The sequence below is a fragment of the Cryptomeria japonica genome, chromosome 6 (genome assembly GCF_030272615.1).
Source record: "Cryptomeria japonica chromosome 6, Sugi_1.0, whole genome shotgun sequence".
In the NCBI taxonomy this organism is placed as follows: domain Eukaryota; kingdom Viridiplantae; phylum Streptophyta; class Pinopsida; order Cupressales; family Cupressaceae; genus Cryptomeria; species Cryptomeria japonica.
The window spans coordinates 412246063-412390241 of NC_081410.1; the positions used below are offsets into that span (position 1 = coordinate 412246063).

Below are 144179 nucleotides of genomic sequence, written 5' to 3' on the forward strand. Positions count from 1 at the left end.
AGAATCAAAGTGACTAAAAGAATCGATTCACTAGATATGCTCCCCATTATTGTAATAGACCAATGTAAAAAAATAAGTCATAACAAGAATAGTATTTCAATCTTTAGTCAAGTAATAGATATGCTCAATCTTTAGTCAAGTAGTATTTCAATCACTGATTCTTAAACATCCATCATGATTAAACATCACATATCATAAGCCTTTTTAAAAATCACTACGACTGTAGATAATATTCAATCATATCATAGGAAATAAATCATAAAAAATTATAAAGAAAGAGAAAACCAACTATATAAGCTCAACAAGCCACCATACAAAAATTGTATTTTGTAGAAAATAAAATAAACTATAAGTTGATATGTTGTATATATTTTGTATATAAACTATATGTTGATATAGCATATATATAAACTATATATTTCGAATTTTGGTCCCGTGCGCACAGGAGAATGACATAGCATACTGCACCGAGACCCTAACTAGAGAGTTGCACCGATAACTACTGCATCCAGCCCCTCAGTGGAGAGTTGTGAGACTTCACTGGATGAGTGTTGCAAGGCCATTGAGTCGAGGAGGAAGACTAGGAACCATTTGGCAGGAGGAAAGCTAGAGCGAGAGGTGAGGGCACTTAGAAAGGAAAAATCGACCAAGGGACAATGACTGTAAGTGAATTCCCCCCCATATTTAGTACTGGTGTCTGGTTAGTTTGAACAACCAAGCTTTGAGATATTAAATTTAGTAATAATTTATATTTTATTAATCGTATAAAGAGAATTTACATCAAAATGCTAACTATCTAAAAATCTATCCAAAATATGTCATTCTTCAAAATTGGCATTATATACATCATATATGGCAAAAAAAAAGTTGACTGCAACCGGTCACCACTATAACAGACTACCTCCTAACTAGCTTCAGAGAAAAACTAGATATTTTCATATAACATTCTAAAAAGACAAGAAAAACTAATTACTTCGAGCATCCTTGAGTTCATAACTACAATGGAAAGCAAAACCCTTGTCACCTCCTCGAATCGCTCACACACGCTCCCATCCTCAACACCATCCTTGGTCTCGACATCCTTGGTCATAGCGTCCTCTGCAAACCCTCTGCCTCTACTCTGGCTCTTTCTATAATTGCATCCGACTCCTTTATTTGTATCAGGATCTTCATTGCCTCCCATCCATTTTTAGCTTCCACCTTGCGATGATATGCACACATACCAGGCGTCCATCGAAGGAACAGGATGATTTTTGCTTTCAACCCTTCCCTATTATTTGCCACCCCTTCACCAATATCGAATCCTTCACCTAACACCGCCCACTCCAGGAAATTATCCAAATCATCACGAAATTCAGCAGGTACCAAAGCCTCCACCACCCGCCAGACCTCACCAATATTATATTCCACTTCCAGCCCCCATGCCAGAATAAGCGATTAGACATCCATCCTTGTTTGATATCTATGCTTCATTCTGATGAATACCCTACCCACAATCAAATATATGCACTGAGGGAGATAATCATCCCAGAAATTAAACATCCCTTTGAGTCTCCTTACTGTTAACTCCCCATGAAATGGGCACATCTGCTTCTTCATCTGCAAAGTGAAATTTGTCTCCATAACTTCCACAACCACTGCTTCCAACACCTTCAAAAACCACCACAAACACACAAACACTTCACTGCAAAACCTCTCTGACATGCTTCATACGCCAAACACAGGGTAAAAAGTCGAAATGACATGCATTTAAACCATCTCATACACTCGAAGGAAATGCAATAAATGTCTGCCATGACCTTGTCACACCTCACCACCTTTCGAAAAAGAATTTTTTTTTCATTTTTGCGTGATGCTTGTGTGTTTGGGGAAATTTCCTTTCCCCATGAAGATTTTTGGGGAAAACCTTTATAATTCTATTATTTCAGAATATATTTATTTATCTGCTTTAATGGTATCCATAAATTATATTTCATTATATTAAATTTCTTGACACATATAATTATGCAACTTCTTGTTTATTAAATCATCTTTTTGTCGTATCTTTGTGTTTCTAAATTGTGGCGGGGTTCATAATTTTGATCAGGCGCTGTGTTGTTTGGAGTGGCGTGTGGGGGTGCTCTTTATTGATTTTTCCTTCGAAATTCAACAACAACCTCCATCCTCAACCCAAAGAGGATTTATATAGTCATTACAGACCCTCACCAACTTTTTAAACCAAATTTCAAATTAGTTGGTCATTTGGGAAACAAAAAGCAACTTTTTGCACCAAAATTGCAAAGTTGCTCATAGCAATTTTGACAACTTTTGTAATTTTCAACCAAATAATCTCCTATCAACCTAGGACTCCTCAAACATGCTAAGTATGACATAAGACCATGAATTACATTAATTTCATCACTTTTGGCAACCTCAGGAGGCGTTGACCAATGTTGACCTATTCAGGACCTAGTTGGCCTAGAGATGACAAAAAATGGCACAATGGCCTTACAACTTTGATCCAATACATGGAATGACCTTATTTACTCATGAAAAGAAAATAAAAATGGGCTCATCATGAACTTATTACAAAGATTGACCCAAGATGGTCATGGTGGCCTCAAAGAGCTCTTGGTGCTCCTGCACCATACACCCCCCTTAAGAAGATTCTCTTGTCACGAGAGAAAGTGTTGAGTATTTGTTTGCCTTCTCTCATTCGATGGAGTTTAGGTACCACCAAATAGGTATTTGTCAGATCTATCTTCCTCAACAAAGAGAAATTTAGGAAGAGAAGAGGAAAGTGAGACATGTTGTAATGCCCCGCCAGGAACCCTAAAGGAAAACAACACAACTAGGCAACTAAAGGGTGAAATAATTTTTTTAAAAAGACTAAGTGCATTAACCATAACCTTTGCACGTTTAATAACACAGCGCGGAAGTCTAACATATGATTTCCTAAGGGTTACCAATGAAGATTAATTCGTAGATTATATTAACACCATAGTTAATCCAATTGTCCATTCAATTAGATAAATTAAATGCTTAAGTTTAAAACTACACATACATCTAAATTCCATAATGAAGAAATGAAAGTATTCCAATGTATCCAATTTCCATAAAACATTTTAACATAAGATTAAAACAACTGAAATAACATACATTCCACTGACATAATATTACAATATCCATAAATACATGGCTTCCAATAATGCCACAGATTACAAAGTTACAATATCAAGGTTACATAAAAGTCTGATACAATGACCACAAGGTCTCAACTGAACAATGATCTTGAACAAGAGCTAGTACATGAACCACGAACCAAGAACACCAGTGAAGCCTTTCCTCGCCTGAAGATACAATCCAGAACATCCGATGGGAAGTGGCACTACCACCCGACCATGTGATCTCGAAATGGAACCACCCCACTATGCTAGGAGATAGTAGAAAACCCTCAAGCAAGCAAAGTAAGACAAGTACAAAAGAACTACACGACTCTACAAACATCCATGTGACTCAACTCACAAAAACACTAGTGACTCTAAGGAGAGAGTGTCATCGCATGTCTTACGGTGGATACCATGGTACAACCTCCATAGGTCTCAGCCCCCATCCTGGGTTTCTCCTGGTAACCTCTCCCGAGCCTCCGGTTCCAACTAAGTCTCATGCGGACCCTACCAATCCTTTCGTGAAGACAAGGTGGTAAGTTTGCCATTCCAGGCCTTCTCCTAACATTATGAGCCCTGTACAAGCACGAGGTACATTATCTTAATTAATATTTATTCTACCCACCCCCTAATCAATTATTAGGTTATCACTTTTTAACTGACTTCTGACGGGTTATCCTATCATCCACTTCGGGCACGACCCCCGCTCGAAAGCCACTCTCTTTCATAGGACACTAACAGGAAATGTCTCTCTACGACTTTGTGGTGAAACAAACAACCATAACCAATCTTGACAAACACACGGGTGGAGGATACACAATCACTAACCCAAGATTGACCATTTGGACAAAACACACAATGGCTCACATCAATAAGGTTATACAACAACACCTGACCAAGGAGAAATAATAACATAGGACACAATGACAATTCAAACAGAATTGCAATGAAATTAAGCTTGACTGCAAACACCATTTACACAAGATCCTAATACAGACAATCTTTTCTTAAAACAACCAAAAGCATAAATCATTTGCAAATAAAGATTTTCCAGATAATAAGAAAATACAACTATTTAAAACAAAGAAATCAATTTGCCATTTGTCCAATAAATTAAAATAGAAATAATTCTCCTAATGTATTTTCAACATAATTATCAATTATAAAAATTATAAGCTTTTTCTGAAACATTCAAAACTATAAACTGATTTTATAACTATGATATAATTGTATGCATACCTATATATATAATATACTTATAATTGTATAGATCAACTCATAGCCAATATTTAAATAACAGTAAAATAATATAATATCCACCATAATGAAAACACACCTAATATATATATATATATATATATATATATTATAATTTAACACATGAATTATTCTGTTAACCAAACCCCTGGCATGAAACCCGAAATAATCATATCACAATACGCACAGGGGATTAAAAGAATAATTTAATTAAAAAAACATTAAAGTTTCGGCCTTGGCACGGTAGCCCGTGCTATCGTCGGTAGCAGTGTGTACTACCGTCGGTAGCGGATGCTACCGTAGGTAGCCGCTACCAATCTTTTATATATATATATATTTTTTAAAATTCTTTTTTAATTCATTTTTTTTTTAAAACATAAAAATAATTTCCACATCCATAAAAAAATCATTTAACAAAATTTACATAAAATTAAATTTTTTTTCTATACAATAAAATTCATTCACAGAATTTTATTTCAATTACATTCTTTTCTAATTTAGATAATCCAATAAATTTAATTCACAATTAAATTTATTTCTAAAGAAATCATAGAGATTTATTTAAAGGACTATCAGAACAAATCAAACCAGAGAGAATAATTTTCCCAATGATCTCAAAATTAAACTACTCCCATACACTAGAAAATTAACATCAGGCAAGAATCTTAATTCAAAACCTGATTTAACCAGAAGAGGGTTTTGAATCTGACAAATAATTTACACACACATCATTCAGAGAAAAATAGAAATATTTTTTAAAAACTCACAATCAAAGAAGTCATCCAACCTAATATAGCTTTCCTGGAAGAAATCTATAGAAGAGCCCTAATCTTTTCAATAAGCTTCCAATAAATTTCTTCACCTAAATTCTTGACCCGTTTCCTGTGTAACTAAAATAAAGACCTATTCCCCTATTTAAACTAAAATTCTAGGTTCAATAGCTTTTTCTCAAAAAACTTAAATTTAGATTAAAAGTAATTTTCTTTTCTTTTCTAATTTTATAACAAAAGATAAGCTAACATGCAATAATTAAAAATCATTGTTCTTTCTTTTCTTTTCTCATGCAAATTAATTAATTTTCTAAATAAAGAATTAAAGCAATACTTTAATTCTAATTAATTCTTTTATTCATTTATTTATTTATTCTTTCATTTATTTATTTATTTAAAATTCTAGGAAACAATAAATATAATTAATCTAATTTATTTTTTCACTAAAATTCAAATAAAAATATATTTCTACTATCATGCAGCTTGCAACTTAATTTAATAATTTCTTTTAATTAACTAAATTTATAATCTCAATGCATAAACAATTCAACTATGAGATAAATCCATAAACTTATTAAATTAATTAATTAAATCCATTAAAACACTCAAATTAAACAAATCTCAAACAATTACCCATAAAAAGATCAAACGGCAAAATACGAAGGTCAAACAAACTGACAAGACAACCAACTGACGACACTCACACGAGTGTAACTAAATAAAATAGGGTCAACTACTATCTCCTCCACTTCCATCAGAAAATATAAGGCACGCTCATACCTGTGAAGCCAGGTGGAGACGATACCCCGTACCTACCCGATACTTGTACCTGCAATATCCTGCATCACTGAACCACACATGCATATACATACAATATAGAAAACATGACATACACACCGATGAAGGAGAATCACGACGTTCCCTGTCTCACCGAAATGAGTGAAGGAAAATCATCCCCTTGCATCCAATACACTCACAAACACACAACATATAATTCCACATTGCATAAATAAAGTAAAATGTCAGTACATAGCAATAATCCATAAAATGCCATAAATCACAAGTAAATAAATTATGCATCTCATATCCAGATAAAGCATGAAATAATGTCATAAAAATCTGAATAACACATCCTGGTAATGTATCCACTAAAAACAAACAATAATAAAATCTGAGTCTAATGAGTTCAAACAAGTAGGGGTACTACACATGTAGTAAGTCTAAAAGAGGGAGATCAACTAGAGGTCAAAAGATTAGAAGAAAATTCTGTAAATGTAAGGATTTTTTTCTTGTTGAGGGGGGATCATGTCCTTATGATTATGAGAGCATAAGCAATATCGAGGTGCCCTTGAGGTACAAACATCTACGGAAACAATGGGTATCCAAGGAACTCCCTCCAATAAACATTGATTTTTGTGTCAACGGGAGGATATATCGCATAGCACCATCATCATTACATGCTTTGGGCCTATTTTGCATGGATGGCATAAAGGTCTGTTACGACAAAGTTACTGAATTTCAGAGTATGTCGGACCCTATTACAGTTACCAAGATTGGATGCAGCTGGTTCGATATACACGAAGTATGCATAGATATGCACTGTCAGCAAATTATATATAGCTAAAAGATAAAGATAAAAATAAAAGAGTGGCTATGTACATTGACGGAAGGCCAAAAGCATTAGGGAATATTGCAGGGTTTATAAATAGTACATGACCTGGGTCAACAAATAAGCAACCCAATTGCATATTAGAGGTTCGCGAGGGAAACCGTGTATTTGTATGTGCGATAAAATCAATAACTACAGGGGAGGAGTTGTTAATCAATTACAATTTGAATTGCATAGATACAAACACGGTTACTATGAGGGTGGTACATACTATATACCATTTTACCCAACCTCCAATTAATGACTCTAATATACCATTTTATTATTATGTTTTTTTTCGTAAGTCTATTGGTTTCATTTCGGTAATATTTTTTTATATTTAATTTTTGTCACAATGGGACATTGATTGTAGTGGGAGGGCTTCAACCTAGAGCATAGATCGCGATGCATCTCCAAGCACTTCTACCCAACAGGTTTACCTCATTGTAATTGTACAAATTAGATGCGAGCAAAATGTTTTATTATTATGTTTTTTTCGTAAGTTCATTGGGTTTATTTCGATAATGTTTTTAATATTATTATCGCAGTCAGATGATTGGGGAAAGGCACCATCAGTAGAGGAGAGCATCCATAGGGAGGTGCAATCACTATTATGCGATGATGACATCGCATATTCCGCAAGCCCTCTGGATATGATAAGGAAGACCCCCAAAAAATGCAATGGAGAAATCCTTCAGTTGTTATTCATAGTGCCTCAAACAGATGAGATAAGAGAAAGGGTTAAAATATTGATTGAGAGAGCACGAAACTTGCAAGTAAGTTGTCATGAGATCTTTAATTATAACACAAGTTCATTCATGGTTTTATATTTTGTACCCTTTTATGTCATGAACTAAAATATGTGTTGTTTTTATAGGATTTTTTGTGTCCTTGTGACGTTGTTGGCCATGGTCAGGGTACTGCAGGTGTTGCTCAGGGAGTAGGGGTTGGTACAAGTGTCGATCCTAATCTTCTTGCGCATACATCACATCATCTAACCCCATCATACGTGCCTATATTGTCGACTGAAATATCGGCAACACATAGTATGCAGGCATTGTGTAGTGCACCCTCTGACAACAAACACATGCCAGAACACGCATCAGGGCATGTACCTAGGGATGTAGAGGCCACTAGTACTGGTGATATTTTAGTAGCATTTTCTGGAACTTCCTGTATTACTAGTATGGGAACATTTCCGGTCACATTTGTGGTGACCGAGGATTTCTTTCCCATAAAGATAGAGAAGGTCCCAGCTACTTTAAAATGTTTTAATTATTATTATATATAATCCAACTGAAATTTACTTATTGATCACTCTTTTTAGACTAATGATCCCATGATCTTTTTGTAGGAAATGATGTTTTTTATAAATACCTAAATGATATTACATTGGAGATTTTCGGGCCCACCGTATACGTACACGGTGGAATGCCCAAAATCAAGATTTAAAAGATGAGCTCGTTAACTGTTTAGTTGTGTTATTTGGTAATAACACATTCAACCGAACCAAGGTGCTTAAGAAAGTTGGAACCTATCTAAAGTATGTGAGGGACCAATATAGGTCACATTTAGATAAGAACAAAAAGTATGAGCATCCCCCCATGATTCCAAAGAGGGAGTGGAAGGACCTGGTGTCAGATGGAAAGGAGAAGGCTGAAAAGAAAAAAGGAAAGACACCACCGGGCCAAGGAAGGTATGTGATACTATCAAAAATATAATTATATATTGATTACTCTTTCTTTTTACTTAATATAATGCATTTCAAACTTTTCATAGGTTGCATGACACATCGAAGGCAACAAAGGAAAGACTAGAAAAACATGGACAACACAAACTTGGCTCTGGTGGTTATATGAAATTAGTCGCACAAATTGTAAGTATCAATTAATGAAATATTGCATTCAAATAATAAATTTCAAACAATTTTGGTTTTATCACACCATAGAAGGAAAATTAATTATCCTATGCAAAAATGCAGGGCTTTGAATTCAATAGACTACCGACAGATGAGGACCTAAAGATTGCCTTCCAGCAAGGCTATGGAGCCATGGATGAACGCCTAAGAGTCTTGACTAGGCAAACAGAAGCTTCCACTGCATCTGACACGCAGGTAAATAAACTCAATGAAGTTTATTGAAAATTTAAAAGTTGTGCAATCTATTCAATATTAATTTCCACCATAAAGTAATTATGTGCCTATTTGTTTTAAACAGGCAAGCAATTAAAATACTACACATGACATTGGAATGCAGCTTGGTGAGAGTGGAGCACAATCTATAGATGAAGGTCATGGTGTGCCTCCTGGTACTGGATGTATTCACGTGCTATACAAAACGTAGTATGGATTAATACAATTAAACATCTTTAATTGCAATTGGTGTATTGATTGAGGTAATCTTTCATGTTTCAACTTTAGAGCTTGTAGAGAATGATCAACATGTTGAGCATGAACAGGCTAGACAAGATCAGGAACATGATGTAGCCCCATCAGGTAGTGAGAATCACTCTAATGTTCTTTTTAACATATATATTTAATTGCAATTTGTGTATTAATTAATGTAACTTTTATGTTTCAACTCCAGAGGATTTAGAGGGTGTTCAACATGTCGAGCATGAGGCTATAAGACAAGATCAAGAACATGATGTGGCCCCATCAGGTAAAGAGAACCACTCTAATGTTCTTTTAATTGATGAAATACTCATAACAAAAATAATAATAAAACATATCAATTTAACATTTCTTTATTATTACAGCAAACCCCCCCTTGCAGCGACCTCCACGTCATAAATACATGACTAGGCATACATTAAGATCATGAGCAGAGGGCAGAACAAATGAAGGGGGGATCGATGATTTAGAAAACGATACTCCACTTCTTCTTTATTTAGCTGCAAAAAAAAAACCAAAAAAAGAGAGAGATTGTAATCATATTATGACAACCATATTTTCTATAATATGTAAAAACTGAAAGAATGAATTTTATATGTTAATGAATGAATGTTATATGTTAATGAATGAATGTTATATGTTATTAATGGATGAATGATTTAATGAATGTTGTATGTTATTAATGGATGAATGATTTAATGAATGTTGTATGTTATTAATGGATGAATGAATGGTTAATGTTATATGATTGGGTATTGGGAATTGAGAGTGGTGTGAGGGGGGGGGGGCTCTAGTCTATGAAGGTTTATTTAACATGATTCCATCGAGAGATGGCAGGTGTGGAGGTTTTTAAGGAGATTTGATAATAAAAACTAATAAAATTTATCATTTTCCTTCATGTTTTAGATCTCTGTCACAACGGTACTCCAAGGATATAATGTTATTTGGTTTCAAATAGTCTTATATATAATAGGGCATGTTGATAAATGTCTTTCCTTTCATTAGAGTCCAATTTCAAAAGGAGGAATTATAAGTTAATGTAGTTTTGGTAACAGGATGACCAATTGTCATACGGTTCTGCAACTTTATGACTATTATGGTGTTAAAGAGGTGATCAAATATGAAATTGTTTTACTCTTCACTCGGTTGTGGACTCTAGAATAATGAATCTTCTTTTGTTTGAATCTATTTTTATGAGTTTTCACATTGTCTTTTGCAAGTTATGTTAGTTTTTCCAAAAATTATTTGAAACCCTCAATGACGGTAACCATCAACCAAATTATTTGAATAACTCCTAATATAGCCAATGGAAAAAACTAGTTTTTGGTGATATGCAGGGTTTATATATACTCCAAAATTTCAAAGTGGCTGGACAATTTGCAGAGGTTTGGGAGGGTTTTAATGATGCCCTAGTACTGCTAAAACCATAGTTTTGCTTAGTGATAATAGTAATAGTGGATTGTACCTTTGTTCTGCTTCTAAATATATGCTAGATACTTTCTTGTAGCAATGAATAACTAAGGAACATATTACATTAGTTACTTTCTATGTACCTCTGTTCTACTTCTGAATATATGCTAGATACTTCCTTGTAGTAATGAACTGATTACATCCTGTAGCTCTTGTTTCCTTATGTGACATGACAAACCTAATTTTGAATATTGTTGATGGCAACTCCTAGAGATTTTACCCATTTTGATTATATTTGAGCACCTTCCTCCTTTTTGTTTATTAGATGTATCATTGGCATTACTACCTCATTTATTGTAACACATGTAGAGATATGGCTTATCATTTACTTTCCATAACTATTGGCACTATGAACAACCAAGCTACATCTTCCTTTGGTTATCACAATACTTATATATACATTTTATTAGCTAGAGATACCATTCTTATACTTATAGTATGTATTTCAGCATTTCAACACTATTTGAAACATTTCTTGCCTCATGAACAACCAATGAATGCGAGCTTGTATCATCTCTGTTAACGTATTAAAATCCTTAAGAGGAGCTTGTTATATGTTTTATGTTGATGTATTAGTGATCAATGTTCATTATTCGTGTTATCTTGATGTGCATATAAATGCTCTGATACTTTTGACTCTCTTCTTTTGATTCTTAATTGCTGAGCACTAATTTGTTGTTGCTTTCATTACAATTTCTTATTACTACAAATTAATGATGTTTCATGTAGCTTCCATCATATTGCAATGCACAGTTACACTATCGGCATAACAAAAACCTAGTAAAATGACAATGTAAGTCATTTCAATGACATACTATCAATTCTCCTCTATCGGTATTGGTATCCTGAAACGCAATCCCATCGGAATCCCCAACACTATCGGAATTATACAAAAAGGATAAACTGACAGTATAGACTTATAACAAAAATGCACCTTGGAACACTATTGGTATAGCTATACAAATCAAGACTCATCGACCAGATTTATACTATTGAAATAGTATGAAAACTTTAAATCAATAGGACAAACTATTCTAATCACCTAGCCATCGGCTAAGCTATTCCGATAACTCTTGTCAAGGCAAAAACTACCCATCGGTAAATTATCCCGATATGCTTCCACGAGTCCAGAATAATTTTTGAATGAATTTTTAAAAAAAAATTGTAGGGTTTCGTCGCAATTTCAACGAGAATAGATATCGACATCTCTTATATCGATAAACAAACTTCCTCATAGATGACCTTTTTGGCATAGCTATACCAGTCACCAAAAGGATAGTTCTATCAAAATAGGTATCTTGACAACACAATTCAATCCGAAAACACTGCATCAGAATAGCTATCTCGAACAGAAACTCATCGACCAAGCTAATACTGTTGGGATAACTTGAAAGGGGTACACCGATTCTAAAAGTTATTCAGATCAGTCATTGTTGTCGAATGTTTGACGTATGGAGCCCAACGAACCACAAACATTTGTGACGAGGTTTTTGTACACGCAAAGTTGATTTCATCATAATGAGAACCAAAGTTTGCTCCATGTTGGAAAATGGATGACAATTCGGTGTTTTTTCTACAATTTCAAACGAGCGTTTTCTAGCATTTTGTGGTCTTTTTTCGTCAATAGATCAACGAAATTTTTTTGACAAACATCACAAACATTTCCCTTGCCGCCGACTAACAATTTTGGGTCGTGGTTTCAACGAATAATAATTCAAAAAAATTCCAGCGATGAAATTTAAACCAAGGTTTCGTCGATAAATCAACAATATTTTGTTAATATTTGGAGTCAAATACAGTAGTGTTTCTAGTATGGCTTTCGTTTGAGTGGTAATAATTAGCAACATTTCCACTCTATTAAAGGAGGTCTCCCATCTTGTAGAGGTTACGCTCTACGAGTTTTCACGTACCATATAGGCACTAAGGAATACATAACATCATTATAACAGTATGTAACACTCGTCGCTCTCACCCAATTAAGGGGAGAGCATATACATATCACTTTCAAAACACAATAAACAAGCTTTCTTTTTATGCCAATATTGCAATGTGATCTAAATTATATTTGGAGATGTTGATCCAACAAGCATGGTGTTCTTTTTATCTTAGATGGCAATGATGAATTGTTCTTTTTAAGCCCAAAATCACAATGTTTTAACTTTTGAAAAGCCTTTTTGGAAATAAAACCTGGTCAACAAAAATAAAATCGTGAATAAAAATTTGCATCAATGAACCTTGAGAATTTTGGAAAACAAGACTTGAAACTTGACAAAGATGGCTTGTTCTTCGTTACCTTGTAAATGAAATGTGAAGTGCTTTTTTTACCACTTTGTAGCAAGAAATGAAATTTGTTTTGTTCTTTTTAAAGTTCACCAAAAGAAATGTGAGTTGCTAAAAATAAATATTTATTTTGTGGTCCTTTTTAATCCTTTGCAAGAAAATAAAGATGAGATTCTTTTTAAAACACCAATCAAAAAGATGAGGTTCCTTTTTATCCTTGCAAAAAATGAAGCGTGATGTTCTTTTTACCCTTGTAAAAAGAAGTGAGTTCTTTTAGCCTTTTGTAACAAGAAATGAAATTTTCTTGATCTTTTTAGATTGCACCAAGATAAGTGTGATCAACTTGCAAAAATTAAGGTTTTGTTTGTTGTTCTTTTTAACCTTTTGCAAAATGTAGAAGATGAGTTCTTTTTAAGCACCAAAGAAAAATGAAATTCTTTTTAGAGAGCACCAAAAGAAATGTGTGATTCTTTTTAAGAATTTGTAACAAATGAAGTGCGAGTTCTTTTTAAACCTTTGCCACAAGATATGAAAAAAAACTAATCTAACTCCTTGGAAATCTGCAAGAAAAGTTAGAAGCTACAAAACCCTCAAAATGTTAATCCAATATTGTGGGCTCAGAAGCCTAAAATTTTCATTTGTGTTACAAAATCGAGCTCTTTATCTGTGTGGATAAATATGCGGAAAAACCAACGTGAAAAACCTACGGAAAAACCAGCATGAAAAACCTGCAGAAAAACCTGTGGAAAAACCTGCGTGAAAAACTTGCGGAAAAACCTGCGTGAAAAACCTATAGAAAAACTTGCAGAAAAATCTTATGGAAAAACCTCTGAAAATGTTAAAATTGTGGGAAGAGCCCCATGGTGGGTGCCAAAAATGTATGCAAGAAAGATGATTAATGTCAATTAAGAACAAACACAACAAACATACCTATTAAACATTGTATGAAAAGATCTATCAAATAAAACAGGTTCAAATAAGCCATCTCCTCAAACCGTTCCATTGTTCTCTATCTCCAAGGAATCTTTAAATCAAGGTTGCTCTCAGATCATTGAATACTTGCTCCTTAGAATGACAACTTAAAGAATGAGGGATGAGTTGATAAAATATCTATATGCAAATGCAACTAAGATCTATGATATGATAATGAAAACTTAGTTATGATGGAGATTATTATACTATGATAATGAAACTAACTATGCTATGATATGGATATTAAGCTATACTAACATGCTATACTAACATGAATATGCTATGCTAATGATATGAAATGTTTCTAAATATTAAAGATTATGATTAAACAATGAGAGGAAAAGCTTAAGACTTGATGAAATAGACTATAATCTAGAAAGATGAAACTTGGGATGATTGATAATGAGAGAATGAGGCCTATGTATAGAAGACATGGGCAATTGGATGGTTAAGATTGAATTATCTTAACAAAGGCTAGGATTGAATTATCCTCAATCCATGAGACACTTTCAACCCAATCTCATGTTGACAAGTGTCAACATGAGAAGGCTTGAGAGGAGAGAGAAGAGACAATAAATGCCTGAAGAGACATAAGGGTTACCCAAGGGGGTTTGGTTAGGGTTGAGTTAGTGGATAATCCTTTTATCCAAGGGATAAATGGATGTGCAAGGGTTAAAGGATTACCATGGTCAAAGCAATGAATGCTTGAAGAGACATGAGGTAAAAGGATGGTTAAGTTAGAGAGAAAGTTTCTAACCAAGGGTCAAGGTTGAGTTAACCATTAATTGTTATGTGAGAGCCTTACAAGTTTGGAAGACTTTGGAGGTTATCTTGTTGAAGAAATAAAACTTTTAATGTTTTATGAAGACTTTGGGAGTTTTTGAGAAGTGACCTTTTTTCTTAAGGAATGTACAAATGATTAGAAGGGGATTAGGCTAAATTGGAAGTGATTAGAAGAATCTAGAAGAATTTAGTGTGCAAGTGGATTTTGTAGGAGAATGCAAGTGGGAGAGATTTTTAGGATTTTAATTGAAAATAATTAATTTATTTCAATTTATGGGTGCAACTTGCATGAGAGATATTTAAATGTGAATGTGAATTTTGGATTTTATTTAAATAAATCTTAATTTATTTCAATGCGAAAAATGGGGATAAAGCATTAAATGCTTGAAGACTTGAAGGAAGTCTTTAGAGGCTTGAGAAGTGTCTAGAATGAAACCATTAAAGGTTTGAAGACTTTGAGGGAAAACATTAAAGGCTTGAGAAGCCTCTAGAATGAAACCATTAAAAGTTTGAAGACTTTAAAGGAAGCCAATAAAGGTTTGAGTTGATGGGTTTTGGGTTAACCTTTGGTTTAGGAATGTGCAAACCATTAAAGGGTGATTAGGCTAATAATAGAGGTTTAGACATTATTAGGAGAAAGGTCAACTTGCAACTTGTTTTTTCTAGAAAGTGCAAGTTGGGGAGGGATTTTAGGGATTTAAATAAATATTAATTTATTTAAATGTGAGGAAGGGGATTTTAGGGATTTAAATAAACATTAATTTATATAAATGTGAGAGGTGAGATTTGAGGATTTTAAATCAATATTAATTTATTTAAATGTGAAGGAGGATTTAATTAAACAAATATGATTTATTTATTTAATTAATGATCTGAATTTGGTTAAGTGAATTAAATCAAATAAATCAAATAATTTATTTAATTAATAGGAGAAGAGGGATGGGATGAATTAATTAAATATTAATTTAATTAATAGTTAGAAAAAATGGAAAGGATTAATTAAAATTTAATTAATATTTGGATAAATGATAATTAAACAAACTTAAAATTCATTTAATCAAGTGGACAGAAATAAGTGTCTACAATAACAATTTAATTTAACCTTTAATAAATTATGTTAATTAAACATTAATTAATTAAATACTCACAACACCACAAGATGACCACCATTCAACACACTAACACGATGATTCATGTCAAAGAAACCGACTAAGGAGGATGACAACCTAAACCTATAGTGTGTAGAGGAAACTCATGCCATCTCCAACAACTTATCATTGGGATTGAGACACGCTCAGACCTGTGAAACCAGGTGGAGTCGATGTCTAGTACCTACAATCATGCAAGCACCAATAACCACGATATGACATATACATAATTATATCATAATTAAACAGACAAGTGATAGAGAATCACAACGCCGTATCCTGCTTGCAATGAGTGATATGACATCATCCCTATCACAAAGACACTAGAAGACATTCACAATCATTTTAACATCAACTCAGTCATCATGATCATAAAATAGCATTAACACAATTAAAATATCACCAAAATCTCATGAGCAATATAATCCATCCAAATAACAAGTGCATATAGAGATCATCAAATATGAATCCATCGTCATAATAGTCAAGGATATATACCATCATCCACATAAAGTCATCAAACATTGAATATGTCCATATAAATGTATATCATCATGAAAATATCATTGGAGATGTCAATAGAGTCACAATCATAAATCAAAACATCATATAAGAGTCTAGATAAGTTTATCCATGCATAAATCAAAAGATAAGTCAAGGAGGGACACTACAACTAATCTCTCATAGAGGCTCCGGTAATAGTGAACCTCTCGTAGGGCTCTCTCTATCGCCCTCCGTGCATCTAGGGTCTCTGTAAACAAGGTCATTTGTTGCCCTAGGTCCAGTGCTCGTCGAGCTACATCCCTCTCTCCCCATAGTCTAACTGCCTCTACCTTTGACCTGCTCAGCCTGGCTCGGAAGGTCTCAAGCTCAACATCCATCCTCTGCATCTCCTCTTGTAGTTTCCCTATATCCTCACCACTCCTAGCCTCCTCCAGCATCCTCTCAGCCTCATCTGCCTCAGTCGTGATGCTATCTCTCTCTGAGATGGATGCCTCCAAATCTTGTCTCTATGAGTCTCCCTCTGCTCTCAGCCAACCTACCTCCTCCTGTAAGTTGTCCGCTCGGGCCCTCTCTTGATTTGCCCTCTGTCACTCTATGGTTAGGTCATCCTCTACGCTCTATGCCCTATCCCTCTTTGTGTCCCACTCCAAAATGTTATGGTCCAAAATGGCTCGCGGTACCTGTCTTGTTGTTGTTGCCTCACATCCCTCTTATCCTCCCTCTCCAACTAGTATATCCATCGGCTCAACCCCCCCTCTTGCTCCTTGATCCCGTGGAGGTCCTGTAATCTGTCCCGCAAGTGCCTGAACCTATAGGGGCACCTTTACCTATGGTCCCTGATGTCCTCTCCTCCTCCTCTGACCTCCCCTCCTCCTCTGTCCTCCCCGATGTATTTTTCCATGTCCCCTCTCTCCTCTGACAACCTCTCCCTCCCCTAGTCCATCCCCCTCCCCACCAACAACCTCATCCACTAAGAGATCCAACTCATCATGCTCTAACACCCCCAGAATGGTCGATCGAACTAGTCGATGTGCATCCCACCAGACGGCATAAGCTCCTGTGCACCCTGGGTCATCTCCAACCTGTAGCCTCTCATCCCATGACACTATGACCACCCTTGTCCAGCTAAGCTGCACTGCAAATGGGCCCATGACATCCCCCCATGTGGCACTCTATGTGGTGATATGAGGATGTGTGCGCTCGTGGCTGACAATATCTTGAATCAATCTAAACTATCTCATGACTTTGTACAATAGGTACTAATCAATGACATGAATGGCCCGAACGAAGAGCTTTACTCGCTCTGTACCCATGCCAACTGCCAATCATGCCTCCAATGCTCACAGTCTCTGAATGACTGCCATATGAATTTACCATAATCTCATCCATGATCCTCCTCTAGAACCATATGGCCCCAACCCGAGTATAATGCAATAAACCTTTGTACTTGTCCACATAGGGGTAGTATGGCTTGCGATCCTGTACCCCTAATGGTCGTGTGACGGTGATGTGCTCTGATGCCCAAATGTGTAATAATGTTACGTTGGTCTTGAGGTTCTTATAACCTTGGTTTACGCACATATGTATGTCATGGTAGAGTTGTCCCAACATCATCACTCCCCATGCATACTCCACCCCATCCTCCAACATATAATATAGACACCTGCTCCAACCAATTTAAAAACCATGTCCGTTCAAGTCAGGTATCTTCCATTCGCTAATCAACCCATAAATGAATAAGACCAAGCAGGGAATCCTTTGTATCTGCATCGCCTCCTGTAGACACGTCCTCATCCTGTCCATGGGTTGGTCGTCGCATTCTAGTATCCTTCACAAGTAATCCTCACCATGATCTAATTTGTACTCAGGAATCACCCCTTTGATCGAAACCTTCAAGGTCCACTAGACATTGAGGAGTGTGATGCTAGCTTCACTTGTCAGTAAGTGGAAACTGCAGGTCTCACTACTCCATCACTCCACCAATGCGGTCATCATCGCGGTGTGTGCTCAAATCCGCGACCATCATCCAATGAACCCGAGCCCTAGTGCGTTTAGAACAATGCACTCATCTCCATTCAGTCGCCGATACAAGGCCATCGTGGGATGCCAATGCTCCCATGACTTTATGATAGGAAGGTCCTCCTGCATTAAACTGACTCACTTCATCAGCCTATTCTAGCTTATTCTGGCCTATTCTAATCTCTTTTCCCCTTATACCTCCAGACCCATGTTTGCGCAAACACCAGCCATTTGTGAGGGTGGGGATCAACTGTTTATAACCCGTTTGGTGCTTGCACAGACGTTGAACGCCTGTGAAAGCGTCAATCCCCTGCGCAAACGTTGAAATGTCTACGCCTCGACAACCCTTTTGGTGTATTTATTAGATCTAATTAATGCTAAACCTACTAAATCACAAAGTAAGGTTGGGGTACATACCAGTGGGTTGTACTCAGCTAGCCACTGGTGTAGTCTGACCCTCTCTACATGATGCTCATGGTGAGGAATGCGGTCCATCTCTCCTAGGTGCTTTTCTCTGGTCTCTCTCAATCTCCAAGGTGTGTGTGTGTGTGTGTGTGTGTGTGTGTGTGTGTGTGTGTGTGTGTGTGTGTGTGTGTGTGTGTGTGTGTGTGTGTGTGTGTGTGTGTGTGTGTGTGTGTGTGACAATGACCCCTCCTTGGACCCTGTGTGGCTTATATAGGGTCCCCCTTTGCCCTTTTTCTTCCCCTTCTTCGTCTTTCTTCCAAATTATTTTTCTCCCTCTATTTTATCTCTTATCTTTCTTTTCTTCTATCTGTTGTTTTCTTTTCAAGAATTTCTCAAAAAATTTTACTTTTTTCTCGATAAAATTCTCTAGGGGGCATACACCACTCACCACCAATTTTGCCGCTGCATAAAAGAGGGGCAAAATGTAGACAACTAAAATTAATTAAATTAAAATATTTAATTAATTTATCCTTTTATAATTAATTTATTTAATCATAATAAATTTTATTTAATTAATCTTACCACTATAGTCCAATAATTCATTTATGAAATAAATTAATTATTTTCCCTATTCTTCTAAAGTCAATTAAATCACTAATTCTTCTAAGTCTCACTTAGCTAATTAATTCCAATTAATTAACTTGACCAAAGAAAATCCTACAAATAATTTATGCCAAATTCTTCTAAATGCTTGATTATCATTATCCCTCAATTTTTAATTCCTCCACTCATTCTCTCTCCTCTTCTCAAAATCTCCTAACTTTCTCACTTGCTCTTTAATCTCTCATTAATCCACCTAATCTCCCGTCTTGGTAATTTGCACAATCCTAATCACCATGATTAGGAGCAAGTGAACCATTTGCCACAAATGGTTTGTCTCCTCTCACTTTCCAAACCTTAAATGCACCAACTTTGGTCATTTCAAGTATTTCAAATTTTTCCATTTCCCCATGCTCCCTCACTTCCCAAGTAATTTTTAATTCCTTTTCTCTCCTCTTTCTCCCATGCAGTCCATTATTTGAGAATTTTTAATTCTCTTGTCCTCTCCCAAGGAATTTTAAATTACTTTTTATTCTCCAAGGGGATCTCTTCCCCATGTACCTCTAGATGCATGAAGACAAGAAATACCTGTATGGCAAGTCTCTTGAATTCCACACTTTGTCAACTCAATCCCTTCCATCATTTTCCTTCAATCCTCACCCTTCAATCCAAATCAATTTTGACCCTCCATTTCTCCCTCTTCAAATCTATAAATTGGGGTCTCCTCCCCTTCATTTCATATCCATCATTTGTGCAATCTTATGTTGTTAGAATAGAGCTAGAACCATTTTCATAACATCCTCATCATATACTCATCCCTCTATCCATCATCATTGTTGTTGTGTTGTGGAGATGTCACGAACCATATTTATCTATAATTATTTTATTAGGAAAATAATACTATTTTTTTCATTTATGAAATTGAAATGAAATGGAAATGGAATTTTTAGTGAAATAAGATAATAATGAAATAGGAGATTCAAATGCAATTGAATGATCAGTATTATTTTTATTATGAAATTGGGATCGCCATTGCTAATGAGCAATTGAGTGCAAGTGAATGCAGGAATAGGTGAACGCGGATGAAGGCGAGAACATGGTTTAGGTAAAGTTGTTTTAGCTCTTAGACTTCGCTAGAATAGATGGAATCTCACACACCACATTATAATTCATAATTTGTATCTTGCAAAGATAGATGATTTAAATGACATTATTTGTGTGTTTGTTTAAATTAGAATGATGAATTTGGTATGAGTAGTCTTAATTAACATTTCTTTAATTTGAAGAAAGATTGATTTTAGTGTTTTTAAATGATTATACATGTATTTTATGATTGTATGTGCATTTTGTGTGCAGACAATGAATAAATTTTATTATGAAATGGATGAAATGTTGTCCTTGTATTTCCACTTTTTGATTTCTAGATAATGACATATATACATACATATACATATACACATATACATACATACATATATATATACATATACACATATACATACATATATATATATATATATATATATATATATACACACACACACACACACATACATTTTATGATTGTATGTGCATTTTGTGTGCAGACAATGAATAAATTTTATTATGAAATGGATGAAATATTGTCCTTGTATTTCCACTTTTTGATTTCTAGATAATGACATATATACATACATATATGTATATACATATATATACATACATACACATATACATATACACATATACATATACATATATACATATACATATATATACATACATACATACATACATATATATATACACACACATATATATGTATGTATGTATGTATATATATGTATATATATACATACATACATATATATACATATATATGTACATATACATATACATATACATATACATATACATATACATATACATATACATATGTATATGTATATGTATATGTGCGTGTATATATATGTGTGTGTGTGTGTACATATACATGTATATATATGTATACACGTATATATATGTGTATATGAAATCAATATACATATATAAGTATCTACACATATATATACATATACGATTTATATAATTTATTGAAAAAAAAAAAGATAATTAAACTTGAATTGATTTATTACTGTAGTTATATTTATATAAATAATGATACGTATTATATATGTATATGAGTTCGAATAATAACTCGATCATATACATGTATATACATATGTAATTATAATATATGTAAATATATTTTATTATTTTGTTTTATGAATATTCATTGTTTATATATATATATATATGAAAAGTGATTTATTTAAATGGTATATTAACCGATATGGTTTGGCAGACTTATTAACAAAGTATATTGCATGTTTGCAAGGAGTAGTCCATATGACTGAACTCGACTTGGCATGGTCTTTAAGACCACAAAATTTCATAGAATACAATTTGCATAGGGAGGTTGATATACTTATTGACCATGCAACTAAACAAACACTTAGTGTTTGTGTTGAACACAGACTGGAATTTTAACACAGACTATTGGACATGGTAAAATCGTTGGAACAAGCACTGCGTGGTATGATATGCTAGCCACGGGCCATGCGAATTGCTCGACGTGCCAATGGATATGCATGGGTAGCACGATAAAACAATAATAGCAGGAGTAGGGCCAAATTACAATAGAAAACATAGCATGCGACCTGCATAAATATAGATCATTAGGAGAACAAAGGAGGAGGCAGTATTGAGAAAAGACAGTAAGTATTTGCAGAGAATGGTGAGAATAGAACAAGAAGAATAAAGAATAGTGAATAGAGAAGAGAGGTTAGAGGATAGAGATGAGAGAACTCAAAGGATTGAACAACACAGAGGAAGAAAAGCATTGGAAATCTAGGAGTATTGCAGTCAGAATTGGAGAAGATTAGCATTGATCATATAAGTCTTGGCTCAAATTTTCAGAGGTAGGCTCTTAAAAAAGCAATAGTTTAGTTTATAATTATAGTATAAGAATAGAACTATCTTGAGATTTGTTTGTTTAGATCATTAGTAAAGAAAAGAGTTTAATTTCTGAATTAGTTTCTTGCAATAGAAGTCATGATGATTATTTAAAATTTCGTTTGAAAAAGCCATATAGGTGTATGTGCAATTTGAATTATCATTTTTGGTAAATTACTAAAATTTGCTAGTTGAACTCATAGATCATGGAAAATACATGTTAATATCAAACTAAATATGTTATTCGAGAAAAGAAGTAGATAGTAAAAAAAAAAATGTGGAAAGATAGAGAACTTATGCATTCTAAACTTGGAAATTTGAAACCATAAGATGTATGACTACGCTATTTGGATTTTATGAGAAATAGATAAAAGAATGTGTACTCATAATTTCGATTTTTGAATTTTGTTTTTGTTTATATGCTAAATATACATACATGTGTTACACCTTCTTGTTTTTAATTCTTATCCTTGATTTATTTGAAAAGATAGAAGCGAAAGATTGTATTCTTAATAGATGTATTGGTTGTAAACAAAAGATTATTTCTTCTATATCTATTTAGAGAAAGATTGTCTTCTTTTATATTCATTTTTGGATACCATACAAACAATAGGAAAGCTAGATATGTTTGTATTTGTGGGGAAGTTACCTTCCGGGATGGGTGCCGAATGTGGAATTATAGAGAGAATAGTTTGCTTTTCCAAACTATATTTTATTGCTATGCATGGCATTATACTCGGTTGAGTAACTTATTGACCATTGAAATATATGGATATATTTATTTACGCTCTCTACCACATCCTTGATTGATCTTGCTTGTTTCTTTATGGAATTAGAAAATTGAAAATGCATGTATCATTCTAGGCACGCACCAGATTCCATCTTGTCTATTGAATTCTTTTGGCTAAGTTATTCATGCAGGGTCGGGTATTCTTGATTGACCAAGAATTCCAGGGAGGTGTAAGCTTCAAGGTTGGGTGGAAACAACACCTGAATCTTGTTCTCGTATTCATTCTAATGATTGTATTGAAGATAGCTTGGATTGCATATCACTGGACGCATCTCATCCTTTACTTTATATTTTTCTTGTTATTTGAACTTAAGGCATTAGAAAGGCCTAAGTATTGTATGTAGATATGATTGAGATACTACTACATTTTCTTAATGAATAAAGAATCTTTATCTCTTCATAGAAATCTCGTGTTTATTATGATATCAATGGAATGATCATTTAGAGCTAAGGATGGAATAGTGGAAGTAAATAGACTTATTAAAGGAATTATGAGTTTATTTAAGAATAAAGAGTATTTCGTTTTATTATTTAATTTAGAACGTTTTACGTCTTTACAAGAGAGCATTCCACAAATCCATTTGGGACCAATCCAGACAAGTTGAGGAGTGGCACATTCTCACTTCATCTAAGGTCCAATCCGAGGAACAAGTGGCTTCATTGCAAAGGTATAAGGTTGTTTTGTGTTCTCTTCAAAATTTTATATTTATTTCAATTTAAACTAACCTTCTCACCATTGCTTTGATTTCCCTTGGTTTAGGTTTGTGTCAATGTCATTGGTAGATTTGATGCAAATGGAAATCTTCTTCTTTAACCTCCATAATCTTTAGCGATTCGACAAATTAAAGAGCTTCCTGAAGAATGTCAAAGGAAGATATTGGAAAGATATTGCTTTGACAATCCCGTTCCAATATTCATAAACAATGGATGAGATGACTTGCAAATAGTCCCAAGTACAAAAGAAATACACATTTTGTCTACAAATCTTAGTAAGGGAAAATTGGTTGTTTTAAAGGCACTAGTAAGACAACTCATATAATATTAAGATGCAGAGATATTATGATCCATTACCCCTTACAATATCATAATGTTGATGAATTGACTATTGTATTTAGTCCCTCATGTAAGATATTATTATCCCAGTTGACTCTATATAAATCTAATACTGCCCTCCTAGATATTATCTATCTTGTTGTACATTTTCTTGGAAGCCAGTTGGAGTGGATCGTCGAGAATAAAGACACCCAGATCAAAGGAGATTGGTATTGTCTAGAGACAGGTTCACTTCTATAGAAAAGCTTGAAACATACTTACATATATAAATATGTTATGGAGTTGAATAATATCTTCAAGCTGCCAGGACTTCATCTTATTCTTGACATTGGTTGATGATGTATCTTAGAATGGTGGTCTGACTGGACACTAGACCTAGGATGATAATATAGTTGCATAGTGGGATTCGTTATACATAATATATGAAATAATAATAATAATAATAATGAGTGTTATAAATAAAGCATATATATTATGAAGTTAAAAAAAGTCTAGATAATATCAATGGTCTCTTGCTTGGGACAATGGCTGGAAGGAGAACATGGTATTGTAAATAATCACTTTGTATATGATTAGGCTTGTAATAAATCAAGGACTAACACTGTTGATCATTTGATGCGATATTCCTCCTTGCAAACTAGTTAAATATATTTTAAGCTTAGAAATTTCATGCCCTGCGTATTTCTAGCACAAGGGTTTGTTTGTGTTGTAATATCAGCCACATTAAGTTTTGACAGCAAGATGCAACCTTGTCTAAAAAAGCCACAATTTCAGCCATGTGAAGCCCTGACAATAGGATGCAAACCTGTGTAAAAAGTAAGATCCCTACAGCCACTTATGGGTGTTGAGTGGACCGTTCTCACTTTTTGAGAATATCAAAAGTGATAGTAAATAAATTAGTAAATAATGTATCTATAAGAAATTTATAGAAATTATTAAATAAATAATAAGGGCTTTACATGAACTTACAAATCTCAGAGTACGTACTCCACTATGACAAGGTTCCAAAGTACATACTACCACCCACCACTCCACTTTCAAAACTTCCTTCTACTTTTCTTATCTACCACTCACATCTACCAATACTTCCATCTACCACCTACTTCTATCGGTAATTCGAAAACTACTACTCACATCTACCGGTAATTTTCATCCACTCCTTAGCCTCCAAATGCTATAAAACAAATGCCTTGTGAGCTCATTTGAGGCATTGGGTGTAAGAGTTTCCTTAAGTCTTGTAGAGAGTTAGATCAGGTGTTTGAGTCTAGTATTGAGTATCAAATGTGAAGTGTCATAAGAGTCCCATAGGAGCAAGTTAAGAGTATCCTCCACCCTTGCACTTCCATGCAATCTTGGGTTCATGAGAAATTAACTTGCATAGGTTATCCACTCCGTCATATGTATTGAAGCTTTAATGTAATATTAGCTCTAAAATATGTTGTATCTTCGCTGTAAAATTGGTGTCGAGCACATCTCCACAAATTACATATTATACTATATTAGAGATATTAAGAAACATGGCTTGTTAGGGAGAGAGATAGGGATATAAAGAGCTCTCTCTCTCTCTCTCCCTCCCTCTTCATATATTTATCCACCTCTCTATCCTTTTCTCTCTATCCCTTTCTCTCTATCTCTCTCCCCCTATCTCTCTATCTCTTTCCCTATCCCTGTATATCTCTCTTCCTTTTTATGTTCGTTGTCTCTCTCCTATTGTCTACCTACATCCTCCTCTCCCTCCCTCACCCTATCTATCCCTCTCTTTTATATTATCTCTCTTTCCCACTTCACCTCTCCCCCTTCTCCTCTTCTCTCTTCCTTTCGACTTTTCTCCTCTTTCTATGCATCTCCCTCTATATATATCTTTGTCCCCACTTTTTGTTTCTCTCTATCTCTCCATATTTTCTTTTACTCTCCACCTCTCCATCTCTTATTATTATCTCTTTTGATCTATCTCTATTTCTCTCTTCCCCTATATTTGTCAATCTCTCTCTCTCTCTCTCTCTCTCTCTCTCTCTCTCTCTCTCTCTCTCCATTTCTTTGTCTCTCTCTAGCTCTCTCATTCCCTCTTTGTCATCCACTCTCTTATTCTCTTTCCATTCTACTTAATCTTCATATCTCTATCTCTTTCTCTCCATATGCATCCCTTACTTGTTCCATCTCTCTCTCAATATTTATATTAAAAATATATATTATAAGATTCCTTACATATTATATTATATTAGAGATAGTGAGAAACATTACTCGATAATGAGGGAGATTGAGATACAAAGAGCTATATATCTCTTTATCTCTCCCTCTCCCTCCCCCTATCCACCCTCTCTCTCTCTCTCTCTCTCTCTCTCTCTCTCTCCCCCTTTCTTTCCTTCTCTCTCTATCTCTCTGCATCTCTCCCTCGCTCCCTATCCCCTACCTATCTCTCTATCTCTACCACTCTCTCCCTTTCCCTTCCAATATATCTCTCTATCTCTCTATTTTTCTTCCCATATATCGAGCTATCTGTCCTTCTTTCTCTCAATATATTTGTATATCCCGCTATTTCTTGTTGGCCATTTGGAGGAATTGATTATGTGTTGCATTGATGTTTTGTCATTGATGTCAACACTGGCTGTTTTGGATGCTTTACCGACACCTTTCTGGTCCCGGTAGGTTGTGTGGTTTCTGGTTGGTTTGGATCCAACATGATCCGGTATGTTTTGGTTATGGAATTGGCTTACTCATGTTCATATTCAGCCAGTTGGTTTTGGTTTGGTGATTGGATGCTATCCTGTTTCCTTGGAAGCTTGGTTTGTGGTTCTGATGAGGGTTTCACCGGTAGAGCTTTGTTGAAGATCTTTGATGATATGCACAAGTGGTGTTGGTGCAACTTCTAGTATGGATTCAAGATGCTGATGGTGATCATGTTTGAGATTTGGCGGATTGGGATTATTGCTTTGATGTGTATGGACCTATATTGGGTCTCAATTGATCTAGGTTATGGATCGACTTAATGTAAAGTGTGGATTGGACCTCTCGATGTGTTTCCGGGATGTCTTATGAGTTGAATATTATTTGTTTGGTCTAAGGCCGACATGTTTTGTAATTATGTAATTGGTTTATTGTCTGGTGGCCAACCTGATTGTTTATGGTCGAGGGTTTGTATATATATGATGTAAGATCTCATTGTAGATCATGGTCATGGAATGGGATATGGATATGTAATGTGCGAATAATGTAATATCATTCAGGCAGAGGATTTGTTCGATCATTGGAGATCAAATTGGTTTATGTAAGAGGATTTAGTCCTCCGGTATTGAGCTTAAATGAAACTGTACTCAGGCATAGGAGATGCTATCTTTGCAGTTTGTTCATTCTTCCGGATTATAGTTTGGATTTCTATGTAGTTAGTGAGACTCCTTTTGTGATGAGCAGTGCTCTCTAGGCTGTTGGCCTTCCTACAAGTGCAGACCCCTCAATTGTAATTCACATACTTACTACATAAGTATTATTTGACTGTGGGTAGGCTTCCCACTGTAGTTTTTCCCTTTACCGGGTTTTCCACGTATTAATCTTGGTGTCATGTGGATGGTATTTATTCTCTAATTATTGTTTATGCTTAATTGGTTTAACTACTATTTCGGTATTTGGTTTAAGCATTCCGGTATTAATATTTTGGGTTCTAGTATTAAAGTTTTAATTGCTAAATGTTCTGGTAATCTGCGACAATTGATTCACCCCCCCCACTCTCAGTTCTATTCCGGTTATTTGAACTGTCTAACATTTCTCTCTCTCCATCTCTACTTCTCTTTATTTATAGATGTCTATCTCTCTCTCTCTCTCATATTCCATATCTATCTCACACTCTTTATCTACCTATCTCTTTCTATCTTTATCTCTCCTCTTACCTCTCTATCTCTCAATCTATTTCTCCCCCTCTTCCTCTCTACCTTTATCTTTGTCTCCTCTCTATCTCTAGACATGTCTCCCTCTTCCTACCCATCCATCTCCCTCCCTCTCTCTCCATCTCCTTTTTCCTACACTTCTATATCTATATCTTGCCTCTCTATCTATATCCCTCCATATTTATTCTCTCTCTCTCTCTCTCACACACACACACACACACAATTTTTCCATCTCTCTACCAACATATCTCTCAATCTATCTACCTCTCTATATATCCCTTCCTATCTCTTTATAGTTCTATATCTCCCTCTCTCATTCTGTCACTCTATCACCCTCTCTACATATTTATCTCTTCCATCTCTATCTATCTCTCTCTCTCCTGTCTTTCTTTATCTTTCCATATCCTTCTCTCAATATCCCTGTCCTCCTCTAGCTACATCTTCTCTATATCTCCCTATCTCTCTCTTTTTCTCTCCCTATTGCAAACATAAAACAAGCTTATTGGTAATAGATCCTAATTATCCTTTTTGATTGAAAGGTTTGATTTAATTTTTATTGGGATCCTTATGAATGCACACATAGTTTATTTGAAGCTATCATTTATACACAAATATATAAATATATGAAAAAAAAAGGAAAGAAAGAAGAAAGAAAGAAAAAAAGAAGAAAGAAAGAAAGAAAAGAAGAAGAAGAAGAAAGAAGACACCAAATTTTTTCTTAATTCACATTCTTCACCTCTTCGATTGACAAAAGTGCGAGTAACAAGTTTGTAAATATGTTCTTGGATAACACGATGTGTTTTTTCATAAACACATTGAAATCACATGATGTTTTTTAATAATTTTGTTTAAAAACACAATAGGTTTTTCAAATTTAGGCGCTAGTTCAGACCAGATCATTTGGTCATGACCAATATACCATCGCCTGTCAAGCGAGGCCAAACATTGTGATGGACGATTTTGAAGCACCCAACTTTTCTCTTGGGCTCGATTTCGAGTCGCAGGGACCCTCCTTCTCTCTCGGCTTCGACCTCGATCTCGACTCTGATATTCCGCCTGTCAAATGTCAATCCTCAGACATCATTCACATACAGGACTCACAGGAGTCTTCAGATCGTGAACCTCAACGACCAGATTTGAACCCTGGACCCGCCGCTCCTCAGAATCTTGAGGATGAACTCTTACATTGCTCCAACGAACGTGAATCGCTTCCCACACTGAAGAGGCTCAGAAGAGGTTCCCCTGTAAACGCGAATGCAAACGATTTTCACACACCCGCCGTTAAGATTCAGTCTTCCAGATTTGAAGCCGACGGCACCCGAATAGATTACGATGACATCGAAGATTTCTCAACGGATGATGATTTTATGACAGGTTAGCCCAGTTTTCGTTTCGCTTTGTTTAATGCTACGTGGGGCGAGTTTAGGTTACATTTTTAAGATTCAAATCTGGATTGCATTCAAAAGTAAACCAAACTCTCCACTTCTCCCCAAGGTTATACTTCTCTTATTACAGTGAGATGGACTTGAACTTGGGTGAGATGGACTTGAACTTGTTATCCATGACCTGTGTAGCAAAATGCATTTCTCATTTGAAATCCACAGGTTAGTTGAAATTTAACCAAAATTGCATATCTTGAAAATTTAAGGTTTCACTAGTGTGTTATTCTCTCAGATTTAGGGTTTGTATGGTTTTTTGTTCATAATAATTTTTCAAATGTAGTATTCCACAGTCAAATTTCCTGTAAAATAAAATTTTCCGTTCGTTGTCAATGCAAACCTGACAACTTTCTTGTTAAATTGAATCTTTCTTTTATGTTGTGAAATTGTAAATCTTCCCGAGAAAAGTTTTCTATGCCAAGACACGTTTTTCCTAGTTTGCAAGGACCTCCTTTTTAGAGGCAATTAAGAGTTTTGGTTGCCACTTGATATATAGATAGATAGAATTTTTAACTTTTATAAGGTTAAAAATAGTCTATGGGACAAACAATCTTGATGCAATGATCTTCTGCATTTCAGTCGGCATCTTATTTAATGAGATGATAAGCATCCCTACCTTCTCAATTGTCTTTGCACTGAATAAACTGTGTAAGGATATAGCTATCATTGGCATACTTGTCTCTGATGTCCTTGAAAACATTAGATTCTAAATTAAAGTTTTTCTCTAATCCTACTACCCTGACTACACAAAAAAATACACTTATTTTCTTCCCATCTGTTTTTTCCACCTCCCTGTTTCACGTAGAACTTTTATTTTTGAATACATTTTCTATCAAATTCACCCATACACTTTAAGCTTTGAACAAATTTTAAACCCCAGGAAAGGGCTTTGATAAATCTTATATAGGAAGGGGCACATCTTCTATGAAGTTTTCCCATACACTAATTTTTGGGCAAATTTTAAACCCCAGGAAAGAGCTTTGATAAATCTTATATAGGAAGGGGCACATCTTCTATGAAGTTTTCCCATACACTAATTTTTGGGCAAATTTTAAACCCCAGGAAGGAGCTTTTATGCCAATATAAATCTTATATATCTTTATATTTTTTCTCCATTTGATAAATCTCTCCTCTCTCCAGTTTCCTCTCTCACTAACCTGTTTTGGGTAACCTTCAGTTTACTGCAAATAACTAGGGGCACATCTTCCTTCATATTCACCTGTAATTTTTGGGCAAATTTTAAACCCTAGGACAGAGCTTCTATGCCTAGATAAATCTTATATACCTTTGTATTTTCTCCCCCACTTTTTTTCCATTTGATAAATCTCTCCTCCCTCCCGTCTCCTCTTTCACCTCCCCGTTTTGGGTAACATTCAGCTTACTGTCAAAGAACTGGGGGCACATCTTTCCTCAAACTAACCTGTAATTTGCACCCAAACTCAGTGCGGCTTTTTAGCAATTTCAATCCTTCATTGCATATCATGCGATTGGAACCCAGCACCTTGTTAAACCCCAATAGCTTTGCAACGCATGCTCATGGTATTCAACAATTTCTTCTATTTTTATGCATTGCAGTTTGATTCATTTGTTTTGCCACCATTTTTAGTAAGGAAAAATGTACATAATTTACAAAAAAAAGAGATAAAATACAAAAAAATACTAGCATTAGTCTTCCTCTGTTTCTTCTGTATCTTCTCCTATTATAAACAGTTCTCCATTTAATGTAAATAGCTTTAAGCAAATGGGTGTCTTTTTAAAAATATTATTGTTTGTTTCTTTGCAGATAATAACAAAAGCCTTAAAACCCCTCAAGTACGAACAAGTAGCAGTAGAAAACTTTCACTAAGTGGCCGGAAAGTTTTGACGAGTTCATTATCCCAGGCTGCTAACCTTACACCAACAATTGCTGGAAACAATAACTTGTCTATTGGAAGGTCTGGTGAAAAACCAACTAGCATGGAAAAGTTTCGCCCATTTGGTAAAATCCGCCAACTGATAGGCAACTTTAGTGATGAAGAAGACAGTGACATGTTTTGTACAAGCTCGGTTGCATCGGGCGCAGGAGCAACATTGGGAGTTTCTAATGCAACTACAAAATCTGTATGTGGCAACCCAACGATTTTTGAAGTTGCTAAGCCGTTTGGAAGGAAAGATCCACATAAGCATTTTAATGTGATCCCAAATGCTAGTTTGCCCTCACCAGCCTTCGATGAGTTCTGTGATGAATATTTTAGTTCTCCCAGGCCAACCAATAATGTTGCTTCCAGTGAAGGACATGATTTTGTTGTTGATAGCTCTGTGCCATTGTCTTATCAATATTTTGACAATGAAGATGTAAGGATTCAAAGGCTATTGCGCCAGCGGTTGCGACATTTTTTGCCTATCAGTGCCATTCTGCAAAGTGAAGGGCAGGGTGCAGAGCAAATAGAGATTGATTACTTGTAAGTAGCACTTTATATTATTTTGAAATAGTCAGGTTATACTTTATGTATTTAGATCCTTTCATAAATCATGGTTTGAATTCACTAAAGATTACTATCTATTCTGGAACCAGAGCAACTTCGGAACGTACACTAGTGACTAGTTATGTTACTGCATGCCACCTCTATCTTTGCTACGATATTAATAAAATCATTCAGTTCTCTCATAATCTACTTCCCTCTTAATTCTACGAACTGTTTTCAGTAGGCTTCAAATCTGTTTTGGATATGTCCCCATTCCCATTTCAGAAGTATCCTAAAACTCCTCGTGAGTTGTTGGAAACTTCTAGAAATGTTTTAAGCAAATTTCAAAAACCTTCGAACAGGTTTCAGGTGCAGTGGAACAGTTTCCATAACTTTCCTGCATTAGAATTCATTTTTCCAGAATGTTCCATTTCCCGACCTATTGTTTGGGAACATTTGCTTCAGAAGCTTCCATTTATCCATTTTTATTCTTTGCACAACATAACTGTTTCTGTTGGACAATCTCAAAATATTAATTTAACTTAATCACTCATGATATTTTGATGATTTGGAAGAGTGCCAACAAGGTGACTTTTTGAGCTATTAATAAGAATATAGACTGTTTGGAGTCCTCTTGCGTTTGAGAGTTTGTTTTGTAAGCTTGTTTTTTCACTTTTGGGATGGATTTGAATTTCAGGGGTCAGTTTGGTGGCAGTCGAGATGCCAAAGGTTCAACTGGAGTAAGTTTACAGGGTCAGGTTCAAAATTCTACTAAAAAGAAATCTGCCTCGAGAAGGTTGACAAAGAGAAAGAGGCCTACCCATCATGACAATGTAAACAATAACTGGACTACCACAAGAAATCGAATCTGTGAGCCAGCAGCTCCAAGAGATGCAGGAAAGCGGAGAGTTAGTGCCAGTGGTCGGTGGTATACGGGCCAGTCAGGGAGAAAGGTTTTTCAAACTTTTTTCCTTTCCTTTTTGGGTTAATCTTTTTGAGCTTTATGATCTCTAAGTTCCTTGCATGTTCATTAGAGTGATTTGTTAATCCTTGCTTACTATAACAGATTCTTCAAGCTGTATATTTTAGATTTTTATTCTAAAAACATTGCCTCTAAATTTTAATGTTTTTTGCCATGCGGTAGTTGCATTTTGGTCAAGTTATTTTCCCCTGTATTTAACTATTTGAATATTTGATGCAGATTTATATCACAAAAGATGGTCAGGAAATGACTGGTAAAAATGCATACTTGACCTACAGTAAGGTACACTATATAATATCAACTCTCTTGTTCAAAGATTAATAAATAAATTTTGTCTTTTTCAATTTTCATTTATGTTTATGATTGTCTTTGGTATGTCTTTGCTATGAAGGTTAATTTTAGAACCTTACCAATTGCATCCCGGTACCCTGTATACGTCTAGATTATAAACACTCATTGTATTCTTAGTTTGCACTGCATCCCCCTCAGGCACTTGTGTTCAATGATCAGATGGTCATTGGACCTGAATGCTTTACATAAGGCTACCGCCAATATAATTGGTTGTCTCTGATATCCATTCTTGTACTTTTGGTAATTAAACCTAACTATCTTTTGGACCTGTGCATTTGTCTTTTCCTTCGTAGAACGCAACTTAAAGACCACAAGCCTGGAGAAACATGATGTAGCTTATGAGGTTACACTTATTGGATGATTATTTGGATACAACAGTCTTAGTTGGAGAAACTTTTACTTGACAACGAATATTAAGCGTAACCTTTCTTTACTTCTTTTCCTTTTTGTTTTAGCCATATCTATTCAAGGGTAACTTGATGACTGATCTTACCACTAAACACCTCCAATGGATCAGTCAGACAAATCTAAGAATTTTGTACCTTTTTAGTGCTTCTTGGATAAGTCTATGGACATGGGATAGCTATCCATTAATGTGCTCAAGTAGTTTTACGAGATACTTATTAGTGCTGCTTTTAGGAAGGTAGCCAAAGCATTGCAACAGTGCCCTATAAGCTAACCTTTCTCTAGCTCTTGATATTATGCAACAAATTATATTTGATTATGTTCCTGAGAACCATCCAGGAGTGAAATAACTGCTTCCCATCAAGCTTTCTCAATATACAATCATTAGAGAATAGGTGAAAATTAATTTACCGAGTGGCTTAGTTAAATTCATATAGCTCACATGAACAACCATTTACCTTTCTTTGTAGGGACTAGTATCAGTTGGAATGCATAATGTTTGTGAGAGTTGAAGTAGATAATTTGTGCTTCTGTGTCCATTATCAGAGGATTTAATTTGTGTTGGGGGCTTCCCTATTGGCTATCTATCTTCACATAATTTTAATCTCTACATCCATCTAGAGGAATACCTCTCAAGTTGTCACAGCCTTAAGCAATGGTACCTTTTTCCACCTCTTCTTGTACAATTTAAAGTTGGTCCTTATATTTCGTTAGTTTTCAGTTGTAATAGGCTGCTTACAATGGAAGAGAAGAAAAAATGGTCAGATCTTGATTGGATAAGCAAATGTGTTCTATGTTGCTTGGGTGCTTTTCTTGCAAGAAGTTAATAATTTTCTAATCTTCATTTGGAAGTTTCAAATTAGGGTAGTGATCAATGCCTGTTCCTCTTAAGGTGGTTACTATCCTTCCCAACTAGAAGTGAGGAGTCTATAGTCTTCATCTACTTCTTTGTCACGTTCCACCCATTTGTGATTATCATACTTGGATGGCATATTGCATTGGCGAAAACAAATTGAACTACTTATGATTCCAGAAATGTACAATTGCTGTTTACTGAATTTGATATCCAATAACCACATGAAATGTTGCAATCTATGGTCTTGCCAAAACCAATGGAGAGCCTTCATTCTCCGTTTTGGGCTATTTATTGCCAAAACGTTGAAGAATAAAAAGAGTTAATATTAGCACACATTGTGTCCAGTGGGGCTAGTTGTATAGGTGCACCAAAAATCTCTTTTTTCGTAAATTTTCTTCTTTTTGTTGGTCAGTGGTGCCTAGTCTTGTGGGTCCATTTGCTTTCTGGTTTACTGGAGTTTCTTTTTATAAGAAAGCAATTTATCCCACGTGCAAAGGTGGAAGAGCTTAGTGGTGGAAATGCTATAATGGACTTTCAGTAGTTTCAAAGTTTTTTTGATTTAAAAAAAATGTACCACAAAGCAGAACCAAGTCCCCAAATTACATTAAGAGACGTGTTACAAAAGGGTGAATATGTGAAGAGGAAACCCTACGTCGCAGAAAGAAGTAACCCTACGTTTCAGAAAGAATCCTTGTGATCTGAAATGAACAGGTTCCACGATTCTCAGATCTGTGATTTAAAACCCTCAAATTTTGCAGATTGAGAAAGATCGCTGATTTTATTTAAAAAAAATCGAACACAAAAAACTTATAAAAATTTCTCAAATTAGGATTGATGCCAAAAAAATTATCCTGCTTTGATACCATGAAATGGTATTTTATATTAAAAAAAGGAGATGTTGGCTCCTTAAATAATAAAATACAGAACGATGTTTCTAAAAGAAACAATCGTGAACGAAAGACCAGAATAGAAAGTGATGCTCTGCAAAAAGGATTAGAAAATCTGTTTGATGGCAACAGACACAAGAGCACAAGAAACAAATGTTAGTGTTAGCAACAAAAAATTATCCTAAACAGGCATATCAAGAGTGATATTAAGCATGAAATAGAAAGCATACAAATATAGAATAGATAAACTATACTCCTCCAAATGTTAATTAAGATGCTCAAAGTTGCTCCTCCCTTGTTCCTCTCCTCTCCAAGTTCCACATGAGTGTAGCTCTCAGCTTTTAGCACTAGCCATGGATGCCATATGGAGATTCAAGATGGTTGAAAATGATAAACAAATGCTATGCAAGTGTAGATAGTAATGCTATGAAAAGGCTCTATGCTAATACCAGTATAACAACAATACTCTAATGCTTCCTTCCTTTGCTTGAGGAGAAGGGTTCTATTTATAGAAAAAATGGGGAAATGAAGGGTTAAGATTGAAAGATATTCAATCCATGTCCCATGTTGACAAGTGTCACCATGAGGAGGCTTGAGAGGAGAGATAAGAAGCATTGAATGCTTGAGGGGACATGATGGTTGCCCTAGGGGGTTGGGTTAGGGTTAGGTTAATGGATATTCCTTTTATCCAAGGGATAAATGAATGTGCAAGGGTTAAATGGTTACCTTAGTCAAAGAAATAAATGATTTGAAGAGACCCATGAGTCAAAAGGATGGTTAAGTTAGAGGAAAGTCTCTAACCAAAGGTAAAAGGTGAGTTAACCATAAATAGTTATGTAAGAGCCTTTAATGGTTTGGAAGACTTTAGAGATTAACCATTTGAAGACTAAAAGCTTTTAATGTTTATTGAAGACTTTGGAGGTTTTTGAGAAGTGACTTCCTTTTATTTAGGAATGTGACAATGATTAGGATAAGATTAGGCTAATTAGAAGGAGTTAGAAGAATCTAGAAGGGATTTAGGCATGCAAGTGGATTTTGTAGGAAAATGCAAGTGGGAGGAATTTTGGGATTTTCAATTAAAATAAAATCATTTATTTCAATTAAATGGTGTAATTTGCATTTGGATAGATATTTAAATAAATATTAATTTATTTAAATGTGAATGTGAATTTTGGATTTTATTTAAATAAATCTTAATTTATTTACATGAGAAAAAAGAAGATAAAGCATTAAATGCTTGAAGACTTTAAGGGAAACCTTTAAAGGCTTAAGAAGACTCTAGAAGGAAGCCATTAAGTTTGAAGACTTTAAGGGAAACCATTAAAGGATTAAGAAGACTCTAGAAGGAAGCCATTGAGTTTGAAGACTTTAAGGGAAACCATTAAAGGCTTGAGAAGACTCTAGAAGGAAGCCATTAAGTTTGAAGACTTTAAGGGAAGCCATTAAAGGTTTCAAGTGGGTGAGGATAAATAGGTTTTTAAATAAATAATTTATTTATTTAAAATAGTTGTGCAACTTGCATTTGTAGGAAAATACAAGTGGGTGGAGGATAAAGGTGATTTAAATAAATAATTTATTTAAATGTGAGAAAAGATTTAATTAAACAAATATGATTTATTTATTTATTTAATTAATGGTCTGAATTTTGTTAAGTGAATTAAATCAAATAAACTGAACAATGTATTTAATTAATAGGAGAAGAGGGTTAAGGTAAATTAATTAAATATTAATTTAATTAATTATTGATTGATGGTTAAATAATCAAATAAATACTAAATATTCATTTAATTAAGTGGACAGATTTATGTGACTACAGAAAGTAACTGAACTAACTAATATTATGTAATGACCATTAAATAATAACTATGACAATAATACTTTAATAGGTACCTTCTAAAATGATTACCTAACATGAAATGCACACATGAAGATATTTGGAATTTCCATAAATGTTCAAGACGAAGAACACTTTACAAAAAAGACAGCTTTTCCTATAGCATGTAGAAATTACTAAATATTTGCATTCTTTCAAGATGCATGCAAAATAGACACACATGCATGCAAAATTGTGCAAGCATGCATGCATACAAATACAAAGCATAGCAACAAGCAAATTCACAAGGAACAAAAACCACCAACACTCCAAGTTGGGAAAGATACCTAACCAATGTTATATCTTTAGTGATTTTTAGAAAATCACTAAAAGCTTGTTCCTCAATTTTGTTATTAATGCTATTGCCTTCAAGTATTAAGGAATAGTAACCTTCCTTAATGCTTAAATTTTCCAACCAATTGGCAGCAATTTCCTTATCTTTTTGCATTACAACACTCAAGTTGTCAAACCTCTCGAGATGAGTCCTTGCTTTGTGGATAAGATTTTGAAGACTCCAATGGGAATTATTTTTGCTTTTTAGGCCATTAATAATGATGCTAGATTCTCCTATAATTAGGTTTCTCACATGATTGTAAACACCTAGTTTGAAACCCATCATCAACCCTTTTGCCTTTGCTACATTTTTGTTTAAATATCATTATAGTAGGTACCAAGTGCTAGAATGTCTCCCATTGCTTGATTGACCTAGATTATCTTTAAAAGTGCCATCAAAATTTAATTTAAACCATTCTAAAGGAGGGGAGGTCCAAGATCATGATTTTATTTCTTTTTTCTGTAGGAGTTGAATCATAGAACTTCTTGATATCAGGCTAGTTTTAAAGAATAGATAACTTCATAGGATTTGCTTCTTTGACTTTGACCATCTTTTGGAGAGTGAAACTCAGAGAGTATGCCTTAACGAGCTCCTCTCATAGTTGATCCTGATTGTTTTCCTTAGTATTGATGGTGAGTTTTTGATTACGGTCAAGATTGATAACATTAAGATAGTAAGGGAGCATTGTGCTTGTGGATGACCAGATTTTTGAAGAAATCCTTTCCAAAGTTTTTGGAAGTATATGTTGAAGTCAAAAAGAGACTTGGTAGGTGCTTACTTGATATTAGAAATTTGTTCTAATAGTGAAATAAAATCTCCTTTTTCTATGAAGTGCTCAGAAAATGGTCTCTTGGGACCATTCCAACTTCATATTCTTTTGGGTTCTAGAGTGGGAAATGGGAATTAGTCCATAGGTCTATAAAATTCTTAGAGCCACACCTTCATCAATTACATGGTGCAATACACACACATTTGTGAGATTTTTGGTGTGCTCTTTTGGAGAGAAAATTTTGTGTATTGAATAGCAATAGGAGGTAGGTCATCCTAGTTAGCAAAATTGAGAGGGCTATTGTTTTCCCATGGAACGAAAGCTTCATTCCTTTGAAAAGTCATGATTGGCAGCAAAGGAACCGTAGGAATTGGTTTTCAAGGTGATAGCTGTTTAGGATTTCTCCTCAAGGGAGGAGTCTCTTTTGGCTCAAGCCGTTTGGAAACCTTCCTCTTATTGGAGACTTGGTTAAGGTATGTCTAATACAAATGCACATGCTTTGTGAGAACATAGTTGCTAGGTGAATTTATGTTTATTAGGAAAGAGAAACTCTCTTGGTCTATACTAGAAGCAAAAAGAGTGGTCAATCAAGTGTAAGCTCAACCCACTCAAATAATACTTCAAATTTCAAAACTAGTTGGAAGATTGGGTTGAGACCCATTCAGTGTGCTAGAAAATATTGTTGGTAGTGTATTTTCAATTGTGATTGTTAGGGAAAATATTTAATAGAGAGGAGATAGACATGGGCCCATATTCTCATAGGCATGGACACCAATTCTTCAGGATAAACCCCAAGGCTATGACCACCATGAGCTTGATCAACAAAAATATGTATTACACTTCTTGATCTCGTTGGTACTTGAGAAGCTCCAACATACTAGGAACCCATGCATCAATAGCTTTTTCAAAAACACTTGTGTGGGAAGCTTGAGAGAAATCCATCTTCCTCTTCTATTTTGTAGCTTCTACACAATTAACTTAAACCGACACTATCATGATGGGATGATTCTTAATAGAAACTACTTTAAGGACTAGCCTACCTAAGTTAATTGGTAAAAGGAATAAGGACATAAGGAGATAGGGTTAGAGAAAAAAACAAAATGGTGTATGAAGAAGTGCCAAAGAGGGGCAATTTTTCAACTTCTTTGCAAATAAACATATACTTATGGTCGGGCTGCCTCAATTTATGCTATTTGAACCTACTTGCTATGTAGAATGACATTAATTGACATTTATGCCAACAGGTATTCAAATGCATATAAATAATTCACTTTAGTTTGGGGGGCATAAGTAGATAAACATATACACATTTCGTAGTATCAAACTGGGGGGCACTCTTTGAGGTGAGGTTCAAAAAACATGACTAAAACACACTTACATTCATGATAAGCTAATAGATCAATGACTAGTTAATTGTTTACCACATAACTTGATGTTCTTATATTAAAAAGCTAAAAGATATTTACATGAGGATTGAGCCCATATTTATACATCACGAGCAATCCTTGTGCAATTGCAACCAAGATAATTCTAGAAAATTTACAAAGAATTAAGAATAATGGAAGAGCCACAACATTTGCTGGATGGTCATGCCATGCTTGTAATCTTAGAGTATGCATAGGATTATGTGTAGTAGACTTGTGGCTACCTTAACTCTTAATTAAGTTATATTATTAATAGTATATTCTTATTTAGTTATTGCTTATTTAGGTTGGCCTAAAGCTTATATGTTATCTAAGTCAGCTTGGGTGATAACCTAGGCACAAGTAAGATATATATGGGAGGTAGTCTTATTTGATCATCAAATTGTTAACGCAATTCTCATTGGAGATATTTGGAGGTTTGCCCCATCGAAGTGGCTTGTTATTCTCAGTTATTATCAACTATTTGTAGAATATTTCATATTAAATTTGTCTCTTGTGCAAGTTATTTCATTACAAGTGGTATCAGAGCATGATCTTGGTGTTATGAAGACAAGGCATTTTTTATAAAAATTATGGAGGTCATTTTGGGAAGTGTGTATCTCTTAGATTTTGGTGATTTTTTCTTGATTTTTGGAATATTTTTCAAGGACATATGAGGTATCTAAAATCCAAATTTCATAGAAATTGGAGTAGAATCAAACAATTAATTGTAGAATTAGGGTCTCCAACAAATTTGTTTTGGAAAGTATATATCTCTTAGATTTTGGCGATATTTTTTTGATTTTGGAGGCTTTCTCAAGGATACATTCAGGCATCTATAGTACAAGTTTTAGAGAAATTGGAGCATATTTGAGTTATTGCATAATTAGGGTTTCCGACAAATTCGTTCTCAAATTTGTAAATCAGCTAATTTCTTGGAAAGTGCGACCTAGTTTCTAGTAAGTTACTATAGAATTTTTAGGTCATTTAGATTTTATTTGTGTGATTTATTGCAAAATTATTTTTTCCATCATGATGGGGCTTGCAACAAGAATGTTGTCACACTTGGAAAATCTCTAGACAAGGATGAGTTAGTAATTAAGGATATTACTTCTAAAGTTGAAATTAACAAGGTTAAGGACGAAGTATCATCAGGGAATAAGGAGATGGAGGGTATGCATTGTTTGACAAGAGATATACATCACCTAATGAGAGATATATCTAGCATGTTGAGTGCTTATATACAAAATATATCAAGATTAGACATGGATATCTCAAGCAACCAAAGTGGATCATCTAGCTTAGCTAATCTAGATCCAAAGGCTAATATTCATATGGGATCTAGGAACTTGTTGTCAAAAGTGAATATGCGTAAGTTTGATGGCAAGGATCCACTAACTTGGATAAATCAAATGAAGATATATTTTTTGATTGGCATCAAATTCCAATTGGACAACAAGTGGCAATGGCTTCCCTATATCTAGAACTAGAGCAGTTTGTTTGGTGTCGATGGCTATGTGCTCAATGACATGTCTATGGCTTGTACTGCTTCCAAAATTGGGTGCTTAGCTAGAAATTGCTGGTCATAGATTACTTCAACCCTCCTTACACCAACTAGGGTTTTTGTCCTCTAGGTGTTGCAAATTAGAAAATTCAAACAAGTTTGTGATCACGAAAAACAAAATGAGTTAGCGGTTTAGCCCAGCCTATGATTTTAGATTGGAGGTGCCAAGTGTTGATTTTAGCAATCAGATTAGCAGTATAGAACAGAAAATCAGAATGCAAAGTAATTCATATGCATAACACACATGTACCCTGGGAAACCTCCCTCTTGAAGGAAAAACCTAGCAACCAAAGATCTTAGATCTGATTAGATTAATGTCAGAAGATAATCAAATACAAATTCGCCCACCTAGGGCATGACAGAATTGACTTATCTGAGTCACAAGTTCTGATTTGAACTTGACTGAATCTCCAATCAGATGTAGGGCAGACTTTAGGGCAGATCAGTCTGATATAGTTCGCACAGCAAGAGGATAGCTTCTTGGATCAGAAGTCTGCCGATTTACAAGAATGTGAATTCGCTGTCACTCAGAATGTGTTAGCTGACTCTCGGAGAATATTCGCTGACTTCAACATTGAATTCGCTGGCAGAGTGGTATTCGCTGATCAAGTGCACATTATTGTCTATGAAATGGATTACAATCCATTGATTATATAGGAGGTACAAGCATTATATCTTGCCATAGTCGGCTAAGGACTTTGGCGCCAAAATATAATGCTTTTAGTTTAAGTTACATGAATAGGTCCATGCTTCCACACGTAACATTTGTGTTTGCCCTTTGAGTGTTTTATGTGCCTAGGCGGGACCAATCTCCAATGGTCACAAGTTACATTATGGGGTCAGACCCATTTATAACCGCAAGTTACATAGGTTAGGGCCTAACCAATAACCCTTTACGAGTTACATATGAATGGGACCTGACCTATTGAATTTACAAATTACACAATAAATTTTAAGGCCGAAGGCCATATCTAAAATTTACCAAGCTAGGTCGGCCCAATCAAGGGATACGACCTAGCTACATTTTCAACACCAAGGAAAGGTATTTAGGGTTTTCTGCAATTACCTTAATGTGTGAGGTTAGGGGTTTTGTCCTCTTGTGACCTTTTTTCACACATCACCTCATTGAGAATGGGGACCCTCTCCTTTCCTGCTTTCTAGGGTTTTTGTTAGTGCCCTGTGGCCTTCCACTTCAGTTCTGCTCGGTTTTGTCAAGTTTTGAACGGTTTGAGTCTTAAGGATTGAAAGTCAGTTTTTGCAAGCCAAGTGATAACGGAGTCTAGACACCGTCAAAGTGCCTAGAAAGGCCAAAGGATGAAGAATGCAATTGATTTGAACAAATTTGGACAACTTTCTATTTTTAGAAAGTTTGCTTTTTTGCTTTTACTATTTTTTAGGAAGTTTTGTTTTTGGTATTTTTAGCTCGATCCTCGGGATGGCTAATTTTAGAAAGTTTTCCCTATTTTTAGGGATGTATGCTTTTTACTTTTTCGGAGTGGGGACCTAGGGTTTACACTAGTACCATCGACCTGCATCGATCGCGATCAATTTTTTTTCAAGTTTTGACCCAAAAAGCTAAGTTCCTACATTTTAGGGGTCATGACGCTTCAGATGGGTTACTTGAGTATGGATTTCGAATATCATTCTAATCTGGCGAAAATTGATGAAGTTATCAAATTTTGAAGTTTTTTTCAAGTATTTCTCTAATTCTGGCTAATCAATGTTTGATGGTGAATGAATGTTAGGAGCTCTTCAAACTCCGCCCTATGGATGATGGAGAAGGTCACGTTCTTCACAAAGTCCGCCCTACTTTTGATTGCAAAGTGGCGTGGAGGAGAGAAAGTCTGCCCTATGATGTCTTCCAAAGCCCAAGGTGAACTAAAAAAAAGTCTGCCCAAGGTACAAAGGCAATGGTCATGTTCTCAGAAAGTCCGCCCTCCTAAGATCATAGCCAACTCAAAGTCCGCCTTGCAATGAAAGGAAAGTGGCCAAAGTCCGCCATGTGGGAGAGATGAAAAGTCCGCCCAAAAGGATGAGTGAAGATGCCTAACTTCACAAAGTCCGCCCTAACAGTGGAGCACAAGTCATCCAAAGTCCGCCCAAGGAGAGGTGTAAGTGTTGCCTAAGACTCAAAGTCCGCCCAAGCAAGTGTTTTGAACTCCAAAAGGTCTGCCCAAGGAGATGGTGAATGGTCAATGTTCATGAAAAGTCCGCCCTCCCACTTGAGAAGAGAATAAGTCATTCAAAGTCCACCCTCAAGGTGCACAAGCCATTCAAAGTCCGCCATGAATGGAGAGTTAAAGTGTGAAGAAGTGAGAAAGTCTGCCCTTAGGTGAGACAAGGTGTAAATACAATGGTGCAAAGTGGCATGAACATAGAAAAGTCCGCCCAAGGTGATAAGTCATGAACTCTACAAACTCCGCCCTATGGAGAAGGAGCCCAAGAAAGTCCGCCTTGTCAAAGTTAAAAAGTGTTTGGAGGAAGAAAAGTCCGCTCTACTCTTGATTGCCTTGGAGATAAAGTCCCTCAAAGTCTGCCCAAGCAAGTGTTATGAACTCCAAAAAGTCCGCCCAAGGAGATGGTGAATGGTAAGTGGTCATGAAAAGTCCGCCCTCCCAGGTGAGATAAGAAGTAAAGGGTGCTATAGACTCACAAAATCCGCCTTGAGGAAGGTTTCATGGTGCAAGGAAGACATGAAAAGTCCGCCATCCATGGTTCCTAGAAAGTCCACCCTCTGAAGTCCACCTTGAAGTTGAGTGCATAAAGTTTATGAAGTTCGCCTTGAAGTTGAACTCCAAAAGTCCGCCCTATGAAGAAGTTTTTAAGGTGCACAATGATTAAAAAGGCTGCCCTTGGGGAGTATGTTGGTATATGCAATTAACAAAGTCCGCCTTAAGACATAAGGAATGGTTCCTAAGTTTGTCCAAGTCCTCCATAACAAGGAGAATCAAAACAATAAACTCTGCCTCATGAGAAAACATGCTAAGTTTGAAAGCAAAGGAATATTCCAAGGTGAGGTCAGTGAAATTTCAAGATAGGATTGGAACTAGGAATCAAATTAGAAAGTTTTGAAAAGAGATATTTGCAGATCAAGTTCGAATATGAACTGAAAAACTGAATTAGAAACTTGCATTTGTGAAGTGGGATGAAAGGTTCGAACTAGATAATGATGACTATGCAACTTGAAGCTGAATTAGAAACTTTGTTCATGAACGTTTAAGACTGAAATCAAAATGGAAACAGATTTTTGGAGAGGATTTGCGTAATTTTAATTATGAAATTCGAATTCAATACAAATAAGACATTCTTTCCTTCATTCTTCAGACAAGAGTTCGAACTTTCAAGTGTTGAGAGCAAAGTTAAGAGACATTCTTGCAGGTTGAAGGGTATTCGAAGAATATTTCTGCAGATTGAATGCATTTTGGAGAACTTAAGAGCATGAAGTATCATTTCCAACCTTATTCTCCCACAACATACACAGATTTTGGAGATAAACCACCTAATAGGAGGCAGATCTATCGAAGTTTCTGAGTTTTTTAAAAAGTTCCTTCTATCCTCTTGTCTCTTTCTTCTCATTCCATTGGAGGTGAAGTTGGCTTTGTTGGCAGATTCTAAAGGTTTTATCCAAATTTTCAAATAAGAAAGATCATGCTAGATAGAGTATTCCTTTATTCTTTCTTTTGTTCTGCCTATCTAAGCAAGTTGAATGAGGTTTTTCTAAGTTATAATCTGAGTTCAAGTTTGAAATCAGAATTTGATATTCTTTAGGTTTATATATTCTTCAGAATTCTCAGAATACCTACATGTGAAAACTTCATTTTTATGACTAAGTGTTGAGAACAAAGTGAAAATACCAACCACTTAGCCACCAAACTCACAAATTACGCTTGAAAGTATAGATTTTAACTTAAGTTATTATTTTGTAGATCTCGTAGCTAGGATGAAGTTTTTGGTGGATAAGGATTCCCCTCCGGAATCCAAGATGAGGTCTAAGTGGAAGCTGGTCGGAGACACGAACCTGGGACATATCAACTTGAGGGAGTTCAAGAAGCAAATGTATGGCCTTGACAACTTGATGCCTACAACAACTGCCAGAAAGATGATGAGAAATGGAATTGCACAGGCTGCTGGTTTCCTTCTGGCGATGTAGTGTGTTGAGTTAATAGTAGAATGCTCTAAACACTATAATTCTATAAGCCGAGAGATCATAGCACCTGATAGGAGAGTCTTGGCGAATGTCAGCGATGTTGCTATTAGGGAAGCTTTTTGCATCTCTGAATATCATAACCCTGTTTACATGACCAAGGAAGAAGTAACACGGCTGTACTAGGATAACATTGAAGAATATGAGGCCAACATCAACCATCAATGGCTGGAAAAACCAAGGAAAGATGCTTCCAAGTTACCTAAGGATCTTATAAGAGCATATTTCAAGGAAGATATTGGAGATTTGATAGTTTTGCTAAACAGGGTCATGGGTAGTCCACAAGGCGCGCCATTCGAGCCTTGGATGTACTACTTCATCAATGAAATAAATACCGGAGTGAAGATGATTGATTGGGCAAGGATTATAAGTGATAATCTTGATGACCAATTGAAGAATTTAGAGAAAAACAGGACATTCTATATGAGTTCATATCTGGTGTACTCTCTTGCTTGAACCTACAGATACAAAGGACTCACCTATAGAGGAGAAGTGGGAAATAAAGAAAATCAGTTTGCTATTTACTATTGCTACCCGCAGTTGCACTTAAAGAAAAATTTTTACTTCAAAAGAGTCAATGATGCATTCTTAATGCACATTACTAGGACACTCCAAGGTGGTTTGCATCACAAGCTCTCTCAGGAATCTAAAGATTTTATTAGCAGATTCGGGCATTGGTATATCCAATATCCTAAGTTTACTTATCTAAGAATTCAAGGATTCTCCAGATCTCCTTATAAGTTACCTATGTATCCCACCAACAGGGTAGTATTGCTTGAAGTTGTCAGGAAGCTGGAAAATTATATGATCATTCAGAGAGAGAAGTAGAAGAAGGCAGGGACATCTTCTCTCACTATTGGGAATGGATTGGAGACATGTCCATCGTCACAGGCTGCTGCTATTGTCGAAAAGGAGCTTGATTGGTACCCATTCTTCTAGTATAAGGCTAGAGCACGTTTTGACCCTTTTAACCAGATGGAAAGGGTTGATGGTGAAATATTCGAGCATAGACCGAATCTCGAAGACTATTGGGCTGATGCAACTGACAGTTTTGAAGTTAGAAAGAGATTGTGGTCTAGACTTCCCCTGAATTTGATTAGAGCAACATAAGTGTTTAGAGTAGCAGATCAACTTGAAGAGGATCCCGAGTTTGAGCAGCCTCACTTTGACAAACTGAGAAATGAGTCCCTTGCCTTGATTAATTGGTTAGATTCTGAAAGGTCGGACTTGAGTGACCTTATGAGACCAATAATTGAATATTCGAAATGGTGGGCAAGTGAGAAGGCAAAGGATCTTAAATCCAAAGGTACCAATCTCACATATGATCTCATGGGGACCAATGAATCAATGTCTTCAAACCATGGTGATTCGTCAAGTGTTGGGTCCAGAAAAAGGAAAGAACCCACTGAAAATTCTCTAAGGGGTAAAGGAAAGAAAGTAGTCGGAGATGCAAGCAGAAAATATAAATCTGATGAGGGTCATTTGACCTTAAGTGCTACATCCGCTGTTCCAGTCAAGGCTACAATTGATGAACAAAGGATGCATATTGATATAGAAATAAGAGCTCCTTCCCCTTCAGTGGAAGAGGTAATGGAATAACTAGCCCAAGAGTCGAATTCTGCTAAGAACGTAGAGATTAAAGAACCTGAGTTTCCAAGGGAGTTCCTAGGAGGATCATTCACAAGAGAACACAACAACATTCTTGGCTATGGTGAGTAAATCGATTGAGATAAGACCGCCCAAACCAGCCAAGAGATTCTCTTTAATTCAAAGAGATAGTGCAGGATTCATAACAATGCAGGTAGCTGTACCTAAAGAAGGTAAAACTCGGGACAATGTTGCCCCGGAAGGTTATAAGATCACTACAATAGAGTTGGGTAAGCCTACTCAGGCTCAAGAGATCCAGTATTTTGATGATTCTTGCAACACCCTCAAGGCAAGACTAGCCAAGGAGAAGGAAAAAAGAATGAAGGTTGAGGAAGAGAATCAACAATGGAAAAAATATGTTCAACATTTGACGAAACCTCTAGATCGGGAGGAGGTATCTGTTACTTTGCCCATACCTCTTACGCAAGAGTCGTTAAAGGATTATGAAGACATGAAGGCAACCTTCAAAGAAGTGAAGGAATGGACTGCGGATGCCTCAGAACGTGTTGACATACTCATTGAGAACCTGTACTCATTGAGAACTTGATAGCAGCACATGAGTCCACATCTTCCTCATTGAGCAGAATTTGAGACATGGCTGAAGCTTTGGAAGATAGTGAAGATATTCAAAAGAGGATTATTCCATATCTAAAGGAAATCAAAGGACTTTCTCGGCAGGATCTTGTAAACAGAAAAGTCATTCAGCCTGGTGACCTGTATGATTTCAGCACTTGGTACTTTACCTTGGTTACAAGGGTTGAATCTATGAGAAAATCCGAGGCTGTGTTTAGAAATTGAAAAAACCGTCAGAGATATTCAAGACAAGGTTTTCCTTGTGGCAGCCGAGATATTGCAACAAGATGAGGTGCGAGAGAAGCATCTGCGTGTGGAGAATTTGAGGGCCAAAGTTCAAGGAAACTTCTTCAAAGTTATAGGGCCAATTCTCAAGGAAAATCTCTCCAGAGTCTCAAGCTTCATGCGTATAGACGAAGATTTCCTGACACAAGCACTCGGCTGGGAAGATACTCTCGCCACTTGTATTGATGACGTGGATATGGTTGATTTCCAAATCAGCAATTTGCCAAGTGTGACCATAGAGGAGGTGCATCTTATTGTGTCCAGATACATTGAATCTGCAAAAAGGGAAACTGCACACTCACCTCAGTAATAATAGCAGCTGCGCCACTTGTCTTCTTCTTGTTCATTCTAGCTGATAGAGTTTTGGGAAACCCTAATGAGGGTTTATAACTTTCAATTTGGGCCCTTGATCACTGTTTGATCTCGGTCGCTCATTATTTTTTGAAAAACTATTTAAGGCTACTTCCTCTCATTTGGAGAGTGTGAGTTTTTTGATATATTGTTGCGTGAAGGTCATTTTTCAAATAATACATTGCATGTGCGCTTTCTCTTAAGGCTTTGTAATCTCTGTTATTTGAGTGATTGTCATGGTTTCAATTTCCTCAACACATTAATTAGAAGATAATTTAGATTTGCTTTCAAAGTTGTTAGAATTGAATGAAGGATTTGATAAGTATTAATTAACGGCGTATCTTTGCTCATACTTTTGGTGAATTGATGATTTCCATTTCACTGTGCAAAGTTAGTCTGAGCCTATCCCTTGTGTATGCCAAAACTTCGATCATAAGCACAACCCATTGAAGATTGCACCCGCTTTGTGTAGTTGTCCTTAGTGTGGCGAAGCAAAGTGTGGTTTCTCGAGAACACCCAGTTAATATCGTCTCCAGAATTCGTAAGTTTAGATCAACTTTCTTAACCCTATCCCCTTTTCCCCTTTTTGAAAGCCTAAATCCTGGAAAATCCAAAAAAAAAGAGAAAGAGCCTAAAATTGATAAATCCATCTAAGTCCAAAAGCTTGAAAGACATTCCTAAACGTACGTCCCCCTTGAGATTTTCAACATACACTACCCAAGTAGCTATCCCACAAAAGTCGCTTGTTCACACATTTAGACCTTGAAATCAGCAGTGATTTTTCAGGAGAGGATAGAATACCTTTGGGTATCCTATTCTAATGTTTGGTAGATGATAAAACGACACCAACATAAAATGGCGCTAGGAGGAGGGCATGATCATTATCAAGTCTTGAACAACTGAACTTTAGATCACATCAAATTGTATTTGCAAGCAGTTACCCAGAGCTTTTTACCCTCCTCCCGCCCAACATAAAATAGCAAAGTGTTTGAATAGCCAAGTGTTATCAATTTTGGATAGTAGATATGATGCAACATGGTATTGCCGCATAAATTCCCATTCGATCTGCCTCTTGAGCAACCTGAGCAAGGACTGAATCAATCATATATTGTAGATCAGTTACGAACACTTGCTTGGAAATCGAAAGTAAGTTATTCTCAATTCAGACAAGTGAGTCACATTATTACTAAGGAGGAAGAAAAGGGTTAGCGAATAGAGATTGTAATTAAGGAGGATCTAGAGAAACAAAGGATTTTGGCCATTCGCAATCAAGTTCTTAAAGAGATCCGACAATTTTCTCTCCAGTCCACTAATATGGTGAGAGATGGGCCTGCCAATCATTCCTCCTGAACCAGGAAGAGATCTTGAACCAGTACTACAGCCAAACTTGAATTTCAATGACGAACAAGAAAACATCATCACAAAATTATACAACATAGCTTGGAGTGTAAGAAGATATTATCCTGACTGAATGTGCTTTATCCTTGAGGAGGAGGAAGAGATTGCTGATCGCATCGAAGCACAAATTCGAAGGGAGCAACGTCCATTGTCGCCCCAAGAAGTTGATCTAGCTCCCGCTCTTGCACAACTGCGATAGAATTAGAACACGCTGGATCACATTAGTTCTTTCTCCCAGATAAATTTTGAAGAATCTTCAAATCAGCCCCGAGTTCACCCAAGGAGTTTGTAGAGTTAGAACGACCCACAAGATCCAGACAGAAGAAGGTAGTTTCACCCAGGAAAGGAGAAAGTCAAACATAAGAGGACAGGCTTGAAGAGGAAGATATTTTCAATTTATTCCAAACTCCCGCCTCTCAAGTTCCAAGCACTCCGATTCAAAGATCTTCACCTCCAGTATCTTTACCACCAACTATTCAACAAGTTCAACCAGGAGTTTCCCAAACAAACGTCCTAATGGCGTGGCGCCCAACTAATGCATCTCCTATGGTTTTTACAACCTATAATGCAATGCTGAAGAATCTTGAGCAATTTTGCTCCAAGTTTCATAGTGGTGACCTGAGCCACTCAGCTGATGAACATATAAAGATTTTCGAAGATCTCCTTCATAATAGAGATATCCAGCATGAGGATGTGGCCTGCAGATTGTTTTCTTACACTTTTGATGAAGAAGCCTCTCATTGGTATATCCACTTGCCAGCCGACTCTATCCATAATTGGCAAGAGTTGAAAGACACTTTCTTAGAGAAGTTTAGATCACCAATTTCCCCATCCAAGTTATATCGACAATTCGTGGAAATAAGAAGGCAAGAGCATGAGCCTATTAGCACTTTCAACAATAGATTTCATAAGGCTTACACAAGGTGGAGAGATCCTTACAATTTGAATAATGCTGGAGCTGTCTACTATGTAGCATTAGATCACCTCACTTCCATAATTTTGAAGTCAAAAGGTACACCCCCAACTAATTTGAAGGAAGCATATGCTTCAGCTACTTTAGTTAGCAGTGATCTGGAAGTAGGTACTGCTACAAGACCCCTGAACTATCTAGGAAATCCCGCCGCGCAAGGTCAGATTCAAAATATCAACAGAGTGTTGTCTCAAAATACGCTGGTAATGAACTTAATTCCCATGGCTAGTAATCAATTGGTTCTCCATCCTGGAACTCCCGTCTCCCAAGTACCTCCACCACAACCGATATATCTCCAGAATGCGACAACTTCAAGTCAAACCCGGGAGGAGAAAGAGGAAATGAGGGAATTAATCAATCAAGTAAAGAAACTGTCAGCAGAAGTGACCTATTTGAAAGGTCAAAACAATCAAATACAAAATATGCAAAGAAGTTATCAAGGGAATTACCAAGGGCAAGGTCCTTCAGGATATCAATGAGATGGCCATAATTTCCAAAGAGAAAAACAAAATCACCAAGGGAATAATCAAGTTTCCCAGAAAAAGACATGGAATACTAGACCTAACAATGGTACTGTGCCGTCTCTCTTGGATAGCCAGTCTGCTGCAGACAATCGTCCTGTGGACAAAGTATACTTAGCTGAAGCTGCATTATCAGGGTGGTGCAGGTTGCACAATACTGATCAACATTCCGAGTTGCAATGCCATGAGTTTTAAGTAGTGACAGATATTTTTCGAAGTGAGAAAAGAAATGTAGAAGCAGAAGATGCTCCAATGACCGGATATGAGATTGTTCCCGTAACAAGGTATGATCAAGCTTTAGTCATAGAGAATGTCAGATCCCCATCCCAAAGCAGCTCATCATACCAGTCCAGTCAAAGATTTCCACCCGCATCTACTAATAACCCCGTGGAGGTGCCACAAGGTCAGGTCAAGTCAAGCCTGAAGTCCAAGTTGCATCAGACCAGTGGACCACAATTAATGGCTATAGTTTTCCCCCATTATATGATAGTGTCTTGGTAGAAGGGACTAGGGAAGTGCAAGCGTTCCAGCAAACATCTGGAAACCAACCCAGGGTATACCAGAGGAATAATCTATATAATGAGCCTTTAACCACATCTATTCCTCGCAATAACTTCCAAACCCCACCAAATCCCAATGCTACCAATGTACCAATTCCTCCTAGAAATTCTCTTGAATATCGCCAGCAGAATATCCAAGCCAACGGAACAAGACCAGTCAACCCTCCTCAAGTTGAGCAAAGGCGATCAACAATCTCCCAACCAGAGCCAACTCAAACTCAAGCAAAGACGGTACCAAAGATGAATTTAAGAGATTGGGTTCATTTGTGTTAGAGGAATTCAAGAAGATAAAAATCAGTTTGCCTTTGATTGAGCTAATGAAAGTTCCTGAGGTTAGAGAAACAGTTTTAGGTAGTTTTATTGAAGCTGTTGCACCAAGAACTCCCTCGCCAAATGCAATAAACAGAGGAGTACTCAATGCTCTTGCTAATACCAATGTTGTATCGTTCAATACTCCCCAACAACCTCCTGATTTTGTAGGAGTGATACATACATCAGTTGAAAACCAGAAAAATATGGCACCAGAAGAGGTCGTTATGGACACAGACATATTTCGAGAAGAAATTTTAGCAAATTAATTGCCGCAAACCTCACAAAAGGAAGGTTTTCCTTCTAAGACGCAGGAAGAAAAATAAGAGAAAAACCCAGTAGTTTTCTACCAAGGTAAAGATGAAATCCCGCCGCGCAAGGTCAGATTCGAACTTGTGACCTTGCTTTGATACCACTTATAGGCATTTGAGTTGGCCGTTTCTACCAAAAGATGCATTTGGAATTGATACCATCTCAGTTAAGGATCTCATAGTGGCTGTTAAGCCATGTCACGAATCCCGAGGGGAGATGCTGGACACTTACCAACAAAATCAGCGACTTAAGCATTGGCACTTCCCTTGACCCCTTGAATCAGCGACTTAAGCATTTCCTTTGATTGCCTAGATCAACGACTTAAGCATTTTTGATGCACTTCCTTTGCCTAGCCAAGGCATTGCTGTCACTTCCTTTGCTCAACCAAGGATTGAGTTACTTCGTTTGACACTGGAAATGTGCGACCTATGGCATAATCATTTCCACTTCCCCCAACATTGCCAGTGGGTGCTCAAGCCCGATCACTCCCATTTCCAGCTCTCCCCATTTCTATTCCCTCCCATTGCCATCTCTCTTGCACCCTTCCATCTTTCCATCTCACTCCTTGCCATCCATCTTCTCTTCCTTCCATTCACTTCCTTCCTTCCATCCGTCCAGTCACCTTTCCACTTCACCTTTCATTCCTATATCCTTCCACTACCTTTCTTACCCTTCACCTACCATTACTACTTCACCTACATTTTCTATCCCTTCATCTTTTATTCACCCTCACTTCCTTCCATCCCTATTTCATTCTTCCATCTTCCTTCATCTGCCTCCCACTTCCTAACTTTCCTTCCCTACACCCTTCCTTTCTTCCATCCCTGATACCTCCCAACTCTCTTTCCTTCATCGTACCCCCACATCTCACATCCCTTACCCCTTACTTTCCTTAGCCTACCCCGATCCTTTCCTAACTCCTACCTACCACGTCACTCATCCTACCCCAATCCTATCCTTCATTTACCACATACTACTGTGGCACTTATCCTACCACCACATCCCTTCCACCTTACCCCCATGACTTCTCCTTATCACTCACTTCCTTTGATCTCCTTTCACTACCATGCCATTGCTTGGGCCCCACAAACTTTTAGAATGGAGAGCGAAAAGTTTCTAAGGCATTGACAATGCCATGTCACTGACCAGAAGTGCGACTTAAGCCTTGTCATTTCTTTTGATGCCTCTAAAGTGCGACATAAGAATTCAGCTCTTCCTTTGACCATTCGAAAGTGCGACTTAAGCATTTTGTTACTTACTTTGTGCCCCTTGAAAAGTGCGACTTAAGAGATGAATTATTTTCTTTGACCATTCAAAAGTGTGACATAAGGATTTGTTTATTTCCTTTGCTATGCTGAATGTGCGACATAAGAGTGGGCGACTTCCTTTGCTATCCCAAAAGTGCAACTTTAGGGATTCGCTTCATTGCCATTGCCACCCCAAATAAGCGATTTAAGGTAATACGATTTAGCTATTGAGAGGCATTTAACAGCAGTACCCAGCCTTGAACCATCAACCATACCCAAAGAGCAAGGATAAAGATGTGAAAAATTCGGTTAAGTATTGCTCTTGAGTGCATTGTGCACCCTTACATGCATTATTCGCTCCAAATTTGTGCAAGATCACATGCACAATGTGCCCCATATGATGCTCGGATCTGCAAGCAATAGGAATCAGGTCAGAGGCTCAGAACTCAGAAATCAGAATTTAAAAGTTAAAGAATCAGGGGCGAAACATAAAAAAAAATCAGACTGGACCACTTGAAACTCAGACTTAGTCAGACCTCCAAAAGATCTAAAATCAGACCACTCAGAGTGAAGTATCAGATGAAAGAGAGTTGTAAAAGCAGCATTTATCAAGTGTGTTTGATAGTCTTTTGTTTGTTTTGCAGGTGACTAAAGGAGAGGATGAAAGAGTAGGCTGTGGATAGCACCAAAGAAATCATCAGAAATTCAAGGCCGGCAACATGGGGAGTTCAACATGTCCAAGGCAAAGAGTTGAGTTCTAGAAGACTTCACCAAGCCAAAGAATTTTCAACATCAAAAGGGCTTGAAAGAAGATTTCAACAAGGATGACCAAGTATAAATAATGGAGATGAGAAGAAAATGTTTACAATCTTGAATTTCCTTTGGAAATCCAAGAATCATTGCCAGTATAGCCAGACGAAAGCTCCAAGGCAGAGGTGATCAAGACAGAGATAGTTTCAGAAAAGTTAACCAAAGCTAGAGGATTGACTCGAGCAAAGTCATCATCACATTAGGCGCTTGGAAATGTTGAGCATCAAGAAATATGCCTCATTCATTCACATCTGTGATGAGCTACAAAGATCAGGTAAGCTAAGGTGGCACCCAATTATCACTTATCCAATCATGTCATTTCAAGCTAAGGAATCCAGATTCAATGAACTAGCTCATCCATCAAAGAGATAATTGCCACATGTGGGCACAAAGTTCGATGCACCTACCGTCATCATCTATCGTCATCTATTGGTCGAATTTTCTAGGAAGGACATGTGTCCTATAAAATGTAATTTTATCATTGGTCAAGTATTAAATGCTTTGTAATGGGTGTAACAAACCCTAATTAGGGTTTCTATCTTTCGATCTTGGCCATTGATTGTGATGTGAGCACTATATGAGGCTCCACTCTTTCATTTGTAAAGGTTAATAGAGAGTTAATAGTTAATAGAGAATAATTCAATAGTAGTTAGAGTAGAGCAGGAAGAGAAGGCAAAAATTGTTGCCAAGATGTTGTAAGAAGCATGTAAACTCCATTGAAGATATGGTGAAAACTATATGTTCATTCAACAATTTGCATGGTCTCTACTTATTTAAATTTTCATGTTGTTTAGATGAATGGAAGAACTTTGTGCATGATCAATGGTGAAACTCATATATCCATACTACTAACACCTTGCTGATGGTAAAGCGTCTTGCGTAGTCAATTGGATCCATCTTAGCCAAGCTTAACTTCAATTATCATTCCTTCATTGATATGCATCAACTTGATGGTGTCTATGCTTGTGGTGATAATTTGAAAATTATAAAGCTATCCTTAGAAGATTGCAATAGCCTTGTGGCGATGTTCGTTGCATGATTAGATTAGCTTTCTCGACCCTTTATCCTTTTTTCCTTTTTTTTCAATCAAGTAATCTTCCACGTTCTAGTGACATTCAAAGCATTCAAAGTAAGTCCCCCTTGTGATTCTAGCAATATCACATCAAACAACCGAGTCTATCCAAGAACACGTCAAGACCTGACATCTGGAACCTTGGAGTTGTCCCATTTGATCACGCAGCTTAGCATTTGGGGAGTCTTTGTTCAAGAGAGGATAGAATACTTAGTATTTTATTCCGTGTTGCATAGTGCGTAAAAACACCATCAACACTTTCATAGTCCATTGAGAGTGTCGTGCCAACGCTAATCTTCCCTTATAATCCAAGTTATGTAATCAGCAGTTAATCCTGCTAATTGAATACTGACATTTTATATATATTATTATATATATATATATGACTTATTTGTCTATTCAAAATTAACATTGAATGTTTATTATGTGTTGATCAATATGTATAAATAAATGAATGAATTTATAAATGAATGAATGAATGAATGAATAAATAACTAAGTTTCAGTATATACAATAAATGCATTTATGAATAATTAACTGTGTAAATAATAAAGGAATATATAAATAATTAATTAAGTATGTAAATGATTAAATATTCATTTAATTAGTTACTAAAGGGAATTAAGATGGCCAAAAGGTCTCGATTCCCATAAGGAAATTCAATCCCAAATGGGAAGATGTGATTCATGGAAAAGTCACGCTTCTCCCTCAGACCATCGTGCCTTGTCTTCCACGATAAGAGGAAGCATGGTGTGGAAAGGAGGGGAGGAAGAAAACAAAAAAGTAAGAAGGGAAAACGATACTGCCAGAAAAATTATCGGGGTCCACCACATCTGAAAAGACCTTTAAAATCCCATGAACAGGGAAGGAATTATTCCTCAGAACCAACAATTGCTCAATTTGATATGCTAATAATTATTATACAAACTGGATTGAAATGTTGGAAAATAAGGTAGTGTTCATACTTATAATTATGAAGTATAACAGTCTGAAATATGTGAAATTGTATTACTGTATAAAATGTGGAATAATTTATACAGTTTCACTGCAATCTGAAACATGTGAATTTGTATGACTATATAATGTAGGAATAACTTATATAGATCTACTGCCATATGTCAATAAGTAGTTTAGTGTACTGTTTTGGCAAAGAACATTGGAGAGGGCATCTAGTGGTAACAAGGGGCTGTGATGTGGCCACAAGATCCATGCAGTCAAGGAGCCAGTTGCCATCTCCCTGCCAGTCTTTCCAAGATAGGAAAAGTTAAGTTTCTTAAGGTATAAAGTTTAGAGGGGTAGCAAACAGCACCACCAAGCCTAGCAAGGGGGTTAGAAGCAACCAGCCCTTGGACTTGGTAGACAACGGACCTTGCTCTCCCATTAGGCCTCTTATACTTGCCACTGTTTGCATGTTTGAATGGGATACCTTGTGCTGATCTGTAATATATATATATGCTTGTTGTGTGCATTCTGTGATTGCAGGGTTACCATCAATCAGGTCATCTACTGCAGGTTTCAGGTATGTTCTAAGTCACACTCTGAGACTCCCTTAAATTATAAAATGTTTAAGTAGAATAATTAATGAACGTTAGAACAATAATTGGATCAGAATCTAGAAACTTAGATTTAATCAGAAATATCTGTTAAATAAAATGAATTGTTTGGCACTACAATCATACTATATTAAGTTATTATTTGTTAAATCAGGCCCTTTACTGGTAGGGGACATTACAGAGAGCCCTCATCAATGGAATCTTGAGCCTTAGATTTCCTTCCACATTGCTTGCATGGATTACTAAGGTTTGGTTTTGAAATTTTACTTGCAGTTTGGGTGATGTTCGTGATATTGGTACATGCCAGTTTATCCTCATGTTCCAAAATGTCATTATAAGCTATGATCTTTCTCCTTTGAGGAGACATGACAAAAATCTTCATCATCAACGAACTGGAAATTATATTGTAGAGATTCAATCTTATTGATAGAGGTTTGTTGTGTCCTAAAGAACCATCAAAGGGCCTGTGGACACATCAAAAGAAGAATTAGCTTTCACAAAACAAGACCCAACAATCGTGTTATTAGAAGAGGTTTGCAAGGAATGGTCCATAAAAAATCACACGATTCCTCCAAACAAAGTCAAAATTAGGGTTTCCTTTTTTGTAGACCCATTTTTTGACGTAGATAGTCACAGTCCAAAGGTAGTTTTAGCATTGCAGCTTGCATTTTGTGCCCAATTTTGAAAGATGGCCAACCCAATTTTAACCAGATCTGATCCAAACTCTAAGGTTATTTGCAATTGTTTGTTTGCTGCTAAGTCTTTGGCCAGTGTATATTTGGAAGGGGTTTTTTTGGTTTTTCTTGTTTTTTATTTTTTATGCAAGATTTTTGAATGTTATATGAAAGAAATTGCTGATATTAACTAGCATAATGCATAACACATAAGAAGGCAATCAAAGAAACTTTCTTTTGCTTAAAAGAGCGATGTACATACCATTAACATGATCCCATAAGTCTGATATAAATTTCCAGCCAATAAAAATGTAGAAATCAGCTCCAATAATTACTAAAACCCTAAATACACCTTAGGGTTTGATGCCCTTCTTCCCTAAATGGAGCGGCTAGCTGAAAATGAGTTGGAAATGGATGGTAATGACCTTTAAAAGGTCTGCCCTACAATTAATTGAAGGAATCCTGCCCTCGAACTGATAACTTTGCACAATAATCCCCAATGAAGGTTGCCAAATGGACATTGAAGTTGAATACTGATGAAATATGTCACTCAGAGAGATGGGTTTTCGTCCAAATCTCCAAACTTTTCCAGAAGTTGATGTTCCTGGAAGCTCCAAGCTGCTGAAACCTACAAGCTTGCTGCTGGTCTGAAATTGGAGGCATAAGAATGAGAGCAAACGATATGAAAATTGCTTTTTTATAAGCTCCCCAAGAAGTTCATCCTATTTGGGAGTTACTATATGACTTTTTAAAACTTAAAATAACCTTGAGGGTCTATTTCCTCATTAAAAATTTGGCACCCTTTTTAAAAAAACAACTTGAGTTACTAGGATGGGGGCACTTTTCACTATTCATCTTTATGTTTTTCAGTTACTATTCACATAAGGCCAATATTAGAATTTCAATTTTAATCATAGATATAACTACCAAATACCAAACTGAAAGGTCTGTGAAACTCCAAACTGAACCCCTCACAATCTCGGTTGGGTCCCAAACCACCCTACTGACCTATGGGACCCCTAATAGTAGGTCAAACTCCACTAAAATCTGAGAGGGCTAAGGAAGGGACATTACAAGTTTGGTTACATATGGAACAACACTATGGGAGGCCCTCATAATTAATGTATTGCAACACGAACCATGTGAACAATTGATTTTGACCATGTGTGATAAAGGCTTGGATATGTCCACCATTACACAAATTCGGAAAATCTTTTTGCACAATGGAGAGATCCCTCATCAATTTTGATAAATTTTGTCCACTTGGTTGGCCAAGGTTTCAATGAGTCTAGAGTCACTCATTATTAGAGGAAGATTGTAAACATGCAACCAAATTGGGATATTGGTAATTCTCTCATTTGTAGGATTGAAAAAGGGAGACCAAGGAGTCATAAATAAAACTGAATTTCCATTAAACCAAGGGCCATTTTCCAAAACATACCTGCACTCGTTTGAAGAGTGAAAGATTTCCAAAAAGAAGTCATGATCAAGTAGATCCACCTTGGGGGGACTCTATGTTACACCAATTTTCTTTGCACCAAACCAAAAAGTCTTCCACAAAAGGACACTTCCCTATCATTCTTAAAATGATAGACCTAGAGCTGAAATTCTCCGAAATATCTTGTATGCAATCATTGTAAATGTGAAGGTTGAGATACCTACAAGACAAAGTAACCTTAGCGTCTCCAAGAGAAAAAAAACGAACATGACTCTTGGTTTTTGTTGATGGGTGTTTTGTGACACTTTCCAACACAAAATAAAATACTAAGTATTCTATCGTCTTTTGGACAAGGAAACCTCAAATGCTAAACAATGTGATCAATTAAGGTAACCCCAAGGTTCCTATTGTCATGTCTTGACGTGCAATAGATAGATTCAGTGAAATGGTGATTTGTTGTTCACACAAAGGGACTTATGCTTTTCACTTCTACAAAGCAAATGGAATTTGAACATCCGATATAGCAATTTAGGTGATGCTTTCTTTCTAATCTAACTTGAACTTCTACCAAATAAAATCAAAAGGATGAGGGTGAAAGAAACTAAGCTAAAATCCTAAGGTCAATAATGATAATGGATGATGCAGCAGATAGATGGATACCATAAATTAAGCTTTGCTTCGCCATGAGGAAACTACACAAAACTGATGCAATCTCCGAAGGTAGTGAAACATTTTCATATTGTAAAACATTCATCCAAATACCCAATGTTGGCGCAATCCGAATGAACATCCACAATCGAACTATTGCTAAATAAGGTTCAGACCATCCATATGCTGCAATTGCAATCAACAAACTACAAATGGTATGAACCCAAATTCCATCAAACATCTTCACATTTCTCCATTACAATCAATGAACAACTAAAACTTGAGAAGTAGAAACCATGCGAAATGTTGAAACAACACACAAAGATCTGTCATATCTTCAATGAAAACTATGTATTTATTTCGACATAGTCTTGACAACAATTTCTAATCTCCTCTTCCTACTACTACTCCTACCACTTCTAACTATTAACCCTTACAAATGAAAAGGCCAAGCCTTTTATACACTTTGAGTTACAAAATTAAGGGTCTAGATTGATTCTAAATCAACGACCAAGATAATTCAATGCAACCCTAAGGTGAGGTAGTTACAACTACCATCTCCTAACATTTAATATCCTCCAATGAGAAAATTACAAGTCTTTAAATGCACATCCTTTTTAGGAAAAGGACCAATGAAAATTAACATAGCCTCAATGGCACAAGTTTCAAGGAGTAGATGATGACATTTCATTCAATGCATCCACATGGCCACTTGTTCTCCTTTGGATGAGTCAGTTTCGATGAATTTGGACATGTTGACTTTGATTTGTTTGATTAGTTGGAGATGAGTGGGCACTACCTCAGCTTGCACGTTTTGCAAACTTCTTTCTTCATCTTTGTTTCAACTCCACTTCTATATCATCATAAAGAAGTCTTGAATTTCCAACTTTGATTAGCTCTTCTAAAACTATCTTTTAGCAGTGAAAACTTCTTTGTCAAATGCCTTCCTTGATCTTCATTACGCATTTCATCTTCATCTTTTGCCATCTTCTTCTTGAATATCCTTGACCTTGATCTTCTTATCATAGTTGTATCCTCCATGTTGTAATCATCTCCTTTGTTATCATCTTGAAGTGTTGATCTTATCTCACATTCTCGTCTTCCCTCGCATTGTTGAGTTCATCTCCTACTCCATCCTCTCTCTTGCATCCATCCTGAGAAGAAAGAGAATGCCTTTAATCATGATAGTGAATAAAACCCAAGTCAGTTCCCTAACACAGAAATGAAATGCGAGAGGATTGGGATAAGACAATGAGAATTCAAATTTTGCATTCTAGATTCATGTTAAAAAAACTTTGTGAAACAAATTTATCCTAAAATAACATGAATGATTCACAGAACCATTCAGAAAATCTGAAATTAACACTTTCACACTTAGAATTCTTGTTTCAAATCCGGAAATGATGATGTCTCAAATCTGGAAAATGCATAAAAAAATTCTGGAAATGATGTTCCAGGTCTGGAAAATATTCAGTTTGGTGAGGAAATCACATAGATCTGCTAGTTAACAGCTGGTTTTCTCCTTAAAAAGTCCATCCTCCTCAAGGTTTTCAATGACTGACTTGGTTCCTACTTCCTTTTTCATTCAAAATTCAATTTTGAATCTGACATTTTGCAGAAATCGCACCTATTCTCTGCCCTTGAATTCGCTTCAGTTTTGTTATGGATTCTTTCTGATTTGAATTGAATTGTAAATAATGGTTCTTCTTGCCTTTCCTTTGTAAGTGTTCAAAGATAATTATTTCCTCTTTTTTTTTTCAATGCTCGACTTTGAAAGCTGGTCTTCCTTGCACAAATTCGCACTATTTTGCTATGGAATTCACTTCTCTTCTGCCTCTAAATTCGCTCTGATCTGTTTTTGATTAATGTAAAAGTAATTTCTTTGATCATGTGTTTATATGAGCTCATGCAGCAACCATTTTTATTGGCAAGGGGTCGGCCTAATTTGCGATGTCCCCATCTCTAACCAATAGTTAACAACCAGAAGTAATCTTGATAGCATTTATAGCAATAATAAATAGTTAAGAGTTGGGGAATAAGTACATTGTACATAGTACTTTTTGTTGCAAATTATAATAGTCTTATTCTATAAGGCTTTACAATAGACCAAATAGATATGTTATCCGTCAAAGGATAAAGACTTGCAAGCATCCTGTCATTATCTGTGATAACAGATCAGTATCATAAATAATTGAAGGTTAATATAAACAATTCGAAGATAAACATGGGCTTTAGAGTTATCATGATGCTCGATCTTCTTAGGCACAAATGCCATGTTGGGAGAGTGACCTATAATTGGGCATCTGAAGCTATCATGTACCTACAGCTGGGCACAAGCTATAAGGAGAAACATATATTATAACGTGGATGTTATCACTGGTATAGACCCGAGAATTAAAGGAAGTGCTGACATTGTTATTAAGGTTGTGATCTCATTATCTCTAAAAGAGGTGAATATATTCTATCAGGCATTAATCGTCGTCAACCAAGGAAATTAATGACAAAAGAAGCAGTGATATGCATTTAGTTGTTAAGGAGGATTAATCAAGGGATGTCACCCTTGGTGAGAAGTCGTCCCTCCATAGAATCAACACCTTCATTCATAATGGCACATGATAAGATATTAAAGGAAAAAGTGATTCTTTTGGAAAGGGGCATCGATGGGAAGAATAATCACTCCACGACAAAGCACTTGAATATTTCAAGTCTGCAGCAATCTCTTTCTCAAGCAATCGAATATTATGTGTAAATCGGTCACTCCAATTATAGGAAGAGGAAAAGGGAGGATCGTTCAGATTATAACTGTTATTAAGTTACAAGCAGTGACATCCTTGTTCTTCGTGGTATGCATGGGGATCTGCTTAATACGTATGCTTAATATATGCAACCTAATAGTATTCTTATGCAGAATTTTGTAGTAATGTTAATAGTAATATTAATATAGACTGCAATATGTAGGACAGTCATACAATATAGTCATATTTAATTTCATATAAAGTGGCAGATCAGATCTGACACATCAGATCTGCCTACCTTTACAGTTTATAGATAGATTAATGCTTAGTGTTTAGGCAATGGTAATGTTGATAATTTATACCATAGTTTTAATACTCGGACTCACCACGGACTCGGCAAACCAAAAATTGGACTCGGACTCGGACTCATGAAAGATTCGCGAAAGGACTTGGCAAAAAACATAAAGAAATTAATGCATTTACAGAACATAAGAGCCATAATTGAAACATTACACATGTCATATGATCTCCAAACACTCAATATTTGAAATTTCATCATTTATACTCATAGTTTCAAACTCTAAAATGTATGATAGCAGCATAAGTTTATAAATGTTTACAAAATTACATATAATGATATGTCCAAATGTGAAAAACAACAATGAACAAACTAGAGAGAAGACTGCATCTTCCTCTTTGCACTTCTCCTAATATAGCTCAATTTTTCAGGCCTTGAGCTAGAAGTAGTAGCAGTAGGTCTTGAGGTATCTAAATGGTGAGATGATTTAATCTTGTTTCCTCTCCTCCTTCAAACCCTACAAACCTGTTTTGATCAAGAAACAAACCCAAATGAATGAAAAAAGTTAAAAAAAAAAACCACTTTATTAGCTTGCTAGGCATGTTTTTTGGGTTGCACGAGTCCAATCAAGAGACTCGCGAGTCCTAGTGAAAGACTCACGCGAGTCCATCAAAAAGACTCGCGAGTCCTTGGGAAGGACTTGCCAGGACTTGGCTCACGAATCCTTGGTGAGTCGACTCGGCCCGCCAAGGGACTCACGAGTCCATGGCGAGTCCACGAGTTTTAAAACTATGATTTATATGATTTATATATATATAACAAATAATTAAGGACTAAATAAATAATTGATAATTCCTAAACATAAACATAATGTTTTAAAACTGTCCTAAACCATAATCAGTTCAGTATTTTCTATTCCCCAAGGGAGATGGGTGCTGTTAGGGAAGGGCAGAGTAAAACCACTTCAATGGAAGCCCCGAGGGTGTAAGGACTCCTGAAATCTGGGCTGTAGGCCCCAAGGGTGAGTGGATTGAGTCCTGGTAATCTGGGTTACATTAAGGAGGTGGTATCAAGCGCCCTAGGCAGCCAAGCCCTCTTCTGGGAATAGGGTCAGATTGGTTTGGGTTTAGTCATGGTTTTTAATGGCATCATAAGTTATATTACAAGAGAATTAGTTAGTTATGCTCAATTAATCATGATAGGAGGTAGTAACATAGATTTTGCTCTTGGGAATAGACAGTGTCTAAATAGGGAACATTACATAATTAATTGCATCTTTTATTTCTAAGTTTCAGATTGCCCACACCTCTAGATCTCAAGTTGGCCTTCTTTGATTTTTCATTGTTTTTCCTCTATAAGCCGAGTCGGCTTTTTTTGCATCTTGCACTTTTTGCATTCTCATGACAAGGGAGGTCAGCTAGGATTTTCCTTCATTTACTTAACACGTTTTGGAGGGAATTTTATGTTTAGGTCGGCCCTCCTCTTGTTTTCACATGTTTTGAATGCCTACAAATATAGGGTGAGCACTCATTCCTTGGCATGAATTTGATTAATTCAGGTTAATTTATGCCCTGCTTCACAATTTCGTGGATTTTATGACATCATGGATTTATCCAAATGCCTAGAAAATTTCGTGGATTTTGCCTTGTCATGGAAAAATCCAAATCTATAAAATTTTTTGTGGATTTTTTCAAATCCTTAAAAAAATCGTGTTTTTTGGGCTATCATGGATTTTTGCAAGCTCATTCAAATTCCATGAAAAATGTAGGGGATTTTAGTAAGTCGTGGATTTTTCATCATTTTCCTTCATTTTCCCATGATTTTTCTTTGTTTTCTCTTTCATTTTTTCTCAGAGTTACCTGGGGACACGTCCTTGACCTGAAAACCTTCGTCCTCGTCTCGGGGATGTTTCGGAGACTTGGGGACGGCTAGGGGACGTTACCCCCCATCCCCAAATTGCCCTGTTTTTTGAGGAGACATCCCCGAAATGGGGGGACGCCTGCCCTAGCTTTGGGGGACGTCCGTACGTCCTGGGGATGGCCAGACGTCCCCCATTCTAAGGCCCTTAAAAAATATTAAAAAAATTAAAAATGTTGTATTTTCAATTTTTTATTTAAATTTTCTAATATAGGCCCCTTATTAATTCAAATTGTTATTAAAAATAAAAAAATTAAAAGATAACATTAATTAAATTTTAAATTTATTAATTTAATTCATAATTTTGACAATGAAATTATATGGCAGCAGTGTAGCCTTTGGGCATTTTGACACAGAGATTAGAAAATCGCCAAATTCGGCGAGTCAATAGAAAAATAACACCCAACGCCTTTATTAAAGAATACGTTTTTTTGGTTTCATGGGGCGCTGCCCCTCGACCCCGCCCTGTATCGCGATGCCCCTTGACCCCACCTTGGGGGCGCTGCCCCCAAACCCCCATTGAAAAATATCGGGGGAAATTGCGTCGATAGAAAAAGGGAAAATTTAACCTTTGAGTCTATTGATATGCATATTGACAATGTGAATGAATTGAATTTCTGATTTATGAATGCATAATTGCATATTGTCTATTGAGTATTAACAATGTTGTATGTTCAGAATTTACATTCTAAAATGTTTTCAACTTTTCATAGTATCATACACATGCTATATCCATGTTTTATTGTTTTCATATGAATATAATGTATGTATGCATGCTTTATCCATGTTTTCATATGAACATTTAGAATTTTGAAATTTTCCTATATATTTTAAATTTTTCCTATATTTTATATAGCCGTCCCCTTTGCCATCCCCCGCCGTCCCCAAATTTGGCAAAAAAATTTGCCGTCCTGGAAACGCGTCCCGCCGTCCCCTGCCGTCCCCATCCCGGAAACTTGGGGTAACTTTGTTTTTTCTTGGCTTTTTCTATGATTTTTCTTGATTTCATTTTTATTCCAATGATAAAATCCTTTCTTTCATCTTTGGAATTTTCCTTCACTTTGATCTTGAATTTACATTACTTTATCCTTGGTGGGCGAGATTTCACATTAGATATGAATTTCTTAAGAGGAATCCACATCACTCATGGATTTCCTATCAAATTCCATAAAAAACTAAGCCCTTCCTTTGTTGAGCAAATTTTCCTCCTGATTTTACACTCTATCTCTCATCTTGAAGATCTCATTCACGGACTTTAGACTTATTGAATTTCCTAACTTGATCTATCCATTCCCAAGGATGAACTTTGCACTCTTACTCGAATTTGTCATATTTTCCTTTGCACTTTTTTAACATTGCATCTCTAAAGCGACCCTAGGTAGGACCTCTGCATTTTCATTAGGACATGACATTTTGACAAGGAATCATGCAATTCACACCCTTACCCAGGACAAACCTTTCACTCCACATGTTCCATGTATTGATCATTGATTTCGGGATTGAAAAGGGTTTACCTAAGCAAGTGGGAAAAGACATAATCTTTCCCTAATCGCCTATAAGAAGAAGCTCAAATATTCATTTCAAACATCAATCAAATGAAACTCTTCCCTCTAATCAAGGAGCAGATTAGCGAATTCAATCATCATCAACAGCGAATTTGCCCCAAGGAACAGTGATTCAAGGGTGAATTTTAGCATTGATATTACAGGTTGAAAGGCAAATCTCATCCTTCAACAGCAACATCAGTCAAGGAATAAGGCGAATTTGAGAAGACAACGAATCCTTAGGCATCAACAGTCATATCATTGATCGGATTTTGAGGTTGAATCATGGAAAATCAGAGGTAGAGGCATCATAATTGACTGACATAAAATCAGGTATAGGTCTGATTAAGGTTAGAGATTGATTTTGTTTAGCAAATTAGGCTAGGAAACTAGGAGACCAAAACCATTGCCAAGCTGAGTAGCACAACACCTAAGCTAGCAAGCAAAAAAAAAAGGGGTCCCCATTTTTAATGGGGTATGTGTGTTTACAACACAACAATTTTGAGATGGGTGTGGGGGATCTGAAGGGAGATATTCTCTTTGTGTGCTAGAAGAACAATCGGCGTCTTCCCTAGAACTTAACCCTAGGACGAAGATTATGTTGTCAATTTTCAAAGGCTTGCAGTAATTTATCTCCGATGTGTCAGAGACAAGGCTTATAGTCTTCTTCGTGGAAGGCTTAGGTAAACCCCTAAAAGGGTTGGTAAGGGCATTTGACCTAAGCTCATTATAAGATGCCATCAAAAGGGCTTTGAGTATTGAAGATTCAGTGACTAAAGATAGATTGAGTTCCAAGCAATCATTCCCTATGATAGCAAAGAAATATTTTCAAAAGAGCATGCTGCCGCCTAAGACAAATCAAGTGGAGATGTCTAAAAATGAGCGATGAAGGAAAAAGCTATGTTTCTCATGCAGAGAATCATGGCAACCATGTCTAGGTTTTTGGGAAAGGGACAAAATTACAAATACATGATATCGAGGTAATTTCTGATGAGGACACAAACGAGGAGACACAGGGAGGTGCAGATTCAAGTAGAAAGTTGTTTGAGGACAAGCAATACCCGGGATGGGCATACTGTAATGATCTTGGTTAGAATGGTTTGGCCCCCTCATTTGCTCGTGTTTTTTTTGATAATATGTAAATAAAGTTTCAAATAAATTGAAATTATAATAAATGTAATTATTAATAATTTGTCCCAAGGCCGATTTGCCTTGTTCTTTTTAAACCGACCTTGTGGTCGTTTAACTTGTAGCTAACCACTGTTGGGTTGTGTATTTATAGGGGTGCCATTAAAGGAGAAAGCATCAATGGTTTTGTATCACTTCTGCATTAAACAAATGCATAAGGAGACTCTAATGAAAATACGAGTATCTACTTCTGATGGGATGTAGTGCCTGTCAGTGCTTTCAGTTAGTTTTTTGAGTGCTCAGACGCAAAACCTGAGCCTCTTACTTGGGTTGATTAATTGTTGCCTCTCTCTTCCCTGGATTGGTGCACTTTGGAGATCATCGCTTTCTATCGATTTACGGGGCAAGAGTTGATCACACACACACATGGCGGCACTAAGTGTTGTGACTATTTCACACATCGCCCCATCAAGATGGGGACTCCCCTTTTTTTTAAGTCCTAGCCTCTTAGTCTAGTCTCTCCCTCTTGTAGGTGAAATGAGTAAGTACATAGGGTCTAGACTTCATGTGAGTCAGTTATGAGCTTAACCTAACAGTCCAAAGAATCACTAGTTAGCGACACACCAAATGCTTGATGTTAAAGGCAAAACCTTCAAGTGGTTCTCATGAGGAGCAAAATTCACTTCGACTACCCTTGACTGAGAACGAAGTTGTTCCAAGACCCTTACCTTGCAAGTTTGAATGGAGAGAATGAAATGAGATGATGAGCAAACACTTAGTATTCAATTTCAACTTACTTCATCTCCAAGCCCCCATGAGCGAACTTCATGATTGACCCTAGGAGAGCTAACTTCATGTTTGAAGGTAGAAGAGCGAATTTCCCTTAGAAACCGTGTTTGAGCTTTGTTTGAGTGTGAGTTTGAGCAAAACCTAAGGATTGAATAAATAAGTAACAAAGTGATTGAAGACAAGCTTATTTGAAATCCACTTCATCTCCAATCCCTCAAGAAATCAACTTCCTGATCAAGCATAAGTGAGTGAACTTCATGAATACAAGGAGGAGAGCGAACTTCATGTTTAAGCCTAGGAGAGCGAATTTGTTTCATTTGCCTACAACAAGATGCAAATAATAGATCATTTCCTTGAAGCTAATTTGATACCTCAACATGTTTATGAGAGAATGATTTCAAAATTAGGATGATGAAAGGCGAGTTAACTTCATGTTTGAGGGGAGACGAGCGAACTTCACAATTTGAGGAAGATGAGTGAATTTCACGTTTTAACAACATAGGAGCGAACTTCACAAACTAAGGAAAGAGTGGTTTTAGGAGCACGATCAAAGGCGAAGTTCAAGAGTTGCTTCATGTGATGGATGATAGGGTCTAACTTTATGTGCTTGGTGAAAAAAGCGAACTTCAAGAATCAAGGCAAATGAGTGAACTTCATGTTTGGAGGGAGATGAGCCAAATTCATGTTGGAAGTAGAGAAGCGAAGGAGATTGCATTTACCTTAAGTTGATTCAATTTGGAGCAAACTTCATGTTCAAACACCCAAGAATGCACTTCACAAAATGTGATACATGAGCGAACTTCATGAACCCAACAAGATGAGCGAACTTCAAGATTTTGGGTAGATGAGCGAGCTTCATGATTAAAGGGAGATGAGCAAATTTCATGAACTTAAGAGTATGAGCGAACTTCAAGATTGAAGGTACATGAGCGAACTTCAAGATTCAAGGGACATGAGCGAACTTCACCACTTGAGATAAGGGAGCGAACTTTTTTAATGTTTCAATGCACCTTAAAGATTAATCAAACATTGTTTTGGCGCCCCCTAAATAAAATTCAAAATTCAAATAAAAGAAGGTGAAGTCGGCCAGCTTCAAGGGATTTATTAATTTACTTTTATTACACCAAGTCGACCTATATGGGAAAAGACATAATCTTTCCCTAATCGCCTATAAGAAGAAGCTCAAACATTCATTTCAAACATCAATCAAATGAAACTCTTCCCTCTAATCAAGGAGCAGATTAGCGAATTTTATTAGAAAGATAGCGAATTCAATCATCATCAACAGCGAATTTGCCCCAAGGAACAGTGATTCAAGGGCGAATTTTAGCATTGATATTGCAGGTTGAAAGGCAAATCTCATCCTTTAACAGCAACATCAGTCAAGGAATAAAGGCGAATTTGAGAAGACAACGAATCCTTAGGCATCAATAGTCATATCATTGATCGGATTTTGAGGTTGAATCATGGAAAATCAGAGGTAGAGGCATCATAATTGACAGACATAAAATCAGGTATAGGTCTGATTAAGGTTAGAGATTGATTTTGTTTAGCAAATTAGGCTTCCTTAATTCATCTAAAGGTGCAAATAGAAGGAAAAATCAGTCTTATCTAGCAACCACATTTATTAAGATGCAAGACTGAATTTGATCAATTTCATAGCTAGCTTGCTAAGTGAACAGGCTTCATTATATTAATATTTCACCACTACCCTAACTTGCATATCTCTTATTGGTGAAAGATGGCGGCTCCTAAACCGAATAAATTCATGACCCGTCATGCACTCATCAAGGAAGACTCGAAGAGCGGCGCATTTGAAAGCAGGATCACGTCACATTGGAGCAAAATAGGAGACACTAATCTCGGGAAGTTCGATACCAAGAAGTTTCGACACCTGTCATACACAAGTAAATCTACTGCTACAGCCAAGAAGATGATTGATAGCGGGATCATAAATGCAGCTGATTTTCCTCCCGCGGTGCAATGCTATGAGTTAATTGTGGAGTGTGCCCAACACTATGACTCTCCTGCAAGAAGAATAGTGGCGAAGGATGGAACAATGCTCGCATATCTCTCAGAATAGGCAATTAGTGAGGCATTTCATCTACTTGAGCCTAAGGACATGGTCTACATAAGCATGGAAGGAGCTAAGTTTGCCTATGATGATGATCCAGATGCGTGTCCAAAGATCATCGACAAGTTTTGGTTGAAGAAGAGTAGAGGTGGTAGAAGTAGATGGCTCGACATATTACATTGGGTGGACTTCAAAGATGAATTCAAAGACTTCATCACTCTTCTTCATCGAGTGGTTGGTGCACCTGAAGCTTCTTATTTCGAAGACTGGATGTTCTACTTCATAGAGACTGTCACTCATGGCAAGGATGCAATCAATTGGGCGAGGTTCATCAGAACAATATTGATCTACAGCTAAGAAGGTTGATGTGCACTAGAACATTCTATATGAGCTCCTCCATTGTATACTCTGTTGCAAGAAATTACGAGGATACAAGACTGATGTATATGGGTGTAGTTGAAAGAAGACCCGAAGAGATAAAAGTGCATGAATGTTATGTGCAGCTTCATCATCCGCCTAAACAGCACTATAGGAGAGTGAATGATGCCTTCACTATGCACATCACGAGGGTACTTCGAGGAGGACTACAACAAAGACTCTCTCCAAAGGCACAAGCATTGGTAGAACAACATGGTGCATGGTTCATCCAATTCCCGAAGTTCACTTATATCAAAGTTCAAGGCTGTCCCGTTCCGACATGTTGCCGCGCTACCCAACAGATAGAATGGTGCTACTCGAGGTGGTGAGAGAATTGGCGGCATATGTCAAGGCATACATGCATAAGCATGGAAGCAGTATTTCTTTTCCTATCAAAATTGGAGACTCTATTGAAGTGTGCCCTTCCGTTCATGTAGCTGAGGATGCCGAGAAAGAGTTAGCACTCCATTCACTCAAGCCATTCACTCCTAGAGATTGCTTCAATCCATATGATAATGTAAAAGGAATTTTGGGAAAGAAGTACATACACCAGTGGCAGTTAGAGGACTATTGGATGAACATTCAAGATGATGTAGAAGTGAAGAAGACGTATTCCAGGCTACTTCTCGATTTCATCAGGAATGTAAGTTGTTTCATGTTGCTGATCACGTTCAAGATAGCGGCAAATATCTTCAATCAGCCTACGCCAAATAAAACAAGGAGATCCACATCAAATGGGTTGACGTGGAGGTCATGGATTTGAAGGAGTTGATGAAGCAAGTTTTGGAATACACTCGCATATGGATAGACGTACAACACTAGAATTGAAAGAGCAGAACATAACAATGACATTCCACTCAGAAGAAAGAGTAGATGGTGAAAATGAAGTAAGCGCAAGGGGGAGTGTTCCTCAACCATCTCAGTCAAGAGGCTCAAAGAGAAAGAAGATCATGGAGAAAAGGAACCATCGAGGAAGAAGCATAAATCGAGTTCCAGTCATCCTTCCTCCAGGCATGAAGAAGAGTTGAATCAGGAAGAAAGACATGAAGAACAAAGAGTGGAGAAGGAATCAAGTCAAGGAGCAAATGAATCAATGGAATCCACATTTCACAATGACAAAGGCAAAGAGAAATCATCACAAGGACAAGAAGATCTTACTCATCACACCTAAGAGTCGAAGGAGATGAAGAAGAAGACAATGATGAGACTACTTCACCACTTAGAGATGAGCAAATGCGTGAATAAACACATATTCAAGAAGGAAGATCCTCCATTCCCGAATGGCTTAGGGAAAGATTAGCTCAAGAAGTGATAATAGTTGATGAAGAACCAACATACGATATAGTGAGCCTTCTAAGCCAGACTAGAGAAGTCATCGAGAAAAGGAAAGCTACGATGATGTCCAAGGTGATTAGAGATGATTCGGGATCAAGAAAGTTGCAAATAGCTACTCCAACAATTGATAAATATGAAGGAGAGATCACAACAAATGATTATGATATGGAGACTACTGATTTGGGTCCACTCACCTCCGAGCAAGCCATAGGCGATGCAAATGATTCATTTAAGGTAGTTAATGATATGTTAAGAGCTGAAGTAGAAAAGAAAAAGTCTAGAGAAAGAGATAAGTGCGTGGAGGAATTACTTCCAACAATTCCAGGAGCCATTGAGACATCAGAGTCCAACAGCTACACCACCACCCTTGCTTTCCGTGGAATCAATTGATCATATGGAGAAGATGAGGAATTCGGCACAATTGATGGGCACATGGATAGAAGATTCATATACTGGAGTTAGCAAGTTCATGAAGGGCATAATGAAAACACTCGACACAGTCATAAGTTTGCTTGGAAGAACTCATGCTCTCATAGAGGCCTTTGAAGTATTTGCTCATGCTAGAGATGTCATCATTCCCATATTGCCAGTAATAAGGAAAAAACCCAAGGAAGTCTTATCAAGAGAGAAGATAAGAAGAGAAGGATCTACACCCAACTTTCTACAATGGAGTAGTCTACTTCGCACAAAGAAGATCGTTGTTGAGGAGATTGGAAATGGATACAGTCAAGTTCAAGATGATATGCATCGAATTCATGATAAAATAGTAATAGTAGCACAGATCGTTTTGGAGGAAGATTGATCCTGGGATGATTATAGAAGCTAGAGAGTTGGAAGAAAGAGTAAGAGTTATCTTCCATGGGACCAATGGAATGATCACCAAAGAATAGTTGGATGATATGCTTGAACTTGTGGTACTAGCTAACAAGGTTCAAGAACTCGAACTTGAATGGGAGAATGCCATTGTCAAAGCTTTCGATGAAGTCATGCACATGGAGGAACAGTTGAAGTCTCTACCTGAGATCCCGATGATTGAGATAGAGAGCATGGTGTCCAGATTCATTGAATATGCCAAGAGGGAAGGAGAGAAAAGAAACAAGATTCTAGAAGACAGTTTGTTATGATCCTACTTGGCAATTCATTTTCTCATTGGAGGATGCTTCTTCGATTTTTGTGTCAGCACATGTTTTTTCATTGGTTGATTTCATGATGATGCTTATCTAGATAGGGTTTCATTTGTATCAAACCCTAATTAGAGTTTATGTGGCAAAATCTCGGCCCTTGATGTTCATTCGATCTTGGCCCTTCATTGTATTTGGGGTCCTATATAAACTCCACTCATTTCATTTGTAAAAGGTTAATAAGTTAGTAAGTTAGTCAGTGATTAAACTAGAGAGACTAGATATTAGAGATAGAATTCAAGAGTGATAAGAGGACTTGAAGAATTGTTCTTGTTTGGCTTTTGGATTAATAAAACATTGAAGTCATGGTGTTTCTATTCAATCTTTGAAGCTTATTACATGGTTTTTCATCTTCTCAAGTCAATCTTTGATATTACTTTGATTACTTAGATTGAATGATGGAATGTTATACTTGATGCATAGTGAAGCTCGTAATCCCTACCACTAGCCTCTTATTGATTGTAAGTGTGCCTTGTGTGGTCAACTAGAATCATTGAAAGTGCTTAAGTTCAATTGTTGCTCAATCATGGGTATGCATTCAAGTGATGGTGTCTATGCTTAGTAACGATTTGAAAATCTCCAAACTTCCTTAGAAGATTGCACTAGTTTTGGTAAAGTTGTTCTTGTATGGCGATGCTAAGACTAGTATAGCTTCACTCATCTCGTCTTTCACCCATTCATTCCTAGGATAGTTAGAACTTCTCAACCCTCATCTTTTGTCATTTTTTTTGATAAACACCTTGTAGTAGTAGGAAAAGACTTCACTGCATATCATCTGCAAAGTACTTCAAGAGTCTCCTCTCAGATCAAAAGGCCCCTCGATGAAACAGCAATCACAACGACCACTCGTGCTTATCCACATGTCAAGAACTAAAACTTATAAACCTTGGAGTCGTCTCAAGTGATCCTTAAGCCAATCTGTAGCATTTGAGAAGCTTTGTTCAAGAGAGGATAAGATTCGTTTGAGTATTTTATTCTGTGTTTGCATGTGCGTAAAAAAACACATCAACACTAAGGTCTGGTGATGATATCCTAGGTGCAACAGCAGTAGCCTCTGCTGCTGTCCTCCAACAGAGCAGAGCAAAAAACTTCACACAAATCTGACTGCAAAGGAGTTCAGATTGAGGTGGTACCACTCAGGAGGCAGTGCGAACTGCACATTACCTATGCAACTTACTCAATAGAGATTGGAAGCATCTGCAATGTAGTGTAGGATCCAGCATACCATCGCATGAACACTGGGAACCCTATATGTGTTCGTAAAGTCCATTTTATATTTGTATTCCTGAAAGTCCATTTCTATAGATGACCCTGTTATACACAAATCTGAATATATTTCTGACAAAAGTGTTGAAGTGTCTTAGAATGGTTTAATGAACTAAGGTAATCTGTTTTTATGTTCTGTGGGTATACATTCTGGAAATTATTGTTATACTAAATTAATATGTTAAACTGAAAACTAGTCTAGTGATTGCAACAATATTTATTGTGAAATTTTGTGCGATTGTCCTACCTGGTATATTTCAATCAATGCCTTCAGTTTTTGATTTCACAATCTAAAACTCAAGAACCATGGCATCTTAAATGGGATTTTGTACTGAAAAAGTGACTCCTATTAATTCTAAAATGGGGACTGCTAATAGTGTAGTTTATATCTTCACTGGTCTTCTTTCCTAGTCTTTGTATATTCATAATATCCAATTTATTGCGTATGAACATTGGAAGCCAATTTATTCTTCAGTTCCATGCTTTGGGCTGGCTCTCACATGTTTACAATAATCTAGAGAAGGGAATCAAATTCCTTTTCTTGGTTGCATATAAAGAGGTAATTTGCAGAGTTACCCGGGGACGCGTCCCCGACTTGAAAACCCCCGTCCCCGTCCCGGGGACGTTTCAGAGACTTGGGGATGGCCAGGGGACGTTACCCCCCGTCCCCAAATTGCTTTTTTTTTTGAGGGGACGTCCTCAAAACGGGGGGACGCCTGCCCTAGCTCTGGGGGACATCCGTACGTCTCGGGGACGGCCAGACGTCCCCCATTCTAAGGCCCTTAAAAAATATTAAAAAAATTAAAAAAGTTGTATTTTCAATTTTTATTTAAATTTTCTAATATAGGCCCCTTATTAATTCAAATTGTTATTAAAAATAAAAAAAATTAAAAGATAACATTAATTAAATTTTAAATTTATTAATTTAATTCATAATTTTGACAATGAAACTATATGGCAGCAGTGTAGCCTTTGGGCATTTTGACACAGAGATTAGAAAATCGCCAAATTCGGCGAGTCAATAGAAAAATAACACCCAACGTCTTTATTAAAGAATAAGTTTTTTTGGCCTCGCGGGGCACTGCCCCTCGACCCCACCCTATATCGCGATGCCCCTCGACCCCACCTAGGGGGCGTTGCCCCCAAACCCCCGTTGAAAAATATTGGGGGAAACTGCGTCGATAGAAGTAGGGAAAATTTAACCTTTGAGTCTATTGATATGCATATTGACAATGTGAATGAATTGAAATTCTGATTTATGAATGCATAATTGCATATTGTCTATTGAGTATTAACAATGTTGTATGTTCAGAATTTACATTCTAAAATGTTTTCAACTTTTCATAGTATCATACACATGCTATATCCATGTTTTATTGTTTTCATATGAATATAATGTATGTATGCATGCTTTATCCATGTTTTCATATGAACATTTAGAATTTTGAAAATTTCCTATATATTTTAAATTTTTCCTATATTTTATATTGCCGTCCCCCGCCGTCCCCAAATTTGGCAAAAAAATTTGCCGTCCCGGAAACGCATCCCGCCGTTCCCGTCCTGGAAACTTGGGGTAACTTTGGTAATTTGTTGTACAAATTAAATTAGACTGGTATACTAATGTGTTTAGCTTGTCTCATGGTCATTATAGAGGCATTCTACTCACCACAAGGCAGTAATTTTGGCAAATAAGAAAATCTGCAGCTTTTAACTATATTTTTATTGGCCTGTTAGGAGGAACTAGGAAGCATGTGGAAGATTCTATTAGAAGATGCTTTGTGTGATAACCTAAGCCTTCTCTTAGAAAGCTTGGTTTGAACTGGTCACTTTTTTAGTTCCCTGCCTGCATTAGTAAACCATATCTATGGAGTTTATAGTGGATTGCGAGTCACTCTTGGAAAACATATCTTTTTTGTTTTATACAGTTTTTCTACAATAACCACATCCATTCCAGGGAACATGATTTTAGATGCTTTGTAAGCTTCTGAGTTTTTTTTTTTCAGTATATGTGATCTTACCCTGGCTTTCCTCACTATATTGTGACATCAAGTTCCTTCATCCCTTTTGGAACACACTATGGAAGCTTAAAGGTTGGTAGTTGAGGTTTTTCATATCCTTCCATCCTCATATTAATGGTTAAATTAATGTAGCTAACCACTCCTTGGTTTAAACTCTCTGCATCTATTGCAAAGAAAATAAATTGTGGGCTAATTATGTTAATGTGTTGCAGCATAGTTGCAATAGGGTTTATCCATGCCTCTTCAAGATTTTTTCTATTTGAGGTTTGTTTTGATTACCAAACCCTTGCTCTTTGTGAGATTCTCGTCGCTTTCCACAACTTCTTTATCTGGTTATGAAGTAGCAAGCTGAGTCTTATTCATTGGTTCAAACATTTGGATGAAGCGTATGTATAGTTTCATGACGCATTTGGTCTTCAACTCCTCTTGATCTACTTCGCAGATCTACTGGGTCAAAATTATGCTATCGTCATACATCTACCTTCCTAGAGTTAAACTTCCTCACTCTTTAGATGCTATTGTGTGCCATGTAAGAATACTCTTGTCTGAAGTTTTGCAGCAATATTGGAATGTACCATGAAAATTGAGTTGGGTTTCTCCCCTGGGAACAAATTTAAGATATAATGAGATAGTCTGGTGTTACTCCCTTTTTCTCTACTTTCTTAAAACAACATTAGGGTCTCTCTGACAAAAAAATTAACATTAATTACCCAAGATAAGTTGAGTTATTCTGACCTGGAACTCTCCCTTTTCACTAGTTTCTTCAACCAATCTTACTAACAACTACATGTGAGCATTATAAGGTTGTTAAGAATGGGGTGTCAAATTTTGGAGATTTCATTTATTATTCTAGAATCAATGTGGGTTCCATGACATCAGGGATTACTATAGCTATGTATAGATTCTAGCAAGTTTTTACCTTATATGATTTTCTAAGCTTTTATTTGTCTTGTTTGCATCATTGAAGCAAAAGTCTAAAAATTATGATTAATCCTAAAAACCGAAATGGCCAGGTTTGCCAATTTTCTTCCCATTAAAACGCATGGCTAGGGTTTCTGAAAAAAATTGAATCCCAGTAGCGAGGTTGCAGAGTTAATTTTTGGGGCAGTCGGTTCTCTATGGAACAGTGGTAGTGAAATTGTAAGCTACAATAGCCAGATTGCAAGATCTGGTTTTGCAGGCCTAAGGGCTTGGATGCATGCAGCAAGTCATTGACCAAATTTGCAGCACCTTTTTTTCTTTTATTTTTTAGTTTCTATTTTTTATTTATTTTATATTTTCGTTATTTTTTAAATTTATATGCAAAGTATATTGTATAGCCTTTTTATAGATTAATAAATAATATAATTATATACAATAATATAATATTGATATATATTTTTGGATAGTAAACTGCAGTCTTGGAGATTGCTCCTTTTGTATTAATAGTATAATAAGAAATTTACACACATGCTTCTTTGAATTTCCTTCCAAACTAAAAAATTAGGGCCATACAGAATCTCGGTTGCTAAGCTTTTATATTCAACACTTATAATATTTGAGCCAGTCCCTAAGATTATGGGAGCAAAATCGAGCAACAACATACCTTAAACATTAACTATTTTACTAACTTACACCTATACATATTCGGCTCCTTTCAGTCTTCCGACTTTTTCATTGATAAATTGATATAGCCAGTCTCTCTTGAGTAGGTTTTAAATTCATAATCTTCGTTAGGAATGAACAACCTTTATCTGCTTTCGATTAGTGTTGGAAGACGGTGGTATGGCGGAAATTCGCCAAAAAAGCGTGCCACATAACCGCATTTTTGTCCGCCAGGGCTTTTTGAAAATCTGTTGGCGCAGGAATCCCTACTTCGAGCCTCGCAACTAGTAGAAATTCATCCAATTCATCGAGGAAATTCTTCTTTATCAGCACTCGTGTCAAAGCCTGTTTCCTTGCCCTCACCAAGGTCTAGAAGAGAGGCCACGAAGCTGGAAAAGATATCTTTGTTCTCTTATTCAAGCGTTTTCAGAAACTTTTAACAACATATGCTTCTTGGCCTGTCTCTTTCGTGTTTTCGTGGTTTCTAATTTACCATGGCTAAATTGTCCGCTCTTGTAAATGGTATTCTTGTTGAAACATGATTTCATTCACAGTTGATATTCAACACCATCTTAAGCTCTATACTAATATAAAAATTCTTTGTTGACAGGACACAACTAAAAATCCTCGGAAGTCTAAGAAAAGGTTCAAGAAAAAAGCTGCCAAGAAAATGTAAAGGTAGTAAGCTCACTTCTATTAGCTGTTAAAGATATCCATATAGCAGACGATAGTTCATTTATTGTTTGGAAATAATAGCAGATAATATTTTTTCAGCTGTCTTCTAATTACAGTGTGTTACTTAGGTATACCATTTGTTCTTTTGCATTGTTGTATTTATTATGTATACTGATATATTCCAATCATCTGCAATACTGTTCAGATGTATAAGCTGGTTATATCACCTGCAATACTGTTCAGATGTATAAGCTGGTCTGGAAATTGATATATTCATGCTAGCAGACGCTCATCACATATCATGTTTTTAAAAGAACCAATATTGTGCTGTGAATTACAGCGGAATTATGTTTTATGAGCATTCTTGGTTTAGAAGTATGTTTCATTATAATTTTATTCTCCTAGTATGTACATAATGATAGCCGGTCTTCCAATTAATGTTTTAATACTTGTAAAGAGAAACAGATGCTTTTTCATTGATCATATCTCAAGTTTGAGGTATGCTCGTTCATGGCGGAGAATGTCGATAGAGTTTTTCAAGCGACACTTGGAACGATGCCCCACATTTTAAATTCTAGTGAAAAGTTAAACTACCCTTATATGAAGTTTCAGATGATTATTTTTTAGTTGCATTGTAATTTGTCGTAATCTGCTTTCATTGATAATAGGTATCCAAGTTTGAGGTATGCGCATTCACGGTTGGAAGTGTGTGTTTTTATTTAATTATACTAGCGCTTGCACCAAAACAAAGGTGCAATGATTAGTTGATTGTAAAGTATACTTTAATCGTTGTGCTGGAGAGTATAAAATTAGGGTGTGAAAACTGTATTTATTAGTCATTTCAGATGTAATTGACATAAAGTAATTTACCAGTTTTTAAACAACCTTTTCAACCAATTTCTAATAGTTCTAACATATGAATATGGGTTGTTCTGCATTTTAGAGTATCTTGCAGGAAGATTCTCAAGTACCTAATGCTTACAGCCCTCAAGAAGGCTACATCGATCAAATGAAAAATAATATTTATAATTATATAAATTGCAGATAAAAATAATACATAAAAATCTCTCCCCAAAAAATATATTAGTAGCTGATAGATAAAATAAATGCAGATAAAGATACATAGATAAGATATTAAAAATTTGCAATATAACCAATAATAATTATAATATATTAATAGCTGATAGATAAAATAAATGCAGATAAAAATACAGAGATACGATATTAAAAATTTGCAATATAATCAATAATAATAATTTGTTGTTAAAGCATAGCATGGAAATTTGGTCATAGTAGAATAAATGGCATAATAATATTAATTTTAAAATCAAATACAATTCAAATGAAAATTTAAACATTTATATAATTTTTTCAATAATAAAAATATAAATACTAATAGAAGTTAAAACAAAAATTATAGCTCACGTGGCTTTCTTTTTGCTTGGACATTTATCTAATTAATTGCATTCAAGTTTTCCAATGTAGTTTCAAGGTGACGTCTAGAAAAAAAAAAGAGCATTGTAAGTTCAGAAACACGAAATAGTTTCTTATTTAGGAGATTGGCAAGAGAAGAAGCGTAAAAGTATTAGCAGAAGTGAAGAGGGATTGAGAAAGAAGGGAAAGGAAAAAATTGGCGAACAAAAGAATTCTACAGATCTAGATTTGCCAATGGGTGTTTTGATTTATATCATGTCTTTTCAATTGTATTTTACATTTGTTCATAAGCTTGCAATTCTAAAACATGTTTATGTTATAATTTTTTCATGTGTTTTGAAATTAATCTCACCTGAGCCCTTCATTAATAACATATTTTGGGAATAATCATTTGAAGCAAAATAACCTGGTAGAGCTCTCCAATGTCCTGTGGCTGAAAGGGGAGGACAACTACATTGTTGTCAAGTGCATACTATCGAAGGAACGCGCGCACTTAAGGAACAATGGGGCCGAGGGGTAGTAGGTGCTCCGAGTATCGTACTTGCATCCAAATTTTGCCTGTTTAAATTTTTTAAATTGGATGAATCCATAGGTGAATCAAACCCTACTTTGATTCTGAATCAAATTGTGCCTGGATATGGCTAGGTTTTTGGTCGATTCAGTAGCATAAGATTGTTAACAAAAGGTTTTATGAATTATTAGTTTTAGCATAGTTTTTGCAAAAAAAATAAATAAATTTTCTTCTACATTTCATTTGGTTGGTATTGCATCAAGTTCCAACCATTCTGTATACCTGGTTAGATTTGAACAAGTGTTTGACATAGTTCAGATGCTCTAAACTGATTAATATGGACTTTTCTCAATTCTACAATATCTTTATTCCATGCCATTCCCTTATGATTCTTTATCACCTTTTGTCTTTAAATTTTTTTTTTTTGAGCTCTTCTAATATCAAAGCATTCAAAGCCCTTTTTTATGATTCTAGTTTAAGAGTATGAATTTATAATTAAACGTAAAACCCTACAGGCTACAGATGAAATCTAAAAAATGATACCTCATGTGAAATCTTACCCAATATTTGAAATCTAAACTGAAACTACGAAAAATATGATTTAATTCCTTACCTTTTGTTGCCTATTATTACTATCTGTTTCGGAAATATTTTCATATACCAATCAGATTAAATACAAAATTTACATGTTACATGATTGTAAAGGTGATTCTATTTCTCTTTGTTGAAACCAAAATAATGAAATGTTAATTGTATTTCTTTTTCACAAATAATATAACAAAAAAACAAACAAAAAACAAACAAAAAAAAACAAACAAAGAAGCCATGATAAACGATATGATAAATACCTGATTCCTGTTAGCCGCTACCGTCAATAGTATTCCTGTGTAAATTCTTTCTTTCTTTGTTAGCCGCTATAGTCCTGGATTAATCATTCAAACGTGGGTCTCACTCTCTATTTTTTTAGAGCTCGTCAAATGCCTATAGTGAAATTTAACAAAATAAAAATTTAATTGTGCAAATTCATGACACGCAGAAGTTTTAAACTTTATGGTTTACCATTGGTTTTCCAATTTCACGCCACGCTAAAGTTAACCTGTCAAAGTAAATGGGTGCGTGGCAGTCTTTAAAGCGGTTATGTAACATTAATTTAACAGGCGGTGATTTTGATCATTATTTTTCATTTTCTGATATACTCCGCTCTCGATCTTTTCCGCAGAGCAAGAAACAAAAGAAAAGATTAAATCGCGAATGGTTAGACTCTAAACATGCTTATGTTGACTGACAACCCAAATAAATAATAAAGAATAAAGCATAAGGAATAATATTAGGAATGTTTCATGTACCCCGCTTTGGTATGTGTTGTTTGGGTAAAGGAACGGAAAACATTGCGCACAACGAAACATATTATTGATGGCAACCGTTTAATAATTTCCCGAGAGCGTGAGACAATACCGATGGGCAATGCCCACATTAAATAGCCTATCAACTAATTATGGTTTTGTTGATAGAAAAATTTGTTGTTTAATTAGTTATTAACAATCTTTGATTTTTCTAAAGAGTAGTGACAAATGTTCTAACAAATGGATAGGTTGTAATCGATCAAACAATTTTTTTTTGTTTGAGAGGGATATCATCTTTTTATGCTGTCATTTTTTGAAAGGAAACTTGCAACCATATAATGAAAATTTCCACATAACCTAAATGAAAAATCAAAGCAAATAAGCACTTAGAATCTATATGCAAAAGAATAACCAACATACCTATCAAAGATGACAAGATATACCTTAGGAAAATCATCATAAGGTGAAATTTCAGCCTCTAAAACATCCACCATCTATGTATTAATCAGTGATGCAATATTACGGAACACTCATGAAAGCCTTGAATTACGAGGCACCAACAAATGCTCCATGTGAAGAAGCATGTAATAACAAATCACATGTCATGCTTCCAAATTCCACAAATGCTAGCCTATTTATCTTAAACAACTATTTTGTGAATGGTTTTGAAGAGTCAAACTTCTAGAAAACAATCAAATGATATTACATCAAAACCATGGGCTACCTAATTATCGACCTCACATTTAACTGAGTTTTTAGTTTTTATTTTATTAGTTTTTTTTCAATATTAATAAATATAATATGATATTACAATGTTACAATACAAGATCGAGTGGCTCTCAGGATATTTCTATGGAATCTCTATGTGATACACGTCCATGTGCACCACATGCATAATAATAAAATAATACAATTATATAACATTATGTAAGAGGCACAACACCTAGTTCCCAACATTTTTATGAGAAAGCAAAAAAGGTAGACAAGCTAAAATCAAAATAAATAAAGAAAATAAAATGTTAGGCTGTTTGATAAGAGATTGCAAACTAGATTTTTAGAAAAAAAAGAAATCTAGGGGAAGGAGAAACTCAAAGATTTATCTTTTGAAAATATATTTTAAAACAAAATGATGCAATTAGGGGTTTTAAATAAATGATTTATTTATTATTTATATAATAAATAATCTTTCCCAATAGGTTTCTTCATATGTATAGATTAGAAAAAACTCTTTTTAAATATGTTTAAAATAATTAAAGATACAAAGATTTATAAAATAGATGCCATTTAATATGAGAAGAATTAACGAATATAAAGAAATATAATATGGGCACAAAGAAAGACACCATATTCTATATTAATTAAAATTGCAAAGCACAAATATTCTTGAACTTTTGAAAAATGTGTATCAAGTCTCTTAGAAAGAAAAATGGAACATTTTTTCCTACACTTGCATTGTCTTTTATAATATTACAAAAGCAATTGGTTCGCAAGTTTAACTCTTTGAAAAGTGATTAAAAATATATATTTTTTTCTTTGAATAATTTAATTTTTTTTTTATTATAGTAACTTAAATAAAATTTTACAAATAAAATATGTAATTTGTTATAACTTGAATAAAATTTTACAAACAAAAGATGAAGTATAACACATCATAACAATAAATCTATATTTTAATTTTGGTTGGGCTTGTTACCTTTATTATTAGTTGATACTTTGGATTGTGTAGTGGTAACCTTGGCTTTATAATTCTTGAAACTTAGTCACTACTAGAGGTAGAGCTTAATTGTTAGGAACCAATTAATTGCTAGGTGTGTTTTTCATTTTAGCAATTCTTCATTAGTTTCTTCAACCACCTTGTGAAAATCTAGAATTTCTTTAAAAAAAATTGTTATAATTGTAGACATATTCCACAATTTTTTCATTGTCTTACAATCAACATTATTGTTTTTGGATAATTTCTTTGAGACCATACCTTTGAAAACTTTCTTGGTAGTGGCAACATTTGATAGGCCAAATTCATCATCTTTGAAAGTATTAGCCTAAAAAAGTCAAACAATTGGTTCTAAGATCAATCTAAATGGAATAATAAGTTTTGGATAATCTTTTGAATTTAGCTAGAGTTTTCTTTAGGACAATCAACTTCCATTCTATACATTTTAATTGTTTTGGAGAATCGCTTTCATTAGGTTTTTGAAAACTTGTTCAACAATTAAAATGTTTACAATGTCTTACTCAATTCTTGAACTTCGTTGATTATTAATAGTATAATGACATCACCTGCCTTATTTGTTGCTTGAGCCTCAATGTCAATTTCTTTCTTATGTTGAAATTGTCCATCAAATTTTATAGTTTCCATGTACGAGTCTATTAAGGATCACCTACCCAAGCTTTTGTTGCTCTCCTATAAGCTTGATATCTATCCATCTTCTCAACAATTTCAAAGCTTATTCCATACAGAAGTGCATTAGATGAAGTTGAAGACGAAGTGTCCAATGCTTGAGTGTAGTTATTTGGATTTGATATAAGAAGTCAAGGTCTTTACTTGTACCTTCAATTGGGTTTTTTGCTTCTTTTTCTTTCTCAAGTCTATTATGCTCTTCTAATAAACTTTGTAACCTATACCTAAGCATTGTGAATATCACCTTCATGTGTGGGTGGATTTGAATCTATCTTGGTGATATGAAAATTAGTTTTGGTAACATCTTCCTTATTTTTATTTGCTATAAGCTCAACAACTTCAACAAATTGACTACTAGAGGAGTTGAAAGGAAAATACAAGCAAAAAATGAAAAATAATCCAATTAGTTTGTTGATTGAAGTAACGTTACAGAGAATGAAGAGCAACTTGAGTTGAGCAATCACATATAGGAGAGGAGACGCAAGAGCTTTTGAAAGGGGAAAAAGAAAAGAAAAAACCTCATATGAATTATGAATGGAAGACAATAGCCTAAGAGAACGAGACGAGAGAGAGAGAGAGAGAGAGAGAGAGAGAGAGAGAGAGAGAGAGAGAGAGAGAGAGAGAGAGTTAAAAGAAAATGAGTCATCCACACACGTGTGAGATGACACAAAATGACAAAGGATATGTAGGGATTCCAAAGGAATCTCCTAAATAATCCAAATAAATAATTAACCTTCACCAGGTAAAGATTAATATTGTAATTGTTATCACTAAGGTTTGCACCCTAGCTAAGCCTAGACTCAGCTAACCTGTGACACATGGGACTACTTCTAGGTTGCGGGTACCCTATAATAGAAGTAGACCTCCAGAGAGGGCTGGTTCCCTTTCAAACTTTCTAAAACTGCTAATTTTTGACTGAGAAAAGGGGAAGATGAATGCTTTGAAAATGAAATCCTATACTACAAATGAAATCCTATACTACTTGAGGTGATGCACCAAGATGTTTTGTGTTTGTTGTTTTGAAAACACATATTATGAAAGAATCAACTAATTAACCACATTCACAACTCATTGCCTCCTAAGATGACTATAAACACTACACATGAAGGTTTTACTTTTCAGCTCTCATGAAAAGATGGAGACTACCATACAACCACACTTAACTAAAAATGCAAATTAAACACAACATATGCCCTGATTCAATCATAGGATATTTGTCCAATAATGCATATATGTGCATGAAATCAAAGGATGTAAGATAAATCACAATGGATTTTTAGGATGACCATATAACACCTTGTAATGAAAAATAAACAAGCAGGAGCAACAAGAATTTTATTGATTTCTGGAACAAAACTTATACACAGTTTAGTTACAACTCCGATTTTCATTAAAATAAGAAGGTTACAAGATGTAACACAGCTAATTGCATATAAAATCAGAGAAGAACTCAGAAAATTCTCAGAAGAAAGTGAGTTACAATGCTCAATTCACTGCTAAGTACCAGAGAAAGGAAAGAAGTTATGCTGAGATTTGAAACTCAAAAGTATGGCTCTCTATGACTTCCTGACTCATCTGGCCTCATGAGTGTGCTAGCTGCTCCTTTGTCCCTTGAAATCAGCTGCTAACTGACTGAAAGTTTAAAAATTAAGTTGCTGGGCGGATGCACTTAGAAATCCCTCAAAATCAGGCTCAAAATTGGAAGTTACTGGCTTTTAACTGCTTCAAAATTTCCCTTGACTGATAAACAACCCTTGGGAGCCCTCAAATTGAGGGTTGAACTGTTGCTAAGGCTTCAAAATCATCCCAAAAAGGTGGGATCTTGTCTTCGGACGCCCATCTTTAACTTATTTGAAATTTAAATTCACTAGCCTTAATGATAGGTTTGAATTTTGAAATTCGAACTTTGAAGGTTGTACTATTCATTGGGTGTTTGCTCTTTGTAATCAGCACATCTATCAAAATGGCTTTATGAGCTGCACTATCTCTATTAAAGGGGAGTGACTTGTTGTATGCACGTATTTTTTCTTTTCTGTGTCTTGATTAGGACATGATCTTCAATATTAATGCACTTTATTACAAACTTCTGAGGGTTTATTAAGACATGTTTACTATCATTGTGACATTCCATTCCATGCTATTGATTCTCCTTGATTGGGTATTATTACAATGGAATTGTTACCTCCTGTGCATACTCCTCTAATATTTGCAAACCTTTTATCACCGTCTTTCCATGCTTGAGGTTGTTGCCTTTGACTGAGACTTCTCACCGTCTTTTTGATAGTGATCATCTTAACCTTTCACTGCTTTGTGACTCTATATCTGCTGTTCTGAGGTGGCTGTTGTCATGCTGCTAATGAAAACCCTCTATGACTGCTATTCTAATCATTATCCTTGCTGTCCTCATGATTTGGCACTGTACCTTTACTTCAGACTCAGGCTTACTTGGAATTATGACTTTTGTGAGGGCCTTCACTCTTTGCAAGGTTGCTCTCTATATTTTCTCAATGAAGGAGGTCATTAGACCGCCTTTGCTAACTGTGAATGAGGTTCACCGTGGCTGACCCTTAGGCTTCTATGGACTGCACTTTTGGGCTCTATAATTAACTTTTAAGACTCTCCTTTGATGGCAGTGGTGATTGATCTGTGCATGGACTAAAACTAACTTTGAAATCTTTAGATCTGTGCATGGTGCATTTAAGACTTTGATGAGTATTGTCTGATACTTTTTGACTGTCAAAAGGGATGTCGCTGCTCTTTTACTTTGATTGAGATCAAAATCCTTTACGATGATTGCTTGACTATGATCTTCGTGACATGCTTCATGAGACTTCTATGAAGTCTGATTTATGTCATTTGCTCTCAGATGACTGCTCCTGCTCCTTGAGAAGGATAACTTCTTCAAATCATGATTGCAACAATATTCCCGAAAGCACATCAAATATGTCTTAAGCTGTATGTTCTATTAAGGCTCTGACTTCTTATCACTGGAAAATGCTCTTAATGCTATCACTTGATCTCATTCATTTCTTCTATATGAGATTTTGATGGCTTCTCTTTACTGTATGTTTGGATTTGATCAGTCCTATGACTATTTTGGAGATTTAACAGAGGTTATTGTCAAATGGTATGATTGCTGTTATTAACTGCGGTAGCTGTACCATTAGGATGTGATGCACTGCAAAAAGGATGTTAAGAACACAAGAGATTCAAACGTTAGTGTTTGTTAGTATCAATAAAAAATGAAAGATGAAAGAAATTACAATCCTAAGCATGCATATCAAGAGAGATATCAAACATATTATAGAAAACGGAGGAAAGACACTAAACCCTCCCAAATGCTCTCCAAAATGCTCATACTTGCTCCTCCCTTGTTTCTCTCCTCTCCAAGTCCCACATGAGTGTAACCCTTAACTTTTTGCACTACTATGGATATCTTATGGAGATTCAAGATTTATGAATAATGAAGATAAAAGACTATGCAAATGCAAACAAACTAGATATGAGAAAATACCTAATTAATCTATATTGATTTTAGCTAAAATAACAAACTAGATATGATTTTGCTCTTAAATGCTCTCTCAATTTTACTATAGGTTAGATGCATACAAACTTTCTAGATCTGGATATGAAGGAAATGAGCTCTATTTATAGGAGAAATGGAGGGTTGAGATTGAGTAATCTCAACAAGGGTCATGATTGATGGGTTCATAATCTATGCGAGGGTTTTCAACCCAATCCCAGGATGACAAATGTCATCATGAGATGGCTTGAGAGGAGAGGGAAGAAACATTAAATGCTTGAGATGACATGAAGGTTACCTTGGGAGGGTTTTGTTAGGCTTGAGTTAGTGAATAAAACTTTTATTCCATGAATAATGCCTTTATCCAATGGACAAACTCTCGTGCAAGAGTTAGTGGGGATAATCATGGTCAAAGCAATGAATACTTGAAGAGACCCATGAGTTAAATGAGGGTTGAGTTAGAGGGAAAGTCTCTAACCATGTGGGTGAGTTGAGTTTAACCATTAATGGTTATGTAAGAGCCATAAATGGTCATGTAAGAACCATTAATGGTTTGGAAGACTCTAGGGGTTAACTTGTTGGAGACATAAAGCATTTAATGTTTTTCAAAGACTTTGGAGGCTTTGAGAAGTGACTTCAAGTTGCTTAGGAATGTGACAATAATTAGGGGATGGGTTTAGGCTAATTAGGAATGGTTTAGAAGAATCTAGAATGGGTTTAGGATGCAAGTGGGTTTGGTGGGTGAGAGAAAACAGGATTTTAATTAAAATAAAATTCATTTATTTCAACTAAAATTGTGCAACTTGCATTTGTAGGAGAATGCAAGTGGGGGGTAGTTTAGGGATTTAAAAAAGTATTTATTATTTATTTAAAGGAGGAAAGGGGGTTAAATTAAATAAATGTGCTTTATTCATTTAATTGAGGATGAATTAATTAAATATTAATTTAATTAATTGATGATTAATAGTTAATTAATCAAATAAATAGTAAATATTTATTTAATTAAGTGGAGAGATTTATGTGACTACATTTGCCCCTCTTTGAGACGGTACAGTTTATTATGTCGTTTCAAAGAAAGAAAAATACGTGTGAAGAAATATGCCCCATAAATGTTAATTAGTGGGTGGTATGCCCCCTTGAGAGATGAGCCGATTTTTTTTTTTGAAAAATCGAGCGATCCCTTGAAAAAGAGAAAGAAGTTGGGAGTAGGTAGAATAGAAGAAAGTAGAAATGGTGAAAGAATGGGAGAAGACAGAGTGAATATGGAGAAACGACAAACCAACGAGTATCCTTAGGTCATGCAAGAGATACAGTGCAAAAGTAGTATGTGCTTTTGATTGATATTGTACAATTGATCAAAATTGGTTGGACAATTTGGTGCGATGGGTTAAATTGCCCTGGTTGAGTCAAAGTGTGACAGTTGATCTCAGTTGTTCACTTGGACATGATAAAGTCCGAGTAAGTGAATCAAAGTGACCTATTGTGGCTTAGACAATTGATGTAATTGTCTGATGAAGTCAAGGTATCTGAAGCAAAACACTCGTTGAGACTTAGACAATTGATGTAATTTTCTGTGTTGACTGTGTTTGATTGGTTGATCAATTGATAGTGTTTGTGTTGTAGGTTGTTTATGGTGAATCATAGCAGCCCCGTTGAGACTAGGTCATTTTGATAAATTCCTGTTGTAGTGTAGGTTTTCCATAATTGATTACCTGTTGAGATCCGAAGATACTTGATAAAAAAATATCTGTTGATAGTCTAGGTGTGTGCGAGTCGATGTGCTTGTGTAGACAGAGTAACTGGCTTGATTGGGTTGATGGGACACGATAAAGGGATTATGATAATGAACTAGATAGGGAGGGTGAGGGGGGATTCAACGTTAGATAGAAGATATGGAGGACTTAGGACTCATTCCTGTGAAAGAAAATTGTAAAAGAGAGTATCCATTGTCATGACTATGTATGAATGATATGTGGCAATATGGATGTATGGATGAATGGAATGCAACAAAATGCAATATATACAGATGAGATGAAATGACGATCCATAGATTATTCATAGTGCTTTATTTTAATCATCGAGCATGGTAGTACCGTTCTTGGCCGAGGTAGCAGGAATCAAGTTTGAGCATTTCATCTGTAAGCAAGCATTTATAGACAAGGAAAAGTTACCATCCATTCTGGTTCATGCGCAAATGGTCGAGGTATATGATGTAGTCAGTAAGCCATAGTGATCCATGACTATATTTTTCATAGGATCATGTAGCTTTGTAAACTTCCCATGTAGACACCATTAGTACATGCCCCAGAACTTCATTAGAACAATCCGTAGATAGAAAACAAAGAAAAAGATATCAGGAGCCATCCCGACTACTCTAATCACTTGTGGATATCTCGGAGTAGCGTAGGAACCTGATATGAATAAATAAATAACTAACAAACTGACCAAGTACTTGGTAGCTTAAACAAAATTTTCTTGTCAAAGAAAATGTTACCATGTCTTATCTATGATGAAAGATGCGTCCTTGTGAAGACAGTTGTGTGTAGATGTTTGATTGGTTGGTTGATTTGATAAGTGATCATCGTTTGAGTAGCTCAAAATGTTTGTTTGGTGTCTACTGTGATGTGTATGTACAAATAATAAGATATGTTGCAATGTTTTTGATTGATTTTTTGATGTTTTATCAAGTTGTTGGATTTTGTGAGTGTTTTTGGTATTTTCTGAGTTTTTTTATGAATGTTTTTGGTATTATTTTTAGCCAATTTTGAATGAGGAACTCAATGAATCACAAGTAATGTAGAATCCACTTCCATCAGTAGTTTTAAGAGTATTTCCCCCAATTAGATGTTGCTATGAAAGCAGGATACAACACACATGAAGTACTAACCTTGATTGCAGATCAATAACAAGCCATGGTATGAATAACGGATGAATGGATGCAATGGATGTGATCACAACAAGTCTGAAAGAGAATGGAGCCATACCTTTTTATGAGTGGCGCCTGTTTGCCAGGTTTTCACCATAGTACTTACCCAAAGTGCTATTGTAGTGGTTTTCACCGTTTAGATGAATGATTTTTCTTTACTATTTTCTTGATTTTTTTGTATTTTCTTTGGGACATTTTTCTGAATGTTTTTGGTATTTTCTGATATAGTGGAGGAGCCTGATGCTCTGCACAACTTTATGTATGAAACCGTTTGAGGTGCATGCTATTGATCGGATCTACTAGCGGTTCCCCTTCTGAAGTTGCCAACTGATATGCCCCAGACCCAAATACAACATTGATAACATATGGACCCAACTAGTTGGATTCAAAATTACCCCGATGTTCTCTATTTGGTTGGTTGTGAGGATTCTCCCTGAGAACAAGATCACCTACCTCAAATGTACGGGGTTTAACCTGATGATTGTAGCTTCTGCTCATGCGCTGCTGATAGGTTGTGAGGTGGTTCTATGTAGCTTGTCGCCATTCATCAAGCAGTTCCAAGTCTTGAAGACGGGATACTCGGTATGCTTCATCATCTATCAAATTGTGCAAAGAGACCCGTAGAGATGGTATTTCAACCTCAATAGGTAGGATGTATTATGCTCCATAGACCAGTGAGTAGTGAGTTGCACCTGTAGGGGTTCAAATGCTAGTTCGATACACCCATAGTGCTGGATTTAATTGAATGTGTCAATCACGACCAACATCATTGACTGTCTTTTTAAGGATTCTTAATATGTTTTTGTTTGATGCTTCAACTTGACCATTTCCTTGTGGGTAATAGGGGGTGGAAAATCGGTGTTGGATGTGAAACTTCTCACAGAGCTCACATACATCTTGATTTTTGAAAGGGAGCTCGTTATCTGTGATGATGGACATGGGTACACCATACCAGAAGATGATGTAATTAAGGATGAATGAGGCGATCTACTTGCTGGTGACTTGGGTAAGTGGAAAGACTTCGATCCACTTTGTGAAGTATTCGGGGGCGGTAATGATAAATTTATGACCGTTGGATGGAGATGGATGGATTTTACCCACAAGGTCAAGTCCCCATTGACAAAAGGGCCATGGTGTTATGATTGGTTGCAATTCCTGTGTTGGTGCATGTATCAGGTCTCCATGAACTTTGCATGGTGGCTGCTCTCATTGTTTTTTAAACTTTCTTCTGAAACCTTGAATGCTTTGATCTGATAGTGATTGCTCTATAGCAGTAGAACTCCCTCACACATTCTATGACTGATATGTCACTTTCTTGATCTCAGAAGTTGCCAGGGAATGTGAGATATCATTGTAACCCTCTCCTTCAATCATTATGCACTTACAACAATGCCATGATTCAAGAATAGATAACATTCAAGGATCAATAAAAGGCATCAAAGAAGGGTTACAAAACATTATTTAGTAATGAGCCTGGAGCAACAATCAATAACAAGAAGATTCTTTATAGAGATTAATCATAAGAAACCTTGAATGAAATCTCACAAAATTTACAACAAGGACAACTTTCTTTTAGATACACACTGTTTACAAAGTCTTTATAAATGCTTTGTTGTTTTTGAGATCTCAACGTTTCTTAATAATACATGCCCATCAATATCCTTCATTCTCCATTTGAACACGATTGCAACAGATTTTTTGTTGACTGTGAGAAATTGGGAGCTAAACTCCAGTCTTGTTAGCAGCCATTGAAAAGAGTGGGAATACGAGTTAGGGCTTCATTCTTTTGAAAGATAACTCCAATCACAACAACTAACTTGAGTTACCTCGAGCTTAACCTTTTTGGATATGGAATGCACTTAATTCAAAATCTTCCCCAAGACTCAAATATATGTTTAAAAGAGACACAAACCCAAGACCACGTGGTTCCTCTCAAGATTACACTTTTTAAATTTCACAATAAATAAAATGGGGAATAAAATCCACTTTTGATATCTCAAGAAGAAACCAAACTATGAATTAAATGAGGCAAAAAGGATATACCCCCAGTTAGCCATAAAAACAACTTACACAAGATGTGACCTGCCAAAATAAATCCATAAGTGCAATTAAGGCATAAAGCCAAAATTGGACTACAAGAACACCCCCCTTAAGCTTTACTTGGGAGTTTACCTCAAACCCTTCAATGGGTTGCAAACCAAGATTTTTACAATGAAGTTAGAATTTGTCTTTACAAAGTAGCTCGGTGAGAATATCGACAACTTGATCTTCTCCTTTGCAATATAGAAGAGAAACTTTTTTGTCTTCAATTCACTCTCTAATGAAGTGATGCTGAAGAGCAATATGCTTGGTTCTTGCATGGAAGATATGATTCTTTTCCAAGGCAATGACACTTTGATTGTCACAATACAAAGGTGTTGGATCTTCTTGAGGTAGCTCGAAGTCTTTAAGAAATCTTCTTAACCATAAAGATTCTTTAGAGGCATTAGTACAACCTTTATATTCAACTTCTATAAAACCAAGAGAAGTAGATTGTTATTTCTTACTATTCCAAGAAATGGCACCTAGAACTCCCCAAGAAGATTTCCCATTATTGGGATCTCCCCCTAGATTTGAATCAATATATCCTTTTAAAATAAAATCACAATTTGCATCTTAAAGTAAACGAACATTAATAGTATCTTTAACATATCTCAATTTCTTTTTTTTTGCAACTTTGAAATGAGTTTGTTGAGGTTTAGACACAAATCTAGAAACTAAACCAACACTATAAGAAATACCATGCCTAGTAAGAGAAATAATTTAAACTTCCAAGTAATTGCCTATATAAAGTAGCATCAACAAAAGGAGTTTGCCCATCAATTATTAGTTTAGTGCCTAATTCACAAGGAGTAGACACATGACTAGCATCATTCACTGTCAACTTATCTAAAAGATCTTGAGCATATTTGTTTTGAGATAAAAATATACCATTAGGTGTTTGCCAAATTTGCATACCCAAAAAATAATGTAATAGTCCCAAATCAGTCATTTGAAATTCTTGATTGAGTTGAAACTTAACTTTAAAAGTTAAATTATTAGAAGTTGAAGTTAGATATAATCATTTCCATATAAAATAATGATCACAATATCATCTTCATTATGCTTGATATATAACTTAGGATCATTTTTGCTTCTACTAAAACCTTGAGAAATTAAGAAGGCATTGATTTTAGAATACCATTCTCTAGGAGATTGTTTAAAACCATAGATAGATTTATTTAAGTTACAAGATAGATGTTTATTACTTTCCTTAACAAAACTAGGAGGTTGAGACATAATTTTTTTCATGCAAATCACTATTCAAAAAAACACTTTTAACATCCATTTGATGAATAGGAAAATGCATATGAGAAGTTAAAACAAGTAGTTTAATAGTTGGAATTTTAGCTACAAGAGTGAAGGCTTCAGTATAATCTAGGGATTCTACTTGAGAAAAGCCTCTAGCAACTAATCTAGCTTTAAACTTGCTAACTTCATTATTTGCATTGAACTTAGTTTTATATAACCATTTACAAGAAACAATTTTCTTACCTTGAGGTAAAGGAACTAAATCCCAAGTTTGATTAACAATCAAAGTATCACATTCCTCTTGCATAACCTTTTCCCAATGAGGTTGAATTTGAGCTTGCTCAAAATATTGAGGATCATTTGTATTCATATAGTAGACATCAAAGTATAATTGCAATAATAGGCTCTTCTAGCCTTAAGTTTATTCATTCTAGCTAAATAACATCACTTTCTTGAAGCAAAGTTTTAAACCATTTAGGTTTTCTTTTAGATGTAATAGAATCATCGCTAGGAGAAGAATTTTTAGTAGTAGAATTATCATGATCATCAACACTATGAATATGAGGAAGAGATGCATGAGGAGGGTCTAGAGACAGAATATTTTGCTCCACAACCACAACTTTACTTTGAGAAAATTCAATATCATTAACTTTAAAATAATCATGAATACCATTTTCAACAATGCATACATCTCTAGGAACTTTAAGTTTGTTAGTGATATGATTATAAACTCTATATACTTTAGAATGTTCATCATACCCAACAAATATATGAGAAAAAAATTTGGAATCTAATTTTTGCCTTTTTTTGTTTAGGTTTATGAACATAAGCAATTGGACCAAAAATCCTTAAATGCTTTAGATTGGGCTTCCTACTGGACCAAGCCTCTTTAGGAGTTATATCCATTAAAGATTTGGTAGGAGGCCTATTAGTGATATAAGTAGCACAAGCCATAGCTTCAACCCAAACTTTATAATGCATATTTTTAGCATGCAACAAATATCTAACCATTGCAACAATAGTTCTATGCTCCCTTTTCACACACCATTTTGTTGAGGTGTATATGGAATGGTTAGCTCATGTTAATACTAAATGATTTTAAATAACCATTGAAATAATTATTCACATATTTATTACCATTATCAGTTCTAAGATTTTTTATCTTAAAATCATTTTTTCTTTTAGCAAACTTATGAAATTCAACAAAAACATAAGAACTTGATCTTTACTATGAAGAAAATAGATCCAAGTTATTCTTAAATAATCATTAAGAAAAGTAAGTATAACTTGATCCTTGGATGGAGGCATTCTCCCTATGCATCTTACCACTCATGCATCTTGTGCATACAATTTTAGAAGGAACAATACTAGACAATCCTTTGACAATATTAAATTTTTGAATCAAGGCAATATTGTTAGCATTGATATGATCAAGTCTTTCATGCCAAACATTGAAATTAATGGTAGTAAGTAAACAATATTTTGAATGAGAAAAATCATAAAATTTGAACAAATTGACATTATCCAATTTAGCATTAGTAATAAATTTGTTTTGCTCTGGATAAATCACATAGCACATCTTTATAAAATTTAATTTTGTAATCTTGACAAAGCTTAGCAACTAAAAGTAAAATAGTTTTCAATTCGGGAACATACAAAACATCATGCAATTTACTATTAGGCACAATCACATCTCCAATTACTTTTACATTACAACTATAATTATTAGCAAGTTGAAGAGGAACATTAGAAGTATCATGTTGCATATAATCAAATATACCTTTATGTGAAGTAACGTGCCGAGAAGCACCTAAATTTATAATTCATTGAAGAGGTTTTGAAACATTATAACTACAAGTAAAAGCATGACGAGATTGATTCCCATTGTTATTAGACTTTTTAAAATTAGATTTATTTTGTTGATTATTTTGTGTCATTGGCTTTTTACCATTTTGTTTCTTAAAACAATTATTAGACCAATGACCATCTTTACCACAATAAGTACAATGAGGCTACTTAGAAGAAGCATTCTTTTGATTATCATTAGTATTATTATGATAAGATTTTGAGTGAAAATTAGATTTAGAATGAGAATAATGATTATTATGTGACTTAAAATTTTGATTATGATTCTCAGACATAAAAGCATGATCGTGCTACTTTTAAGAATACCAAACTAATTTAATTTAGCTTCTTGTTGACGTAACAAATTACAAAAAATATCATGTCAATTGACTAATTAAAGAAGGAATAGCTAGTTGAGCATGAATATTAGTAATTTAAAATGCTGAAATTGTCTAGGGAGACACTTTTTAAGAATACTATGTATTTAATGTATATTGTCAATTTTAATTTCTAAATCATGTAGTTGACTATTAAGAGAATCAAAATTTAATAAAAAATCATCCATAGTTTTGAAATTAGTATACCTGAGGTCTTCGAGTTGATCTTGAATTTAGATCTTTCTTGATTCATTCAAACTATCATAAGCAGATTTAGAATTGCCCACACTTCATAAGCTTTCGTATAATTCCGAATGAGAACATAAAGTTTAGGAACCATTGGAATGCCAATGAGCCCAAGGGCTTCCTCATTTTGAGCCTTTCATTTGTCTTGATTGGCTTGATGTGTAGTTGTAGTTGGCTTTGACTTTGAATCATTCGCAACATCCAAGAGGTTCTTAAAGCGAAAAATAAATGAAATATATGCGTTTTCCATGAATGGAATTGAAACTATTTAATTTAAGTTTAGAAATTAAAGTAGACATGCTTGCAAATCAAATTTGAACAAATAAAGATTAGCTAGAAAAAATAAATATTCTCTTTTACTTAATAGACGAAAAAACCTCTTTTGTTTGAACTAGATTAATATTTTTTTAGAAAAAAATTGAAATAAAAATATAAGGATTACAATTTTTTTTTTAATATTTAAAAAGGAAGAGATAATATATATTGAAACTTTAATAGCTTTTATTTTTTAATTAAAAAAATAATAAAAAATAGTTGAAATATAAAAGCTTAATACTACATTATTTTAAAAACAAGTTCAAAATCAAAACTTTATCCTTTTAAAATTTGAAATAAAGCTTTATATTTAAAATTCTAATTTTTAAATAGAAATTTTAAATAAAAGCTTTAAGATTTTAAGAAATATTTAATTATTAAATCATAATAGATCGATGGCTTAATGTAAAGATTTTAATTTTAAAAAAATTAAAAAAATAAAATTGAAGGATAAGTATGAATGAGACTTTAAAGTAAAATTAATTAAAATATTTTGATATAAACTTTAAGAAAGACATAATACTGTGAAAATTTAAATTAAAGTAAAATGTAACAAATGATTATATCGAAGGTTACAAAAAATGCAAGAAATAAAACAAAGGCGTTACAAAGAAAGAAATGATGTGCTGATAATAATGTTTTGTGGAGGTTCAATACAAAGAACTTAAAGTAAAATTTATTTCCAGAATAAGAACACATGAACATATATTTGAAATCTATTGGGTTTCGGGTCCCTCCAAAACCTGTTGTATGGGGTTTCGGGTCCGCTCAAAACCTGCTTTTCCCCTAATCAAAAACATATATTTGAAATCTGATCAATATATTACTAAACAAACCAAAATCAAGCTAATTTTTTAAAACTAGATTAATTAGAAGAACAAAATAGATTTTGAAACAAGCTGAATCTATTAGAATTTTTTAAGATATTAATGCTTGCATATTGAATAGATTTAAACTAAATAATCTAAATTTGAAAGAAACTAATGCAAATTTAAACAAAAAATACACATTAACATGTGAGAAATATGAAGAAAGACACTGAATCTTTCTAGAAACAATGCATCTTTTCAAAATTAATTTGGAAACACAATGAATCAGAGAAATTAAAATGTTACATAAATAACTTCTTAAACAAAATCGTATAAAACAAAAACTAGTGAGTAGAATAAATAAAACAGAGATCAAGAAAATTGGGTTTTATTAAAGTTCCTCTTAATAAATTAATAAAACAATAAATAAACCCTACACCAAATGTTAGAGAAGAAGGAAGAAGTCAGTAAATGATATAAGAAGAGATAGTAAAATTTACAAAAAACTTGTTATCAAGTTTTTTTTTTTAATAGTTTAATGCATGCAAATTTAATGAACAAATTTAAACTAAATATTCTAGATCTAAAAAACTTAAAAACACAGTTAGAGATTCCTGCACACAAAAAATGACGAGTATTCAAATGAAAATCTTTTCTCTTCTCTTAAAGAATGCCTCCAAAGGTGAGTTCACAAGACAAGGCAACCTTCATCAACCTCAACATGAAAGGCAAATAAGAGAAAAAAAATGAAAAAGATCTAAGAATTTTGTTGATTGAAGTAATGTTACCAAGAAAGACCAGCAACTTGAGTTGAGCAAACACCAAATAGGAGAGGAGACACAAGAGTTTTTGAAAGGGGAACAAGAAAAGAAAAATCCCCTTATGAATTATGAATGGAAAACAATAGCCTAAGAATACAAGAGAAAGAGAGCTTAATCAAGAAGCTTATTATAATAACTTGTGAAGAATGAGAGGAGAAGCATCTCTTCAATAGAGATGAGGAGAGGAGTTACTTTGTAACTCCCAACTCTATGAATGACACCATTCATAATATGTGTGTGCAATGTGTCAAGATCCTCTTGAGGATGAGACAACTAATATTACGTAATAAAGAAATTAAAAGAAAATGAGTATCCACACACATGTGTGAGATGACACAAAATGACAAAGGACATGCAGGGATTCCAAAGGAATCTCTTAACAATTGTAGACACCTAAAATTGTCCTAGTATAATTAAATAAACATTTAATTTATTTAATTATTTTATCCCAAGTGGGGATGACCCTGCAGTGTGATGGTAAGTTATAATCCCTATTGATAGGGCGATCACGAGTTCAAAACTTGTGTCTTTCATCCTACAAGAACCCCCAACAAGGCACACATTGGCAACATGGAGACACAAACATTGATGTGGAGGGAACCACTGACATAAGTAGTGTGTGATGGACAAAATTTATAAGGAGAGGCAACTACCACCATGGAGAGATAAGGAGATAAATGTGCATATGCAATGGAGAGATAAGGTGACGTCTACACTTGATGACAAAGATATAAGGTTTCACTTACATTAGGTGAAGGAGATATAAGGGTGAGCTGCCATGTTCTTGCAACATAGTGATAAGGTGGAGATTCCATGCGTGTGCAATGGTAAAAAACATCTTTGAGGATGAGGTCCCTAAAAAATGTGACCTCATTGATTCATAGCTCCAGTCAAAAGTGTTAAAGACTTTGGCCCCTTATCGACCAAAAAAAATAAAATAATCCTAAGCCTTCTATTAATTAAATAGATCTTTATTTATTTAATTGATTCACTAAACCTTTTCTAGCCTTTCCCCATTTAAATAAATATTTTAATATATTAAAATTATCCTTTCGCTAAATTAAATAAATATTTTATTTATTTAATCGACCCCACCTCTTAAATTAATTAAATAAATATTTATATATTTTTTAACTCATTAACTTTTTCCCTCCATGACACTTTTCATTCATCTCTTAATTCACATTTAACCACCTCTCTAATATTTTTCTATTTTTTATACCTAACCTCTAATCTAAGCCAACCATTTATCCTTCCACCTCTTAATCCTAGCCCTCTATTTCTAAGGTTCTCTTTATAAAAGAGACCTCTTTCCCTCTCTTTCATATTAATCAATCAAGTGAAGTACCTACATTCTGTTGAGTTACATACTCAACCACATCCATTCTCTATTGAGCTCTCATGCATACATTAATATGAGAGCAACCATAATATCAAGAAAGATCAATAGAGATAGGAGGACAATGGAGATCAAACCCATGGAGCATGTGAATGGTATAATCTAGTTAATTTGTTTATTTGCATGTTTATGGTTTTCTATTGGTTTTATGTTGGATTCTATTATAGAACTAGGGTTTTTTGGTTGAATTTATTAGGTTTTACAATAATTTTGATATCCAGTTTCAACATAAACACAAATAATACAAATAAATACAAATAAATAATTAATCTGTACCAAGTAAAGATGAATATTGTAACATGAGTCAACCATCAATTTGGAAGTTGTGCGAACCTTTGTTGATTGTAGGGTATAGCTTGTATAATTTCAACTATAGCAACAAAAATTAGATCTTTGATTGAGCACACTTTTTCGTTTTTGCCATAACATAATTAAGTCAAGGAGAAGATGCTACCTTTTGAGTTTTGAGCACATCACAGGGGAAAGTGTAGTCCTTAGAATAGAATAAATGTTAGTATTAATTGGTGGCTGAGATGGAGAGGGATGAGGAGGATAAGTGAGTGTATGAGGTAGATGTTGGTGCAAAACAATAGATATTCACATAGCTTGGTACTCAACTTAGAGATAAAAGTTTCCACTAAGCAGCTATCCAAAATCCATTACTCTGACTCATTTATCTATCAATTCAAGGATGTGTAACTTGAAATGGAACTGCAAAATATATGCACTAAGAGTATCTAGGAACAAGTCTATCTTATTCTAGGCAAATAGGAGGGCTAGATAAATCTTTACAGAAAAGGAAATTTCTTTGAAATCATGACTCAGAAAGACAGTTCTAAGTTCTATTACCAAAATGTAAACTCTTTTAACTTATGCAGAAACAAATACTCGGCTCCACTATGGCTACAGGAACAGACACAATGTAATAGTCTATGGCTACAAGAGCGGACAACGAGCAAACCAATAGAAAATAACTAAGTAACTTGAAGGACGAAGTACATAATAGACAATTAAACAAAATCCTCACCAAGTGGGCCCCCTTAGGCAAGTCTTTTGAAATGAGAGTTACAATATAAACTAACTGATTGAGCTCACACACCCATATCAAAACACCATAAGTTGCTTTAGAAAATAGATATTCTTATTATTCAGAAACTAGTTCAACAACATAACATTACTTAATACAAAATAAAGAACTAACTATCTGAGGAATGAGAGAGGAATTTATAACATTCATCCTCACAACAATTCCCAAAACATTCGCTCCACTTCCCAAAAGATCCCCTCCACTTCCCATATCTAGGTGGAAGATTTTATTTAAACTTATGAAATATAGGAAAACAAAGACAATTAGGACTCAACCCTTTCTTTGAACATTTGAAGATATTTCTTATATATCCTCTAACATCTGTCATGACCAACAAAAAATTTCATTAATGGATAGGGACTAATCTGCAGATTCCTTAATGAGCTTTATCAGCAATGCCTGTGTCACAACAGATCTTTGAAATATTATTGCCCTGTTGTCCATCCTTTGCCCACGTTGCCATGTTGTTATGAATGAAGCCCTATTCCATCACAAATATTGTTTCAACATAGCTACAAGACAAGGATTAGAGCAAGCATTCCATCCACATTTTATGACCACTCATTTGTACATATTTATAAGACACATAAAACCAATAAATACTCATAATTGCATTCATAAAGTTTAGGGTATTTGTCAAGATAAAGGTTTCCAACTATAGGCGATATGATTATCAAAATAGGTATATAAGGTCGTCTAAAGTATGTTTATAAAGTTCATCATCAAAATATAAGAGTCTTAAAGATAGAAAAATGTCTATAAAAGAAACATAAAACTATGGCTTATCAATAAAGATGAATGAGGTGGAGAAAAATGTTGATTAAGGTGAGGAAGAAATAAAATGAACTATTTGTCGTTGTTCTTCATGATAGAAGTTTGAGAGCTACTTTTATGTTTGTGAGGGGGAGCTTTCTTTACCTCCAACTTCTTCCTTAGCTTTTGGTTTTCTAGTTCATATGATCCAACTTGTAGATCAACTCCCTTTTATATCTTCATTGCTACCACACTCAACTACAATAGTATTAGATATGGTGGAGTATGTCACTTTAATTTTTGGGTTAAATAGAGAGGACACTTGTTTTTGCTTCTATATTGCAATGTCTTTAGGAGGTCTAGTGCTAGTGTTTTCAAAAGCTAGAGATTGAATCCATCTCTTTACAATCTTGAGGAATACATATTGTAATGTCTTTGATTTTAGTCAACTCTGTTTCAAGATAGTTGATAGTTCGAAGAGGGTATTTGAATGGTATAGGTGAAAATAGAGTCATCAAGATTGAAACCATCATCCTTTATACCCTTAATATTTTATTTCATATTATACCTTTTAACTTTCTTAATGGTTGTCCTCATCTAGTCTCTTTTTTTTTCGACTTCAAATTCATCAACATAATCCTTTTAAAATTCTTCCATAGATTATGCGGAAGATATACATTATCCTTAATGTTATTTTTCTATCAAAAGCCATTTTGGCTGCATAAAATTGTATTCTTGATGTTTGTCTTCAACCTCATTAGAATAAAACTTCTAGGTGTAGTAACTCAAGAGTTTTGGAGAAGGGATACCTTGCTTCTTTCAATATTTACACATCCTAGTTACTATTGAAATTTGTTTGCAAAATTTGATCATGATGAGGTAATCATTTGCATAGGGGATTTGTATGGAGAACCTTCAATTCCACCTATTCTTAGATATGTAAACTTAAGATATCATATGTAAATGATGTCATAGATATTGGCCAATTATGATGCTTTAGCTAAGATCTTGAGTATTATGTTTCTTTTCAAGTCTCTCATAGTCAACATGTTGAAGACATCATTGACTCTAAAGAACTCTTGATTGCCAATGTCTTGCTAAAGTTGTGGATAGTAGACATACATTGCATAGTATTATCATATACCCTGAGTTTGTAGACTAGGTCATACCCTCATTATTCCACTAACATAAAATAAATAAAAAGGAAATGTATCTCATATCATTTTTTATCAATTGGTCATGCAAATGATCATTTATTATTTTCCCTAGTCTGATTTAAATTCAATTGTAAGGATTAACCATCTGATACTCAAACTCGTTAGTATCTTTGCTCCTTAAAACCCTATTAAATAAAGTAAGTATACCAAAAATTCCTTCCACAAAATGAGACCTTTGCAACCTATAGGAATGTGAGACTTCCTCCCTTTAGGTACTGTAATGTTGTATATTTGGAATTAGGGTTTCAACAAATAAAACCATTAACTAGTCAGATTAACTGTACATTGAAAGAAGGGGGTAAATCTAATAGACCTACCCACAATTTGATAAGAAAAAGAGCTGAGAATATTAGTTAGATTTACCCAATTGTGTGTGGGGTGCAAGTCTCCTTCTTTCTAAGTTGAATTGTAATGTCATTGTAATATTAGGGTAAAATGAGGGATTATTGAAGAAATTTGACAGAAACAGTACGATATAGATGTCGCATGGAGCCACAAACTTGGATCAAGGCAAAGTAAGATGTTTAGAACCTATCCTCTGAAGTTTGGCCTGATGTTTTGAGACCAAGTAGCATAGATCTGCCTTGGTCCTCCAAATTTTTTGTTGTCGAAAGATGACCTGTTCATCATAGTTGACTAGATGTCAAATTTCTCGAGTATAGTTCCGCACTTGTTTCCAGTACATAGAAAGAAAGGGAAAGATGTTGGAAATAAGGGTTTACATTAGGTCAGACCCCAATTTTGGAATTAACCATGAATGAAATAATGCAAATACTGAAATAAATGTTGAGGAGCTATACCTTAGATCTGCAATTGTTGATGATGATGCAATGATATTTTGATGTAATCACAAATGTTAAATGTAATGGCATGGAAAACACATGGACATGAAATACCCTAATCACACACACATTCTTGGATGAATATTGATGTAATTTTGCTCCACAATGCTTGAATGATGAATATGCAACCTTGAATCTTTGAAGATGCTTGATAATGAATGCTTCAGAAATGCACAAATAATTTAGGTAACTTATGGATATAAAAATGAATTGATATAATGTCTTTATATAGGGTTCCCTAGGTAATTTATTGATTAGGATGACCTCCAATGGTCATGTGTAGCCTTGGGAATGAAAATCTATTGAGGAGATATAACACCTGCCACATTTCAAATTGGGGCTCCTTTGAGAGGGACCAAGGCATTTTAGGGTGGCCTGGTCTAGACCAAGGTGTTCCATGCCCTGGTCCTACAAAGAAGATCAAAACAAGCAACCAGGGGGGAGGGCATCCCATAGTGAGACCCATTAGAGGGTGTATGTGACATCAAAGTTGGATAATTAGACTTGAACAAACCTAGATAGAGGATGAGGATAGGACATGCCAAATTGGGAGCACAAAAATGAGGTGTAAAATGGATCGGTGACAATTTAGAATGTTACATTTAGTCCCCACTTTAACAAGAGTATGAGCCTATGCAAATACTTGTGGTAAAGTGGAATGATGAGAGAGAGGAGTAATTAGGAGTGAAATCACAAGGAGATAAGACATCACTAATTTCAAGGAACCAAGCCCCCAATATAAGGATCTTAACTCACACAATCCCATGCAAGGACACAAAAAATAAGACAAAGACAAAAAGGGAAACAAATACAAAAGACAAAAGACACACGACACAAAATCTAAAAACCAAAATAAGACCCCAAGTCAACTAGCCGAAGAGACCTCGATAATCAAAATGTCTCAACCATTAGTATCATTATTGAAATGCCATCACAAGGACAATAGAGATTGCATAAAAAGAGAAAGATCATGCATCAAACCATGAACTACAAATAACAAAGCTATGAGCTAATGGGGAGAAGAAAGGGGAAACATGGATGCCACGGGTTGGCAAGATACGTTATGCTAGGTGATCCATGAGAGGAAGAGGAAGAGAGGACATGGGTACCACATGTTAGCTGTGTTTTGCTAGGTGATCCATGTTGGATAGGAGAACCAAAATAGTCCTGTTGTGTTTTGCTAGTTCCACTCATCCTGCTAAATATGCAACTGTCTAGTTTAAGGAGTTAAGCATCTCTTATAAGGGTAAAAGCACAAACTTGTGTCACATTTCGGGTCAACAAGATAATTTTGTTTGAAAATGTTTCGGCCAGAAGTGTTTCGGCTAAAACTATGTGGCACCATAGTTTCGGCCGAAACCCTTTTCTATAAAAAATGAACCCAAATTCAAATTTTTTCCTTAGTAGAATGTTGGCGGATAATTTTTTTTAATGTGTTGTTTCGATTGAAAGTGTTTTGACCGAAACACTTTCAACCCAAATAGGTTCAACCGAAACAATCTATATGGCATCCCATGTGGCAACCAAATCACCAATTTCCCTACAATTCCGAAACTTTTCACTTCTACTGTATTTTTCTTTAGGCAAAATTATTTTTTACAAAAAACTAAAAAAAACCAGGTTGTTAGAGCTCAAAGTCAGGAATATGGACATACAATTTTTTTAATGTTTTGATTAATTCTAATATGTCAAGTAGGTTTTTCAAATTTGAGAAGAGGCTGGTTCAAAATTAAAAAAAATATTAAATTATATTAAAATATTTTACAAAATATTATTTTCACTAGATGAGAGAATCTTCTCCAAAAGGGTATAATTTGATTTTTGATAATGATAAACTTAATAGAAAAAAGGTGACACCAAATGAAAACTATCAAATTCAACTATGTTGGACTTTAAAATGTTATTATGAGAAAAATATACATCAAAATTTATTTTTTCTTTCTGTTAACACTGCATATGTATTGCCATCTATTTGGAAAATAAAAATTAGGAAAAAATAAGTTTGTTTTCATTTTTTTGGTAACACTGACTAGAACCCCTGATTAACAACATTTTTTAGCAATAAAAAATCTATCTTTAAATATATAAAAAAATGTCAATTTTTTTTAAATAAAGATTTAAAAAATAACAAACATAAACTTCATGAATGCTTCTACATTTCATTAGTTTACACCATTTTCAAATTTAATTTGGAAATGCAACTTTTATGTTGTCGAAGTTAAACAATTTTAGTTATGTTGGCCACTTTACAAAAGTGTGACACAAGTTTGTGCTTTTACCCATAAGATTTTGTTTTGTCTGGTTTCAAGCATGCAACAACTTTTATAAGACATGAAATGAAAATGCAAATGTGTCTATTTTTGAGAATGAAGCATCTCGTGTAAGACTTTGTTTATCTGGTTTCGAGAATGAACACCCCATTTAAGACAAATATATGTTTGGTTTTGGTAACATCTCATGTAAGACTTTGTTTTGTCAAGTTTTGAGAATGTGTAACCTATTATAAGACATATATAAATGCTGCATTTGGATTCAAGAATGAAGCATCTTGTGTAAGACTTTGTTTTATCTAGTTTCAAGAATGAACACCTCGTATAAGACATGCAAAAATAGAGTACAATATAGTGTACAAAGAGGGCGATATGCAATGCCCCCCTTAAGACGTCAATATAGCCCTATGTTGATGTCTTAAGAAAGCTAGAAACAATGATACACACCTTCAAAACCAAGGAGATATCCTTTTAGGCAACACGGTTCATAAATCCAAGCCAAAGAGGCAATACTCTTACAAGCAAGGACAAGATAGTTGAAAGAGAGATATCTTGCAACAAGTGTAAAGGGAATCCTTGGAGGAGAAGAGTTCTTTTCTCAAAAGACATCTACCTTCGAGAGGAGTTCTGGAACAAAAATAACATCATCAACTAAAAGAAAGGAAGGATAAAAAGAATACATACCTTCCCCCTATTGCTAAGTGAAAGGGATTCTTGATGAAGGATGACACACTTTTGACCCAAAGTGAGGGGTTTGTTCATAATATACATATATTTCCAAGTGAAGAAGAGGTTGTAGTTAAGGATACATACCTCTTGCATAAGAGAGAATCCTTGAGAAAACAAACAACTTCACACAAGAATGGCATTGTATAAAAAACAAACACCACTCAAAAAAGGAAAAGTGGTACCTTAGAAAGGGTAGGAAAGATCAATGCCCTCCACATATAGGTACAATGTGATGCAAGAGCATCCCCAGTTCACGACAATCTTGCATCAACCAAAAATATTTCCTTTCTGTTTTGCATTTCATTATGCATTTTTGGCATTGGCTCACTAGATCTCGAGGAGTTGGATTTGCTTGAGGACTTGATCATCTACCTTATTCCCAAATTATGGAGCATTTGGATCATTTTCTGACAAGATATCACTACCAGTTTCGAGACAGTTTTCTAGTACCGGTTGCCTGATTGTAATCTATCAGGATCTACCAGATCCCTTCTGTAGCTTGCGGAGCCCTGAGCGTTGATTCCGATGTTCCTTGGTGTGTGACTGACCTTTCCCTGTGATCTACACTTCATCCTTTGGATTTTCCAGAGGAAGTTCTTTGGCGAAGGCTGACCTTGTTGTTTTTACACGTTAGGTCTTGTTCTTCGGTATTTGATCCCTTTTTGGGCCCACCAGATCCCTTTGGATCGTATAAATCATTGTAATTGAGCATTAGAATGCAAGGGAAGTAGAGATAAGCTAAGAGATAAAACATAGAAGATAGATATGAAGATTTGAGGTCTTGATTGTGACCTGTTATGTAATTAAGCATGTTTTAGTAGGCCACTAAGGCAGTTACTATAACCCGATTGTTACCGGTTGATTGTAAACGGTTTTCATGATAGATTACCTCCATCATATCCTTGTGTTTCCATTGTGTTTACTCTTGCTGACTGGCCTAGATAGATCTCTTTGGGGTCTCTCCTAATAGGTGACTACACCAAGTGGTATCAGAGAAAGATTTCATTCTAGAGACTGTGTTGTCCTGAGAAATTTTGTTGTAGGGTGGCAGACTACGGATTTGACCTGCAACTGCAAAGGATTGGCGTGAAGATGACGTGAAGAGGAAATAAGAATGGTGGATCACATGGGAATGCAAACCTTGTTGTGATGGAAATGTTGTGAGGAATCGTAGCCTAGTTGGAAGCCATTGAGACAGCTCAGAGAAGAGGCCGACATGTTGAAGATGTGAGTGAAGATGATGAAGAAGAAGCACCGATGGAACAAGTAAACCCACTGGCAATTGATCTAGATGAAGAAAGGTTTTTGAGGGTTTTGAGTAGGGAAAATACTAAACCTCATTTTACCCCACCAGAATATGATGGAAAGTTGGATTCAGATGAATTAATGGATTGGATCTCGAAAATGGAGAAATATTTTGATTTTGAAAACACCGCAGAAGAAAGGAAGGTGAAATATGCTTGTACCTAGTTGAAAGGTCATGCATCTCTTTGGTGGGAGCATTTGCAGGTTGATAGATAGAGAAGAGGTAAAGAGAAGATCAAAACATGGGATTAGATGGTTGCTAAGTTGAAATCAAAATTTATGTCAGTTGATTATCAAGTGAATATGTTTCGGAAGTTGCATAATTTGAGACATAAGCAATCTAATGTGAAGGAGTACACTGAAGCATTTTACAAGTTGAATATCAGATCCAAACATGTTGATGATGAAGTTGAACAAGTTGTAAGATATTTGAATGGATTGTGGGTGTCTATACAAGATGAACTCAGTTTGATCAAATTGTAGAGTGTCGAAGAAGCTTACCAATATGCCCTGAAAGCAGAAGAGAAGCTGAACAAAATACATGAGCAGAGGCAGAGAGGCAAAGGTGGAAGGTTTTTTAGAAGAATATTTCAAGGAGGAAGAGGATATACTAGAGGTAGAGGAACCTATATGGATTAGAACATGGACAAGGAAGTGAGAAAAGAAGGTGATTCATACTGGAAAGATGATAGAAATTTCTACCAGAGGAGAGAACTGGATGGCTACCAAAATGATAATTTTGGAAAAGATGACAAGAGACAAGACAAGAGAGTGTTTAGAGGAACTTTATAGAAGTGTGGAGGAGAAGGACATCGTGCTTTTGAGTGTAAGAAGATAGAGAATACCAGAAGAACAACAGTGGTGGAAGAAAACCCCACCGGATCAACTAATAAATCAGAAGATGGAGAGCTGTTGATGATGAGGAGAGCCTTATGTCATACCAAGAGAGATGAAGAGCCCTTGTAGAGGAAGAATTTGTTCAAGACCAGATGCAAGGTATCCGGTAAGTGCTATAAAGTTGTCATTGATAGTGGCAGTTCATATAATCTTGTTTCAGAAGAGATGGCGAATAAGTTGAATTTGGAAAGATTGAAACACCCTAAGCCTTATCAAATAGAATGGATTCAAGATGATCATAAGTTGTTAGTAAGTGAGCAATGCTTGGTGAAATTGAAAATTGGGAATTATCATGATGAAATATTGTGTGATATTATGCCTATGGATATCTGTCACCTTTTGTTGGGTAGACCTTGGCAGTTTGATAGACATGCAATACATGATGGGAGGAAGAATACATACACTATTGTGGCCAATGGGAGGAAGAATACATACACTATTGTGTCCAATGGGATGAAGCAACCCTTGTTGCCCTTAGAGGAGCTTTTAAAGAGTGAAGCTGTATGAATGCTAGAATGTGTTTGGTGGATGGAAGGAAACTCATGGATGAAATGAGACATGAGAATGTGTGTTTTGCCTTAGTTCCTAAGAAGATTGAGAACTCGTAGCATGAAGAAGAACAATTGAAAGAGAAAAAATATTTGCTGACAGAATATGAAGACATCATTTCAGATAGTGTGCTTGATGGATTACCACCTATGAGTAGTATCAGTCATTGCATGGACCTGATTCCCGGAGCTAGTTTGCCTAACAAAGCTGCACACTGAATGACACCAGTAGAGAATGAAGAGTTGAATAGACAAGTGCAGGAGTTGTTGAAGAAATTTTTGATCAAAGAAAGTTTGAGTCCTTGTGCAGTACCAGTAGTATTAGCACCTAAAAAGAATAGAGAATGGAGAATGTGTACCGATTCTAGAACAATAAACAAGATCACAATGAAATACCAGTTTCCTTTGCCTTGGATGGATGACATAATGGATTGTTTGAGTAGAGCCAAATGCTTTACAAAGATAGAATTGAAGAGTGGATATCATCAGATCGGGATCAGAGAAGGAGAAGAGTGGAAGACAACATTCAAGACAAATGAAGGACTGCATGCATGGTTGGTGATGCCTTTTGGGTTAACTAATGCACCAAGTACTTTCATGAGGCTGATTAATGAGGTATTGAATAAATTCCTGGGTAAGTTTGTTATTATATATTTGGATGACATTCATATTTTCAGTAAGACAAAAGAGGGCATTTGTTGCATTTGAGACAAGTTTTGCAGAGGTTGAGAGAAGAAAAGTTGTTGATAAATCTTAAGAAGTGTACTTTCATGAAGGATGAGTTAGTCTATTTGGGATTTGTGATATTTGGGGATGGTTTGAAGATGGACCCTGAGAAAGTAAAAGCAATTGTTGAATGGACTACACTAGAAAGCATTTGAGAGGTAAGATCATTTCATGGATTAGCTAGTTTCTATCGGAAGTTCATTAGAAATTTCAGTTTAGTTTGTAACTCTATGACTAAGACAATGAGGGGAGATAGGAAGGAGTTCAAGTGGACCACCGAAGTAAACAAAATTTTTGAATCGTTGAAGTGGAAAGTGATTGAGCAACCTATGTTAGCTTTACCAGGTTTCAATAAAGTATTTCAAGTGAATTGTGATGCAAGTGGAATGACAATAGGAGTGGTCTTGAGTTAGGAAGGGAGAGCAATAGCTTATTTCAGTGAGAAATTGAATGATGCCCAAAGGATATGTATATTGCCCTTGCCCCCCATGTGAGGAAACAAGGAAGAAATATGTTTCTGCCCCAAGATATTTGTTATTGAAAAAGAATCATCACTCATGACAAAGAGCCCTCAATGAAGTTAACTAGTGTCATAGGGTGAGGAGAAACATGACAGGGTGCTAAAGTACCACCTCTTCACCAACAAAAAGTGCAAGATTGTTTGTAAGATCTATGCACGAGCTCTATCATATTGGTCTTGAACAAATGTTTTAAAGACTTTACGAGTTCTAAGAGAATGATAATAACTACTATGAAAAAGACAAAGTCATCACCTTCCTTATGCTTATAATTGTGATTAAGTCTAATGAAAGGACAGACAACTTTTTTATCATACTTCAATCTCCAAAAGATTCTATTAGCTAATTTCTCTTGATCATCAATATGAGTAGGCCTTATCTCTTGAGATGTAGGACAAGGATTGCAAGAAGGAGGAGGATTGTCTTCTTTGATTTCGATAGTTTTGTTGTCTATGAGTTCTTCTATTCTCTTTTGAAAATGAAGACAATCATTGGCATGCTGGTCATGAGTTTGATGATAGGAGCAAAAAGTATTATTTGAAGAAGAATCACCTTTAGATGGATGATAATTTCTATGTCTTTCAAGATACTCCTTAAAATTTTGAATTTTAAGAAGATCATGCATAGGTGAATGATGGGAATGTCTTATACCTTCTGTACTAGCTTGGGAAGGAGGGTTTATAGAGACTTTGATTCCTTGTTCATATTTTCCAAGTCCTTATCCTCTATAACCTTGATTTGAGATTATGTTATAACCACACCTATAAAAGATTTTTAATTGTGAAGAAGAAGGACCATTATCATGAATATATTTAAAAAAATTTAGTATAAGGACACATGGAACTTTATCAAAGGGATAATTACATGAAGAAGGAATATCTTTGTAGAATTTTTTTCCTTTCTATCATCATTATTCATATCCCCTTTGATAGGTTGGGAAGGACGGTCCTTATCATGTAGGGTTTCATCTTTGATTAATGTTATATGAGGAGATAGGTCATGAATAAATTGCATAACATCAACTTCCATACAAATATTTTGATGACTAAGATGAGCTCTAGAAGAATAAGGGGGATCTAAAGGGATCGATAAGCCAACATATTAATCTCGACCCCCTTGCACTAGAGTATGCCTATGAGAAGAGGATGGTATCATGTTTCTCTTAAATTATTTCTCTCCATTAGAGAGATCATTGATAGGAGTATTGGATTTTTCCTCATTCACATTAGATACCCTAGGAGAGGTACATGTGTTACCCTTTCCAATGCCATCTTTAGGATTATTATTGTCTACAAAAGCCTTTATGTGATCTACACATGTAATACATGTTGTCATCATAAAACAACATATAACATGGATAAAAGATTTGAGATATGATTTGCAAGTAGGAAATATCTTGAAAACCCTAAAAATCTAATATGCAAAAGTACTATGAATGAAAAGAAGCAATGTAAAATGAAAGAAGCTATTATCCAACACACGATTATGATTAGTGTAACTAAATGGAATTTAATCATATGTGAAATAGAAAACAAATCAGATTTAGTAAGTTCCATTATGAGTGCCTAAAATCAGATTTGAAAATACAAGTGAAAAATTATGCAACCCACAAGCCAAAATTAGCAAATAAATTAGAGCTTGTATGAAATTAACCACTAAATTTATGTAAATATGATCTATGAGAGAAAAACATATTTTTCAAATACCTAAAAATTAAATAAGACCACAAATAAAAAATAAGCATGTAAGGAGTCGAGTTCACCAAAATGTAATGTTAAAAATTTAGAATTAGGGTTTCAACAAACATTACCACTAACTATCCAAATTGACCATACATTGAAAGAAGGGGGTAAATCCAATAGATCTAGCCACAATTTGATTAGAAAAAAGCACTGAGAATACCGATCAAATTTACCTAGTTATGTGTCGGGTGCGAGTCTCCTTCTTTCTATGTTGAATTGTAATGTAATTGTAATATTAGGGTAAAATGAGGGATTATTGAAGTAATATGACTAAAACAATAAGCTAAAAATGTCCAACAGAGCCACAAACTTGGATCTAGGCGTAATTAGATGTTTAGAACCTTGATGCAGGAGCACCCCTTGTTCATGGCACTCTTGCATTAACAAAAAAAAAAAAACATTTTCTTTTCAGTGTGTTTCCTATTTTGCAGTTTCAACATTCCTTTCATGCGTTTCTTTGCACCAGATCTTGTGGAGCTGGATTTTGTTCAAGGACATGCTCATCTACCTTATCCTAAGTACACGAGACGTTTGGATCTTTTTTTGGCAAGTTATCACTTTTAGAATTTGAGATAGTTTTCTGGCTTGGAACACCAGAACCGCTTGGACCTATTTGCTATTGGCAAATATTGTGGATCACTTTCGTAGCTTGCAAATCTTCAGTTCATTGTTTCCAACATTCCTTGGCATGTGGCCGACCTTCCCTTGGGTCCACACTTCATTCTATGGATTTTATAGAAGGATCTCTTTGGCGGAGTCTGACCTTGTTTTACACATTTCATCTTGTTCATCGACATTTGTTTCAGCTTGGGCTGACGTGGATAATTCTGGATCATATAAATCAATGCAATTTAGCATATGCGAATCAAATATTAACATATAGAAGAATAATCATAAGGTTAGGAGGTCTGGAGTTGGTTCGCATTCTTTCTTGAGCTCGAATATTGTATTTGAGCATGTATGTAATTAGGCTAGTGTGTTGAATCTTTTAAGTCCGCATGTCGACAATTTGTAATTGATTTCATGATATAATACAGTCTGTTTCTGCATTGCCTCCATCACATTGTGTTGCTTCTGTTGTGTGAACTCTTGCTGCATAGTCCAAACTATTCTGTTTGAGGACCTCCTGTCGTGACTGCACCAAACCTGTCCTCTGAAGTTTGGCCTAATTTTTTAGGACCAAGTAGCATAGATTCGTCCTGGTCCTCCAATTATTTTGCCGTCGAAAGTTGACCTATTTTTCACTGTTGGCTCTGCCAAATTTTTGGAGTACAACTCCAGACCTATTTCCTGCACACAGAAAGAAAGGGAAAGATATTGGGAATAGTGGTTTGCCTTAGGTCAAACCCTAGTTTTGGAATGAACCATGAATGAAATAGTGCAAATATGGAAATACATGTTAAGGAGATATACCTCAAATTTGCAATTGTTGATGATGATGCAATGCTCTTGGAATGTAATCACAAATGTTTAATGTAATGCCATGACAAACACATGGACATGAAAAACCCTAACCACACACACATTCTTGCATGAACATTGATGTAACTTTGCACAACAATGCTTGAATGACGAATATGCAACCTTGAATTTTTGAAGATGCTTGATAATGAATGCTTCACGGATGCATGATACTTTAGATAACTTATGGATATGAAAATGAATTGATATAATATTTTTATATAGGGTTCCCTAGGTATTTATTAATTAGGTCGACCTCCAACGATCATGTGTAGCCCTAGGAATCAAATTATATCAAGGAGATATAACACTTTACCCATTTCAAATTGGGGCCCGTTTGAGAGGGATCAAGGCATTTGGGGTGTCCTGGTTTTCCACGCCTCGATCCTTCTACAAAGAGGACCAAAACAAGCAGCCAGGGGGGAGGGTATCCCATTGTGGGACACACCAGAGGGTGTACATGACATCAAAGTTGGATAATCAGACCTAAATGAACCTAGAGAGGGGATGAGGATAGGACAGACTAAAGTGAGAGCATAGTTGATAATAAGACCAATATTTTGGCCATCTAACCTAGCAACTACTTTGTCATCAACAACCCTAACTTTCTCAATGTTCAATTTGTAATGCTTGACATAGGCTAGTAATAAATTTGCAAATCTAAAGTCCATCAAGAATCCACTGGCTTTAGTAAGCCACTTGTAAATACTGCTTCTTTTGTAGGTGGCCTAGGATACTCTAACATCTTATTTTAGAAAATCTTCCATGTCAAAATATATAAGCTAGCTATCCATCACTTTAGCTAGTGAATAGTGAATGATAGTAGAGTGCTCATACCTTTGATTCTTCTACTTCAAATTGGGTTGCTTAGAAATTAACTAGACCCAATGAGATAGGGTTTCAAGAAAATGTCGATACACAGAACATAGGAGAATGCTATTTAGAAACAAGTAATATTGATGATAATTTTGGTTCACTAAGGTGGGTAAAACAATGGGGAATTTAAAAACTTATATAGAAATTTGTAGCAAGAAGCTCCAAAACTTTGCAATTCAATACTTTTCACCCCCTTGAAAGCGCCAAAAAATAGAGTCTTATCTCTTAGCATTGAACTAAAACAATTGAATATGATAGAGACAAATGAACCCACAAATCCTTATCTATACACTAAATCAACATTTTAAGGTAAATTCTAACTTCTCTCATTTTTTGAAAATTCCAAAATTGGCTTTTCGCAAGTTTTTTAAACTTGTGAACTTTGTGGTAATTCAAACTTTAAAACATTTGAAGTATTCTTTGTTGTCTTTTCCAACTATGTTACTCTTTTGAGAAGTTTGAAAACTTGCAAGCTAGCTGAAACAATGAATTTCAAAGCATGTTTCACCAAGTTCAGAAACTTAAGAACTTTGAGAGGACAAAGAAGATATGCACTATTGGTAAAAATAGGAGCTTTCCAAACTCGCAAAAATTGGAACAACAAGAACTTGTCACATTTTCTGAAGGTTTGCAAACTAACAAGCTTTGTGAGAATAAGAATTTGTTGCATTCTTGTAAGGTTTGCAAACTTTAATAAATTTGTAACAAATTTTTGAAAAAAATTAAAATGTTGACAAGAAGGGATGATAATTAGAAAATTTAAAAATGTTGACAAGAAGGGGAAAGGATTAGAAAATTTGCATTTTAAAGATTTCTTCTCCATCAAGACTACCAACTAACTAGTTTTCATGATACATTATGGTAACCACAATTTTTGCTCAAATTTTTTGGATAGTAAGTTTGAATTATTGACATTCTAAATTTCCACTAAAGAGTGTTAATTACTCTAATTTGAAATTCATATGATGAGATTTCAGTTGCATCGTAACTTGCTATAATCTCAAATTCTAAATCACCATATCTGCTTCATGAAAAAGACTTCATTATTATCCCATATTCAAAGATTTGTCTATAGATATCTTCTAGATGTATAATGAATAAAAAATGTAAATCAATGGTTGATGTTGAATTTTAAAAATGAAGCTCAGTTAAAAATATATGTTAAAGTTGGGATATTGAAATTTGTTTTCAAGAAATCTCCATACATGATAACAACATGGTGACCTCCCTTATGAGGGTTGTGATTCTAAATCAACAAGGATGCATCTTGACACTATATTATAATTAGTCTCTTTTAAGTTATCAACTTCATCATGCATTTGATTAAAATGGTGTATAAAATTGGCAAGCATTTGTGAATTGAAACTTTAGGATGACTCGTGGAGCCTATTATAACTAAAATATGGTACCCAAGGAAACTTTGACTTGGTTCACTCAATCTTCATTTGGAGTTTATGGTCATATAATTTTGATTCTAATTTGGTGTCCATCTTATTTTATTTGTAAATTCTTTCTATTTAAGTTTATTGATTCCAATGCAATTATAAGTTTGGCTTGATTTTCTTCTTTTGAGTTGTAAGTTGGCTTGTTGGAAGCTTTGATAGGAGCACATTTGTTTTATTTTGGAAGGAAATAAGACAATATGACATAATTTGAATGAATTAAATAAGTAATGAAGTTAAATATTTTAGATATACGAATTGAATTTAAATTTTTTTATTTGATTGGATTTGAAATATAAATAAGAGTATATTTTGAAGTCAAAAAATAGGAGATTGGAAAAATTCTAACAAGATGATTACTTTTTCAAATTTGAAATCAGATTTGGGAGAAATAAATTAAGACAATTATGCCTTAAAAATTTCAAATTGTGCATGAATGTGAGTCAATATTGCATTTGTGGTCTTGATTTCATAGCTATGATTTTAACTTAACTAGTGCATTCTTGAAATGCTGGTGTGGCCTTAAACCTACGATCTTGAAAATTTTGGTTGTTGCAATAAATAATTTCTTATATCTACATTTGTAACATAAAACTTGGTGTTGTTGAAGAATGACATTGAAACTTGCTACTCTAGGGACAAAAAAATCAACTTGTTCTTTCCTTGTATCTCAGCAAGCCTTGTGAGTTGATTTGAGATGATTTTAATAAGGTCGATGATAACAAGCAATAAATGCAATTGTGATACTAGTAATTTATTGAGACTTGATGTGCGATTGCAGATGGAAACCCATATGCACATGTGCCAATATTGATTATGCCAAATTCTTAGCCTTCTAAGTTTGTGCATATCTAAAAATCATTTGTTTAAAATATCTTAGGTCCACATAAACTAGATCTATATCCAAGATAGATAATACAAAAGAGGTAATCTTAGATGCCTTGGCAACTCCTTGAAGCTCATAATTCAAGCTCATTGGTATCTCATTAAACTTATTATTCATTTGAGTGCACCTACAAAGTCACAAATATTCATAATAAACACATACACACCATTAAAATCCATTAAATTTTATGTACTCTAAAGTGTTGTGGGTTTTTGGATTTGAGAGGAATTATGAAATTTGGAATAGGTCTAAAGTTGCACAAAAAACCTACTATATTTATAAAGAATAGTTATATTGTTATTTTCCTTAGAAATTCAAAGGAAATTGGAACCTTGGAAACAAAGTGAAACTACACATAACAATTCTCAAATTGGTATATCATTGTGTGTAGGAATTGTTGAAAACTTGAGTTGTTGTGTTATGTTGTCATTGATGTCAACCTATCTAGTGTTGTCATTGATGTCACTATGTTTTGTAGATAGTTTAGAGGTGAATTTTCTAATGATCTGGTAGTGATATTGAGAAAGTTAGAGGTATTTTTGGAAGGTTGGTGTAGTATAAGTTTCAATATACAAGAAATAATATTTATGCAAGAAAGAGTTTTTAATGCCCTAGTGGAAGAATGCTTTGCATTCCTTCGACATGTGAAGATAATGGAGTGCGGTTTTGGATATACTGTTTATGATCTATGTATGTTGCACTATCAAGTTTTTAGGTCCTTTGTTGGTCAGATGGTAGAGTTAGATGTTGTTGCTTTTGGCAGTAGGGTGTTTGTTAGAACTAGTTTAGAGAATGCTTGTCGATTCTTTGATATGTGGTTTTCAGTATCGTGGATTGGAGGACATGTTTATTTGGTTTGTATAGTGTTCCAATTTAGTTTTCTAGTGATGGTTTGATTAGCAAGTGAACTTATGTTGTTCTAATTTTGTGCTATCAGTTGGGTTGGTTTTCAGTTGAGTGAGGTGGTGCTTCCTATTTGGATCATGTCCGTTTTGGTCCAGATATACTTTGGTAGTTGAGTTTGGATTTTTATATTGGTCTCACTGTGGTGTGTGTTGATTTGCATTGTATATTTTGCTTTGGAGAGTATTTTTGGACTGACTAGTTAACATGTTTCCTTGTTGTTCTACACGTTACGGTTGATGTCGAGTTTGGTGGATGTTTTAGTATGTGTTGTTCATTGGAATCAAATTTAAAGAATGTGTTGTAATGTGTTTGGGTCCCCTTTATCTCCTAGAGTGGACCACAATGTGTGTTATAGGTATGGGTGGCCAAGTTTAAGTAATATTGTTTATTATGTCAGAGGTTGACCCTCAACTAGGGTTTCAATGAATTATCATGTATATATATGTGTGTGGGTGTATGAGTTATGTATGGGATGTATGTGAATTGACGTGAAGTGGATATGAATGATGCACACATATATTTGGTATAACAAAAGTGTAAAAGATAATTTGTGAAGAGCTTTGAGACAATATTTGAGGTCAGATGTGTTTTCCATGATATTGGTCACTTGATACAATGGTTTATTTTGGCACTTTGTGCAACCCTTTGTATCTTGCCCTAAGGTTGTGCACCTTAGTCTTGCAAGTATTTTAGGGGTAGTGAGCTCATTGGTCTTGAGTCTAAACATTGTAATAAGTTTTTCATATTGTGAGTGTGCTTCTCATCATGGTTTTTCCCTATTTAGGGTTTTCCACGTAAATCTAGTGTTCATGTGTTTTTTGTGGTTTGTGCTTTCATGTTTCATAATTGTAGTAATAAATTAATTGTGGTTTGAAGTTTAATTGATTAGAAGTAAAGTATTTTGTGGCCTGTATTGATTCACCCACCCTCTCAGTCTTGTAGTGTGTTCAACATGAATTAGACCATTGAAGGGAATTGGAACTCAAGGACCTAGATAAAAATTTCTCGAGATCACCAAAATTTGAAAGTTACAAATAAAAATCTTAGTTTTAGTTTTAATGTCGAGAAAGCATAAGAACATACAAAATTAGGAGAAAGGTTTCAAGTCTTGACAAGACTGAAAAATATAGATCTTTAAGAAACTTTTTCATTCTTCGTAGGATTTGGGAAATAAAAAGGATTGAAGGACATTGAAAAATGATTTCAAGTGTTGAAAGACATCTAGCCTCTAAATTTATACTAGTTTTAACAATTTGGTTTTTTAGGACTTGGGAGGAATTAAGGATCATAGATAAATTATGCAAAGTGAAATGGGTTCTCTAGTGACTACATACCTAACATAAACAAGCCATGAATTTGTAGGGGACATAAGGACATGACGATAAGGGACCATTTAAAATATCAAGAATGAGAGTAAAATCCTACAAGCACAAAGATGAATTATCAAAGCATATATAAGAATAAAGTTTCCAAGCTATCAAAAGACCTAAAATGATCAAGTTGAAATTACAAATTATAAAATTTAAATAAAAAAAATAAAAACATGAAAATGCATGAGAAACAAACAAAACAATAACAAAATGGGTATGTGCAAGCTAATGAGTCACAAATTCGTGGAAGTTTGCGCGTTGGAAAACGCACTCCACAAAACGGGGGCCCGTTAATGGTTCGGCCTCCCGAGCCGAAAGGTCACGGGGTGCCGAAGCTAAATAAAATGGGCCCCCATTTTGGCCCCCGTTTTTAAAAAACGGGCCCCTGTTTTGAAATCTATTTTTACCGTTTTTTTGGACAATTTTTCATTTTCACCGTGATAGTGAGTTGACAAGAAGAGATCAAAAACGGGCCCCCGTGCTGTGGTTTCCACTTCAAGCCTCCACCACTATCCCAGGTACACATTCAGTCATCTATTTTCACATTTCATAATTTTCTTGTATATTTTTCTTGTTTTTTTGTGTATTATTTAGTTTTTTTTTTATTATTTTAGTTTTTTTTTTATAGTAGCATATAAATAAATTATTTTTTATATTTGTAAATTCTTGATTTTGATCTAAAATATTTTTGAACAGTTAACCCTAAACCGTAATCAACAAATTTAGAAACCAAAACCAAACCTAGATAATTAACAAAATGAAATCGACACAAACAAAAAACCGAAAATGAAATGGAAACAAAAACAAAAACATTCAAAAATGAAATTGAAATAAAACCGAACATATGTACCTAAATTGTTCTTAATCCTCATTAGGCAATACAAAAGTTACCACTAAATTAGTATAACCTTAAAAGTAATTAACATTACTCTTCAAATTTTAGATATGAAAGTTTAGGCTTAGGTTTATGCCATGTCATGGCATAAAGGTCCTATTATGGTCCTATTATGTCATGTGATGGTATAAAAGGATCAATTATGGACACAATTTTAGAGCAAAGCTAGATAAGTTACTAAAATTGGAGTTTGGTTTACATAGGTTCATAAAGGAAGCTAATATGCCAAATATATAATTCATTAATACAAAATACAAAATATTCTTGATTTATAATGTTGATTGATAATGAGTTTTCTAAATGGGGTGCTAATTATATATACATCTGAAAGATTTGAAAAATATAATTCCCAAGAAGTATTTTGAATATCTTTAGAAGTATATTGGTATATCTAGAATGTAATTTATATTATAAAAGATTTGATATATGATTTGAAGTTGGTAGATATTTTGAGGAAGATTTATTAGATTATGTTATGATTAAGCTAATATTAGAAGAATGGTTTTAACAACATCTTTTGGTTTTAAAAGGTGCACAAGGTTTGAAGTTGAAATCATATTCGATTGTATATAATATTAAATTGTTAAGGAACTATTTTTTTTAAAATAGCTAATTTAAGATATTAGTTGAAGCTATTTGAGAACGTGAGATAGTCCTAATGAACACACGAATTAAATTAATGAACCTAGGACAATCACAATGAACATATGATAGTCCCAATGAGCCTCAAATGATCCTAATGAATGTAGGGCAGCCTTAATGAACCTAAGAAAGTCCTAATGAGCCTAAGAAAGCCATAATGAACTTGGGACAATCCTAATGAACCTAGGATAGTCCTAATGATTATAGGACAATCCTAATGAACCTAGGATAGTGTAAACAAGCCTAGGATAGTGTAAGAAAAAATCACTACAAAAAAGACCTCAAATGTGTTAAATGAATTTCCCAATAACGCACTCGTGTTTATCTTTTTTTGGTCATTTGGCTACCTTTTTTTACAACATCTTGGTGTATATGCCCCTAAGAAGACCTTTTCCTCAAAAATTTCTTGGATCATGAACTCCTCATGTGCACCAAACATAAGTTGCCACTTGGAAGCTTCTAATGCACACAATCCTTTCAATCAATCTACTCCATTGATCTCTCAAAACAATCTTAGTCTTTAATCCTCTATCCTTCATGACTATAAATAAATCATTATATGAGCTATTTTCAAGAACTCTTGTAATGCAATGTTATGTTGCCAATTTAAGCACCTTACATCCTATCTTGGTCACAAATCCATCTTGAAGCCATCAACCTTTAGCTACAACAAGAGTTTTCTTTCTAAGATACTATTGTCTTTCATCTTTTATACATTATCCTTTAACTCGATCTAAAGGTGGTACTTATGCATAGCATAATGGTTTGAAATTCATAGTTTAAGTCCTTTATTGATTTTTTATGCTTGCTTGCATACACATATATTGCTAGAATTTAGCAATTCTTTATTGCTTCTATTTTAGTTTATTTATGAAAGAGTATAAATGAAGCTATATTTAAAGTCAAAATTGTAAGATCCCCTCAATCATTGAGGTAGAATTCAAAATTGATTTCACCTCTAATTATATGAAAAATTTAATTTGTTTGTACATATCAAAATCTTTCAAAATTTTGCATATTAAACAATAAAATATTGTGATGAACAAGTCTCTAGAGTCTTAAAAACTTTTATTTTCATAAAGTGCCAACACTGCATTTTTTCCCTAAAATATTCTCTTTGATTAATACGAAATTTTAAAATGGTTGCCACTAAAAGTATTAGGTCAGCGAAAGGAATTGGGATATTTAAAAATAGGCTTGCATCACTTTTTTAGCTTCATTGAGTTGTAGTTTGTTCATTGACTTAATAATTAAGTTCTTGCAAGTATGATAGTGGACCCCTTTGTGTGTGAGTGCATCCCTAAAGCTTTCAATTATTAAAATAAAAAGCATTACGATGTGATGATTTGAAGGAGATGTATCCGTTAAAGAAATATTATGGATGAGTATTAATGAGGATCATATAGTATGTTAGGAATTTTAATTGGAATGTTAGTCAAAATTCTAGTTGATAATTATAAATGCATGTGTAAAATATTGTTGAAATTGATTATTTTAAAAGTAAATATTGCAAGGTTAATTTTGTTTTTAATTGTTGGCATGTTGTGTTGATTTTTATGTAAGAGTTTCATTTCTTATTCAACTTTGTAAGAGAATTTGTGTATGAATTGATATCTTAAATTTTATAGAAAGATTATATATGAAAACAAATGATTGCGGAGTTTTATAATAAATGATTTATAGGAAATAATATTTTTTGAAGGTTTTGTAAATTATAATCTTGTGTAGATTTGATTATGGGAGAAATTTAATGGTGAAATATGCTTAACTCTTCAAAAGTTTTAATCTTGTGTAGATTTGATTATGGGAGAAATTTAATGGTGAAATATGTCATGGGAGATTAGTTTTTTTTTAAGATTGTTTGAAGACTAATCAATGTAATATGAATTGATGGCAATTATCTCAAAACTATGTAATTGAATTCTAATAAATTATCATGTACACTAAAACACTAGAAATATGGAGCATCCAAACACACACGTGCATTTTTCTAGATTTATTAATATTATTGTGTTGTATCTCATTATAATTTAGTTTCAAAATAACTTTAAGTTAAAGTTAACAAAATATTATGTTGTCTTAGTAATATTGTTTCCATGCTATATATTCTTACACTAGAAGGAGGATCATCTTATTTCTCACTTCTTTATTGATCTTATGTATGAAATATTTTATATTGATTTTAATAGTTGATGCATTTTACAAGAAATGAATTTATTAAATTGAATATATAATAGATTTATGTGTTTCATTGAAAGTTTTTATTAAGTTTTGTGCACAAATTTTATATTTCAAGATTCAATAGTATGTACATGTATATTTTTTTAATTTCAATATTATATTATATATTTCATGTGTATCTCATTCAACAACATAGAAATGTTACTATTTATAAATGTTTTTTTTAATTTAGTAAAATAGATTCTTCTTTGACATAGAGTTGTATATAATTCATGTATATCTTTATATATGCAGGAGTTCTTTGTTATCATGGATGTCTTTGACATAGATGAACTATTAGGTGAAAATCCCCCACCACAACCCCCTCCTCCTCCTCCTCCTCCACCTCCACCACCAACACCACCACCACCACCATCACAACAATCCCCTAGATTGGATGAAATTCGTTTAAGAGAACAAATTAATGAAAACCTACAAGTGATTGAACAAAACATTGCTGCTATCCAAAATGAGCAAATCACGCCACCCCATCTTGTAGAGTTTGCAAAATCAATGCAAACTGTTGTCGAGTCAGTTAGATCCGTTGATTCTCAATTAGATCAATTTCATAGACAATGACAAGAGTTGCGTGATTTTTATGCCGATGGTTTAACTTATAGGCAAATCACTGATTTGAAAATAACCAAAGCTCATTTATGTCCATATTTTACCAACCCAAAAACAAGAGAACCAATGCAACCTAACCAGAAAAGAATTTCAATTAGGTGGTGTGTGCATCCAGAAATGGCTAGATACTTTTGGGATAGATGGTGGATGGTTTTTGATTATCCACCACATCGTAATTATGAGGTCCCTTTTTATTTTTTGAAGAAATTATACTGTGAGTTTGTAATGAACCAAAAACCAAATTATTTTGACATTAAGTCATTCCAGGGTGTTGGTCGTGGAATACCACAACATAGATTAGGGGCATGAAGTAATAATCCCCTACCGGATCCACCCATAGTTCCACTTGTTGCTCCATCGATTCCTGCAGATGTCCAAAATACATCATTCATTTCGACATTAGATGCTTTGACTTCCCTCACAGGTAACCTGAGTGAGCAAGCTGCTCACATGGCATCTGCTCCTCGATGGATGCCACATATGTGTTCGAGTTGTCATGAGACGTGTGTAGGTCCTACTACTGCTACAGGATCTACTTCAGTTCTAGCTGAGCATGATGCAGTAGATGATAATATGATGACATCTTATATGGATTTTCTTTGCTCGGATGTTCATCTTGACTAGGTATAGATATATATACATGTACATGTCAATCTTTTTATACTTCATTAAATATAGGTATAAACTAAGTGCATCTCTTTTTTTATACAATCTAATACTTCATTAAATAAATTTTGTTTATGTAGATAAGGACTACACCTAATATTAGAGTCAATATTGCATCTACTGGAACACAACTTGGCACACCTTATGGGGTATAGTATAAATTTCTATCTAGACATTGTACTATCTTTTTAAGTTAATATGTTATCATCGTATACTATATAAATTTTCATGTTGATACATTGAATGCTTCTTTCTCCAGGATTCAGGTCATGAGGGACCCTCTACATCACATCGAGAAGAGGGTCTGAATATTGTGACACCATCTATGGTATGTATCTTATAATTCTTAAATTAAATATGAACTCTTACAATATTGTAACTTAACTTGAAATTATTTAGTACACATATATATGTTCACTAAATATGATTTCATTAAATGCATGTATGCAGGTGGACACTACCATTAGGATAGGTTATCCTCATAATTTTGATCAAAGCCAATTTGAACGCACATCGACATCCTTGGAGGTATTAATATGTAATACTTAATTTGATCTTATCTTGACTCTTAATTTAAGATTTAATTGGACACTTTGAATTTGACCTTGTACAGGAGTTAGCTAGCACTACATTTGGTGTTGATACTGCACAAGATATTGCTAGAGGAGATACTGCTAGAGGATCTGATGAGCATATGGTAAGTTTGTAACTTAATTTATGAATTCTACTATATTTGATAAATGATTCTTTTAATAGTTAATTTCAAGTAATATTTTAATATTATTTTTTTATTGTACAGCATGAGACAGGTGGATCTGGACCACGTCCTGGGGACAAGAGAGATACTGCTAGAGGATCTGATGAGCATATGGTAAGTTTGTAACTTAATTTACGAATTCTACTATATTTGATAAATGATTCTTTTAATAGTTAATTTCATGTAATATTTTAATATTATTTTTTTATTGTACAACATGAGACAGGTGGATTTGGACCACGTCCCGGGGACAAGAGAGATACTTCTAGAGGATCTGATGAGCATATGGTAAGTTTGTAACTTAATTTACAAATTCTACTATATTTGATAAATGATTCTTTTAATAGTTAATTTAAAGTAATATTTTAATATTATTTTTTTATTGTACAGCATGAGACAGGTGGATCTGGACCACGTCCCGAGGACAAGAGACCACGAGATGTTATTGATGATAGCACTTAGATTTTATTGTTTATTTGGCTTTGATATGTACTTTTTTATGGACTTTACACATTTGTTTACACATGCACATACTTTATATATATGGATAGTTGCATAATAGGATTAGATCATATATATTTTGTGCATACTTTATATATTTTGTGCACATTAGATATTATGTGGAGTGAACATCATGTTACCATCTAGACATATATATGGATTAGATATTATATGGATTAGGTGGACTTGAAATTTTACTGTTTATTCGGCTCTGATATGTACTATTTTATGGGCTTTACATATTTGTTTACACGTGCACACACATACTTTATATATATGGATAGTTTCATAATAGGATTAGATCATATATATTATGTGCATACTTTATGTGTATTGTGCCCATTAGATATTATGTGGACTTGAAATTATGTGCACATTAGATCATATATATTGACTTGAAATTATGTGGACTTGAAATTTTGTGCATACTTTATATATTATGTGGACTTGAAATTTTATTTATGGAAGTTGTGCTTAAACAACTTTATAGGCATTATGTGGACTTGTAATTTTATTTTTGGAATTTCATTTAAATAATTCTTGTGATTAGATAAACTAAAGGTGCATACATCATGAACTAAGTGTATGTGGGAAAAGTGGGTCAATAAAACTTAATATGTGAAAATATGACAAATGACTTATCCACACACACACACAGGACTTCTTGATGCAAGCTATGGAGTAATAACGTATTACTCAGCTTCCCAAGGTGGGTCCCATGGTTCTCTATCTTACAATGTCCCTCAAACCAATGTTTTTGCTCTCAGACCACTGAGCAAAATGGTTTAGGGATGGCAAATGCAAGAACGAGGGATGCTTTGATAGTTTTAGTATGAAAGGTATGCTAAGCTATGTATGATCTTAGAAATGCAATAAACTAAATGATAAGATGACAAGATTAGTATGAATACTATCCTAACATGATATATTAGTCTATGATTGAGCTAAATGATAAAGAAATTATTCTAAACATGCATATTTAGACTAATTCCTGATTTCAAAGAGGCTAAAATGATGAGCATGAAAATGATATGAAAGCTTGAATGTATTTGAGCATAAGTGTGATACTACAAATTTGGATGATGATTTAAAATGGAGGAATGAGAGCTCTATTTATAGCAAAAACAGAGCAATGGATGGCCAGGATTGAAAGATTCAATCAAGGGTTGAGTTTGAAAGTTGGGGATCCATGTGCACAATTTGCACCAATGAAATGGTGACAAGTGTCAACATAGGGTTGGGTTGAGAGAAGGGGTTGGAGGCATTAAAGGCCCGAGAAGACCTCATGGTTATGTAGAGGGTAAGGGTCAAGCTTAAGTTAGTATTACCCATTGGATTAAGATTTAATCCAAGGATAAACCTTTGTGCAAATGATTAAGAGATAATCATGGTCAAAGCATTAAAGGCCTGATGAGACCCTTGGGTTGGGTGAAGGTTGAGTTAAAACAAATGTTTTAACCATGTAAGAGGGTTTGAGTTAACCATTAATGGTTATTGAAGACTTTGGGGGATTAAGTGGTTGAAAGTTGGAAGCCTTTAATGGCTATCAAAGACTTTGAGGAATTAAGTGGTTGAAGGTTGAAAACCTTTAATGGTTATCAAAGACTTTGAGGTTTGAGAAGTGACTTCCCTTTGCTTAGGGATGTGACAAAGTTTAGAAGATAGGTTAGGCTAATTAGAAGCGATTAGAAGATTTTAGAAGGGATTAGAAAGGGGTTTAGGATTTTGCAAGTGGATGGAGGGATAATGTGATTTAATTGAAATAAAGTAATTTAATTCAATTTGGTTGCAATTTGGAGAAATTAAATAAATTAGATTTATTCAATTTTAGGATAACTATTTAATTAAATTTGAATTTAATTAAAAGTGGATAAGGGGAATTTAATTGAATAAAATGATTTATTCATTAAATGGGTATAGTGAATTTAATTTAAATAAATTGAGTAATTTACTTAATTAAATAGAGGAATGCGGGTAATTTAATTAAATTGGATTTAATCAAATAGAGAAATGAACATAAAATATTCATTTAGGAATATGGTCATTTTTATACGTCTACATTTTGCCCCTCTTTGAAGTGACGTGTGTGCACATGTTATTTCAAAAAAAATGATGTGTTTTTGTGATTTATGATCAATGCAATTTTTGTGTCGCTCCTTTGATTTGCAAGTTGTGCCCCGGATTTGATTTGATGGTGATGCCCCAGATTTGATATTTGATGGTGATGCCCCCTCGGGAGATGAATCGATTTTTTTTTTTTTTTTTTGAAATTTTTTGATTTAATTTGATGAGTTTGCGTATGATGTGTATGATTTCGTGCATGTAAAATGTGTGCAAATTGATTCATCTCCCGATAAGTTACAAATGTTATGGTATAGGGGAGACCGCGACCATATTACAGGTCCATTCGGCTAACCCTAATTTCATTTTCCTCCTATAAAAGGGGAAAAGGGCTTGAATTAGATTCATTTGTGCTTTATTGACTTTAGAGAAAGAGAATTTAGTCTGCAGAGAAAATGCCTATTCTGTATCATAGACACCGTTTCGAGCGCGTTCGGAGGTACCGGAGACCTGCAGTGCGTGGACCACCAGTAAGTCAACATTTTTGACCCTCTTTTGACTTTTCATTTTGTCATTTTTAGTCATTTTTTGATTTTCAAAGTTTGGGGTTAATGGTTTAGCACGTCTAGGGCTTAGATAAGCGCATACGAAGTTTGAAGTAGCGCATCAAGTTTATTTTTAGGGGTCGCATCCGAAAAAGATAAGATAGCGCATAAAACTAATAGGTTAGCACGTACATGTAGAATAGCGCATAGCAACCGTCGGGTAGCGCATCCAGTCAATAGGTTAGCGTGTAGGGTAGACCTAGCGCATAGGGGTCGCAGGGGTTCTCATAGGTAAGGGGGTTTAGCACGTAGGGCTAACCTAGCGCATAGGGTCAAACAGGTAGCATCTGGGAGGGATAGATTAGCGCGTAGAGTCAGTCTAGCACATAGGGTAGGTTAGGTGGCGCATGGGGGGCTAGAGTTAGCGCGTAGAGGTAGTCTAGCGCATAGGGTAAATAGATTAGTGCGTAGGAAAGATAGCCTAGCGCGTGGGGGTTTTTTAGCGCATTGGGTATCTGTTTTAGCGCATCTGGAAAATTTTTGCGAGATGAGCTGATTTGTAAATTTGTTTGCTTGGTCTGTCATGATTTTATGGATTTGTCCAATATGAGCGTTGGTATAACTTGTTTTGATTTGCGATTTTTTCAAGTTATGTATAGATATCAATGTGATGTTTTGATCAAAATATGAGTTGTTTGCGTGTTCTGTTTCAAGTTCAATGTGTGAAGCTTGAGTTGTGTTACAAGCCGATATGGGTTGGAAAATTGAGTTGTTTTACAAGCTGATATGGGTGGGAAACTTGAGTTGTTTTACAAGTTTATGTGATTTGTGGAGACTTGAGTTGTGTTACAAGTTTTGATATGGTTTTTGAGAACTTGAGTTGCTTTACAAGTTGATATGAAATGATAGGATTTTGAACTTTGATGTAGATGAGCAAATTGTTTCATGTTTGTTGATGTAAGTTTGATTTTGATATCTTTGATTTGATGTGAAAACTGATATTGGATTTGTTTTGCTTGTTGATAGGAGCGATTGGGCGTGGTTCAGTCGCGGGAGAGATTTCCTAGACCGTGGACATTGATACCGCAGTTGTCGCAGGCCGACCTTGACATTATTGAGAGATGTGGATTGACTTCTCTCCTGGATATGCCTTGGTTCACTGTGAACCGAGGGTTATTGACAGCTTTGGCAGAGAGGTGGCACAGTGATACGAACACCTTCCATTTTGCCACTGGAGAGATGACAGTCACACCTGAGGACTGTTATAGGATCCTGCGCATTCCTGTAGTAGGTGCACTCCTACCTTACGAGTAGTCAGAGGAGGGTGGTATAGAGGCACTGCGCCGCATATTCTAGGATGATACAGTCTGCGGCTATGAGATCCCATGGCAGGAGTTTCTGGACCTAGATTATGCACTGCTGCCATCTGTACTAGCAGGGTTCATTGGTGGATTCCTTTGTCCTGATTGCAGGTCAAAAGGATTCTCGGTGGGATGGGGTCTAGTTTTGGAGGAGATGGTCACTCAGGGCCGGAGGTTTGCATGGGGGTTAGCTATGCTAGCCCATTTATACAGGAGTCTGCATGAGGTAGTATACCTCGGTTACGACAGTTTGTCAGCTGGCGTGACATTATTATAGGTATGGTGCTGGGAGCATATTTCAGCAGCGAGGCCACTAGCAGACAAGGACAGGCCCGTAGGTGCAACATATGCCTACAGATACAGGGGTCTAGTTGTCCAGCGTAAGCTGGGCAAACTAGAGCATTGGAGGAGGGTATTTGATGATATAGATACGGTCACATGCCAATCGTATACAGGATGTGAGGTGTGGGCCGAGGATGGGCTGGAGATTCCCTTTGTTTTCATGACTAGGTATCTGATCGGGAGGACCCCGTTCGTGATTGAGAGATTTTTGGTGACCCGAGTTTTGAGGCAGTTCGGGCACCAGCAGGGTATTCCGCAGGGAGCTTGCCTTTATGCACGACAGCAGCAGGATGTGGCTGATTGGGGGCCGACCATTGATAGTGCCATGGCGGTGGAGGAGTTTGTGGGGTTGGCCGGACAGATATGGGAATATGCCCCGGAGATTCAGGATGCGGGTATGACAGATGAGTTTGCCCGTTTGTTTGCTGCGCGGGCGGTGGCCAGGATATCTGATCCTGAGGAGATGAGGCCAGCCTTTGATTCATATGAGGAGGAGGGAGACGGGGGAGATGACGGAGATGATGGAGAGGATGGAGGAGGAGGACGAGGGAGAGGAGTTAGAGGGAGGTGGGGAGATAGAGGTGTGGAGAGAGAAGTGCGACAGGGGAGGATAGATAGGGGGAGAGGTGGATTGGCTATCAGAGCCGGTAGAGAGGGGAGAGTGGGGGAGGTGCTAGCTGTAGTGGGGGGTGATGATGAGCCTAGTCGACCAGCACAGAGGAGGAGGATGGATGTACTCCCACCTCCAGCACCGAGGACAGGCCGAGTGGGAGGGGTTCCTCCAGCACAGGTACCACTACGGGTTTGGATCCCTGGTCATATGGAGGATGCACAGATCCAGACTCTACAGGTGACCGTTCAGCAGCTGCAGGCCCAGATTTTGACTTATCAGCGGCAGGTTGCTCAGTTGACCACTGAGCGAGACACCGAGATAGAGCGGAGGGGGCGAGCGGAGGAGGTGGTGGCAAGCATGCAGAGAGCAGCGGCGGGTGGTCCGATGAGAGACACCCTGAGAGAGATGGCGCTGAGAGCGCAGGAGGCGGAGTATTATAGGCGGCACTATGAGGCTGCAGTACCCAGAGATCACCGAGTTCAGAGTTTTGCTCAGTTGAGATCTAGTCGATCTCGAGCTACTGGGTCACGATCTGAGAGCCGAGGTGTTACGGGGCCACCGAGACAAGACCCTCCTGGAGATCCAGGGGCGGGTGCATCTGGAGCGAGACCATCTTCGTTAGGGGATAGTCATACTTGAGAGACATGGTCTCCGTTGTATTTTTGAGCATTGTATTCTTTGTACTGGACACATTTTGTAGATTTTGATCATTTTTGAGATATATATATATATATATATATATATATATATATATATATATATATATATATATATATATATATATATATATATATATATATATATATATATATATATATATATATATATGGCCCCATTTGCTTTGATCATGTGGTGTGTTTATGTGGATGCATGTTATGTGGGTTATTTTATGTGATGATGCAATGCTTAAATGTATGATGCAGGATGTATGCTTGTATATGTTGTGAGATGTATTTTGAAAATGAGATGTATGATTAATATGTTGCTAATTGTAAAATGATATGTAAATGATGTTAAAATGATATGCAAACATGCTTAAATGATAGGCAATGATGTTAAATGATATGTAACTAATTGTAAAATGATATGCAACTAATTGTAAAATGATATGCAACTAATTGTTTTTGGAGCATCCCTCATTTTGTATTTGCCATCTGATATAACCATATGTTATTTGCTTTCTTTGTACGTTTCATCATTTGAGCATTGATTTGTTTAGGATATGTTAAAAATTTATACAAGCATAATGGTATAATTGAACCATAATGACCTGAGAAAAATTTACATGATATTTGATTTTGCAAGATAGCACAAGCGTTAAGGTATAATTGAACCAGGACGACCTGAGTGCGTATTGCGTAAACAGACAAGATTAAATCATTTGTATACGTGAAGTGGAATTAGGCTTTTAGTGATATTCAATGTATCCCGTCTCGAGGCATGTATTCACACAGTACAAGCGATCGCCTCCCAAACAGAAGACTAAGAAAATATTGGAAGTTCCCCTTGAACTCTAGTTGTGAAGCATTTTAGTGAGACAAGGAAGAGAATCCGATAATTCAAAAAGTTCAAAATGCAAAACTAATCAAGATTTTATGCTATAGTGTAACATTCAGTACTTCAGAAAATCATCCATCCTTGGTATTTTTGTGATTTGTTTTGTTTTGTTTGGCGATGAAGCGTAGTTTTTGTTGTTGGATGTCAAGCTGTTGAGTTTTGCATCTATTCTTGATGTTTTGAGTGTTTGCAATATTGAGACGATTTACATGCCCCTAGCTGAGTGTGCCTCTTGATTGTGAATATGTACAGTGATTTCCAAGCCATGGTGGATCCGTGATAATAGGATATATATAGACAAATTAGGATAGTGACTACGCTAAGTATGTCCTGAATGGATATTTGCTAAGTGTCGGGCGATGGCCGATAGTGTTTGTATGGATAAAATGGTATGGATATAGATAGAAGAGCCATTCTTTCACAAGAGCGCCTTTTTACCAGGTTTTCACCCGTTGTTTTTATTATACTTTGTTTTTTTTTTCTTTTTCTGGATTTTTTTTATTTTTTTGCTTATTTTGGCTGTTTCTGTGCACTAGGCCACTTAAGTATAATATTTCTTCAGATGGATGCTATTAGTTGGTTCGTCTAGTATATCGCTTTCTGAATTTGTTAGCTGACAGACACCTGATCCATAAACTAATATGATGACATAGGGACCCAACCAGTTAGGTTCAAATTTCCCTTTCTTTTCTCGATCTTGCTGATTTCTTGGATTTTCTTTGAGGACTAGGTCACCAACCTTGAAATTGCGGGGGATGACTTTATGATTGTAGCTCCTGCACATGCGTTGTTGATATGCTTTGAGATGAGTATAAGCATGCTAACGTCTTTCATCTAAGAGTTCAAGTTCTTGCAGTCTGTTAACTCGATACTCTTCATCTGGGATTAAGCCTTTCAAAGACACTCTGAGAGATGGGATTTCTACCTCTAGGGGTAAAATGGCTTCTGATCCATATACCAATGAGTATGGTGTGGCTCCTGTAGGTGTACAGATGCTGGTTTTGTATGCCCAAAGTGTTGGATTGAGTTGTACATGCCAATCTTTGCCTGCATCATTTACTATTTTCTTGAGGATTTTCAAGATTGTCTTGTTAGATGCTTCTACTTGACCATTTCCTTGTGGGTAGTATGGTGTAGAGAACCTATGTTGGATTTTGAATTTTTCACATAGTTCCTGTACATCTTGGTTCTTGAAAGGTTGTCCATTATTTGTGATGATTGAACTTGGAATACCATATCTGCAGATTAGATAATTTAGGATAAAAGAGGCAATTTGTTTCCCAGTTACTGTGGTCATGGGAACTGCTTCGATCCATTTGGTAAAGTACTCTGTTGCAGTTATAATGAACTTGTGTCCATTTGAAGATGAAGGATGAATTTTGCCTACTAAGTCCAGTCCCCACTAACAAAAGGGTCAGGATGTTGTAAATGGCTGTAGTTCCTGTGCTGGTGCATGTATCAGATTACCATGGATCTGACATTTAGGACATTTCTTAGCGAAGTGATATGAGTCTTTCTCCATTGTAGGCCAGTAGTATCCCATACTTAGAAGCTTTTTAGCAAGAGTAGTACCACTTGAATTTGTGCCACAAATACCTTCGTGAAGCTCGTGTAAAGCAGAATCGAAATCATTACAATCAAGACAACGAAGAAGAGTACCATCTAGACCTCGACGATACAAAGTATCAGCGGTAAGGGTGTAACGGGCAGCTTGTCGGATAAAGTTTCATTTTTGGTTACGGGATTGGTCAATGGGTAAGATATTGTGTTTGAGGTAGTCGTATATTGGTCCATATAGCGGAGAATCTGAACCAGTCAAGGCATATATAACCTGGGATTCAGAATGGTCATAGGCGGGGGAGAACAATTGCTCTACCAGGAACTCATAACGACTCTGTTGCTCTAGAATTTGTAGTAATGAAGCGATTGTAGCCATTGCATCGGCTGTTTTGTTGTTCAACCTTGGTATTTGCTCGAAGGTGATGTGCACAAAATACTGTTTGAAATCATCCACCATTCGCTTCTAGGGTAGTAGCTTGTCATCCTTTGTTTGATAGTCGTTGTTGATTTGATGGATGACCAGTTGCGAGTCCCCATAGACTTTTAACTCTGTGATTTTCCATTCTACGACCATTTTGATGCCTATGACCAGTGCCTCATATTCAGCCACATTATTGGTGCAGGGAAACATAAGCCGATATGATCTTGGTATAGTGTGTCCTTCAGGAGTGATGAACAGAATGCCAGCACCCGAACCATGTTGTGTATAGGATCCATCAAAGTATAGAGTCCATTGTTTAGTAGAAAGAGCAAGAACGTCCCTGTCTGGAAATTCAATCTCCATGGTGTGTTTTCTTGGTAGCGGTGCCTCGACCAACTGATCTACAATTGCTTGTCCTTTGATGGCTCGTCTTTCTGTGTACTGAATGTCAAATTCATTGAGAATCATGACCCATTTAGCCAATCGGCCTGTAAGAGCTGCCTTGCTGAGTAGATATTTGAGAGGATCAATTTTTGTAACTAGCTTGATGGTGTGTGTTAGCATATAATGTAGTAACTTCTGAGATGCAAAGACCACTGTTAGGCAAGCCTTCTCAATGAATGTATAGTTGAGTTCATAGCCATTCAATGTCCTACTGATATAATATATGGCGCGTTCCTTCCCTTGTTGATCTTCTTGTGCCAATAGTGCCCCCAGTGATATATCTATTGTTGAGATATATAAAATAAGAGGTTTTCCTGCGACTGGTTGTACCAAAATTGGTGGATTCATCAGGTACTGTTTGATTTGGTAAAAAGATTCTACACACTTGGCCTCCCATTTGAATGGTACATTTTTGTGTAGTAAATGGTTAAATGGTAGACTTTTATCTGCTAGCTGAGCGATGAATCGCCTGATTGATTGAAGTCGTCCTTGTAGAGATCTGAGTTGGCTGATATTCTTCGGTGGTGGCATGTCCATAATGGCTTGTACCTTTGCGGGATCTACTTCAATACCTTTAGCTGAGACTATGTAGCCTAGTAACTTGCCTGATGTAACCCCAAAGACACATTTCTTAGGGTTGAACCTGACTTGGAATTTCTCCAATCGATCAAAGATCTTTGTTAGGATGCTGAGATGTTCTGCTCTGGTGAAGGATTTAGCTAGTAGGTCATCCACATAGTCTTCCATAAATGTGTGCATCATGTCATGAAATATTGTTGTCATTGCTCTTTGATAAGTGGCCCCTGCATTCTTTAAGCCAAAAGGCATAACATTCCAACAGTACGTTCCTCAAGGGCAGGTGAACGCGGTTTTATCTTGATCTTCAGGAGCTATTTTGATTTGATTATAGCCTAAGAAACCGTCCATTAGTGAGAGCATTGCATGGCCTGCGGTGAGATCTACAATGATGTCGATACTGGGCAGAGGAAAGTCATCTTTTGGACAAGCTTTGTTGACGTCTCTGAAGTCAGTGCATATTCTGATACTACCATCTGCTTTTGATACTGGAATGATGTTGGAAATCCATTCTGCATAGTCAATGGGCCGGATGAATCCGACATCTAATAGTTTCTTTAGTTTAGTTTTGACCATGAGTGCCACCTGTGGATTCATCTTTCGTAGCTTTTGCTTTACTGGTTTAACTCCTGTATAAATGGATAGATGATGCATGATTAAGTGTGGATCCACTCCAGGCATATCCACATAGGACCAAGCAAAATTAATTTGCTGTTCTTTAAAGAAAATGATGAATGCTGATCTTTCTGCCTCTGTCAGAGATTTTGCAAGGTGTAGGTTCTTAACTGCTTCTGTGGTGCCAATGTTGATTGATTGAGTGGGCTCAATCAATATGGGTGATCGTTCATGAAAGTGCTCAGGAAGAGTGTCAAGTCTCCCATCGTTAGGTGCCTTAAAAAGGTTTTCACCCTCAGATGTGTCCTTTATTTTTACTTTTTTGTGATCTAGAGCTGCTATTGACTGGTTTTCAGCATCAGATCCTTTATTTGGTTCATTTTTGCGACTGAGAGACTTGGCACTCCCTGGTTTGTAGACATCGTTATTTTGTTCACTGGTAGAGCCTGTTTCCAGATTTACGGTACATAGGTAATGGATAATAGATTCATCATTTGGGAAAATTGGTATATCATGGATTTCAGGTTCATCCCAGTCAATGAGGTCAGGAAAGACAAGTGGTAAGGAATCATTAGGTGGATCAAGTTCGGCTATTGTGAGTGTTAGGACAGAGTTTTCATCGTGATTGTTCTTGGTTTTAAAGAAGTTCAGGATTTTGTCGAGGTCTTTGATGGTATTATCCTCTACATATACTTGCTCATAATGTTCCTATTCGCTTTCCTCGGCGTCATAGATATTCTGCGGTCCAAATTCAAGAGGTCTATCTTCTGCGTTATGTTCTTCTTGGGAGATAGATATAGAATCAGTATCACTAGGGGTATCCGTAGTAGCATTGGAGCAGGTACCCCATTCATATTCATTGGAATTCGTCTCATAGGAATCATCCTAGATTCTATCTGTGCTGTAAACTGGTATGTTGTATGGTGAAAACAAATCTTTGACGATAGATACCATTTTGATAGTTTTTGTTGATTCTGTGTCAGATCCGTCTTCTACTTTCTGGATTTGTTCATAGACTGTGCTTCCTCAGGGAGGAATAACGGTATCTGGAGATGACATGCTTTGTTCTTGAGATATTGGTGTCTGAATATGAGCTACTGTTGCAGATAGGGCCTTCTTATGACTTAGAAGCTTTTCCTGATGCAACTTCTGATCTTGACATTCCCGTGCCTTGCGGATAGTTTCTGCTGATTCAAAGAGTGCTTCCTACCAGGATTCTTCTTTGTACTTCATCTTTACTTTCCATTGAGGTTTGGTAGTTAGGTGTGGCGGTCGTTTCAATAGGAACGTGAGTTTAGAACCCAATCTTGCTTTGTTTCTACTAGGTTGTGAAGGAAGATCTATAGGTTCAGTGACTCCTTCTTTGCGTTTCCCAATAGGTCCTTTACCACCATATCCCATTTGCTTCATGATTAAGTAGCCTTTTCCATATAGGTGTGTTGGTAGAACAATGTCCAGAGCGGCTGCTCTATGATCTTCTTCCTCATCTTTGTATAACCAGCTAAGAGTATCCTTATCTTCTGATTCATGTGCTAGAGTACCCAATTGGATGAAAGTACCATCAAATTTGGTGATGGGTTGAGTGACCAGATGTGTTGATGTAGTAGGCAATCCATAAGATCTAGGTGATGTTGGCAATTTAGCCAAACATAAAGGCTCCAAAGAGTATTCTCCCATACCTTGGTCTTTGATTTGCATTTTCTGTTTGAAGTCTCCCCATAAGGGGTTGGATTTTGCTGTGTGCGGATCTGATGTTGAAGATCGCTGCTTTTCTCTATTATGAGGAACCAAACTGTCTTGGGCTGCCCCCATTGCGTTGCAATGTTGAAATGGATTATGATCAGCTGATATGGATATTTCTTGTCCATCATAAGGAAACTTGACACACTGGTGATACGCAGAAGGTACTGCTTGCATTTCATGTATCCATGGTCGCCCTAACAAAATATTGTAGGTAAGGTCTATGTCTAAGACCTGACATATAGTATCCTTTTGTACTGGTCCTACTTGAATAGGTAATATCACTGTTCCTTCAGAGGACCTTTCCTCATCATCATATGCTTTTATGGTAATCTTCTTGTAGGGATCAATAGATTCTTCTGAGAAGCCTAATGCATGGATAATCTTTAAAGTACATATATTAAGGCCGGCTCCTCCATCTATTAGGACTCTTTTGACTCAGTGTTTGCAAACAATGACTTCGATATGAAGAGGAGTATTATGCGGATGGATTAAGGAAACATCGTCATGTTCGGAAAAGGTGAGGTTATGAGGTCCAGTCATATGGGCAACCATGGCTTGAAATCTGTCCGTATCCAAATTTTGAGGTACATTGGTTTCCAATAGCGCTTGCTCTAATATGTCTTTGTGCTTTGGCGATAGTTTCAGCAATTCTAGTATAGATATCTGAGCTGGAGTCTTGCGTAGTTGGTTGACCAAGTCATATTGGATTTTTGGTGTGGTAGTTGTAGGTGCAGTATGTCCTTTCAAGACATATTTCTGAGTTCGAGTTGTTACATTGACAGATTCATGATCATGCTGATCTCGGATGGTGATGACATTTACTTGATGATCTTCAGCTGATATGTGGTTGATGGTGTTGTTGTAGATATGATTAATATGAGCTCCGCGTGTATCATCTGAAGTTGATGCTCCATCTTTGTTGTAATTTGGGAGAGGATTTTTGAAGGCTCCGTGATCACCATTTGTTTTGAGACCATCGACCGTTAAGTCACCTCGATCAATCATGTCATGTACTATGTGTTTCAATCTCATGCACTCGTTTGTTCTATGACCCTTATTGCAATGGAAATCACAATAGTGTGAATCATTCCACCAAGGCGGTTTGATTGGGGGTTCATAGTTACCGATTGGAGGTAAAGAAAGAATCTTGTTTGCCAAAAGTTCTCTGAATGCGGATTCTAATGATTGTCCCAGTGGTGTGAAGATACGCTTTTGGAAATTGTTCATGTTGCGTGAATTGTTGTTAGGTCCTGGATTCATGTTTTTGCTTTGAGTATCGTTGGTATTGTTTGTGTTGAGTTGTCCTTGATCAGTGTTTTGTGCATATGTGTTAGCATTTGGAGTAGCATTTTTAGGATTTTTCGTATTTTGAGGTTTCCAGATAATGCAAGTACTGGTTGTTTAGATTTGGGATCATGTGTTTCATTGTTGCCTTCGTTTTTGTTTCGAGTCCAAAATCGAGATTTATCAAGGTTGGTGTTGTTCTGGTTATTGTAGTTCGATGAGTTTGTTCCTTCCTTGTAAAATTTGAGTGTTCCCTTTTTGACACAAGCTTCTTCCACTTGAATGCCATTTTCAATCAATTTAGCGAAAGATGGTATGCATTGAAGTTTTAGTCTGTAACTCATTTCGCCATTTAAGTTATCGATGAAGATTTCCATTTTCTCCTTTTCCGGAATACCACGAGGATATCTGGAGACCATGCATCGCCAGCGTTGAAGGAATACCATGAACATTTTGTTTTTCTTTTGTTTGGTGTTGCAAACATCTAGCATGGTTATGGCATGTTGGATGTTGTAGGAATAGTGGGTTATGAATTTGTTAACCAACTCATCAAATGATCTCACAAGTGGCGTAATTTTGGATAACCATTCCATGGTTTGCCCTCCCAAGCTTCTGGGGAATAACCTCATCAAATAGGTGTCATCATGAGCAAATTCAAGGCTCAGTGTGCAAAATTCTCAAACATGATCTTGGGGATCACTTTTTCCATCATATTTATCAAATTTGGGAGCGTCTGAGTTTGGTGGAAAAGGCACCATGTTCAATCTTCTGTCAAATGGATAAGGACAGATTTCGTTCAACGAGTACCGTACTGTTGTCCCTTGTTGCATATCCTGTATTTGCCTTTGCAACATTTGCATTTGTTGAGTAAGGGCAGCTAAAGGTATACTTTCTTGGTGAGGGAAAAGTTCTTCCCTTGTATTTGTTCTCAGCTGAAAAGGTGTGGTAAATGGTATATGTTGTTCTGGTGTTTCTAGTTCGAGTATACGCATTTCTGGTATGCGTTGTTCTGGAATGCGTTGCTCAGGTATGTGTTGTTCAAAGTTATGGGTTTCTTCTTCTCTTTGTTGTTCTTGATATGCATATTGTCGAAATCCTGTTTTAAAGATGTTTGAGTCTAAATCTTCGGGAAGTTTAACGCCTTTACTTGTAAGCATGAGCAGATATTTTTCTTTGTCATTTTCCATGAGCCTTTCTACAAGCTTTTGGAATGAAGGGTTTTCCTGACATTCTTGGAGAAGTGCTTCAGTAATTTCAGGTTCTTCCGATTGTGGAACTTCAAAAGGATTTGACAGTCTGCGATTCATACTTGATTCTGCGTGTGTCTCGCTTTGTTTGTTGCTTTGAGAGTGAGTAACAGACATTTTAGTAGAAACTTTCATTGACAAAGGGGACAAAATCCTCTTCGATGTGTTGCTCGGGGGTGGGTGGTTCTGGTCGAGGTGTGTTATACGTGATGCACTCGTCGGGCAAGAATGCTGGATTGATCTTTCTACTGCGGTTTATGGTTTGATTAAAAGAAGACTTTTGACAGTATGCTCTTGTTTTCAAGGGTTCCTTATCAAATTCGCTAGATTTGTTTTGAATATAACGTTTGACGTGATGAAGGAATACCCGATGAGATTTGAATAGTTGACGATTGATGTATAAGAACTTGTTTCTCTTGATGAATTTGGCAAAACTAGGTTGTTGTTTCTTCAACGTGATGTTGCGATAAAGGTTCTTTCTTCTCAGAATATGAGGATTAGTCATGCATAAGTGATCAATGGTTTCCTTTGATTGGTTTGGATTCACTTGATTCTTGTTTTTGAAAATTTCAAATCTTACTCTATCAAAGTGAAGGCTTTTAGATGCCCCTTCACGACAAAGTGTGTCAAATGATATGGATTAAAAGTCTCCCGATCTGGAAACTTGATTTGACAATTTGAAAATTTTGAACAAGTGTTTTGAGATAAAAATCCGTAAGATGGTAAAGGATTCTATTGATACTGATGATGAGATTTCCGGATTATGATAGGAGAGACATCCTCTACTGCGCGATCCGTTTAGGATTCTAACAACGTTTGTTTTGACACAAATTTAGCTCAAGAAATAGTTTTAGTGGTTTGTTTTTGTCACTCTGGTTTGATGAAAAAATGATGTTGATGAAAAATGCTTCTAAAAATGTTTTTTAAATTTTCAAAATTTTCCCGATTTTGCTCTCTGTTTTTCTGTTTTTCTGTTTTTGATCACGTGCTAGAACAGAGTCTACATGCGCTACTGAAATTCTTCAATGCGCTAAAATAACAAGCACACGCGCTAGGCTGCCCCCAGACATGCGCTAAAGTTTGTGGACTATTAAATTGTTTGACAGTTGGATGCGCTATTCTGGGTTTGTGACGCGCTAACTGTTGGACTTTATGCGCTAATGTTTGGTCTTTACGCGCTAAGCTGTTGCTTCCACACGTTGGACTGTTTTTCTGAAGCGCTAAAATATTTTACATTGTTTTGCCGTGAGATGAAACGCTACTATTTTGAACCAACGCGCTAACTAGTGGTTTGGATGCGCTAATAGAAGTATTCCACGCGCTAAGAGGTTGCTCTTATGTGCTAAACTGCCCTGATTTTTCCTTTGGTCGATTTTTTGTGAATTTTGAAATTTTGTTGCAAATTTTTCAAGTTTTATGGATGATTTTCTAAAGTAATAAATGCAAACATGACACAAAAAGTACAACCATTTTGCCTAATCTAACAAAAAGTGTATGTTTTGCGAGGATGTGTTCAAATCCTCAATGTTTTAACAGGTTTGATACAAATAATACACTTCAGATAGACTCTTTAGTCAAGGGTCATAAATAACATCATAGCCCACTAGTCTCGATACTCCATCAGCTCAAACAGCCGTGTCACCCCCTAGAGGGCGCCCGTTTTTTTGCCTTTTGCCAAAAATTAACTCAAAGTGAATTGCTTCACAGTTGAGTAGTTATCTTGGGAGATATATGGTGAGTAATCTTGGGGGCAGATTCTTCCCCACCCTTGCACTATGATGTTATAAATGTCTGGTTACTGACTCGGTTCAAAGTTTCTATTTCTATGGTTCGTAATCAGGCTTCCCATTCGGCCGTCAGTGATAAACTCCCTTAGGAGGCTTCCCAACCTTTAGAACAAAGGCTTTACATATCTCAAGGATACTGGGGGAAGGCTAATCACTGCGTGCAACCGTTGAAAAGGACTTTCGTCACTTTCCACATTTGATTATAGTGTGTTGGAATTCTTGACGTCAAAGCCTTTCCCCACTTAGGTCGTTCCTTTCACACCGGCCATAAACGACTTTAAGAGTTGATTGCAAGTCCTCGGGAAGGCAGACTTGCTAAAGGTTTTATTGCTTGAAGTAAAGAAAGCGGTAAGAGTGGTCTGGATTTTTGATACCCAGTTAAGGGGAGAGCATATTCCTTCCACTTTCGAGACAAAGTAATCAAGTTGGTTTATTTTATCCTTTCAATTCAGTGATTTGCTAAAATCTATGTGGAGATGTTGCTCCACAAAAACATGGTGTTTATTTTATCATTTCAAAGCAATGATTTTCTGATCTATGAAAAGGAATTTTGGTCAACAAAGTAAATTCGATGTTTTGGTGGTCAACAAAAGAAATCGTTTAAAGAAAATTTCCCGCTCCACCTGTAAGAAACCGTCAGAATCCTGCAAAATTGCAATCCACGAGTTAGAAAATTTGGATTTCGGTGGACTTCTACAAGTCTAATGTTTTTTTTTCGGTTACAATTTTAATTTTAGTCTTCTGTCTGTGATGCACTACATAACAAACTTTATGCACTATATTATACCCTCGATGCGCTAAAATGAAGTATCAACGCGCTACACTATTTTCTAGATGCGCTAAACAGTGAACTGAATGCGCTGCTCTAGTTTTCTTTTGCACTGAGACCCACACGAAAGTTGGTGATTTGATGCGCTAATGCATAGACCTCACGCGCTGGATTATGGATGACAAGTGCTAATTGATAAACTCGATGCGCTAGCAGACATACCCGAAGCGCCAATATATTCTGCAGATGCGCTACGCTGTTTTTCAGCCGCGCTGAGACCTACAGGAAAAGTTTAGTGATGTTATGTGCTAAAGAAAAGTCTTCACGCGCTAGAGTATGGATTCCACGCACTAAACAGTGAGCGGGATGCGCTAAACTGTTAACCCGATGCGCTAGGGAATGTTTCCCACGCGCTGATTCCTGTTTCCCGTGGACTTGCAAAAGTGATTAATTTTAAAAACCGATTTGATATTTGGGGTCAGGCCCCACGATGGGCGCCAGAAATGTATGTGGGAAAAGTGGATCAATAAAACTTAATATGTGAAAATATGACAAATGACTTATCCACACACACACAGGACTTCTTGATGCAAGCTATGGAGTAATAACGTATTACTCAGCTTCCCAAGGTGGGTGCCATGGTTCTCTATCTTACAATGTCCCTCAAACCAATGTTTTTGCTCTCAGATCACTGAGCAAAATGGTTTAGGGATGGCAAATGCAAGAACGAGGGATGCTTTGATAGTTTTAGTATGAAAGGTATGCTAAGCTATGTATGATCTTAGAAATGCAATAAACTAAATGATAAGATGACAAGATTAGTATGAATACTATCCTAACATGATATATTAGTCTATGATTGAGCTAAATGATAAAGAAATTATTCTAAACATGCATATTTAGACTAATTCCTGATTTCAAAGAGGCTAAAATGATGAGCATGAAAATGATATGAAAGCTTGAATGTATTTGAGCATAAGTGTGATACTACAAATTTGGATGATGATTTAAAATGGAGGAATGAGAGCTCTATTAATAGCAAAAACAGAGCAATGGATGGCCAGGATTGAAAGATTCAATCAAGGGTTGAGTTTGAAAGTTGGGGATCCATGTGCACAATTTGCACCAATGAAATGGTGACAAGTGTCAACATAGGGTTGGGTTGA

General features: G+C 35.6%; 1 protein-coding gene across 2 annotated transcripts; it reads left to right on the plus strand.

Annotated features, from left to right (window-relative positions):
• Positions 1 to 28844: 28844 nt before the first annotated feature.
• Positions 28845 to 79554, plus strand: LOC131039245 (uncharacterized). 2 transcript variants are annotated; one of them, XM_057971955.2, is made up of 6 exons: positions 28845 to 29462; positions 31311 to 31968; positions 32669 to 32924; positions 33173 to 33235; positions 78864 to 78931; positions 79134 to 79554. In XM_057971955.2, the coding sequence occupies exons 1-5, from the start codon at positions 29039 to 29041 to the stop codon at positions 78927 to 78929; spliced, it is 1467 nt and encodes a 488-aa protein (XP_057827938.1). In that variant the 5' UTR covers positions 28845 to 29038; the 3' UTR covers positions 78930 to 78931; positions 79134 to 79554. The 2 variants fall into 2 exon arrangements, with proteins under 2 accessions (XP_057827938.1, XP_057827943.1); XM_057971960.2 differs by having other exon boundaries at positions 79172 to 79554.
• Positions 79555 to 144179: the final 64625 nt, after the last annotated feature.

Bases quoted from the DNA above. Each gene is read 5' to 3' on its own strand.
- LOC131039245 (XM_057971955.2), top strand. From the start codon at position 29,039: ATGGACGATTTTGAAGCACCCAACTTTTCTCTTGGGCTCGATTTCGAG. The intron at 29,463-31,310 runs GTTAGCCCAGTT...GTTTCTTTGCAG, and splicing joins GGATGATGATTTTATGACAG to ATAATAACAAAAGCCTTAAA. The intron at 32,925-33,172 runs GTTTTTCAAACT...TATTTGATGCAG, and splicing joins CGGGCCAGTCAGGGAGAAAG to ATTTATATCACAAAAGATGG.